At 43.1% G+C, this 144179-nt stretch overlaps 2 protein-coding genes and 1 long non-coding RNA gene across 5 annotated transcripts; 2 read left to right on the top strand and 1 right to left on the bottom strand.

The window, feature by feature from the left end:
• Positions 1-49078: 49078 nt before the first annotated feature.
• Positions 49079-66266, bottom strand: LOC311582497 (uncharacterized protein; the record flags this gene model as incomplete). The annotated part of the gene is made up of 2 exons (XM_084755644.1): positions 49079-49784; positions 65896-66266. 2 exons carry the CDS (start codon positions 66264-66266, stop codon positions 49781-49783), a joined length of 375 nt encoding a protein of 124 aa, XP_084611770.1. The 3' UTR covers positions 49079-49780.
• On the top strand, positions 66132-143964 carry SEC24B (SEC24 homolog B, COPII coat complex component). Of its 3 annotated transcripts, XM_084756846.1 has the most exons (25): positions 66132-66364; positions 80929-81672; positions 89759-89902; positions 93045-93167; positions 103322-103426; positions 112444-112524; positions 114199-114428; positions 119742-119926; positions 122378-122480; positions 124384-124510; positions 125051-125160; positions 126892-127004; positions 129871-129989; positions 130326-130381; positions 130605-130811; positions 132167-132290; positions 132854-133012; positions 133623-133796; positions 135443-135553; positions 136424-136599; positions 137153-137290; positions 138000-138104; positions 139203-139295; positions 142868-142971; positions 143137-143964. In XM_084756846.1, the coding sequence occupies exons 1-25, from the start codon at positions 66265-66267 to the stop codon at positions 143249-143251; spliced, it is 3846 nt and encodes a 1281-aa protein (XP_084612972.1). In that variant the 5' UTR covers positions 66132-66264; the 3' UTR covers positions 143252-143964. The 3 variants fall into 3 exon arrangements, with proteins under 3 accessions (XP_084612972.1, XP_084612973.1, XP_084612974.1); XM_084756847.1 differs by lacking the exon at positions 93045-93167; XM_084756848.1 differs by lacking the exons at positions 93045-93167; positions 103322-103426.
• On the top strand, positions 81679-83706 carry LOC311583358. Its single transcript, XR_014774472.1, has 2 exons — positions 81679-82595; positions 82713-83706. It is a non-coding gene; the product is annotated as an uncharacterized lncRNA (long non-coding RNA).
• Positions 143965-144179: the final 215 nt, after the last annotated feature.

Genomic DNA, 144179 nt, shown 5'->3' with positions numbered 1-144179 from the left:
GGGAAAGCTCTCAAAATATGACTATCCATCCACAACGGACTTTAAAAAAAAAATGTTATTTGGTCCAGCAAAGAAAATAAATTAGATTAGTTGAAGAGCAGTGGGTATATGCACAAGGTGTCTTAGGATCACCTGAAACTTCCATCAGGTCCCAGGTTAGCTTTCACGTAGCATATGAATGAATAATTGTTTGCTAAGACTGATTTTTCCTAAAGCAGGTCTGGACATGAAGCTCTGTGTGCTTCAGTTGGTTAGTTAGCTAGCATCTCAGAGTGAAATCAAGAGGCGTAAGCAGAAAAAAAAAAGACACTGAATGATGGTGCGCTCATAATGCACACAGCATTCTGGGAAAGTACAGCCTGGTAGCCTGGAGAGCACCTCTAGCAATGGAGAGCGGGGCTGGGGCTACTGCAGTCTATCAGTTGTGGGACCCTTCTGTTAAGGTCGAAGTCTGGCACTACCAGATAGCTTCTGAGCTTGGTGCAAAAATGACAGACTCCCTTTGTCAGCAGGGCTGGGGAGCCTGAATCCCCACATCCTCTACCTGAGGAATATCATGTAGTCTTTAGGGGAAAAAAACCAGGTTCAACTCCCTTTCTCTTGGTAGCACCTGGGGATTCCTGAAAATACCTCACACTATGCTAATGAGAGCTTAGCCCTCAGCAAACGACCTTTAATGGTATCTGGAGTTCTTCCCCCAGCCATGGAGTAATTAAGTACTGTGTTCCTCTTCTTACCATAACAACTGTAACATCACGTATAAATGAAGTATCCTTGGCATTCCTAGTCCCAGTGAATCAAACACATTCACCCTCAAAACTCCTCCCATTGCCCAACATTTATAATGATTCACTAAATAAATGCTCTCTCACCCTCTCACTCCATTCTTCCTCCATGACCACCTGAAACTCTTCATTTATTCTGGGGAAGGATGGGCTCTCCTCCTCCCTGAAGAATTTGATGCTGGACCCTTGGACCTTGGCTTCTGGCCAAGCAGCCATAGCCACCTCTGTCACTGCTGAAGAGGAGGCAAGCCACTGTCTGCCAATGAAGCAGCAGCTAGCCATGAACTGATGAGGCAAGGGTGTCCCCCCGGCATCCTAACCAAAAGGCTGTAACACTGACGCATCATCACCAGCTTTGGAACATCTCAGTTTCCACTGGGGTCTGGTACCTGCAATCTCATTAAAAAGATCTACCTGGAACACCCTGTGAAAACTCTTTTCCACACCCCTGGGGAGATCCTGGAGCCCTGCACACAGGCCTCGCTCTGAGCTCTCTAGTAATTCCTGAGAGAAGCGGAACTTTTGATCCTGGGGTTCCTTTGCCCACCCTGGAAGCCAACAGAGCCTGGGCAGCCCTGCCAGAGAAACTCGCACTTCCAGTGTGACCGCTCAGCACCCTAGGGACAGCAGTGGGGGACAACAAATGACAATCAGTAAGTCACTCATGGGACATTACATCTCCAGTGTACCACACCACCTGAGGAAGTCTGAAGTCAGCTCCAGGGGTGCACTACAATGACAAGGCCATGGGAAGTAAGCTAGGCAGCTCCAATACAGCTTGTTGCAGACACTCAGCTCCTCGTGGTCACGCCTAAGAATCTCACTCCTTCAAATTTCAGAATCCCAGGAAACAGCAGGAGCCCGTCGTACCCTCAGTTCTATGATCCTCAGCACTCAGCTCTCCAACAGAATGATCTCTCAAAACCACATACCCCAGAAATCTCAGGAGCATTAGAGAGAGGCCAGCACTTGGTACTCTGCTATAAAATCCAGAATTGCAGACCTGGTGGTGTAGCTCAGTTGATAGAATGCCTGCCTAGCATGCAGGATTCCCAACAGCGCACGTACAGGGTGTGGCGGCACACACCTGTAATCTTAGCACAAGTTCAAAGTCGTTACACTGCATCCAAGCATCACTTCACCTATTACACACACACACACACACACACACACACACACACACACACACACACACTGTGAACTCACTGAAAGATCTTTTTGCTAATCATATTTGAGTGGGCGTGATGGGCCACAGGGGAAGAGGATGAAGGCAGATCAGATGAGACTTAATAGGCTGGGGTCAGATGATAGGGAAGAGAGCTCCCCATTCCTGAGGACTAGGGGAGGAAGGAGGGGCAATGAGGGAGGGAGCATGGGACCAGGAGGAGATGAGGGAGGGGCTCAGTGTTCAAAGTAGAGTCTCTTTTGTTGTTCACCCCTGGGTGTGCTAAGCTATGTGGCCCACAAGTTCCCTGGGATTCTCCCATCTCACCTTAGAGACCGAGATTACAGATACACACTACAGTGCCCAGTCATGTGAGTTCTGTCGATTTGAACTCACATCCTCATGCTCGCATGGCGAGCACTTTGCCTACTGAGCCATCTCCCAACCCCCTATTAATCACTCTTTAAGCCACCAACATTTAGGTCAGGATGAGATACACAATATGCGGCTCTTAAATGGATTAGTGAGTTGACAAGGCTACTTGGTATCATAGAATCAGAGTCTATTTTTCAGAGCTCCACATACACTATCCTAGTCACTTAGCTCCAAAACCAAGAATTTTCACTATGTGCCTGGGACGGCTGTTTTGCCATGGCCAAGCTTTATTTCAGATGTTTGAGAACATTTCATTAGTCATAGCTGTGCTGTTTGCCATGCTAATTAGAAACCATGATTACTACTTTTTAGGACCAGAAAGGGAAAAAAAAAATACAAGAAGACTTAGTCCCTGAACATCGTGGTACCTGGCCCCTGGCGATGGAGGAACACATCTGATGCTAAGTGTGACGTTTTCTAGAGAGATGACCTGCTTTGCATTCTGGCTGAAACGCTTACCGGTTTCTGTTTATTGGTCCATTTGTTGCTTTTCTCACTGGACAGCAACCATTGCAGAGGGCTGACAGCTTAATGGGTGTTTCCATTTAATTCAGTATTCTCCGAGGAACCTAGGAGTGTGTCTGGCACAAGAACCATGGCCAATAACCATAGCTGATGGGAAGAACCTCCCAGCTAAGTGGGTGGAACAACCCTAAGCAAGCACTGGTCGCCAGGATACCTAGAGCTCTGAAAGCAGCCAGTGTGGAAAGCCTGGTCACCAGGCTCCTCTGGCCACATCGGGGCTGGGGAATGATTAAACAAACACTTCATTCCTACAAGAACTGAGTTTGATTTCTCTTACAGGCATTTCCACCAGCCAGTAAACATATAGTGGCTTTAATCTTTAACTGTCCCACCCATGGGAATATAATAGACAGTAGCCATATGGTAGGCTCAAGGCTCACTAATGCCTGGGATAAGGGCATTCATTTTGGGCACCATGGGCTTCATTCTGAATTCTGTGAGAGCCCATGAGCTATGCTGAGTGGGATTTCAGTGGAGATATCTGTATTTAAAATCTGAATATTTGTACTCAAAACCTGAACTAGTCATAATTTTTTTGTTGTTGTTGTTCTTCAAGCTGTCTATTATTGGTTATCACAACTAAAATCAGGAACAAATGCTCGGAGTAAAATAAAGATGAAGGCCGGAGCTCCTTAACAACTCCTGTGATGTAATTTAATAGTGTCAGGAGCTATGAGGAAGGATTTAATTTTCAGGAGCCCTGCAGCCCACCATGTGTTCGGGCTTGGCCTTGATCTGCAGCCGGCGCTGTTTACTGTGTAACAGACAGCTGTTCCCTCATAGTGCTCCCTGGCCATTCCTCCACTGTACACACCACCCTTGTGTAAAATAAGGAACAGCAGAGACTGCCAGTAACAACCGCCTCTGCTGCCGCTGCCGCTGCCGCCACAGCAGCAGCAGCAGTAGCAATCTGTGGCTGGAAGGCTCAATGACAGAATACAACTCATCATTCCAGGCTCTCCCGAGGGACAGATAAAAAAATGCAGGCAGAAGAAAGAAAATTCCCTATTATAGTAAGACTGCCATGGAACACAGCTTACAGTATGCACACCCCACCCCACTCCAAAAAACAAACAAACAAAACTGGTAGTACTTTTTATTATAGCGGGTCTTGTGTTCAGCTGTTAGTGTATTCCTCCCTCCCTCCCCCGCCTCCCTCTCCCCCCCCCCCCCCCCCCCGGGCTCTTTGTGAAAGAGCAAAGCACAGTGAGGCCTCCGATGAGAACATCTCTCTGAGGTGCACAACTCCCACCTGGCTCCCAGGTGCCCTTGCATCTAGTTCACGGTCCTTTGTATAAAACAGCCAGGCCTTGTCACCAGGCTGGGCGGGCCTCATCGCCATATTGTTAACTAATATTTTAAGGGGGTGGGCGGGGGAGGGTGTAGCACTTGAGGTAGTTTTAATTCCATCTTGTTTGATTCTAGACGAAGTGATTAAAATGAAGCGAAAGGTTTTAAACGCAAAATACAGGAAATCATCTTTTCCCTTAAAGGGACTACTTTTTTGTCTGGCACAGCATCTTTCTATATACCCTCCAGCCTGGCCTCAAACTTGCAGTTCCCCTGCTGCCATCTCCCGTAGGCCACTGAGCCTGGCTACTGTTAGCATTTCAGATGATGAGCAGCCCAGTCAGCCATCTCTCAGAGAGTGCCTGCTGCCTTAGGGAAGTTGAACTGGAACCTTCTCCTGTTGCTCCCAGACTAGCAGCTCTGTGAGGGTCTCACATGCCCCGGCTTGTTGTTTAAATGTTCTTCCCATCTCACACATTGATCCGTATACGTTATTATTAATGTGATTAGCATCCTTTGTGTTCTGACTCAAAGAAGAGAAAGCAGTGATCCTGTGAGCATGGAGAGACAGTTCCCGGAGGTGACTGCAATTGTCTGCATCCCAGGTCTGCCTCCGTGACACTGTCACTGTCTGCTTGGGTTGCAGTGTCCTTTAAAAGTCCCATTTTCAGAGCTGTGTGATTGACTTAATGCCAAACTTGACATGACTGACTTCAACCTGGGAAGAGATTTTGCTATTCTCTAAAAGGCTATGAAGTATAGTTTACCGATTTGTTTTCTGAGGTGAGAAAACTGGCAGAAAAATGAAAAGCCTGGAGATGATTTTGTAATTTGAGAGATCTCTTTACCAACCTGGCTGCATGAATGTAATCTGGACACTAGGATCACATTCTCAGTTAAGAAAGAGACAGGGAGCCGGGCGGTGGTGGCGCACGCCTTTAATCCCAGCACTTAGGAGGCAGAGGCAGAGGCAGGCAGATCGCTGTGAGTTCAAGGCCAGCCTGGTCTACAAAGTTAGTCCAAGACAACCAGGGCTACACAGAGAAACCCTGTCTCAAAAAACAAAAAAAAAGAAGAACAAGAAGAAGAAGAAAGAAAGAAAGAGACAGGGATGCAAATACAATAATGCTCACCCAAGGCAATTACAGATTCTGTCCTGTCATAATGACCACTAGCTCAATATTGTTTATGCTGGTGAAACCTATGACTTAAAAAATCTGGAGCATGTCTTTAATCCCAGCACTCAGGAGGCAGAGGCAGGCAGATTGCTGTGAGTTTGAGGCCAGCCTGGTCTACTTCTGGAGCAGCTTTGAAAAGTTAAAGTTCTGTTCGGTCTTGTTAAAAGTCAAACAAATGAGAAATACAGCTAGCCAGCCATAGAAGAGGGCAGTGGAGAAGACCAGTGTGCCGTTAACCCCAAATCTGCATCAGAACGACTGCAAAGCTAGCTCTACAGGGGTTCATGATTGCCAGGAGTGATTTTTAGCTGCCTTGCCCTGCAATAGTACTTCTTCTTTCTTCCTCCTCCTAACCAAAGTCTAGGACAGTCACCCACTTGGCCATGATTCCCAAAAGGATAGAGTGACCACCCACGTCATCATAAACACTGTAGACATCTTCTCCATGCTAAAAAGTAAGCACCTCCAAAACTGAGAGTCAAGTCGCTGGTAGGTTGATGGTTACTCACATTAGACAGAGGAGGAAGCGCCTGGCCCTGGCCGTTCAGGTTCCACGAGAAGTCATAATTCTTATGTTATTACAGGTGCCATCGAGATGGTCCTACAGACAAATGTACTTGCTGCCAAGCCTGACAACCTATCCCGCGAACCCACCCAGTAGAAGAAGGGGACTGAATCTCACAAGTTGTCCTCTGGCTTTCACAGATGCAACACGACACCCTCACACCCACACACATAACACACACAAAGTCAATAAAATGTTTTTTTAAAGTGGACTCTGCTTTTCTAATTAAGTACAATAACTAGAATGTAAAAAAAAAAATCTAAGCATCCAAAATTAATGTGTTAAAGCAGTTGTTCCTTCGGCCATCGGTGTGTTTCCATCAGCAGGACGGCTGTTTTGAGGGAGGAAAGAGCTGAGTAGCTGTATCAGCTTTCCTTATAAAATTTCATGTGTAGCCAGGCAGAGGCAGCGGTGATGCACGCCTTTAGTCCCAGCACTTGGGAGGCAGAGGCAGGCGGATCACTGTGAGTTCGAGGCCAGCCTGGTCTACAGAATGAGTTCCAGGACAGCCATGGATAAAAAAAATATTTTAAAACCTTTATATGTTTGGTAATAGTATTAGTTAAATATATCAAAACTTTGTCATATATTACAAATGGGAATCAAATGACAATGACCTCCAGGCACAGTGACACTTGCCTATAATCTCAGCACACAGGGGCCCGAAGCAAGAGGATCGTGAGCTGGAAGCCAACCTGGGATTCATACCAGTTGGTAAAGTGTTTGCTGTACAACATGAAGACGTGAGGCAATCTCCCAGAAACCGTGTGTGTGTGTGTGTGTGTGTGTGTGTGTGTGTGTGTGTGTGTGTGTGTGTTGTATTTACTGCAATGATTTTAATTTAATTTTTATGACTTTCCTTAATTTTTGTTAATTTTATTATTTATATATATATTTTATTAATTTATTCATTTTACATCTCAATTGTTATCCCATCCCTTGTATCCTCCCATTCTTCCCTCCCTCCCATTTTCCCCCTACTCCCCTCCCCTATGACTATGACTGAGGGGGACCTCCTCCCCTTGTATATGCTCATAGGTTATCAAGTCTCTTCTTGGTAGCCTGCTATCCTTCCTCTGAGTGCCACCAGGCCTCCCCATCCAGGGGACGTTGTCAAATATGGGGCACTAGAGTTCGTGTGAAAGTCAGTCCCCACTCTCCACTCAACTATGGAGAATGTCCTGTCCATTGGCTAGATCTATTTTATATGTATGAGTGTTTCCCCACCACGTGCACCCCTCCTGGTGCCTGAGGAGTTAGTGAGCCTCTGTGCAAGTGCTGGGACTCGAACCTGGATCCTTTGCAAAATCAAGTGCTCCTAACCACTGGGCCAACTCTCCAGGCCTATCCTTAATTTTTGTTGTTTAATTTTGAGGTTTGCATTTCAGTTTGTATTTAGTTTGTTTTGTATTTTAATCACAAAATTTCTCTCTTCCACTTCCTCTTTCTGAAATCCCTCTCCTCTCTCCTTCAAATTCAGGACCTTTTTTTTTTTTCATTAACTGTCATTTCATGCATGTATGTATTTGTATATACATATATATATTTCCAAGTATAGCCTGCTGCATCCATATAGCGTTACTTGTATATATGTTTCCACGGCTGACTGTTTGGCACTGGACAACCAGTGCGCGTGTTCTTCTGTAGGATGGGCCACCTCTCTCCCTCCCAGTTTTACTCAGTTGCCTGTAGTTCTTTGTGTAGAGTCGAGGCCTCGTGGCCTTTGTCCCACACAATTTGGCAAGTTCATTAGTGTCCTCCTTGTTCAGCTCACTTTTAGGTGGTCATGTTGGTGAGACTGTGCGGGTGTAGCATCTGATGTTCCTAGGCGACACAGTCTCACAGGCAAGTCCCTGATCCTAGATCTTCTAGCCTTTCTGCCCCATCTTCTGAAATGTTCCCTGAGCCTTAGAAGCTGGGGAGTTTTGTAAATGTGCTCTCGTTGTGACTGGGATGTACAACTCTGCATTTTCACTGGTTGGGTTTTCTAGAGCCTACTTTTTTGAATAGCTAAATGTAATGATGTATGTCTGTAATTCCAGCACTAGGAAAGTAAAGACCGGAAGAGCCCTGGGGTTCGCTGGCTAGCCAGCCTAGTGAATTGATGAGCTACGAATCCAATGAGAGACTCTGTCACAAAAAAAAGAAAAGAGAAGAAAAATGTGATGAGTGATTGAGGAAGAAATCTGACTTAACTTCCTGCCCTTGCTTACATACACCCATTACACATACATACATACATACATACATACATACATACATACATACATACATACAAACATAAACACACACACACACAAACACAATGACAATAACAGTGTATCATATAGGTTTTTGTCAGAGTGGAGACTAGAAAAGATTCCTGCACAGAGATCCAGGATAGCAAGGGATTTCGTCTTGGGTTTCCAGTGACCACCATAGTCAAATTTCTTAAGCTCAATAAATCTAAAGTTCCTATTCCATGAAACACTAAGCAATCTCTAACTCTGCTTAGCTATAAATTTCTGCGATACACACAATGTAGCTTCTTACTGTATCAAAATTTTGGTTAGAGACCACCATTGAATGGTTTTTTAAAAACCATAATGATTTGAAGGATTCATCACTGACAGTTTGATTATATCCACATGTTCCAACATGTTTCAATAATACTGCAGTCTAACTTAAACCAGCGACTTCCTTCGTGTCTTTCAGTCCACCCAGAACTAGCAGAAAGTAGAGTGGAAACCACCTCAAAGTTAATGAGCTGCTGATCAGAACTGTCTATGGATCCCTGCTCACTGCCGCCTTTCTTCATCCTCCTCACATGAGCACTAACTACCCCAAAAGATACTTGGAGAAGAGCTGGGGAGATAGCTCAGTGGATAAAGCACTTGCCACACAAGCACGAGGACCAGGGTTCAGATCCCCAGGACCCACATAAATAATGGTTCTGGTGACTGACTGCAGTTCCAGCACTGAGAAAGCAGAGACAAGGAATTCCCCAGCGCAAGCTGGTAAGCAAAACAGCAAAACTAGCTGGATTGTTGGCTCTGGGTTCAACTGAGAAATCCTGTCTCCATGGATAAGGTGGGGAGAAGTTGAAGAAGACTCCTAATGTTAATCTCAGGGCTACGCACACACGCAAGTGCAAACATGTGCAATACACACACACACACACACACACACACACACACACACACCACAGGAACATACACACACACAGGCAAAAACTGATTTATAAAAAAAAATTGGTTTCATAACTGAAGAATATTTTGTAAAATATCTGGCTTCCACACTTTGAAAATGCTAAGATCAAAGAAAGGCTGGTGGATTGCAGATTGAGGTGGGTTTAAATGCAGTGCCAGGTTGAATCCTGGTCTAGAAGAAAAGTGATACAGACAGCCTTCATTGAGAAACCTGAAAACATTTAAAATATAGATTACAGACAATAATAGAACAAAAATCCAATACACATTCTAAGTGCGTTGCTGCCTCTTACTTATATAAGGGAACTCCACTTAGCAAACACATACTGAGGCACTTAGGAGCAAAGGCACATGGCTACCCTAACATAGTCTAGAAAAATTCCAAAACTATAGCTATATAGTGTACATATGAACACATTTGCATTCCATATGTATATACAGATACAGGCATAAATACAGAGGCAGTGGTGTATGGGAACAGATCTGGAGAAAGGGAGATTATAAAAAATGGGTCCAAATCCAAATTTCTGCTGCGCAGTGAAGATCCCAGAGATAATCCGTATCTATGCAGCCAGCTGAAGTGCTTTTGAAAAGAGCACCAAGAACACAGAGCGGACGAAGTGCAGGATCCTCGACAAACAGCTCCGGGAAGACGGGCCATGCCCATGCAAACCAAAGGAAATGACACCCTTACCTCTCACCCTACACACAAGCCAGTCAGCCCTTGGCCTGGGGGAGGGGTCTTCTTCCTTCTGTGGTTACAAAAGCTCGGGCAGCAAAAAGCGAAACCCTGACAAATGAGATTGTCTCGAATTAAAAGCTTCTTCACAGGGCAGAACACGAGCAACAGCGTGAAGAGATGGCTTGCAAGATATTCATCTGAAGATGTCTTAATATACATAATATATAGGAAACTCAAAGTTCTCCATTTTAAAAGTTCGATTTTAAAGCTCTGGATAAGGCCAGGCATGACCTTTAATCCCAGCACTCGAGTCTGAGGCCAGCCTGGTCTACAAAGTGAGTCCAGGACATCCAAGGATACACAGAGAAACCCTGTCTTGAAAAACAAAAAATAGGTTTAAAAAAAAAAAAAAAAGCTCTGAATAGACATTGTTCCAAAGGAGATACGCAAATAGCCAACAGCTGTGTGACAGAATGTTCAATACCACTAATTATCTTATCAGGGAAATCCAAGTCAAAACCACTGAGAGATATTGTGACTGATTAGTGACTTAATTGGCTTAAGAAATATAGGCAAATGGTAAAGCACATTTTTGGGTGTGCCTGGAAGAGTGTTTTTAGAGACCGTTGGCAAGACGAACAAGCAACTGAGGGGAGGGCCCTCCCTCCCTGAGTGTGTGTTGCATCGTCTAATAGGCTGGAGTCCGGAAGAAAATAAAGGTAGATGCAGGAGAGAGCCACCCAGACGTGCCACGCCCTCCTTCCCGAGCAAGCGAGGGTGCTGCCGCAACCGGCACTCGGTGAACTTCACACTCCTGCTCTATGGCTTTTGCTGTAGACTCAAATGCCCATCAAGAAGCTTTAGGGTCTTCAGCCTTGGGCTGAGACTCTGGTTTGGAGGCTTGCAGATTCTTGATTGAGTAACTACTAATTCTTCACCCTACGAGCATGAGGCAGAAGGACAATGAGATGTCCTAGATTTCTGTGGGATTCTGCCCTTAACTATACGAGGACCCTACTACTAAATCCCTTTTTATAATGTGTGTGTGTGTGTGTGTGTGCGTGCGCGCGTGCGTGCGTGTGTGTGAATCTGTGAGGAGGGGGTGCCCTAGGAATTAGAGATGTGAGGCCATAGACTATCTGCTAAAGAAAGCTGCTGGCAATGAACAGAGCTGGGCCAAGAGAACCGCCATGCTGGCTACCCCTACCAAAGCCTTAGACGTGGGGCTGCACAGGCTGTTATCAAACCACAAGAGGTCCCACATGCCAGAGAGGAAACCATTCCTGGGAGAAGGCAAAGGTATTTTTTTTAAAGTGTGTTATTTAAATGAATCTGTCTGCTTAATGTTTATCAGGCTTAGCTTTGCCATTATGACTGATGATGTATGTTTTCAATGAAATGTGTTTGTTGGGTATAAATTTTGCACTAACTGAGAAAATGTCTGTGGGTAAAAAGAAATCTAAGAGGAAGAAAAATACAATTCAGCCTAGAAAAACAATTCCAATACTTTATTTTGGAAGGCCGGAAACAAAAATATATTTATTTCCTAATTCTGAAAATACAGCCATGTTCTGAGACATAAGGAAGATGGATGGTTTCAATGTGCAACTAAGTTGAAAAAAAAAATCAAGATAAATGCAGCACATACTTACTTCATAGACGATCCACTAAAAAACAGCCCCCAGGACACATTTTCACATTTCTCCAGAGAATTGGGGATCGGAACTGCAAAAAACATTTTGGGAGTAGACGCAGGTTAAGACAGGCAAGTCAATAGCGAAAGAATGCAAACCACAGGGTGGCAGCCGTCTCTGTTTCCCTTGCCCCTCACTGGCGGCTTAACTATGAAGAGTCTGTTGCTCAGCCTCATTTTTCTTTCTTAGAGTAATATTTCAAATCCTTATGCAGTGTATTTTAGTGTATAAGAAATACCTTAAGAGTAACCAATAGCAATGGTTGAAACAAGTGGCCCGATGTCTCCAGGGTCTCCCCGACCACACTCTTTCCTCTTTTGTTTTCTTTCCACCTCATCTTGTTTGCCTTCACACAGGCAGGGAGCCTAGATTGTGTTGAATTTCGAAAATGTAAAATAGGCTTGTCATTTTACCACACCAAAGCAATTATCAGAGTAAATTTTGTTTTTGAAAGACAACTCAAAAAAAGCAGGATGTTTTGGGGAATTATTTGAGTAATTATCAATTTTATAATCAATTTAGGCAATATGTGTGTGTGTGTGTGTGTGTGTGTATCATAAATTAATTCTTTTTAGAAGGGATGTGCGTGTGTGTGTGTGTGTGTGTGTGTGTGTGTGTGTGTGTGTGTGTGTGTTTATACCACAGGACAGAAGAACATACCCCAAGTGCGGGAACCAGGGTTACAGTTGGTTGTTAACCGTCCAATATGGATACTAAGAATTGAACTCCCAGCTTCTGGAAGAGCAGAAACTGCTCTAAATCATTGAGCCATTTTCCAGCCCCGTGAACATAGTTCTTGCTGCACTGTTTATTGAAGGTGTACATGACAACATTAGTGTCTGCTTCTCACTTATTTGACCAGTTCCCCTTGGTGAGGAGGCCTGGTGGCACTCAGAGAAAGGATAAGCAGGCTACCAGGATGAGACTTGATAGGCTGTGACCATGTGGTGGGGGAGGAGGTCCCCTTCTGTCACAGACCTAGGGGAGAGGAATAGGGTGAAAGAGGGAGAGAGGGAGGAACGGGAGGATACAAGTGAGGGGATAACAATTGAGATGTACTCTAAATAAATCAATTAAATAAAAAAAAGAAAGTAAAAAAAAATTTGTTAACTGGCAGACAAATGAACCTTTTTTTCTCCTTCACTCCCTGATGCATGAGTCTTGGTGGTGGTTTTTTGTTTTTGTTTTTGTTTTTGTTTTTTTCACCTTTAGAAAATTGTAAAGGAATGTTAATTCAGAACATGGCTGTTCTGGCAAAAGATCACATCCTCCCATCTTCTAGGTCTCTGTGATCAGGCTGGAATATAAACACGCCTTTAATCCAGGAGACAGAGGCAAACAGATCTGAATTCAAGGAAAGCTTAGATCCAGGTGTGATGGTACATGCCTTTAATCCCAAATGAAGGTAAAGTTAGTATGTAAAAGGAAGCACCCATGTTTGAAGGTGATGTCTAATTGAGTGGCAGAAAAGGTGACTAATCAGAGAAGATTTGACAGAATAGGACGCACTCAACTCTTGTGAGGAGAGCGAGGACAGGGAAGCTACATGAGAGGCAATGCAGAGGGCGGGGAGACAGTAACAGAGCAACGGGTTGCAGAGAAGGAACACAGGTGAAGACAGAACAAGCCAGAGAATGAGAAGCCAGAAGATTAGAGCAGATTGCTGAATTAATTTGAGGTCAAGCAGAACAAGTCCAGGCCGAGAGAAAAACCAGATTAAATAAATTAGCTGGGAGAAGAGTTTGAGCCAGAACAGCTGAGTTGAACCAGCCAGCCCAGAGCTCAGAAAGGACAAGTAAGGGTAAGCTCATTAAGCAGTAAGTCTCAGAGGCTGAAAACATTCTAGGCCTAGGTTAAATTGTACAGAGGCCAGAAGCTTCCAGGACTAGACCTAGGCCAGCAGAAGGAGGTAGTAAGCCTCCAAGACACAATTGAGCCAGGAGAATAAAAGTTAATTTTACAGAAAATAACATGGTATTCAGCAAGAGACAGTTTCCACTATGCCTCAGTGTCCATAGGTGTAAAACAAGTAAATTTTCCAATTCAAGACCAGGCTCTTATCTATTCTCTGATGCCTTATAGATACCTATTAAGTACAGGAGTAAATGTCTGGGTTCAAAGTGAATGAAGCAATGGTTGTTTTCTAGGTTGTTCAGGGGGTCCAAGATTGGGACAAGCCCTGAAGGGAAGTGCCTGGGACTCCAGGTCCAAACAGAGACCAGGCACAAGTTGTCTACTTGCTGTAGGGTGACACTGTGAAGGCTGACAGCCAACCTATCATCTGTCCCTCTCAATAAAGAAGTCTAACAAAGACGCAGCTTCTTGGTTTACAGTAGGCCACTCAAAACTCTCCACAGACCATGAAGATGGGACTAATAAGAGGCCGCAAGTTGGGCATGGCGGCATAAACCTTTAATCCTAGCACTCAAAAGGCAGACGCAGGTAGATCTTGTGAGCTTGAGGTGACTTGGTCTACAAGTGAGTTCCAGGCCAGTCAGGGATACATAGTGAAACAAATAAAAAGAAGTGACTACATCCAAACATGAGAATAAATAACATCCGATAGGCCCAGATCACTGATGCTTACACCAACTACTTTGACAGCCCTGGAACTACCCAAAGGAGCCCAGAACACAACAGAGAGAACACAACTGTGTCACCTCACCATTGGGGAAAGAGCTAGAAATTCCAAATGCCTCTGATGAATCTTAACAAGGTGGCAAATGTTAGTCTCCCTGCAGGAAGATAGATGCTCATAAACATGCATGTATTCATGCACATATCCACATAAGCATGTATACCCACCACACACATGACATCACACACACAGGAAATAAAATTCCAGATCTAATGACACATCCAGTGTATATATACATTTAAAATTAGTTCATTGCTTTGCTTTCTACTGCTATATTACTGGTTTGTTTGTTTGTTTGTTTGTTTTAGATTTATTTATTATGTATACAGTGTTTTGCCTGCATGTACACCTACAGGCCTGAAGAGGGCACCACATCTCATTACAGATGGCTGTAAGGCATCATATGGTTGCTAGGAATTGAACTCAGGACCTCTAGAATAGCAGACAGTGCTCTTAACCTCTGAGCCATCTCTCCAGCCCTATATTACAGTGTTTCATTTTATGTGGTGGAGCCCACCCACACAGATGTCAGAAGACAACTTGTGGAAGTCAGTTACCATGCATGGGTTCCGGGGATGTCAACTCTCACCGTACATGTTCCTGAGATGGTCATGAAGCTTGGTAGCAAGCACTTTATCTCACTGAACCATCTCGAAGTCCCTGGCTGCTTTTCTAATTCCCAGAGAGAGGGTAGATTTAGTTCATCCTGGCTTGGAGGAGAACTCACTTCAAGGCTGGCCTTAAAAGCATGGCTATTCTCTGCCTCAGAGCAATTATATAAGTGTGAGAATTATAAGGCTAAGCCACCATGCTTGGTGGCCAAGTTATTTTTAAAGATAAAGAATCAAAGAGCCTACATAACTTTGAAAGTGTTCAAATTATTCCAAGTTAAAGTGCCAGTTAAAATAATGAAGTGTGGCTTTAGCTCATCAATTTTACATTCTAAGAAATGGCAGCATAAATGCCAAGAAAAGGTCAAGGCCGGAGGCATTTCCAAAGCTGCAGGTGACAGTGCAAGCAAGCTGCTGTCATTGTCTAACAAGCAATTAGCCACGTGCCTTCAACAGTTCAGACCCTCATACTTCTGGAAGTCTCTTTGAGAACTAATGAGGTTGTGCAGGGCTTGTGCATGCTGTCAAAATCCCAGCGTGAGGACCAAAGAGATGGCTCAGAGCTCCAGAGCAGTCAACAGTGTGGGAGCTCACAGCTGTCTGTTACTCCAAGACCAAGAAATCCACCGCCACCTTCTAGCCTGTGCAAGGATTGCAATCCACGGTGAACAGACATATATGCAGGTCAACACGGATCCACAGAAAATTAAAAATAAATACATAAAATTATTCTTTTAAAAATCCTAGCAAGGAGTTAGGTGGAGGGGGGGTGGGGTGTGAATGTGGACACACAGTCCTACTCCTAGAGGAGGAGCGCTTGGCAATTGGCAGCTGCTGGGAAAGGAAAGGCCGTTTTAAGGGCGTGTCCCCTAGTAGCTTGACCAAGCTCCAACAGAAGGCACACAGCCAGAGTGTATGGACAGCACAAATTGGACTTAATGGGATGGTGGAGGTGGGGGTGGGTGGGGCATGGGGGGGAAACGACACAAAGCTGAGTGAGTGGGGAGGGAAGGAGATGGATATGGCAGAATTGGGATAAAGGACAAATATGATCAAACCACATGGTTCAAAATTCTCAAAACCCTAATTAAAAATGAAAAAAAAAATATTAACAAGGACTTCAACCTTTAGGAATATTTTAATTGTGGAACCTAGGAATCTTCCTTCTACAAAATTCCAGGAAATGTTCTATTAAAAGTAATTTTAATGCTTGGAGGAAAAAGGATTGGGGTAGAAGGGGAAAGAAAACTGGAGGGAAAAGTGCTTCTGGGTGGAATGAAGTCAAGGATCGCTTTAAAAAATACATTTAAAAACTTGTTAGAGTAGAGATTGCGCATACGTCTGTAGTTCAGTCTGATGATGTTTTAAATACGTGGGAACATTGAACAGTGATCAGGCACCTGTCACTTCAGACATCAGCTGTTTCCTGTGTTGGGACTATCCCAGACCATTCTAATGGCTAGTGTGAAAATAGCTGGTGGGGTGAGGAGGGAAACATAAGGGGATGGGATGCCTTGTACTGGTCTTAAAAACAGCTTCTCCGGGCCAGGCAGTAGTGGCACACGCCTTTAATCCCAGGACTCGGAGGCAGAGGCAGGAGGATCTCTGTGAATTCAAGGCCAGCCAGGTCTACAAAGCAAGTTCAGGACAGCCAAGGCTTCACAAAGAAACCCTGTCTCGAAAAACAAAAAACAAAACAACTTAAAAAAGAAAAATAACAGCTTTACTGAAACCCAGCTCACTCACCACAGAACTCACCATCCGAATGCACACAGGAGTTAGGATGTTCAAAAGGCCTTTAAACTACCAGTTTTAATATACATTCAAAATTTTTGATGTTTCCGTTTAAATTATGCTATTTGTCTTTTTTATATTGAGGTGTAAGAGTGCTTTATATGCATCCTGGATTAAACCCTTTGTCAGATATATGTGTATATATATATGTGTATATATGTATATATGTGTGTGTATGTATATATATGTGTGTGTGTGTGTGTATGTATATATGTAACCCCATGTCATGGGCTATTGTTTCACTGTTTTCCTTTATTTATTTTATGAGTATGAGTGTTTTGCTCGCATGTTTGTATATGAACCACTTGTGTGCTTGGTGTCCACAGAGTTCAGAAGCAGGCAGTGGGCCCCTGAGACTGGAGTTTTAGCCTGTGGTGAGCTGCCATGTTAGTGCTGGGAGCCAAGCCCAGGTCCTCTTAACCACTTAAACATCCCTCCAGCCCCCTTATTTTCATCTCTTAATTAACTAGTAATAGCTCCATATGTTTATGGGACACAGAAGGATATTTCAATAGTGTATACAGCGTGTAGTGATGGAATTGGCATGGCTGATGGCTTCATCTTTTTATTGGAGACCTCAAACTTAAGCTCCTTTCTTCTACTTTTTAACAAAATATATAATGTGTCCTTGGAATAGTGGTCATGCCAGCGGGCTATGACACATAGAATTCGCTCCTTTTTTTCTTACCATGTTTGGGGACATGCTATCAAGCCTCCCTCTCACCTTCTTTCATTGTCTGAATGCAAAATGTCCCCATATGCTGACGTGTTGAACGGTTGGTGTCTAGCTGTTGGTGCTATTCTGAGAGGCTCTGACAGTTTCAGAAGGTGGAGCCTGCCAAGAGGGGAGGCGTCCCTGTCCTGCTCTTTGCCTCCTGGATGGCAGGAGGGAAGCAAGCTTTCCACCACTCTCCCACCATGGTGGTCTGTCTTGCCATAGCCCACAGCCATGGTGCCAGCCCACCAGTGCCGACACCTAAGAAGGTGAGCCAGAGTATATAGCTTCTCTTATTTAGGGGGTAGTTTTCAAGACAGGGTCTCTCTGTGTAGCCTTGTCTGTCCTGGACTTGTTTTGTAGACCAGACTGGCCTCGAACTCACAGCGATCCGCCTGCCTCTGCCTCCTGAGTGCTGAAGCAGCTTATCAGGCTGCTAAGATGGCTCATGGATTAAAGGTGTTTGGGGCAAAATCTGAGTTGCATCCCTGGCACCCATACAGTGAAAGAAGAGAACCAACTCCCATAAATGGTCCTCTGATCTCCACTCAATACAAACTGAGACACACACACACACACACACACACACACACACACACACCAATAAATATATTCTTTAAATTTCTATTTTTTAATATTTTAACTATTTAAAAACTTGCTGAAATATATAGACAAACTTTTGGTCTGGTTAATTTTGGTGTGTGATTTTTTTTCTTTTTTAATTTACACGTTTCCATAAATTTTTTAGCCTTTTTAGATAGGGTTTCTCTATAGCCCTGGCTATCCTGGAGCCCACTCTGTAAACCAGGAACTCACTCAGTAGACCAGGCTGGCCTCTGCTTCCCTAGCACTAGGATTAAAAGTGTGCACCACCACCACCCAGCTTAAAATGTTTCTCTGTGATATTTGTTGCAGGAACAATGAAATCCTTAATCTCGCCTTCTCCCCCTCCCCCTCCTATTTGCATATCAATTTATTAAGGTTCTACATCGGAGAGGGAGTATGCAGCATTTTGTCTCTTGGGTCTGGCTTAGTTCACTTAAAATCCTCCAGTTCCATTCATCTTGCTGAAAAATGACAGGATATCATTCTTTAATGTGTTTAAAGTGTTTCATTAAGTGTAAATAGCACATCTTTTACTCTGTTGATGAGCACCAAGGTCCATATTGCACCTTGGTTCCTGTGTAAGGTGTTTCCTGGAGCGTGAGAACGCAGCCTGTCTTTGATCTCCCAGTTTCCCTTCCTTTAGATGTAAACTCTCAAGTGGGATACGATAGCTGCAGTATGCCGCCATCTATTTTTAGTTTCGTAAGGAACCTTGGAGCTGCTCTTCATAGAGCTGCCCAAGGTCACATTCCCATGGGGTTCCTTGCTCTCCAGTGCTCTCTGGCACTTGGCTCAGTGCCCTTTTTCTGATAACAGCCACTGGGATGGGGATGAAACATCGAGATCTTCTGGGCGTTTCCTAATCAGATTGTTTGCTTTTTTTCCCCACTCTTGGGATGAGTTTCCTGCGTTCTTTATATATTCTGAATGCTAGTCCTCGGTCAGATGATTTACAAATGCTCTCTTTTATTTGTAAGTTGTCTCTTCTCTCTTTTGCTCCCTCCTTTTGCTGTGTAGAGCCTCCTGATATAACCTCACTTATCAGATTTGTTGTGTTGCCTGTGCTTTAGCAGGCATGGGGCTGGGGCCATACAAAAACAAACACAACACAAAACAAACAGAAAACCTCTTTGCTTATATTGATGTCTGAAAGTGCCCCCTGTTTCTTTATAGGAGTTTCTCTGTTTCAGGACTCTACCTTTAGTTCTTTGATTTATTTTCGGTTGATTTTTTTGTGTAGGAAGAGAGACAGAATTCAAGTTTCATTCTGATTGTAGCTTTCCAGTTTTCTCAGCACTGTTTACTAAACAGTTTGTTCTTTCAAAAACAAATAGATGTGCTTATTTTATTTTGTTTCTGTGTGCCCTGTACTTGTTCGTTTGGGGTGGGAGAGGGTATTGTTGTGCTTGTTTGTTTGTTTGGTTTGTTGTATTTTTGTCAACTTGACACTAATTAGCCTCATTCTGGGAAGAGGGAATTTTAATTGAGAAGATGTCCCTATCAGATTGTGCTGTAAGTAAGCCTGTGAGACATTTTCTTGATTGATGATTGATATGGGAGGTACATGTCCAGTGTGGGCAGTACCACCCCTGGGCAGGTGGTGCTGAGGAAGCCAGGGAGAACAGGCCAATCAGCAGCAGTCCTCCATGGCCTCTGGCCCAGCTCCTGCCGCCAGCTGCCTGCCCCTCTTGAGTTCTTGCCTTGGCTTCCCTCAATCTACTGTGACTCAGAATACGTAGACTGAATGAGCCCTTTCCTCCCCACGTGGCTTTTGTCATAGACTTTATTACAGCAATAGAAAGGAAATTAGGGCAGCGCTCGTGTGAGTTTCTGTGTGTCACATGCGTGCATGCAGGTACCTGTGGAGGCCAGAGGCGTTGGATCCTCTGGAGCTGGAATTACAGGCATTGAGAGCTGCAGGATGTGGGTGCTGGGAATCGAACCTAGGTCCCCTGCAAGAGTAATAAGTGTCTTAACTGATGAGCCATCTTTCCAGGCCCTGTTCTTTCTTTTTTTCTTTTTGTTTGTTTGTTGGTTGGTTGGTTGAGAAAGGGTTTCTCTATGTAGCCTTGGCTGTCCTGGACTCACTTTGTAGACCAGGCTGGCCTGGAACTCACAGAGGTCTGCCTGCCTCTGCCTCCCCAAGTGCTTGGGATTACAGGCGTGAGGCACGGCTCTCTGTTTCTTTAATTTGTTTTAGTGTTTTTCTCAGAAATCCATTGGTGGGAGATGCATGAATTTATTAATGGGATCTTTAATCTCTTTCATTGATCTACATGTCACTTTTCATTTCAGTACTACGCTGTCTTAATTTCTTTTTTCTTGTGGCATATCTTGAGTTTAGATGTCACCTCCTAAACTCCACTTGTTCTTTTTGCTCAAGACTACTTTATCTGTGTGTAGTCCTTACTTCCCTGTGAATTTTAGCATTGCATCTTCTACTTCTATAAGGACTGGTAGGGAGACGCTGAGCATGGTTTCGAACTTGGGAGGTAGAAACAGGAGGGTCAGGAGCTCAGTATCATAACTCTACTACGTACTCAGTTCAAGGCCAGCCCTGGCCACATGAGGCTGTCTCAAAAAGAAAAACAGAGAGCAAGAGAGAGAGTGCCGTAGATCTTTTCATGGTGACTAGATAAAAATCAACAAATTGTTTTCAGCGACATTGGAATTTTTCACTGTACAGATTATTCCAATCCACAAGCATGAGATCATTCCAATTCTTTCTGCACATTTTTCAGACTTTTTTAAAATTTTATGTATATGAGTGCTTTGTCTGCATGTATGTCTGTACACTGTGTGTGTGCCTAATGCCTTCAAGAGGCCAGAAGAGGGCATCAGATGCCCTAGAACTTGAGTTACAGATGGTTGTGAGCCACCTTGTGGGAGCTGGGAATCAAACCTGGGTCCTCTTGACACAACGTAAAATCACCACAGGAAAGACCTTTTTTAAGATTTGTTTTTATTTTCATTTATGCGTGTATATGCACATGTGTGTATGCACATGGATGTGGGCCCATATGTGCATGCACATGTGTATGGAGTTACCAGGGACAAGCTGGGGGCAGAAGAGACTGCAGGCCCCTAGAAAACTAAAGAAACAAGCAGCTGTCAGCACCTGACATGGATGCTGAGAAGCTAACTTAGGTCCTACAAAAGACGAAGAGGTGCTACTTAAATCACAGAGCCATGGCTCCAAACCTCCAAAGAGTGTATTATGAGGAGTTGTATAGATAAAGCCAGCCTGGGGCAATTGCCTTGATTGTTAATTGATGTAGGAAGACCCAGTCCATTGTGGGCAGTGTCATTCCCTAAGCAACGGGTCCTGAGCAGTATGCTTCAAGAGGCCAAACTATGCAGAAACAAGAACACATGAATTTACTCTCTCTCTCTGTTCTTAACTCTGGCTGTGATGCTTTGAGTTTCTGTCTTGACTCCCCTACGATAATAGGCCTACTGTAAGCCAAATAAACTCTGTCTTCTTTAAGTTGCCTTTTGTCAGTATTTTATTATGGCAACAGAAATGAAACAAGAACACATTTCAAGTCCAAGCAATGATTGAGTAAATATAGACTGAGCTGTTTCTGTTACTGGTGCAGACCTACAAAGTGAGAACTTCTTGTCAATACCCACAGCCCTGTTGTCCACCCACCAGAGCCCCTGCAAGTGTTGGACATGTGAAGTCTGGTCCACTGTATATGAGCGCACAGCTCTAAGAAGGGGAGCAGATTCTTCCTGGAGTAACTGACCCTAGCAAGCTGCACCACCCGCTGCTAAATCTGTATGGACGGTGGATTCCTAGCATGGATGCTATGCCTTTGTAAAACACAATGCTCATGTGGTCCAGATTTAAGAAATCAGCCAGCCCATTTCTACCGCTTGACACACTGTTACTGGAAGCATGTGCCTGAGCCTTCTAAGAAGGAGAAAACGACACCATTGCCGAGAATGGCCAGACCCTCTTGACGGCTGATTCCTTACTGCAAAACCAGATCCAGAGGCTCCGGCACCCTGCTGATTAACAGAAGCCCTTCCATCAAATTCATCCAGAGGAGCAGCGGAGGTCAGGTCAATATAAAACTGTGGCTATGGGAGTTTAAGGCTTTAACGGGTAATGGAACCCTGCAGTCTGCGGTGCTGTGTTCAACTTGCAGGCTCCCAAAGAGGTGTGAGTTTGACTCATCTGACAAAATCACATGCCAGACAGGCGTGTGATGACACACACTTGTAACCCCACCTCTCGGGAAGCCACAGCATGAGGATGTTTGAGACCAGCCTGGGTTACATAGGAGACCCAGACTCCAAACAAACACAAAAAGACAGGGAGGGGAGGGAGCATTCTTCTAGGTTAAGATGACATGAAAACGTGAAACTAGTTCTGTCTTCCTGGCCTGTGACAGCAAAATAAATCTCCCGCGTGGCCCTGAAGCCTGTAAGTGGGAGGAAACAGCAGCAGTGACATTTTTGGAAGTTAGAAAGCAGAAGAATGTGTGATCACTGATTTAGCACTTCTCCTCCCCCCACCCCACAAAAAAATTAAATCCCTAGCTGGCTGCAGGAGAGCTCACAACCATCGTAATTTGTACACACCACAGTCCTCAAAACTCAAAAATCAGACATTGGCAACACCAGGAAAATCCTAAACTGAGTGAGTGTGAAAGGGTTCCAAATACGGAAGTGTGGGCAGACAGATGTCTCAGCTCCCTTATGTTGACCTACATAAAACAGACGGGCGGGGCCGAGGGGAGGTGTGCTCTGAGACCAGACAGACATCTACTGATCAAGGCCAGTGCTGAATGCAAATGCTAGGATCCTTCTCCCTCGGCGGCGGCTTAGCCACAGAGAGCTGGCAGCCAGATGCTAACCCTGCAAAGGGCAGATTGTAAACCTCTTTTCTGAATGTCTGACCTGCCCAAGAGCAAAAACCTAACATACCAAGCTCAGAATGTCTCCTGCAAATGAACCCCCCATTCCTGGGGTACTTTTCTCTTTCTTGTTTCTTTTCATTTGTTTTATTTTTTTAATGATGTGTACATGTGTGGGTCTGTGCAAGTGAGTGCAAGTGCCCTTGAAGACTAGAAGTGTTGGGTCCCCATGGGGCTAGAGTTACAGGCAATTGAGAATGCCTAGACACGGGTGCTGGGAATGGAGCTCAGGTCCTCTGGAAGAGGAGCAACTGCACTGAACTGCAGTCGTCTCTCTAGCCTCGGCCCATCACTTTCAATTTCATGTTTTCTCCTTCATAAGGAGACAGTAAAGGAATTACAAATCCAATGTTGAAGGAGAGGGAAAAAAATCTTAGAAAGTATCATTATAAGATCAAGATGACAAAGAAAGAGCATATTCCACCATGAAACAAAAACAAGACACCATAGAAAGAAGCTTTCAAAGAATGTAAAAAGTGCTAAGACTAAGCCTGATGTCGTGATATAGTGGCGCATGTCTTTAATCCCAGTCCCCAGGAGGCAGAGGCCACCCTGGCCTACAAAGAGAGTTTCAGGACAGCCAGGGCTATTATTACACAGAGAAACCCTGTCTCAGAAAAAAAAAAAAAAAACGCCAAGAGTTTAGAAAATATATAATAGAAAATTGGAAAAAATTAAAAAATTAAAGGCTAGCTTTTGTGGTACACAGCTATCCCACCACTTAGGAGGCTGAGGCAGGTCAGTCATGAATTTAAGGCCAGTTGAGTTTTGAGATGCTGTCCTTAAAGACCAAATGGGCTGGAGAGACAGCTCAGAGGTTAAGAGTGCTAGTTGCTCTTCCAGAGGACCTGGGTTCAATTCCCAGCATCCACGTATGGCAGTTCCCAACAATCTGTAACTCGGTTACAGGGGATCTGATCTGATGCCCCCTTCCGGCCTTAACAAGCACCACAGTACTTAGTATACAGACATGCAAGCAGACAAAACACTTATATACATAGAAGGTTGCAGGTTTTGGTTTGGTTTTTTAAATTAAAGAATCAAAACTATACAGAGATAGTTGGAAACCTTTAGTCAAATAAACCTGAGACAATCCTTTAAAAAGCAGATCAAGTTGACTGAAGAAACCCCTCAGAAATTAAGCACACATATTGCTCTGGCAGATAGACTGAGTTCAGTTGCCAGCACCGACTTCATACAGCTCACAATTGCCTCCAATTTCAGGAGGTTCTTACGCCCTCTTCTGGCTCCCATGAGCAACTGCACGTGTGAGCATAGCAACACACACACACACACGTATACTATACAATTTTTAAATTATTTTTTAAACAAGGAAAAAAGAAAGAAGCAATGTCATGAAATTTTAAAAAAAATTAAGAAGATAGGGAAACATCTGAGAGGTTGAACATCTAGACAATGAGGAAGGCAGGATCAGTGAAACCACTTGAGGGCATTTGTAGAACCAAAGAAATTAATTCACTCATAGAATGAGCCCTAGTGCCAGATGGCTTCAGTGCAGAATTCTACCAGACCTTCAAGGGCGAGTTAATACCAATACTCTTCAAGCTACTCCAAAAGATAGAAAGGGATGAAACATTACCAAACTCATTCTATGAGGCCATAGTCTCATTGATACCTAAACCTAACAAAGACTCAACAAAGAAAGAGAATTTCAGACCAATTTCTCTGATGAACATCGATGCAAAAATACTAAATAAAATACTTGCAAAACGAATACAAGAGCACATCAGAGATATCATTCATCATGACCAAGTAGGCTTCATTCCAGGCATGCAGGGATGGTTTAATATACGGAAATCCATCAATGTAATCCACCACATAAACAAAATGAAAATAAAAAACCACATGATCATCTCTTTGGATGCAGAGAAAGCATTTGATAAAATCCAACACCCATTCATGTTTAAAGTTTTAGAGAGATCGGGAATACAAGGCACTTTCCTCAACATAATAAAGGCTATATATAGGAAGCCAATAGCCAAAATCAAAGTAAATGGTGAGATACTTAAGGAAATTCCTCTAAAATCAGGAACAAGGCAAGGCTGCCCACTCTCTCCATATCTCTTCAATATAGTACTCGAAGTTCTAGCCAGAGCAATAAGACAACATAAGGAGATCAAGGGTATTCAAATGGGAAAGGAGGAAGTCAAATTATCCCTATTTGCAGATGATATGATAGTCTACATAAGCGACCCTCAAAATTCCACCAGAGAACTCCTACAGCTGATAAACACCTTCAGCAAATTGGCTGGATACAAAATTAACTCAAAAAAGTCTGTAGCCTTCCTATACACAAATGATAAGCTTGCAGAGGAAGAAATTAGGAAAACTACACCCTTCACACTAGCCACAAGCAATATAAAGTACTTAGGAGTTACTCTTACTAAGCAAGTGAAGGACCTGTTTGAAAAAAATTTCAAAACCCTAAAGAAAGAGATTGAAGATGACATGAGAAGATGGAAGGATCTACCTTGCTCATGGATAGGGAGAATTAACATAATAAAAATGGCCATTGTACCAAAAGCAATCTACAGATTCAATGCAATCCCTATCAAAATACCTACACAATTTTTTAAAGACATTGAAAGTTCAATTCTGAACTTCATATGGAAAAACAAAAAACCCAGAATAGCTAAAACAATCTTGTACAATAAAAGGTGCTCTGGAGGAGTCTCCATACCTGATCTCAGACTGTACTATAAAGCAATAGTAATTAAAACAGCATGGTACTGGCACAGCAACAGGCCGGTTGATCAGTGGAATCGAATCGAAGACCCAGATATGAATCCACACACATATGGGCATTTGATTTTTGACAAAGAAGCCAAATCCATTCGATGGAAAAGGGATAGCATCTTCAACAAATGGTGCTGGTCTAACTGGATGTCTATGTGTAAAAAAATGCAACTGGACCCATATTTGTCACCTTGTACAAAACTCAAATCCAAGTGGATTAAAGACCTCAACATAAAACCAGAGACACTAAATCACTTAGAAGAAAAAGTGGGGAAGAGCCTGGAACATATTGGCACAGGAGACAACTTCCTGAACAGAACACCAACAGCCCAGGCATTAATGTCAACAATTAATAAATGGGACCTCATGAGGCTGAGAAGCTTCTGTAAGGCAGGTGACACGGTAAAGAGAACAAAGCGACAGCCTACAGACTGGGAAAAGATCTTCACCAACCCCACATCTGACAAAGGTCTAATATCCAAAATATATAAAGAACTCAAGAAATTAAATACCACCAAACCAAATAACCCAATCGAGAAATGGGGCATGGAACTAAACAGAGAATTCTCAACAGAGGAATATCAAATGGCTGAGAAACACTTAAAGAAATGCTCAACCTCCTTAATCATCAGGGAAATGCAAATCAAAACAACGCTGAGATTCCATCTTACACCCATCAGGATGGCTAAGATCAAAAATTCAAGCGACACCACATGCTGGCGAGGATGTGGGGAGAGAGGAACACTCCTTCATTGCTGGTGGGAATGCAAACTAGTACAACCACTTTGGAAATCTATCTGGTGCTATCTCAGAAAAATGGGAATAGGGCTTCCTCAAGACCCAGCTATTCCACTCCTTGGAATATACCCAGAAGATGCTCCAGCACACAGCAAGAAAATTTGCTCAACCATGTTCATAGCAGCCTTATTCATAATAGCCAGAACATGGAAACAGCCTAAGTGTCCCTCAATAGAAGAATGGATAAAGAAACTGTGGTACATATACACTATGGAATACTATTCAGCTATTAAAAACAAGGAATTCCCGAAATTTGTGGATAAATGGATTGAGCTAGAAATGATCATAATGAGTGAGTTAACCCAGAAGCAGAAAGACTCAAATGGTATATACTCACTTATATCTGCATATTAGCCCAAGGGGCATGTCCCACGAAAGCCTTCACTTACCAGGAAACTGAGACAGAGGAGAGAACATTCTAGTGGGACTCTAGATGAGAGAATCATGGGAGAAAGGCAAAGTAGAAGGACCCAGAGGGTCCTAGAAGCCTACAAGTAGAACATTATGATAGGCAGATTTGGGACCAAGGGTCCCGCTCAAACTAAGGCACCAGCCAAGGACAATACAGGCGGTAAACCTTAAGCCCCTACCCAGATCTAGCCAATGGACAGAACACTCCCCACAGTAGAGTGGAGAGTGGGATATGACTTTCTCACATACTCTGGTGCCTCACCTTTGACCATGTCCCCTGGACGGGGAGACCTGGTGGCAATCAGAGGAAGGACAGCAAGTTACCAAGAAGAGACTTGATACCCTATGAGCATATAGAGGGGGAGGTAATCCCCCTCAGAAACAGTCATAGGGGAGGGGAATAAGGGGAAATTGGGAGGGAGGGAAGAATGGGAGGATACAAGGGATGGGATAACCATTGAGATGTAACAAGAATAAATTAATAAAGGAGGAAAAACAAAAAAAAATAAATAAAGATATTTAAAATTAAAAAAAAAAAAAAAAGAATGAGCCCTAGTGGGCATTTGTCACAAAATACTACGATTCTGGATTTTGATTCTAAATAATTGAAAATTGTGCAGAAAGTTGTAGGTGGCCTACAGATACAGTGTAAACAGGAATAGCTGTGGAAACAGGGTAACGAATGCATGGAGATTCTTGTTGTTCTCTCTTTGAACACATTAAAGAGGTGGGAGACAGAGACAGGGTAAAGCCCAGGAGCTCATAGACCAGCTAGCCTGGTGGACATAGCAGCACACAACAAGGAAGAGATCTGTCTCGAGCAAGGTACAAGGAGAGGACCAACAACTAAGGTTGTTTAGAGAAGAGAAGAGAAGAGAAGAGAAGAGAAGAGAAGAGAAGAGAGAGAAGAAAAGAGAAATGGGTGCTGAAAACTATTCTGGAGGACAAATTAAGGACTGAGGAAATTGGGGAAATGACAAGGTACCTAATTTCTCAGTATCTCCCCTACCAAAGGACTTTTGAACTCAGTCTTACTCAGGATGATTTATGTTCACAAATTATTTCATGTTCAGTCACTAAGATTGGAATCATCCTTAGTGGATACTGCATTTACTTAGTTCAGCAATGATTATCTTCATATTATTATGTTTATTGGTAGCTCATATGCAAAAAGACAAAAACATGTAAGCGCCTACTACTGCAGACACTGTTCACATGGGACAGTGCTGTTGGAGTCCAGTTACAGAGGCAGATGCTAAAGTAATATATAAACACTAAATATGTAAATGATATTTGTATATTCGTGAGGTCCCTACTGTGTAACACTTATGTTTCAGTACTATCAAGCTGAATTTCCATTTTAAAATATTTTCTATGGGGACTGGAAAATAGCTTTGTTGGTAAAGGACTTGCCACACAAATATGAGGACCTGAGCTTAATCTTCAACATTTGTATAAAAAACTGAGCATGAGCATAGCAGGGCACGCTTGTAATCCCAGCATGGGGGAGGCAGAGGCAGGCAGAGCCATACTTGATGAGTTCCAGGCCAGCCACAGACCCTGTGATTAAAATACACACACACACACACACACACACACACACACACACACACACACACACCTGAGGAACTACACCTGGGGCTGCCCTCTGACCTGCATGCACACATGCATGATACACACTCATAGAAATACACACACATACACACACAGAGTAATTAAAAATAAAATTTAAAAACACTTCTTAAATACAATAGTGCTTTTTAATACATGTTATAAACGTAGGGGAAAAAATCAGCATAATTTGCTGTTTGCTAATTTTTCATGAAAATACTAGCCACTCTTCACCTTCTTGTGAGAAATTTTAGAGTTTTATTTATGATTCATGCAAGCCTAATGGACTATCCGGATTAGCAAAATGCAGAATTACAGGGAAAATATGAGACTGCATAAGCTCATTTCTCTCTCTCTCTCTCTCTCTCTCTCTCTCTCTCTCTCTCTCTCTCTCTAGGAGTCTTTAACTCCAATAGAGCTACTGTTTGATTAATTAATAGGTTACCATAACCAAATGATGCAAATCACAATTTAACTGCAAACTGGAAGGGTAAAAATACTAGACTGGACATATAACACCCTCTTTATTCATCTTTGCCTCTAAAAGGTGTGTCTGTCCTGGACTGTGAGTCATCACCTCAGACCCTGCAACTCTGGTCCATAAAGCCCTGCCTGTGGCGTCCTGCTCACTGGGATGAGGTGTGCCAGCCACAGTGTGACTCCCAATCCCTGCTTAAAGTGGACAACAGTGTTAAGGGAAGAACACGCCATGTTGCTCCCTTCACAGAATGTATGCAGCCCTCACGAAAACTGGCATAAGACCCGGCATGGTCTTGCTGCCACCCAGCCTCCTTGGGCTCACATCTTGGATTTTTTTTTTTTCATCATCAACATCATCATCATAGAAATCTTGTGAATAGTCCTCAAAGCACAGTTCATACAATGCATGGACGGTGCTTGATATTTTGGCAGCTGCTGCAGCACTACGGGCTTGACAATGAGATAGGTAAAACGTGGATTTTAAGTCATGACCAAAACATGCGTCTTCTTTTCCTTTCAAGACTTGGCTTCATCACTGCAGAATTTTGCTGAATTGTTAAAGTAATATTTTTTTTAAGTTTTTGATGCAAAGTCTTATTCTACAGCCCAAGTTGACCTGGAACTTGCTTTGTAACCCAGGTTGTCCTTGAACTCATGATGATTCTCCTGTCTTAGCATCTATATTGCTAGGAACATGGGACCATCAGTAATAGCGATTTTAACTTTAATGCCAAAATATAGCATTTCCTAAAGTCTACTTACATCATTTGCTTCATTTTTACATCTTAAAATGTTATCTTTACATATTCCTTTAATTGTTTTTCTTTTAAAAAAAAATTAAACATTAGTATTGAGTTAGCTTCTCTAATAAGATATCTTGCCATGTCTGAACAAAAGTTACAAGTGACAATTATATGGGAGTGAGTAGCATTTTCTTCTGTATCATCATCATTTCTTTTGTTTCATGGCACACTAATGGTTTGAGCAATCATGAAAATGAGTTTGTGAGTAGATGCCTAGCTAGTTCTTTGCCTAATTTCAGCCATTTCAGAGTACAGCAGCGACACCTAGTGGAAATTTGGGTATTCTCCATAAAGAGTCATTTCATTATGAAAATCTAAAGTCAACTAGCTTTGCTTGGTTTGATGTATGGCTTGGTTAGGGTTTTGTTTAATTTGAATTAAGGTTTTTGTTGGTTTGGTTTGGTTTGGTAGAGAGAGGTCTCACTGTGGAGCTCAGGTTATCGCAGAACTCACTTAGTTCAAGTCGGCTTCAAACTCTGGGTCCTTCTGCCTTTCTTCCTGGAGTGCTGTGATTGCAGGTATGGGCCACCTAGGCCAGCTAAATAGTGTAGAGGAACGAAATGTGTGTGGACCTTGTTGACTAACTATTGCTTAAAGTTGGGCTTGTGTAGAGGGATTTTCATTGAGAACACTTGGCTGCTCTGGCAAGAGATCACATTCAAAGACCTAGGTCTGTGTGCTCCTGCTGGAATTCAAATACACCTTTAATCCAGGAGACAGAAGCAAGCAGATCTGACTTCAAGTCCAGCCTATATAGAACAAGTTTCAGGTAAAGAAAAGCTTAGATCCAGGTGTGGTAGTACATGGCTTTAATTCCAAACAATGAAGGTAAAGTTAGTTTGTAGAAGGAAGCGTCCATGTTTGAAAGTGATGTTTAATTGAGTGGCAGAAAAGTGACAAATCAGAGAAAGATTTGACAGAATAGGTCATGCCCAACTCTCAGGAGATGAGAGAGGAAAGGGAAGCTACTTGAAGGGGCAATGCAGAGAGAGGAAGAAGAAGAAGAGGAGGAAGAGGAGGAGGAGGAGGAGGAGGAGGAGGAGAGAAGAGCAGTTTTACCAGAGAGTATTACAGAGAGGGGTTGAAGCTAGACACAGGTAAAAGCAGAATGAGCCAGAGAATAAGGAGCCAACAGAGTAGAAAAGAGTGCTGGAGTTAGTTTGAGGCCAAACAGAGTAATTTTGGGGCCAAGAGAGAAGCCAGATTGAATCAGTCATCTTGGAGAGGAGTTTGAGCCAGAACAGCTGAGTTGAATCAGCCAGCCCAGAACTCAGAAAGAAGAAAAGGTGAGCTTATTCAGCAGTATGTCTCAGGGGCTGAAAATATTCTAGGCCTAGGCCTAGGTTAGCAGACAGTGGTAGTAAGCCTCCCAGACAACAACTGAAACAAGCGAATAAAAGTTTCTCTTACAAGCTTGTAAGCAAATGAATGAGTTTATGGAGTTCACCTAGTAGAGAGAATGAGGGGGCTGCCAAGATGGCTCAATGGGTAAATGCACCTGTCACCAGGCCTAACTCCCTGAGCTCAGTCCCCAGGACCCACGTGATAGAGAAAACATACTTCTATAAGTTGTCTTCTGACCTCCACAAGCACACTTTGGTATGGGTGTGCACATACACACAGAAATATACTTTTTAAAAATTAATTATAACAATAGAAGCAATACTGATGGGCATCACAATCATTGAGTACTAATAAGAGACAAGCACTTGTAAGTATGTCGAGACACACATGTAGTCCGTGCTTCTAACTTAGCTCATGCTGTTTCCTGCAGCGAGAGATTACGAAGGAAGCAGAGGGGAGCAGGGTGGTGACTTGAATCAGGAGGAACAAAAGTTCTCAGAAAAAAAGCCATTGTTCCTCCCATGTTCCCAAGCACCTATGAAAGGTGCCTAGCAGGAGGGATAACAATTGTGATAAAGCACGATGGAGAAAATAAGATGGCCTCCTGGGAGCTTATATGCAAATGTGGTAGGCAAAGGGGAAATTAAAAAGCTATGCTGATGCCAATGTTCTCATTTCCCCTTTGCCACAGTGAGACTGGGTTGGCCAGATGTTTGATTAAAGCCAGCATGGGAACAAGGGTTTTGTAGTTAGTGGAAAGACATAAATAGGTGGCGTAGAAGTCCAGCTTATTAGTGCCTTAATAGTCTCAATTGTTCCTCCCAAACTGATTTAGAGCTGCTGACTCAACAGAGAATGCCCCTGCTTGATTGGACTAGCGAAAAACTGGCGATCTGAAAAGACACCTCCGTGTAGAAATGGCTCCATGCGTCAAGGACTCATGCAGATTATATTTAGGCTCAAATCTCCTACAACATCGGGACTTCAAATCGTGTGAGGAGTAAGCACAGGAAGCCATCTTTATTTCTTTTCCAGTTGCTGTGATTAAAAAAAAAAAATACCCTGGCCAAAAACAACAGCAAACAAACAATAAAACAAACAAACAGACAACAACACAAACAAAGGCAACCTAAGGGAGAAAGGGCTTATTCCTGTTCACAGTTGGAGAGGGATACAGTCAGTCCATCATGGTGGGAAGACACAGTGTCAGAAGCATGGCTACATGGTCATATGACATCTGCACCCAAGAAGCAGAGCATCAATAGGAAGTAGATTTGGAAATTTACTCTTTTATCAGTTTTCCAGAAAAGAATTTACACCAAGTTACTCTGCATGGTAGGGAGAATGCTCCTCCCAGAAGCTATTTAGGTTATCAAACAAAAAGTCAGAGTTAGGATATTTTCTTTCTAGCTGTCAGTCAGAGGAGGTCCCTGTATTGTATTGGGAGGCCCCCAGTACAAGCTATTAGTATTGCTCTTGGTTGCCCACCAGAACTTGGTGGTAAGACCCTATTGCTGATGATATGACACATTTGATCACAGGAGGTGGAGATATCAAGCTGATGCTGCCCTGTGCACTTCCATTCTTGCTGGCTAGATTTTATAATTCTAGAAGAGTCTGTGCAAGCTGCTGAGGGAGAATAATAAACAGCACAGCTTCACCCAGCTATGAACTCTATGAGCTACTACATCAACAGACCTGGCAACATATGCAGTATATGCCAAGTGATGCAATAGTGACATGGTTATGGAACTAAACAACCACTTTTCATTGGATTTAAGACCTGCTCCACAAGGGACCTCATGCCTGGTACCCAGGGTTGTGGAGTCATAAGCCCTGAGGAAGAACCCAATACGATCACGTCTCTGAATGGACATAGTATTAAACAGCCTTCTAAATATGTATTGCTGTACCCACAGATTAACATAGCTCTCAGAAGAGAAGCTTCTATTTGCACTGGGCAGCAGTTTATACAGAGAATCACAAATGGTCAAAGTGCAGACAATAAGTGACAAGTGCTTAGCCCTAAGTTGGGCACCTATATCACACCCTCTTCCCTCAATGCAGAAGAAATGATGGAAAGATTGCAAGCTCCAGAGGTCAGGGAGGATTGCTGTCTCCAGTGCCTCCTGAGAGTAACACAGCCATTGCACTACAGACTCACAGCAGCTGCGATTTCCTGCCCAAGACCAAGTCAAACAACGTTCCAGCACTGACTGAGGAGGAGCTGGGGAGGCCCTGCCCCTGGCTGAGGCTATTAAAGGCTGCTGCAGAAGAGAGAATTATTTTCTCTGGGTGTGTGGGCCCCTGGTAGGTTTCCCAAGCTCCAGTGGACCGTCCCATATCCACGCAATTACAGGCACCATGAAGTAGATCCAGTGGGTTGCATTCAGGAGGAGGAGGAGGAGGAGACATGAAGTGGGAGGTAGACACCAGGAAGGCTCCTGGAGGGATTGCAGGGGGAGTCAGGGAGAGGTGAACATGTTCAAAATACATTGTACGCATGTATGCAATTCTAAAAGAATAAAATTTTAAATATTAATTTTAACTAGACCTAACAGCTCACCCCCACTGATCTTATGCCAGCAAGGCTCCCCTCCTAAAGGTCCTAGGTAGGGCCTTCCCAAACTTCATCACCAGTAGATTTCAACCAAGTGTTGAAATACTTGAGCCTATGGGAGACATTTAACATTCAAACAACAACAGAGGTCATTTGCAAAAGTTTTAAAATAATGGGAAAGGTCTACTGGAGCCCAGTCACATAATCCCTCATTTAATCAGACAACATTGCTCACTGAGTTTCTACACAGGAAACACTGGTCTGGACTACATAAGATCCGAAAGCTGCAGCCGGTCTAGGGCCCTGTTGGTACAACCTGTGAGCTAGGATGAATGTCTAAGGTTGTAAGACCAAAAAAAAAAAAAAAAAAGTCAGAGAGCCAGGCGGTGGCGCACACCTTTAATCTCAGCACTTGGGGTGGGGCGGGGAGACAGAGGCAGGTGGATCGCTGTGAGTTTGAGGCTAGCCTGGTCTACAAAGCAAGTCCAGGACAGCTAAGGCTACACAGAGAAACCGTGTCTTAAAAACCAAAAAAATAAAATAAAATAAGGCAAAGAATATGGGCCAGATTTAGCTATGACAAAGCCTTAAATATGATCTAATCTTTGATAGGAAGTGTTTGCTGCATCTACAATAGGAAACAATCCCACACTTCTAGGATGAAATAGCCTAGAAAAACAACTAAAGCAGTAATAGGAAGAATGGCAACAATTCATACAATTTGACCACTTAATGACAGCCTACAACTGTGTTACATAAATTACATTATCTCATTTATTCATTGATTGTTTGTTTACTAATTTATTCATTCATAGATTAATCTATTTATCTGTTTGTTTGTTTAGTATTTATTTATTTACTTACTTAGTTTTTTGGAGATAGGGTTTCTCTGTGTAACCCTGTGGCTGTCCTGGAGTCACTTTGTAGACTAGGCTGGCCTTAAACTCAGAGTTCGCCTGCCTCTGCATCACCATGCCTAGCTGGACCAGTCATATTTTCCACTAAGCCCTGAAAGATAGGGATTATCTACATAGCTGACCCTAAAGAGTGCAGCAGGCAACCTTGGATCAGCCTCAAAGAAGAAGCTTCAAGCACGTTATGGAAATCATAAGTGGGCCCAGAGAATAGACAGAATGTTTACACGGTATGATTCACCACGTCCTCACACTACAGGAGTCCTCCAGGTGTCACTCTCTGTGCCCTAAGCAGCAGCTCCCAGGTCCTCACACTACAGGAGTCCTCCAGGTGTCACTCTCTGTGCCCTAAGCAGCAGCTCCCAGGTCCTCACACTACAGGAGTCCTCCAGGTGTCACTCTCTGTGCCCTAAGCAGCAGCTCCCAGGTCCTCACACTACAGGAGTCCTCCAGGTGTCACTCTCTGTACCCTAACCAGCAGCTCCCAGGTCCCAACATGCAGGTCTTGGTTTGGTAGTGTGGTCGATTTGTTACTTCAAAACCTCAAGAGCCCATTCACAAGGGAAATAAGAGAAATGAAGCTCAGCTTCTCCTCCAGCCAGGTGATGCGAGCAAGATCTAGGTACCAAGTGGTGACAGAAGATCTTAGCAAAACAACATAAGGATGATGCAGAATTGCATTCTTGGCAGTACTTGAGGAAGGCTCCCATTGGTTTTATGTTGCTATTTGAAGTTGAATAATCTGAAAAGGTGAGCTTGGGTATCAGACTCTCCTTATTTCAACGTTCTTTCTTGGATAGAGACTTGTTTAGAAAATGTGACTCAGGTATTACTCAGCCATAAAGAAAAGTGGAATTATGTCATATTCAGGAGTACTGATAGAATTGGAGATTATCAGATAAGATGGAATAAAGCCAACCAGAAAGAGTCATGTTTCCTCTCATATATGGAACCTGAGTGACATATGTTTACATGTGTGGATGTTTACATCATGCAAATAGAAAGTGACTATTTAGGAAGAGAGAAGAAATAAACAGGAGGCAGGGGAACAATAGGGAATCAATAAATCAAAACACACATGTCAACATAGTGTCATTATAGGACTCACTGCTTTATACAATAAATATACACTAAGAAAAATATCTTTAGTACTGTTCATGAACTGAGGACATGCCTCAGTGCTAGAGAGCTTGCCTTTCAGGCTGGTGGCTCACACCTTTAATCCCACATTTAGGTGGTCAAGGGAAGAAGATGAGTTCAAGGCCAGCATGGGCTACATAGTGAGTCTGAAGCTAGCCTGGACTATATGGAGCCTTATCTAAAAAAAATTGCTATTCACTATTATCATTTTTATTTATTATTATCATTATCATTACTAATTAGTTCACAAATTTGTGGTTTTATGATGACATTTTCATATACATGTATATATTTTGCATATATATGAATATATATTATTTCTTAAGCATAATCTGGCCTCACTGGAACAAGCAGGTACTGAGACCATCTTAAAGTCAAGATATCAAAGCCAGAACACAAGGTATAGCTCGGTGGGAGAAGGCTTGCCTATCTTGCTCAAGGCCCTGGGCTCAATCCCCAGAATTACACATAAACACAAAGTAAGTATTTTGGCTTCTCTTTAGATCACCCAAATCTACTACCTGTTATCAAAGTCAGGTGTACAATGACATTGTCACTCTCACTGTTCAAACTCTCCAGGACTGCTTCCCTGCTCACACCCAAGGATACACTGGAGCAACTAGATGATGCATAGAGCTGAAAGCATGGAGTGAGAACACGAACACTGACAAGCATCAGCACCCACCTGAGGTAGGGAAGATAGGTGTGGGAGGGCCGGTGCTGCTGCAGAGCAGGCGTTTAGGACAGAGGCTCCTCCTGCAGGAAATATGCTCTGCAGGTCAGCCCCAGGCCAAGGGAGAGAGAGAAACACCTTCAGCGTGGTGGCCTGCTGGACAGTCACAATCTACCCGCCAGGAATGTGTTCAGGACCAGTAGTTGTTACAGAATGTCACTGGCAGCTAATCTAAGTCCCCACGCGCTGGGAGGGAGACATGTGGTGAGAGTTAATGCAGTCAAGTAAGATGAGGCAGGGATTAACATCGGGGTGAGCCTTGACTTGAGAGACTCCTAAGCTCTTCTTCCAAGATTTCTGGGCAACCTCAACACTGTGTGTATATGGGTTCCTTTCTAGCCCAAGATTACCTCTGTCTCCCAAGCCCCACAGCCCTCAAGGCAGGAGACACTAGCAAGCCCACACGGAATGTTCCAGGAAAGGAAGCGAGCCGGCTGTCAGAGACAAACTCTTCTGGACCTTTCTCGCTATTCACTGGACGCCACCTTATTTCACTTTGTGGATTTATAATGCAGCGGTTGTGTTTCAATTTCTCCAGTAAAGCTAGCTGCAGAGAAAAGCCATCAATTAAAACAGACAAAAAGAGACCGCAAATTACTTTACCAGTTACCCCCAAGCTGACAGCCTATAGATTATAACCAAATTTAGAAGTGCTTTGCTGGTCACTTTTGCTAGCCTGTACCTCCTAAGTGCCTGAGCGAAGGCCTAAAGCAGGTGATGTTTTCGGCCTCACTCCAGCGTTTAAAATCTGAGGGACAAAAATGTAAGCTTACCTACAGTTTTATGAGAATTTCAGCTAAGCTTTTTCAGGGTTTGGCTTGTGTGCTGTCATTCTTCATTCCCAATGAGTGCATTTTTGTTGAGCTGGTCTTTCCCACATACACGTCCCATCAACAGCATCCTCTACCCTGACTTATTTATAAGCTGCCATCAGGCTCACATCAGCCTACCTCACAGCGTACTGAACTTAATCCCCACTGCTGTGGATAGAGAGCTTTAAGAGGGCCTGGGTGGCTTTGTTCTCCAGGGGCCATCTTCTACAGAGAAAGAGGGGATTGGAGAGTGAAGGTTTGGGATCAGTTTCTGGGAACAAGACGAGCCATTGCACACCAGGGACCCATCAGCAGTGAAAGGCTACAAGGATGTCTAGCCCAGCACAGCAGGCAGGGCTGCCCACAGAGACGGAGCGGTGGGTGACTCCTTGACACCATCGACAGAGTTCTCCTTGCCTCTTCAAAATGCTGTCCAGATATATCATTGTCTTTTTGGTCTTTTTGGCTTTGTTTTGTTTTGTTTTGTTTTGTTTTTTTGTGACAGGGTTTCCTCTGTATAACAGCTCTGGCCTGTCCTGGAACTCCCTCTGTAGTCCAGGCTGGCCTCGAACTCACAGAGATCCATCTGCCTCTGCCTCCCAAGTGCTGGGATTAAAGGTGTGCACCACCACCGCCCAGCCAGAGATATCAGTGTCAACGGATGAAACCTGGGGCTCTGGGGTGGTAAGAGGCGGGGGAGGGGTTGGAGGACGGGTGATGACAAGCAACTTCACAGTAAGCAAGAAGCACAGAAGGACTCCTCTCTGTCAAGCTAGGTCAGCTCCTAGTTTAGACTCTACTGATAGCTAGCTGGGTGGTCGTGTTACCTAATGTCTGTGAGTCTCACTCACAGAGCTGTGCATAAAGAGGAAGTTTGAATAAGGCATATATGTCAGGGTCTGACGTTAACCATGGGCCTATGATCAGGGCATGTCTGATTACCATAGACCTATGATCAGGGTGGGCCTGGTAGCCTTGATACAAGTATGGTGCTTCTTCTAAAAAAGCTGCTTCGGTCTAGCCCTGTCTATAATCAGAGCAAGTCTTGCAGTTTGTGAGAACAAGACCCAAAATAATTGTGTGTCATCAGAAGTAAAGAATTAGGAAGGAAAAAAAAAAATTCCCCCAACTAAATTAAATCTCGCTGCTCCAAATTAATAAGATGCGATAGAAAGAAAATATCAACACCATCACAAATCAACATCTGAGGAGCAGCCCAGAAAACATCTGGAAAATAGCACTAAAATGAACCGCGAGATAAAAATGTTTGATTTCCCACTCACTGATGTCACCAGCAGCAAAAGCAGTTTAAGAAAGTCTTGCGAGGGATATTTTGGCACAGGATGAACAGCAAGAAAGCCAGCTGTTTGCACTTGCTGTGTAGCCAGTGCCAACACACACACTGGAACCCACAGTCTGGCAAGCGTGGAGAGCAAACCACACAGTTCGGCGGAAGGGTCCTGACCCAGCTGGACCAATCCATCCAGCTGCCGGGACTAAAAGGCAGGCAGATGCCTGCGCTTACTTGCAGCGGCCCACTTTACAGAGACGCGTCCCCGTGAAACGTGTTTCCTTGCTGTATATCCGTTCGTTTGCTTTTACTGGAATTTTATATCGTGGTCTGGAAAGAACTTCTATTCCAGACAAGGGTCCCTCTAAACCATAACAGATGTTGAAAACACCATGAAGCTGGCCCCAAAAGAGAAGTGGTTGGAGGTGGGGTGGGGGGTGGGGGGGCGTCCAGGAAGACTATTCCAGTGATAGACAAGAAGCCACAGCTGGACAGGCATGCGGAGAGAGAAGTGGGTAGGTGCACTACAGGGGAGCGCTGGGTGGCATGTGTGAGGGGGAGAAAGACGCTGAAGCAAGCTGATGATAAGGTCAGATCACATGTATCCTTCCATCCCTACCTCAAAGGCTCGGGAGCAGGCCTGGGGATATAGCTTAGTAGTAGAGGGTTTGACTAGCCAACAAACGGCCCTAGCTTCAATTCTCAGCACCGTAAACTGATAAATAAATAGAAGGGAAGCACATTATTTTAAAGAGGATGTAATAGCTAGGTCAAAACTGATATTTTGAAAAGAGACTAAGGAAGCTTTGCAAGACTGAAGGAAAAGGAATGGATGACGTTTTCCTTGTGATGCTGTAAATGTCACTATTAAAATCAGAGCATCTTTCTGACTTAGAAGGACAAAGGCAATCATTTCATTCAATGATTAATTGTTGATCACCCCATAACTATGAGGAGAGGTTTGCATCTGGGGGGAGGGGCCAATAGTGAATAAAAAAAGCCATGGCCTGCTATGAAGGTATTCCTCACCAATGACCATCAATGTTATGAAAACTGAAAATATCTATAGAGCCAGGTGCAGTGGCGGATGCCTTTAATCCCAGTGAGTTCCAGGACAGCCTGGTCTACAAAGTGAGTCCAAGACAGCCAAAGCTACAGAAAGAAACCCTGTCTCAAAAAAAAAAAAAAAAAAAAAAAAGTATCTATAGAAAAGAAATTCCTTTCCCCTTATATACAGACTGGAGAAACTCCAGGGATACATAAGTATCTATTCACACCAGATGAGAGACCAAAGAAATTATTCCAGCCAAGTCTAGTTTAGGACCCAGTGGATTTATTGGCATTCCTCACAGAAGCATGCATGACTCCATGCAGCTTTGTTACAGAAAAGGCACCCCCGGTGTGGGTGATGACTCAGGAGCACTGAGTCTCTAGAGATCCCTGTACGACTTAATGGCCACAGGGTCAGTGGGAGGGTCTCTTCTTCCCAGCCATTGTTACTGCTTATATAACCTTGGGAGGGTCCTTGTGAACAGTGTAATGTTAGGAGTTTCCTGGGCCTTGTAAGTTTCCTTTATTTCCTGAATCTTGTGGGCCTCCTAGGAAGGAGTGCTTCAGAAATTCATAGAAAATAGGCGCCCAACAGTAACTCCAGCTGGCCTGGAGCTTACTGTAGAGCGCAGGCTGGCCTCTCATTCCTGCCTCTGCCTCCAAGTTGTTGGAATTACTGTGGCATATGCCAATGTGCTCAGTGATAACAAGATTATATTTGGTATTGAAAGGGTTGCTCTGCTCCCGTTGCTCTTGCAGAGGACCCAAGTTAGGGACCCAGAACCTATAAAACCCCCATACACATAAAAAAAAAAAAAAAGGAAAAGAAAGGCTAAAAACATCAAAGGATGAGGAAGAATTGAATGCACCAAAAGAACATGAGTTATGGGCTGGGCTTGGTGGCACACTCCTTTAATCCCAGCACTTGGGAGGCAGAGGCAGGCAGATCGCTGTGAGTTCAAGGCCAGCCTGGTTCTACAAAGCAAGTCTAGGACAGCCAAGGCTACACAGAGAAACCCTGTTTCGAAAACAAACAAACAAACAAACAAACAAACAAAAAAGAGTCTAATTACAGGGCAGAGGACCTCTGCAAATCCAGAACACACACACACACCATCATCATCATCATCACATCATCATCATCATCATCATCATCATCACATCATCATCATAGTCATCATCATCATCATCATCTACTTAAGAGAAACTCCCAATTAAAACTGCATCACTTTACCCTCAATCAAGAGACTCTGCTTTGTGACTGTTGTTTAATTATATTATTGATGTGGCGTGTGTGTGCGCACATGTGTATGTGTGTGTGTACGTGTGCATGTTCATATGTGCGAGCTCCTGTGGTGACCAGAGGACAGCTTTTATGAGCAGGTTTTCCCCTTTCTCTTTGGAATCTGGGGATCAAACTCAGCTTGGCAAGGCAAGTGTGTTCGCCTGCGGAGCCATCTTGCCCACCCTGATTGGCTTTTCTGGGAACCAACATTTTTGCTCATTGGCCGTGCCACTCGTACTCCCAGAGACATGCAGCTAAATATGACTAAGCAGAAAATGCATGAATAAGCATCTTGCCTGGAACTATGAGAAAGGCGGTGGGAGGGGGGGGCAAAGAAATTGAACCCGACTCATCTCACCAAGCCACCAGGTCAGAGGCCCACAGTCTGGTCTTCTAGAAACATGGCTGTTGGGCTGCCCCTATTTCTGAGCATTGAGCAATCCAGTGTGGATAGGGTCATGTCTGGTGTGACTTGCAGTCAGGAAGGTCTTAGACTTCATCTTAATCATACGAAGTGTTGCCTTGTCCTGCGAACTTGCTTTGTAGCAGCTCATCTGTTGTTGGAAGATGACATTAATTTTGTTTGTTTGTTTGTTTTTCCAGACAGCGTTTCTCTGTGTTACCTTGGCTGGCTTGGATTCATGTTGTAGACCAGGCTGGCCCACACACAGACATCCGCCTGCCTCTGCCTCCCCAAAAGGTGGGATGACAGGCATGCGCCACCGTGCACAGCTGATCACATTGACTTTTTTCCAACGCTACATGCTAACGTACAGCCGGAACTTTACTATTCAGGACACTCGGCATGCGGTTAGGGACTACCACAGTGGAGCAGGAAGAGAGGGGAGTGAGAAAGACTCACCTTTCCAACATAACATGACAAGCAGGAATTGGTAACTAAGGGGCAGAGTGAGGCTCAGTGGGTGGGAAACCTCTGAGAAAGAACCTGGGGCCCAAGGCAAATCTGGCCAAGCCAGCCTAACAAGATTCTTGCTGAAGACTGGCCAGGGTCAGCCATCACCTGGAGCAGGAGGCTGATGAAATGGTCAGGGAGGTGAGACATTGGGGTCAGGGATCTCACTGGGGATGCCTGAGCTAAACTCTCCTTTACAAGGAAGTAAGTGGTGGTTTTAGGAGACATTTCAGCACTTCAGAAACACAAGCAAGCATTTCACTCGTGCTTCTGAAATTTGGACCAGAGAGCTCCTTCTTGTGATCTTGCAGGTGAAGATGACAGGGCACAGAAATATGCAGGATTATGGCTTCTATACTGGTTTAATATTTTTTTAGATTTGAGTTTTTTTAAATTAATTAATTTCACCATTTTAGGAAAACATCATCATGAATTTGTATTTATATCATTCCCCACCTTCCTACTTGAATTCCTCCATTGCATCTCTCTCTCTCTCTCTCTCTCTCTCTCTCTCACACACACACACACACACACACACACACACACACACACACCCCTTGAATTCACAGGGATCACTTGCCTTCCAGAGTGCAAAGGTTACAGACATGTGCCACCTCGCCTCACTTCTTTAATTCTTTTATTTTTCTTAAAAATGATTTCTCGTTCTTGTTTACAATGCGCTGTGATCACATGCATCCCTCACTGACTCTCTCACCCTCTCTACTCACTGGCCTGCTTTCTTCCCAACTCGTCCCCTTCCTCCCGTCACTCCCCCTGCCATTCCTTTCTGGGTTTTTGTTTTGTTTTGTGGCTCTGTACAGGCAGTGGCAGCAGCTGTGTACTCATAACTGTCTACAATATCTTCATATTTAAGAAACAACGAGCCGGGCATGGTGGCGCATGCCTTTGATCCCAGCAATCTGGAGGCAGAGATAGGCAGATCGCTGTGAGTTCAAGGCCAGCCTGGTCTACAAGCGAGTCCAGGACAGCCAAGGCTACACAGAAAAACCCTGTCTTGAAAAGCCAAAAAAAAAAAAAAAAAAAAAAGAAAGAAAGAAAGAAAGAAAGAAAAAGAAAAAGAAAGAAAGAAAGAATGAATGAATGAATGAATGAATGAAGTGAATATATGGTTACCAAGATGGCTGCCAGGAAATTATGTTCTTGTAGGTGTGAAAATGTAAACTTCATTATATTATTATATGCACACATTATTCCATACGTTATATTTATCCCATCTCATATCATTTGTCATATACTATAGGACAGGGTGACACTGAGCATGCGTTGTATTTATTATCTCCCTATGACAATTAACCAGGAAGCAGACAGAGGCAGAGGAGTTGAAGGCCTCAGCTACATAGCAAGTTTGAGATCAGCCTGGGCTTCAGGGTTGAGAGAGAAGAAACCCTTCTAAGGTTCAGGAAACATTTCAGAAGAAAGGGCGGAAGCTTAAGAGAAGAGCTGTGACATGTTGTCTTCTGGACGTGATGGAGCCAGTGCTGTTGGGACCCCTCAGCATCCAAGATGCAATAGACCTGCACAAGACTGGGCCAGGCATGAGGCAAGGAGGGCCTTCAGACCCCCGCTGCTCTCTGCTGAGCTACTGGCTACTGATAGATTCTGGGAGAGGGGTAGCCATTGTCTTCAGTTGTATGTCCACTGAGAAAACCACCAGGCTCTAACAGGCAGTTCCCAACTCACTGTCACATAGGTGACCTTGGTTAAATTCAGTGGAGCCTCAAAAGAAAACAAAAAGACATGAATGTGGGGAAGAGATGAGAGGGCAAGTGACAGGGGTAGGAAGAGAGATTAGAAAGGGGTTCTTAAAGTAATCATAATGTTCTTTATGTGTTGACAAGTATAAAATTGTCAACAAGTTTGGTGGAATTATTTTTTTTAAATAGAAGAAAAAGATAAATTCAATTCAATAAATAAAACAGTTTCATAGTATAAAAACGACTGCCTTGTTTTCAAATGTTCATGCCTGTTTCTAGAGTCACAAGGATTTAATATTATAACTCATAAATTATTGACCACAGTGGAATCCATGGTTCAACAAGCCTCCATAGGAACAGGCCACGTGCAGCAGGCGGAATGCTGGGAGAAGCTGGTAACCACAGCTGCCGATGGCTTTTCCTCTGACACCCTTTTCCCCAGACACCCCGAGACTTACCCAAAGCACATCTGTCTTCTGAGTCAAATGGTGTGCAGGCAACTGTGCCACATGCTGTCACGTGGACTAATACCCTAGTGTGGCCTTCCTCATTGATAATACAGTAGGGGATCCGCTGTCTCACAACACACCTGTCTGTGGTCACTGCCATATGAGCCTTCTCGTTCCCCACTAAAGTAGTGACAGTATTGACTCCTGCTGGAGGGACAGGCTATCTCTTAGTGGGGATGTCCCCTTTTCCAGAAGCCTCTGTGTCTTCTTACCTGTGTCTGGGCTGTACCTGCGGGCAAGATCAAACAGCTGGGTAGCTGGTCCAGGGCCAGGGTGGCCTCCTTAATCATAACAGGGAGCACTTTTAGGCACTTGTAACAAGGTCCTTAGAGAAAGCAGTCAGGGTCTCTTTGGGGCTTGATGACCTATCCATCCTTTCTTTCTTTCTTTCTTTCTTTCTTTCTTTCTTTCTGTCTGTCTGTCTGTCTGTCTGTCTTTTTTTAAGATTTATTTATCGGGCGGTTGTGGTTCACGCCTTTAATCCCAGCACTCGGGAGGCAGAGGCAGGTGGATCGCTGTGAGTTCGAGGCCAGCCTGGTCTACAAAGTGAGTCAAGGACAGTCAAGGCTACACAGAGAAACACTGTCTCAAAAAACCAAAAATAAATAAATAAACAAACAAATAAATAAATAAAATAAAATAAATTTATACAGTATTCTGCCTGCACATACACCTGCAAGCCAGAAGAGGGCATCAGATCACACTATAGATGGCTGTGAGCCACCATGTCATCACCAAAGTTCTTAGACTTTTTCTCACAAAGAGGACTTCTCTGTGTTTTGTCTTCCTGCTTCTTCATGACAATAGAGGCTGAGGCCACCTCCCTTCCCTTGGTCTTGCCTTACCTCTTACTGCATGGCTGGAGCATAGGGAAAGGAAAGGGAGCTGTCCCCAGGGAAGATTCTTAATGCTGAAAATTCTAAGTGCAAGACCAGTGAGATCAATGGAACTGGCTATCACCCGGACTTGGCTGTCCTCACAAATCCTATTGGTGTCAGGATTGTTTACTCAGTGTCACATGCTGTAGAGTAAGTTGAAAGAACCCAGCAGAGCTAGAGAACTTTGACCATTTCAGTTCTATCTCAAATGCCTAAGATTGTTCCCATTACTACAATTATAATATTATAATTATTACACGGAATAGACCATTCCACCTATTTAGTTTTTATATTCCACATGATCCTTTCAAGATGAATTGCCTCTCGCACAAGTCAGAGTGCATCTGTCCACTAGATGGCAGTGGAGGCCCACAAACATTTTTAGACCACCAGGCATAAGAATTTATTTTCACTTTACATCCAGTCATATATTCTTCTCTCTTCTCTTCCTGGTCCCTCCCTCCCACCCTCTTTCCTTCCCCCTTGTCTTCAGAAAAGGGGAGCCAGTGTCTCAAGTTGCATCAGGACTGGTAGCTCATGTCTTTAATCCTACTACTCAGCTGGCAGAGACGGGCAGGTCTCTGAGTTCTAGACCAACCTCATCTGCATAATGAGTCAGACCAGCCACAACTACACAATGAGACCCTACCTCAAAATCCAAATAAAAATAAGGTTTTAAATGGAAGAGCCTTGCAAGTAAGAGCCTCGAATGTTGGTCTTTGTACAAAAGGCCTTTTTACAATGCTTTTTAGAATTTGTTTTTAATTTTAGAATCTCAATTTAATTTTTAAAAGCCCATTTAAAAAATAATATACGTTAATAAGTATTTTTAGTAACCTAACTAGGTTAACATTTTCTGGTTATTTTCTTAATGAAACAAAGTTATATTAACCATCATGATTTTAGTGAAATTTAATAAGGTAGATTTATTAGGGTTTTTTTTGGGGAGGGGTGTTTGTTTTGTTTTGGGGTTGTTGTTCCAGGTAACAGTCTTTGAAGCTCCTAACTTGGGAAGAAACAGAAAGTCCCATTCTCCAGGATACTTGAAATCTCATCTTTTGCACGCCCAGCTAAGACTTAGCGGAGAACACTTCCTCTAAAGGGCAGCAGCGGCAGCAGCTGAGCCTGGACATTTGTGTTGGACTCTGCAATCCTCTGGACAACTCCCCTTTCTTCACTTGAGACTCCTATTAGTTCATGATCTCGGAGAAGAGTGTTAGAATTTCAGCTTTCTCATGTATAGAATGACTTTCAATTGTCTATGTTATATGTAAATTATGTGTTAATATATATGAAATCATGCCCGAACCTGGTAAATGCTCCCCCAAATGGGAACAAGATATGAAAGAAGCCTCAATGAATACGGTAAAAGAGCTATCAAGCACCGTTCCCTGACATCAAACAGGGCTTCCTCATATACATGCATGCACACGTGAACCAGCACCAACGCAAATGCAAACACGTGTATATGCATGCATGCAGACCACACACACACACACACACACACACACACACACACAAATAACCTTATATACATTTGATCAACTCATATGCAAATATTAAACTATCACATTGTCCTGCCAAAATATGCACAATTATTACATGTCAACATATTACAGGCAAGTATCTACTATCATCATACAATACTCTAAATATATACGATTTTTTTTCTTTTTTGAGAAAGGGTTTCTCTGTATAGCCTTGGCTAACCTGGACTTGCTTTGTAGAGCAGGCTAGTCTCAAACTCACAGAGATCCACCTGCCTTTGCCTCCCTGACTGCTGGGATTACAGGTGTGTGCCACCACCCTGCTATTTAAATTCATTTTGTGGGTGTGTGTGAGACAAGGTTTATCTGTGTAACAGTCCTGGCTGACCTGGGACTCTCTTTGTAGACCAGGCTGGCCTTAAACTCACAGCAATCCACCTGCCTCTGCCTCCCTGAGTTTTGGGATTAAAGGCATGCATCACTACACCCAACTTTACATGTCAATTTTTAAAAAGAGCTGTTCTTTTTAAAATAAAATAAAATAAAACACCTTGTAATAATAAGCGCCTGGTGTGCTGACTTAACCCCATCACCCCAGCACTCAGAAAGCAGAGGCAGGAGAATTAGCATGGATTTGAGGCCAACCTGGATGACGTGGTGCATTTCATTTCTCACAGTTTCCGTATACAAACAAAAGTGAGCATGAAGTTGTTTAGGAAATTGAGGGCCTGGGGTGCAGTTCTTACCTCACTTGCAGGAGGCCTTGGGTTTGATTTCCAAGCGTGACACTAAACACCGTGCAGCCCAGCAGAAGTCTGGGGTGAACGCACTTAATGGTGTAAGAAAACCAGCCTGAGGGGCTAGAGAGATGGCGTGGTGGTGAAGAGCGCTGGACCCTCTTCCCAGGGATCCAGGTTCGATTCCCAAACACACCATGGCAACACTAGTTGATAACTGCAGCTCCATAGAATCTAGCGATCCAGCACCCTCTTCTCCCCGCCCCCTCCACCCCCCTCCACACCACCACCACCACCACCATGACACACACACACCCCAGACAGAGTTTCTCTATAACAGCCCTAGCTGTCCTAAACTTGCTTTGCAGACCATGCTGGCCTCGAACTCACAGAGATCCACTTGCCTCTGTCACCCAAGTGCTGGGATTAAAGCTGTGTGCCACTACACCCAGCTGAATTGGTATTTTAACAATTGCTTCTTAATTCTTTTTTTCCCCCAAATTTGTGGGTATAGACACTTTGTCTGCGTGTTTGTCTGTGCACCACCTGCATACCTAAGGAGCCCCCGGATGTGGAGTTAGAGATGGTTCTGAACAGTCATGTGGATGTTATGAGTTTAACCAGCATCCTACAGAAGAGCAGCAAGTGCCTTCAATGGCTGAGCCAGCTCTCCACCCAAGGACTCACCACGTAGCCCAGGCAAGCCTTGAACTTATTATCTTTCTTTCTCCACCTCTGGGTTGTTAGGACGTGCCACTCCTGGCTTACCGTTTTTGAGAACTAGTATTGTTTTGGTGGGGGAGTTAATAAAGGTAGTTCAGTGTAGGCTTAAGGCATGAGAAGACAGAGACAAGAATATGGGTGTGAGATTCTCTGAGAATGAATCTTAGAAAGTGAGATAAACCTCCAAGTATGGGTAGGGCTCCTCAAGAGGGAGTTGCTAAATCTAATATTTTTGAAGAAAAAAATTAAAAATTTCACTTTCCTTCACATAAGTAAGGTTTATTTTGCTGTGTGTGGGGTTTTTTTGTTTGTTTGTTTATTTTTTGCTTGTTTTTGTTTGGTTGGTTTCTTTTGGTTTTTTGTTTGTTTGTTTGTTTGTTTGTTTTTGTTTTTCAAGATAGAGTTTCTCTGCATAGCCTTGGCTGTCCTGGACTTGCTTTATAGATCAGGCTGGCCTTGAGCTCATAGAGATCTACCTGCCTCTGCCTCCCAGGTGCTGGAATTAAAGGCATGTGCCACCACACCTGGCTGTGTGGTGTGTGTGTGTTTTTTTAAGATCATTTTTGTGCATGTCTGTGTGTGCACCACATGCATCCCTGGTGCCCTTGGAGACCCAGATGCCCTGGGACTGAAGCTGCAGATGGTTGTGAACCACTGTAAAGACATGCTGAATCAAACCCAGGTCCTCTGGAAGAGCAGCAGAGCTCTTAGCCACAGAGCCATCTCTCTAGCCATGAATGTACCTTCGCAATGAGGAAAAAATAGGAAATGTAGCCTAATTCTCTAGAATACAGAAGTGCCCTTTTTTTAATGGTCATTTTGATTGATTTGCTTTCTGGGGCAATTGTGTTTCTCCTGTTCCCAGCAGATGGCATGGGAGAGCATACACAATGATTCTAGGACCTCTGGCACATCCTGGGCCCTTTCAGGTGGTGGTATGGCTGGAAAATAAAGAGTGGGGGTTTTTGTTTGTTTGGTTGGTTGGTTTTTGTTTTGTTTTGTTTTGTTTTGTTTTGTTTACAGAAAAGAAAGACAAGGATGTTGGAAGCCAAACCCTCACTCTCTCAGCTGTCCTCAGACATGAGTAGATCCATATCATGGCAGTCTTCTAGTGAGAAGTGTGGTCTTGTAGTGTGCGGGCCAGCCCGAGAGCATCTTCTTAACAATTTGTGGCCAAATACAAATAAATTTGTAAAATGTGTTTTACAAGTAATCCCAGCCCTGCGGAAGCTAAGATAAGAATTGGATGCCAGCCTAGACTACGTAGTTAAATTCTAGGCTAGCAAGACTACACAATGAGGCCATCTGAAATCAACCAACAACAAATCATACTAGATATTAACTTTAATGTTTACATCATTGACAAATCTAAAGAAATTTGTAAATGGTAGTAAGATGAATTGTTTGAAGAAATGGTTAAAAGCAGAGAAGTAAAAAAAAATTTTTCATAATAAAAAGTCTATATTATAATCAAACAGCCCATTTGAAATGACTTAATCTGGAGAGGAAACAAAGACACATCATATGTGAAAATGCCACTTTCTATAGACAATTTGTGGCCTCCCAAAGTTCACATGTTGACGTCTTCCCTTTCTCCCCACGCCTGCTGGGTGACTCTGTTACAGCTGGAGCCTTTAAGAAGGTAGGAGGGGTTAAATGTGGTCCTAGGTTACGAGAAGGACCTAGAATAGTCCTAGCTACTCCAAAGACTGAGGCAAGAGGACCGCAAATTGGATGCCAGTCTAGGCAATGTGGAGGTGCCGTGTGCTGGCCTACCTATGGCTCTGTGACTGTGTGTAACATTTTTCTCAAGAGCCATTCACTTCTGCTGACACCTTGGATCTCGGAAAGAGAAGCGAGAGATAAACACCTTGCAAGGAACTTTGAAACCATCCCCAAGCAGCATCAAGCTTCCCCGCATCACCAATGAGGGGTAATATATGTGAGGTAGGGCTTCCCCGCCAGCAGAAATGTTCATCTCGTGGGACCAGTGTGTTCCCTTCAACCGATGGCAGCATCGCACCTTCTTGGGGTCACCTTGAAAAATCAGACCAGAGATGATGATCAGTCAGAGCTCTCTTTGACAGAGGCTGCTTAATTCCTCCTGCCATCTGCTCAGTCCTTCCTTTATGCAAGGCCAATGTTCACTTCAGGACTTCCTGTCTGCTTCTTATTCTAATGTGCCTCATTGACTAATCTTCTTCCTCTACTTGTCACTGTTGCGTATCTCCAATAGCATGGGAAAATGGATGCATAAGCTCAGCCTAGTATGACAGGCACAGAGAAGAAAGGAGGGCTACAACGGTTGCTGCTTGTCAACTTGACTACATCTGAAATTAACAACAACAACAACAACAACAACTCCAAGTAGCTGTGATGGGTTTTAGTTCATTGGATCAAAAGACCCACCCTAAATCATGGGCACGCCTTCTGGTGGCAGCCTACATAAAGGACGTGGAAGAAAGAAGCTCTTGCAGTCAAAGATGTGCGAACACAGTGTGGTAATAAGATTCGGGGTACCTAAAATACAGGATTCCACTGTGGAAATAGTTACATGAGATTTTTAGTAATACTCAAGAAAGAAAATCATAAATCGAGGAAATCAGCAGATGCAGTGGTGGAGATCGTAAGTAGGCAGCTTACAGCAAAGGCGGAAGAACTCTTCGTAGGTCACAGGTGCTATCTGATGACATCATTAGCCTTACGACTGGGGAAGCTAACAGCTTGCAGAGTATTTCTCATTATTATTATTATTATTATTATTATTATTATTATTATTATTATTATTTATTATTATTATTATTATTATTATTCCTTCTTTTTCTTTTTCTTTTTTTTTTGTTTCATTTGTTTGCTTATTTGTTTATTTATTTTTTAGACAGGGTTTCTTTATACCAGTGGTTCTCAACCTGTGGGCCAGGACCCCTTTGTGGGTCTACTGACCTTTTCACAGGGGTCACCTCAGATCTTCAGAAACCACAGTTATTTACATCACAATTCATAAAAGAAGCACAACTACAGTTACGAAGTAGCAATGAAAATGACTTTATGGTTGGGGTTTATGCTTCCCCACAACAGGAAGGGTGGCAGCATTAGGAAGGTTGAGAACCGTTGCTCTGTATAGTCCTGGCTGTTTGGGGCATGCTGTGTAGACCAGGCTGGCCTCAAACTCCGAGATCCACATGCCTCTACCTCCCAAGTGCTGGGATAAAAGGCATGGGCCACCATGCTCAACTGTTTTTTGTTTTTTGTTTTTTGTTTTTGACAATCACAAGGATGTTAGAGCAGATATAGGGGTAGATAATGAATGACTTCCAGAGAGACTAAAGTTAGACCAAGGTAATTTCGCTTTCTTAACTCTCCCTTATCAGAGGTGTAGTTGTTTGGCCTTGTAGAGTCCTTTTTTTTTTTTTTTTTTAAGATTTATTTATTATTATGTATACAGCGTTCTACCTGCATACCAGAAGAGGGCATCAGATCACATTATAGATGGTTCTGAGCCACCATGTGGTTGCTGGGAGTTGAACTCAGGACCTCTGGAAGAGCCGGACAGTGCTCTCAACCTCTAAGCCACTTCTCCAGCCCAAAAGTCCTTTTAACTTAGGTATAGCTCTCTTTTTTCTTCTTCTTCTGGGAACTTCAGTTAATTCAACACAAAGTGTGGTGCATAGGCCAGCACCAGTGCCACCAGCATCACTTGGAAGCTTGTGAAAACTGGGTTCTAAGCTGACTGTGATGGCTCCGGCTTGTAATCCCAGCCCCCAGGAGGCTAAGGCAAAAAGATCTCAAGAGGCAGTTTGAATCCCATAGTGAGTTAGAGGCCAGAGCTGGCTGCCGTGTGAGACCCTATTTCAACAACAGAACAGCAAAACCACAGAGTCTACCCTGTACTGTCTTCTGCCTGGGCTCCCAGATTCTTGTGAGCTGACGCAGGAGGATCACTTGAAATCAGGTCAACATAACAAGATCCTGCCTCAAATACACAAATAAATGGAGACTATCGGGCCATTCCCCAAACAAGCCGCTCAGAACCTGCATTCTGAAAACACCCTAAAGTGATTCACACTAGCTCACGAGAGGCACTAACATGTATCGGCAAAAAAGAAGTGTGAGCTGGGTTCCGAAGCTTCCGAGTCGGGGCTCCCTTTCTGTTTGGGTGTGTGTTTATGCCCTGTGAGCCAAAACCCTTCCTGAGCACGCAGACAGAGGAACCCAGAGCTTTAGCCATCTAGCCTGTTTGTACACAAATTTATACGATGGTAGAATTGGACTGCAAATGCTCCCAGTCTCAAACAGTGTGCAAGGTATGATTTAATTCTTTGTAATGGAGCGTCAATGCTATGAATATCTGTTTTGATCTTTGACATATGGTGCTTTCCTAAAGAGTGCATGGGTTGAGACTCAGGTGTATTTAGCAAATTATTCTTCATTCTATTCCCTTCAGAGTTCCAGGCTATAAATTCTCCAATGGCGGAGACGTGTAAGCTGTTTCTCCTATTTCCCGGTGGAATGCATGGGGTTGCTCAACTTCAGTTATTGCATCAGACAACTGCGCATGTTCAGACCTTCCATTTCCCCAGTTCTCTTGCCCTTCTTGTACTTACCCTGACAACATGTAGTGATTGTTGCTCTCGGCACGCACACCTCCGTACCAAACCCATTCTCTTCCTCTGTCTTATGGATCTATTTCTAATATGGGATGGGACCAGATCATTGATAGCGTGCCAACAGCAATAACCAAAGGCTCTGTGTGAGAATTGCAGAGTGGTCAGGATTTTCTTTAGTTTGCCTACAGGGCAAAGTGTCCCTTCTGAGTACGTGGCAAGGATGAACTATCGTGAGTCACAGGAAGACAGGGAAATTGTGGGGGGCATGAGAAGGGAGAGAACCCCCCTGTGGCAGTCTGACAGATGCCTCTTATGAGCTAAGAAGCAGGAACGCCAGCATCATGAACGGCATTTGCAGTAAAGGGTGATGGCGTGGAGTTAGTTTTCTATTCATACATAATATGGACATTAAAATAGCAACAATCTACGATGTGATCTGATGCCCTCTTCTGGCCTGCAGGTGTACGTGCAGACAAAGCACTGTATATATAATAATAAATAAAATTTTAAAAAATAAAAAATAAAGACAACATCACCAGGCATGGTGGTGCACACCTGTAATCCCAGCACTCGGGAGGCAAAGGCGAATCTCTGTGCATTCGAGGCTAGCCTGGTCTACAAAGTGAGTCCAGGACAGCCAGGGCTACACAGTGAAACTCTGTCTCGAAAAAGCAGGGGGTGGGGTGGGGGTGGGCGGAAGTCTGTTCAAATGCTGAATTCACAAATGGATCAAAGCATGGATTGATTAGAATCAGGCCCTGACCCTCACCGTCAGAGACATTTAGACACCTCTCAATCCAATCAGGTCGACAAACAAGATTTAATCACAGTTCTTTGGGCTCCATCTTGCTTTAGTTTCTGACTCAGATTTGAGGTTGGAGTATCTGTATTTCAGACACTTTAAGATGTATGTGTCATTCTATAGACTACTGAATAACTGTGTGTGCGTGCCTCTCTCTCTCTCTCTTTCTCTCTCTCTCTCTCTCTCTCTCTCTCTCTCTCTCTCTCTGTCTCTCTCTCTCTCCCCGCCCCCCCTCTGTATGTGTGTGTGTGTGTGTGTGTGTGCAAGTGGGCATGCATATGTAAACAGGCATGTGGACCTCAGAGACAATCTTAAGTGTTGTTCTTCAGGCACTATTCACTTTTTTGTTTGTTTGTTTGTTTACTTTTACTCTTTCCTCCTCCTCCTCCTCCTCCTCCCCCTTTCCTCTTCCTCCTCCTTTTACACAGGGTTTCTCACTGGCCTACAGTGTGACAAGTAGGCTAAGCTGGCTGGTTTGTGATCCTCAGGGATCTGTTTTCCTGGTGCTGAACATGTGCCATCATGCCTAGTGCGCACTCTCTCTCTCTGTCTGAGTCTCTGTTTCTCTCTCTCTCTCTCTCTCTCTCTCTCTCTCTCTCTCTCTCTCTCTCCCTCCCTCCGTCCCTCTCTCTCCTTTTATTGAAAATAGATTTGGTTTTCCTCACCTACTATATCCTGATTATGGTTTCCCCTCCCTCTACTCCTCACAGTTCCTCCCCCCCTCCCCGCCCATCTGCATCCATCCCCTTTCTGTCTCTCATTGCAAAACAAACAAGCTTCTAAGATTAATAATAAAATAAAATAAACTAACATGTCAGAATAAGACAAAACAAACAAAAGGAAAAGACCCCAAGAAAAAGTACAAGAAACAGAAGACTCACTTTTTTGCACACTCAGGAATCCTATAAAAACTAAACTTGAAGCCATAATACATACACAAATGACCTATAAAATAAAAAGACAGCAAAAATATATAAATGAAATGCAAGTGAAAAATAAGGCTGAGCATGGTGACACACCCCTTTAATCCCAGTACTTAGTAGGCAGAAGCAGGTGAACCTTTGTGAGTTTGAGACCAGCCTGGCTACGTAGTGAGACCCTGTCTTGAAAAAAAACAATAAATAAATAAATAAATAAATTTATTTATTTATCTGAGACAGGGTTTCTCTGTGTAGCCCTGGGCTGTCCTGGACTTGCTCTGTAGACCAGGCTGGCCTCAATTTTACAGAGATCCACCTGCATCTGTCTCCTGAGTGCTGGGATTAAAGGTGCACACCACCAGGCCTGGCAATTTTTAAATGTTTAAAGGAGGAAAAACTCTGACATGCTGTGAGACAAGGCACCTTTAAACACGCCCTTTCTGTTGGCCATCTACTGCTGGGCACGCAGTCTGCCCTTAAAAGTAGTTTGTTTCCCCCGTGAGAAACAATTAAGTTCCCCCTCAGGGGAAACTCAATCTTCATAGGCAAGTGGTTATCAGTTGCAGACAGCCTCTGTGTTAGGGATGGAAGCATTTGTCCGCGTCTTTCAGCTGTAGGGACCCATCTGATGCACACAGGTGCAGGCTCTGTGTATGCTGTGAACTATTAAGTGCCAGTGAGTTCATATGTGCATCAATGGTGTTGATTGAGAAGGCCTTGTCTCCTTGGTGTCCTCCATCCCCTCTGATTCTTAGTCTCTTCCTGTATCTACTTCCCTGAGTCCTAGGGGGAGGGATTTGATGGAGGCATCCCATTTAGGGCTGCGTGTTTCAAGGTGTCTTACTCTCTGCATAATGTCTGGCTGTGGGCCTTTCTGTTTATTCCTATCTGCTGCAGGAGGAAGCTTCTCTGATGAGGGCTGAGCAAGCCACTGATCTATGGGTATAGCAGAGTGTCATTTAGAGCCATTTTATTGCTATGTTCTTTTAGTAGAATAGTAGTATTTAATTTTTACCCTAGCTCCCTGGGCTATCTAGTCTCAGGTTCTTGGTCCACCCAAGCACTGTTGGGTACGGGTTCCACCTCATAGAGTAGGCCTTAAGTAAAATAAGATATTAATAGTTATTTCCACAACCTTTGTGCCACCATTGCGCTTGCAGTCTTGCAGACAGAGCAGATCCAAGGGTTTGCAGCTGGGTTGGTATTTACGCTTCTCCCTTGGTAGTATAAAGAGTACCTTTCTGTACCACAGGCACTAGCACATAGGGATGAAGGCTCCATGTAGGCACCCGCTGGACTTCTCCACGTTCACCGAATTGTGTAGGTGTTGCCTTCAGCAATAGGCTCTTGCTGTCGGTTTGTGGTCAACAGCCTAGGTGGTTTGGGGGTTCACATGGGACCCCTTTAGCCAACAACTCAATTAGGTATAACCTGATGCCAGTACAGGAAGCTTTGATTGATGACAAGAGATAGCCAGTTGGGACTCTGTCTCTCCCGTATTTGGTGATTTTATTTAGATTGTGTGTGTGTGTGTGTGTGTGTGTGTGTGTGTGTGTGTGTGTGTGTGTGTGTGTCCTTAGTTATCATTGAGTTACAAATCAAAAGTTATATATTAGGAAGTCTCTACTGTATTAGGTTTTTATACTACCCCTCAACTGGCCCTTACTTTTAGCTGTCTCTCCCTGTGTTACCTCCATCATCCTCCTGCCCTCGCAACTTGATCCTCCATTTCCAGCCCCGCATCAATTCATAACTATCTACTCTATTCCCCTTTCCTAGGGAGATCGATTTGCCCCCAAGTTGCTTGCTCTATACTTAACCTTTGTGCTTCTCTGGATGGTAGCTTGGTTCTCATCGACTTAACAGCAATAATATCCACAGGGAAGCAAATGCATACTCTATTTGTCTTTCTGGGTCTGGAGTATCTCTCTCAAGATGATTTTTTTGTAGTTCCATCCATTTGCCTTCAAATGTCATGATTTTATTAATTTAAATGGCTGAATAATACTCCATGTGTACATGCACCACATTTTCTTTATCCATTAATCCATTGAGAAACATCTAGGTTGTTTCCAACTTCTGACTATAACAAATAGAGCAGCAGTGAGCACAGTGTCTCTGAGGTAGGATGAAGCATCCTTTAGGTATGTGCCCAAGAGAGATATGGTTGGGTCTTGAGGTTGGTTGATTCCTATCTTCCTGAGGAATCCCCACACTGGTGTCCAGAGTGGCTGTGCAAGTTTGCAGATCCACCAGTAATGTATAAGTGGTCCCTTTACTCCACATCCTTGCCAGCATGAGCTGTCACTCATTTCTACTGATTTTAACCATTCTGATGAGTGTAAAACAAAATCTCAGCTGGGCAGTGATAGCACACACCTTTAATCCCAGCACTCAGGAGGCAGAGGCAGAGGCAGGTGGATTGCTGTGAGTTTGAGGCCAGCCTGGTCTACAAAGCGAGTCTAGGACAGCCAAGACTACACAGACAAATCCCGTCTCGGGGGAAAAAAGAAAAGAAAAGAAAAAAAGAAAAAGAAAGAAAAAAAAGAGAAAAAACAAAAACAAAAAACCAAACAAAAACAAAAAAACTCAAGATAGCTTTTATTTGTAATTCCTTGATAACTAAGGACATTGAACATTTAAGCGTTTCATAGCCATTTGAGTTTTTTGAGAATTTTGTTTAGACCTGTATCCCATTTTAAAAATTGGTTATTTGAAGGTTTTTTATATTTAGTTTTTATATATTTTGTATATTAGTCCTCTGTTGGATATGCAGCTGGTAAAAAGCTTTTCCCACTCTGTAGACTGACTCTTTGTGCCAATGATGGTTTCCTTAGCCAGGTGGAAGCTTTTTAGTTTCATGAAGTCCTGTTTATTAGCTGCTGGTCTTGGTTACTATGCTAACTGTTCTCTCCAGAAAGCCTTTTTCCAGTACCATTGAGCTCAAGGGTCTTCCCTACTTTCCCTCTATCAAGTACAGGATATCTGGTTTTATGTTGAGGTCTTTGATCCATTTGGAATTGAATTTTGTGTAGGGTGATAAGTATGGGTCTATTTGGATTCTTCTTTATATAGCCATCCAGTTTTCAACAGCACTGTTCATTGAAGATGCTGTCTTTTTTTTTCCAGTGTGTATTTTTGGCTTTGTTGTCAAAAATCAAATGTCCATAGGTGTTTGGATTTATGACCCAGACATAAATCTTCACTTTGATTCCCCTGATCAACATGTCTAGTTTTGGGGCAATACTATGCTGTTTTTATTACTATAGCTCTGTAGTACAATTTGAGGTTGAGGTTGATGATACCTTCACCAGTTCTTTCATTATGCAGGATTGTGTTAGTGTATTTGTTAGTGTTACTATAGCTGTGATAAAACACCATGACTAAAGCAATCTGGGGAGGAAAAGGTTTATTTGGCTTATACTTGCACTGCACTGTTCATCATTGAAGGAAGTCGGGACAGGAACTTGGAAGCAGAGCTGATGCAGAGGCAACGGAGGAGTGCTGCTTACTGGCTTACTCCCCATGCCTTGACCAACTTGCTTTCTTATAGAACCCAGGACCATTAGCCCAGGGATGGCTCTACCCACAATAAACAGGGCCCTCCCCATCAATCATTAATTTTAAAAATGCTACAGGCTTGCATGTAGCCCTATCTTAGGAAGGCATTTTCTTAATTAAGGTTCCCTCCTCTCTGATGACTTTAGCTTGTGTCAAGATGACACAAAATTATCCAGCATGGTCAGCTCTCCTGGGCTTTTTATATTTTCATTTGAAGCTGTAACTTGTCATTTCAAGACCTGTGAATCATGATGGAATTTTGATGGAAATTGGCTGCACTAAATCTGTAGATGGCTTTTGGTAGGACGACCATTTTTATATGTTAAACCCACCAATCCATGAGCATGGGTGATCTTTTCATCTTCTGATATCTTCAGCTTCTTTCTTCAGTGTCTTAAAGTGCTTGTCATACAAGTCTTTCACTTGCTTGGTTAGAGCTACCCCAATATACCTTATAATATTTGAGGCTACTGTGAAAGGTGTGGTTTTTCTGATTTCTTTCCTGGTCCATATTGGAAAGCTGTTGGGTTTTGTGAGCTACTTTGCTGAAACTGTTTATTAGCTGTAGGAGTTCCCTGTGGAATTTTTATAGTCATTTATGTATACTATCGTATCATGTAAAAATAATGATGCTTTCCAATTTGTATCCCCTTGAACTCCTCCAGTTGGCTTACAGATCTAGCTAAGACTTCAGGCACTGTATTCGACAACCTTTCCTTGTTTCTGATGTTAGTGGCATTCCTTTGATTTTCTTTCTATTTAAGTTAATGTTGTCTATAGGTTTACTGTAATCTGACTTTATTATGTTGAGGTATGTCCCTAGTATCCCTAATCTCTCCAGGACTTTTATCATGAAGGGGTGTTGGATTTTGTCAAAGGCCTTTTCTGCATCTAATGAGATGATCATGTACTTTTTTTTTCTTTCAGTTTGTTTAAATAGTGGATTATTACATAAGTTGAACTATCTCTGCATCTCTTGGATGAAGCCTAGTTGACCATGGTGGATGATTTTTTTGATATGTTCTTGAATTTGGTTTGCAAGTATTTTACTGAGAATTTTTGCATCTATGTTCATAGAGGAAATTACCCTGAAATGTTCTCTTTAGTTGAGGGTAATTTTCTCTTTGGTTGAGTCTTTATGTGGTTTGGGTATCAGGGTACTTGTGGGCTTGTGAAATGAATTGGACAATGTTCCTCCTGTGTCTGTTTTGTGGAATAATCTGGAAAGCATTGGCGTTAACTCTTCTTCAAACATCTGGTAAAATTCTGTGCTAAAAGCATCTGGCCTTGAGATTTTTTTTTGGTTGGGTGACTTTTGATAACTACTTCTATCTCACTAGGGGCTATGGATCTGTTTAAGTCACTTATCTGATCTTGATTTAACCTTGGCACTTAGTATGTATCAAGAAAATTATCCATTTCTTTTAGATTTTCCAATTTGGTGGAGTGTAGGTTTTTAAAGTATGTCCTTATGATTCTCTAGATTTCCTCCATGTTCATTGTTATGTCCCCTGATTTTGTTCATTTGGATTTTCTCTTTTCGCCTTTTAGTTAATTTAGATAAGGGTTTGCCAGCCTTGCTGATTTTCTGAAAGGGCCAGCTCTCTCTTTCATTGATTCTTTGTGTTGTTGTTTGGCTCGAGCTTATTGACCTCAGCACTAAGTTTGCTTATTTCTTGCCATCTACTCCTTTTGCATATTACTTCTTTTTGTCCTAGAACTTTCAGGGATGCTATTGAGTTACTAGTGTGAGATCTTTTCTTTTCTGTAGGGATTTAGCACTATAAGCTTGCCTCTTAGAACTGCCATCATTGTGTCCTATAAGTTTGGGTATGTTGTGTGTATTCATTTTCATTGAATTACTAAAAGTCTTTAATTTCTTTCTTGACACACCTTTCATTCAGTAGTAAGGTGTTCTGTTCCCATGAGTTTGTAAGGTTTCTGTTCTTTTTGTTGTTGATGATATCCATGGTGGTCAGACAGGACGCGGGTTGTTATTTTAACTTTCTTTTATCTGTTGAGCCTTGCATTGGAGCATGTGCTCAATTTCACAGAAAGTTCTATGAGGTGCTGGGAAGAAGGAACATTGCTTGTGTTTGGGTGAAATGTTCTCTAAGTACCTGTTAGGTCCATTTGGTCAGCTAAACCCAGCATTTCCCTGTTTAGTTTTTGTCTGGATGACTAGTCCACTGGCAAGAGGGGGATATTCAAATCTCCCAGTATCAGTGTGTGAGGGTCATGTGTGATTTAAGCTGTAGTGGTTTTTCTCCTCTGAACTTGGGTGCCCTTGTGTTTGCTGCATAGATGTTAAGAATTGCAATGTCCTCTTGGTGAACTCATTTCCTTTAATGAGTATGTAGTGTCCTTCCCTGTCTCTTCTGAAGTTTTGATTTAAAATCTAGTTTGTCTGAAACTAAAATGTCTATACTAGCTTGCTTCTTATGTGCATTTAATTAGATTACCTTCTTCTATCCTTTTTAACTCTGAGGAGATGTCGATCCTTGATGTTAAGGTGTGTTTCTTGGACACAGTGGAAGGATGGATCCTGTGTTTTATACCCATTCTATTAGTTTGTGTCTTTCCATTGGGGAGTTGAGACCATTGATGCTGAGATGTCAAGGAGCAGTGTTTGTAGATTCCTGTTGTCTTGTTGTTTTTTGCTTTGCTGGTCTTGGATTACTTATTTGCTGTGTTTTTCTGGGTGTGTTTAATGCTTTTGATCAGATTTTTTTCTCCTAGCGCCTTCTGTGGGGCTGGATTTGTAGATTAACGTTATTGCTTAAATTTGGGTTTATCATGGGATTTCTTATTTTCTCCATCTATTGTGATTGAAAAATTCGGTAGGTATAGTTTTCTTGCCTGACATCTGTGGTCTCTCAGAGACTTGCACATCTGTCCACATCTGTCTGATTTATGGTCTCCGTGAGAAGTCAGATGCTATTCTAATAAGCCTTTTTTAACCTTTCAGCATTTAGTATTCTTTCTTTGTTCTGTACATTTGGTGTTTTGATTATGTGGTAACAGGGTTTTCTTTTCTGGTCCAATCTATTTGGTGCTCTGTATGTTTCTTATACCTTGATTGGCATCTTGCTCGTTAAGTTAGGGAAGTTTTCTTCTGTGATTTTTGTTGTCCTTTAATCCCTTTAATCCCAGCACTCAGGAGGCAGAGGCAGGCGGATTGCTGTGAGTTCGAGGCCAGCCTGGTCTACAAAGTGAGTCTAGGACAGCCAAGGCTACACAGAGAAACCATGTCTCGAAAAAAAAAAAAAGTAATTATTTTCTGTGCCTTTGACCTAGCATAGTGTTACAGATTTCCCAGATATTTTATGCCTGGATTTTATTTTTAGATTTAACATTTTCTTTGCTAGTGGCACCCATTTTTTTTTCTATCATGCCTTCAATGCCTGCGATTCCATCTTTTGTATTCTTTTGGTAAATCTTTGTTTGTTTGGTTTTGGTTTTTTGTTTTTTGAGACGGGGTTTTTCTGTGTAGCCTTGGCTGTTCTGCACTTACTTCATAGACCAGGCTGGCCTCGAACTCCTGAGTGCTGGGATTAATGGCGTGTGCCACCATGGCCAGCTAGTTTGCGTGTTCTTTATTGATTCCATTTCTACTGTCAGGTCTTAAAGTATTTTATTCTTTCCTTCCACTGTTTGTGTTGCCATAGATTTCTTTAAGGGCTTTACTCACTTCCTCTTTAAGGACCTTTATAAAGTCCATTTAAGGATTTTTTTTTCCCCTTATATTTCAGCTATGTTGTAATTCTCAGGCTCTACTGTGATAGGGTGACTAGGTTCTAGTGAAGACATACTTTCCTGGCTATTATTGATTGGGTTTCTATGTTGTCGTCTAGGTTTGGGATGATTGTAATTTTAGGTGCTGGTCTTGTCTTTGTTGGATGAGTGTTTTGTTCCTTGGTTTCTGTTGTTCTCACTGGTTCTTAAGAAGTATGGTGGCTGTGTGTTGCCTGGTGGGGAATTCTTTTGGGCTTCTGCTTGGTGTGTCCACTCGGGGTTCTAGGTAAAATGTGTTTCTAGGTATTAGGGTCTGACCTGTAGGAATGGGGATAAGCTAGGGGTACGACTAAGAGGGTCTGCAAGAGTGAGGAAAGCAGGGTTTCCCACCTTGATTTGCTTAGTCCCCTGGGAATGGAGGCAGAGAAGCCACAGCAGGCAGTCTGCTACAGAGCCAAGGATGAGCGAGACTGGGGGAGTGCATTGGAGGAGGGGAGGGAGAGTGCCTACTTGCTTCTCTGGATGGTTCCTGGGGCGGGGGCTGGGATAACAGGGTAAGTGGGGAGGAAGGTAGAGGAGACAATCTGATTGATCTGTTGGAGATGGGGGCAGAGAGGAAGGGGAGCTGTAACAGGTGCCCCGCTACAGAGGTAGAGCTGAGACGGGCGCAGGATGACTGGCTGTAACAGAGAGGGAAGAGGTAAAGAGCTGCAGTTAGGGGCTCCAATGGAGGCCTTCAAGCTTGTAATGCAAGCACTCTCTAGCCTCACAAACTAATTATGTAAAACTGAAAGTCCATTGATGGGCAAAATAGGACATTGTAATTAGCACAGCTTTATGAGGAGCAGTGTAAACTAACGCAGGATTGCTTGCAGTGAATTGGAGGCACCGGAGCTAAACAGGCTTTGGCTTTCTCTCTGGTTCTGCTAATTATAGGCTCAGGATTTTCCCCCAAGTCTCTAAACTCTATTAAGCTCCTGGCTGGAGTCCCTATACCAAAAGATCAAAGTAAAAACTTGAAAAAAAAATTCTGCATGATATTGATGCTTTCATAAAGTATTGGTAATTTGAAGAAAGGGTTAAATGTGCTTCTGAACAAGGTTTGAGGAAGAGCAGAGGTCATGGGAAAACACGAGATGACTGTTTCCTTTCGTCTAAGCATTCCTGTCTTGCATTTCGGGAGGCTATTCGCCCACTGGCACATGCGGTCTTATGATCTGCTTCAGGGGAATTCCTCCTGCACCAGCCATTTTTTCAATCCCTTCAGCTTAAAGTACCTGATATGCTCAAGGGTCACTGTTATATACGATTTGGTGCGGCAAGGCCTGGATACTGCCGTGAACAGGCTGGAAGAGTCCTATGGCGGATTAATGGATAACCGGTGTTACAGACTGGGAAGAGCTGTGTGTGGTTGTCCTGAGGCAAGAGGATTATACTTTAAAGCCAGTCTGGGCTGCATAGGCTTGTCTCAAAAGTAAATCAGCACACATAAACAATAACCCCCTCCCCAAAAGGAACCGCAGCCAGCCTGTATAAACTCACAGTATGACCAATCCATGGTATAACTAAGATGGAGGCTTTTATTGTAGATATGGGGGGTGGAGGGGCGGCAGAGGCACCTGGAAGAGTTCAGAGCAGAGAGAGAAAGGAGTGGAATAAATATGGCCAGCAGACTGGACATGGCCAGGGCTATCTGTGAGACAGGGGAGAATAGCTGAAGATAGCGTGTAGAGAATGCATGGTGAGAGAAACAGGAAGAGAGAGAGAGACCGAGACAGAGAGACAGAGAGAGAAAGAGACAGAGACAGAGAGACAGAGAGAGAGAGAGAGAGAGGGAGAATGTAGCAATAATAGCAGGGTTATAAGGAGACTGAGTAGCTGAGGGGAGGGACATCCTTGAGCTGGAGGGAGTTTAGGGTAGGGGAGGAAGTAAGAAGGTCCAGGACAGACTTTGGAATGTATAACTAGCTTGTGGGACAGAGGGAGCCTGGGGGCCAGCATGGGCTTGGATATGCTAATAGGCACCACAGGTAGCCACAGGTCCCTTCTGCCTCATGTAAGAGGAACACTTCCTTTTGACAGAGGTGACCAGTCTCACAAGTTCCTAGGGGAAATGCTGGTTCTTACCCTCCTATAATTCAGGTTGAGCCCCTTTCTGGATGTTTGGATGTCCTTTTGGAGTTTGGGGAATTGGAGTTTCCGTTGGACCCGAAACAACACACAATCAGCAAATAAGTAAATTAAGGTGGATTGATGCTACAAAGTTGACTCTCCAGCTTTGAAGAGACTAGGTGGACCAGACAGTCGGAATTCCTGCTTTGAAAAGCAGTTTGCTGGATGTTTTGGGCCGATAAGGCTGATAACGCTGCCACAGTGAATCCGGTGACTGTCCAAGCAGTCTGCTCTCTCTGTCCTGTCCACATTTGAAAGTTGCCTGCCAGCACTTCCTTTATTAGATAGAATTTCTTTCTTGGGTCTCTGATGGGATTGAAGACTAGATAGCCACAGTGTTACTAGAAGTTTTAGTTTAAGAATAAACACATTTATAGATTGATAATTACAATTTCTCATGAAGGGACTTTTGAAAACTTTAAACAATAGGAAAGATTCACTCTCTTTGGTAAGATAGTGAAATACTTTCTCCCAGGTTAACAAATATAAAAGGACTTAATTATTTGATACCTGATGATTCTGTATATATGTATATTTGTATATATAGTTCTTAATTTTTTTAAAAGAAAAGGGGGATGTGTGGGAAGGATTGTAAGCTTTGTTACAGGTGAAAGCAATCTTGGCGGGCTTTGCCCTTAGACACACCACAGATACTCCCTGAGATTAACCTTGAGAAAGACTGGGTGGAGCCATCCTGGGCCTGGAATTCGGGAATGGGATGGGGGACTCGACCCTCGATGGGAGGAGGAGACTGGCCCTTGCACGTGAGAGACAGACAGGCAGCAAGACCTAGAGGAGGCAGCGGGTTTAGACCGAGCTCAAGCACACATGGATTGGGAAAAGGACCACCACGCCTGGATCTAAGCTTTTCTTTATCTGAAACTTGCTCTAGACCAAGCTGGCCTTGAGCTCGGAGATCTGCTTACCTCCGCGCTCCTGGGATTAAAGGCGGGTCTGTATTCCAGGTGGAGTACACAGACCTAGAAGGTCTTTGGATGTGATCTCTTGCTGGAGCAGCCATGTTCTGAATTCAAATTCCTCTGCAACCAACCGCTGCAAGGACAGCAGAGCTAGCTGTCTTCTTAGAGGCTCCACCCAGCAGTGGTACGAAACAGATGCTGGGACTCACAGCCAGACATTTGGCAAAGCACAGGGAGTCTAGTGGAAAAGTGAGAGAAGGATAAAAGGACGTAGAGGTGACAAGAGCGTCACAAGAAGACCAACAGAGCCAACTAGCCAGGGCCCAGAGGGGCTTGTGGAGTCTGAAGCACCAACCAAGGGCCATGCATGGACTGCACCTAGGGCCTCTACATGGATGTAGCAGACAGGCAGTTCAGACTTCATGTGGGTCCTCTAGTAAGGGGAGTCGGGGCTGTCTCTGACATGGACTCTGTTGTCTGCTCTTTGATCACTTCCCCCCTGGTGGGACAGCCTTGCCAGGCCACAGGGGAAGAGGGCGAGCTCAGTCCTGATGGAAGTTATGAGCTGGAGTGGATGGGTAGTGGGGCTCCCCTTTTCTGAGAAATAGGGGAGAAGGAAGGAGGTGGGACTGGAAGGAGAGGTGGGGGAGGAGGCTACGTCTGGGATGTAGGGTGAATAATGAATAAAGAAATAATAAAGTCCTCTATCATCTGTAGTTGGAAATCGCAGAACTCCAAAGTGTGTGACTTCAGCTACTAAAAGTCTTTATTTGTAGTGTGGTGTAATAGGGCCACCCATCCTTAATTCACGGCTTTCTGTTGCTCTAGAACCAAGCTCTAAGGTTTTGCATAACCTTCCAGTAAGTAGGGTTCTGTTGCTCTGGAATTCAAATGTTTCTGAGCCTTTTCACTCCCACTACCGTGCGATGGTGGCCTACTTGGGACAAGATGCCCAAGCGACCTGGATAATGCAGCCCTTGCCTGACAGTCAGCAGGCTGGGTGGACTTGAGAGATTGATTCAAAGATTTTACTAAGATGATCAAAGCAAGCTGACCTTCCGATTTCTGGATACCGCAGCTTTTCCAAATACCAATAGGCGGAGCCAACCCCGGGGTGGAGGATGGGGGAGGAAAGATAAAGTTTATCTTCGAGCTCTCCACTCCTTATATTAGGCTTTTGCCTTCTCTTCCCCTATTTAAAGCCAGTGTTTAAAGTTCTGAATGCTACCACTGTGACTGAGAATCTGTCTTAGATGTTTTCTCTTCGCTTGGGAATTACACTTTTCCAATAAACACTGGGCTTGACTGCGCTGTTTAATTTGGAATTGGGAGTGGGGTTGCAAGAATAAATAACAAATGCAAAGCCAGGCTTCCTCTTCCGAGGAAGGACACATGGGTGGGCTGGGACTGGCGTGACCCAGGGCTCCCGACCTCAGTCTGCAGCTTCGAACCGTCCTCCAGCCCTGCAGGGCGCAGGCTCCATCCAGGTAGCGGCGGCCACAGGGCCTGCGCCTTCCCCTTCCGCGGCGCCGCAGCCCTTGGCCTGCGCCGGGGCGGTGGTCGCGCAGCTCCGGCCTGCAGGGGGCGCTGGCGCGGGAGGTCCGGGCCGGGGTCCGCGCCGGTGCGGTGGCGCGGCAGAGCGTGGGTGCCCCGGGCCGCGGTCCTGAGTGACTCGGCCTGTGACGCGGGCGCGTTCCTTCCTCTTCCTCTTCCTCCGCGGCCCCGCCTTCCTTCCCTCCGCCCATCTCCCGCCGCGGAGCTGCCGCCGCCGCCGCCGTCGCCGCCGCCAGCCGCGCCGTCATGTCGGCCCCCGCCGGGTCCCCTCACCCGGCCGCCGGCTCCCGGATGCCGCCCAAGCTCGGCGGAGCAGCCTCCGGCCTGGCGCCGCCGCAGCAGAACGGTGAGGCGGGAGGGAGGCCGGGGCGCGGCGCGGGGCCTAGGCGGGCGGGCGGGCAGGAGGGAGGGCGGCCTGCGCCGTGGCTCGGGGCGGGCAGGGCCGGGCCGGGGAGGCCGCGGTGGGGCCCCGAGGCCGCGGTGGAGCCCGGAGGCCGCGGAGAGGAGAGGCGAGCGGCGGAGGGGACGCAGGGCGGGGCTGCCGGCGTCCGGCGACCCAGGCTGGCCCTCCGGCGCGGACGGAGGCCCGAGCGTAGGGGTCGGCGTCCGCGCGACCGTCGTCTCCGACCTGGGCTCCGGCCGGTTGCCCCGGGCGACCCCTTCGGCGGGCGCCGAGAGCTCCCTGGAAGCCATAGCCGCAGAGTTGCGTGGTCTATGGAGGACTTGGTGCAGCCTTGGTACCTGGTGGGTCGCATCCTTCCGGCTTCAGGAATGTCGCTTTGATTATTTTTTTTTTTAAGGCCCAGCGAGCCACGCTGCCTGTAAGGGAACTTAGTTTGTACTCAAGTTTGTAGACAAAAGGGTGTGAATATGCTGTAGAAGTGCAACTCTTAACCCCGACCCACTTCGGCCTGGGGATGTGGTTTACCGCCAAGGTTGCTGCTCTAGCCTTTGGAGTTTGCTTGTAGACGGGGAGCAGGTGTCAGAATAATCCGAACGGAACACCTTAGATCTCCCATCCCCAGCTCCACTTACACACACACACACACACACACACACACACACACACACACACAACTGTGCCAGAGTTGCTTGTCACTGTTTTGAGGCAAAGCCTTGCTAGAGCAACACGAATGTGAATTTCATACTGAGGCCATAGGCTCTGAGCATGTAGGAGTTTCTGCTGAGAAAGATCTTACCCTAGCATGCCTATCCCTTACTCTAGAGATCTGGAATGTTCCTAGATAGTCCTGGGGGAAGGGCTCTCTTCAGTGACTTGACAGTGTGTCTGATGAGACCCTCCCAAAGAAATCAAAGATAAGGAAATCCCTCTGTCCTGTGGCAAAGAAGAAAACCACCTTAGAACTCATCAAATCATTGACCTAGTTTACCCAGTGTGCTAATCAAAATGTTCTAGGCTTTATCATCTTTTTAACCAGCCGCCAAACTTTTGAAAGTTGATAATGCTTTTCAAACATGGAATTTATCATAACACCCAGAGAATCGGGTGCAATTTTTATCCCCTTAGTTATCAATATTTTATGCCTCTGATAGTCTTGGTTTAGTATAAAGAGCTTTTGAAGGTGAACGGTGTCATTGATGGTATCATGCTTGTCCTTAACAGAAATGAAACATAATTTATGAAGAGTTTTAAATAACACACTTGTCTGTTTTGTGTGCATTTGAATAAAAATGTCCCTGCTTGCACGTGGAGGTCAGAAAACAACTTCTGGGAGTTGGTTCTTTCTACTCTGTGGGCTTTGGAAATCCAACTCGGGTAGACTTCTCGTAAACACTAACAAGGCTTTGTTTTGTTTTGTTTTGTTTTTGTCTTTGTGTGGGAAGCAACGAGAACTTCATAATTTAGAAATAGGCCCCAGGTTAGAACATTATAAACCCGTGTTCAACAGATTCAAGGATGGTGTCCTTGCTTTTCAAGTGTCATTTTTATTTTAGCCTTTCTACGCGTTTTGAAACAACACAAAGGGGCCAGGATATTTACTCAGCCACGTGGCTGTTAAAATGGAATGAAGAAATCCATATCTTGGTGCCGGGTGCAAATGATGCTTGGTTCCTTTTTATACTTACTCTTCATGTGAAGTCTTAGCAGTCACTTAGCATCTGCTGCCTGGCAACCAGATGGGTATTCAAAGTTAGAGTAGTAGATGAAACAGAATCCCCGCTCTTGCCCTGAGTTGTACTTTGGTGACATTCAAATTGGTTCCGGCTGGTCTTGGGTGATTTGGTAGGTAGGAGTGGGAGGAGAGGGAAGAGCCGTGTCTAGTAAGAGGTTACGTCAGGAGCAAGTCTGGAAGTGTGCACTTAGAAAGTGCAGGCCCTGTGTCGAAACTGAAAGCGTGGCTAAGAGCAGAGGGAACTGGGTGGAAGGGAAAGGCCACGGGAGGAAGTGGGAAGGGGTCAGTAGAAAAAGCCAGGTTGCAGAAAGGTCCTAAAATGTCCCGCTAAGGCATTTGGAAATGAAGAGCTAGAGTCAGGGTTGGTTTTGTTTTGTGGAAGGGATTAACTTGCGCATAGAGATGATAGCATCAAATCTGATTGTTTTGTTTCTCAGGTTTAGAGAAAATAATCATGAAGATTAAGCAATAATTTCAGTTTTTGTTATGTCCAGAAACCACTTTGCTTTTTACTATATCTGGACGTTCAGCCATGGTAATAATAATATAAAAGAGTAGATTAGAAGTACCAATATACAATGCCTTGGAAAAACAAACCAGTGACAATGAAGACATCATAGGAGACAGAATGAGATCGTTTCCTTAATAGCCTTGGTATTCTGTGAGCAGTGTCTGTGAGAGTGGTGGGAATGGCTTTTTGTTACTCATAACGAGTGTCAGCTCTGCACATAGTTTTATACTGGTATAATTACGCGACAAGATGGCCCCTCAGAATGGGATTGGTGACCTGAGGATTTGACCTCTCAGTCCCTATCTAGTAGCCTCTGGGAAGAGAGAGTCTGGTCTGACTAGCATGCTCTAGAGGCACCCCTCCCCCACCCCTGCCCCCAGGCCTAGCTTGTGTGTACCACCTTGAGTCAGTTGTGGCTATTTATGTTTTTTCTTTTTCTTTTAGGAGGTGGAATTTAGCTTATATTCCTTTGAAGGGTCTTGTCTTGTGTTTGCTTGAGCAGGGTCTCAAGCAAAGAAGTTGGGGATGACTTTGAACCCCTGATCTTTTTGCCTCAGCACAGCTTCCCAACTGCCTGCTGATCCTCTTGCTTCCACCTTCAGAGTATGTCCAGAGGGCAGGGGTAGGAACTGATGGCTTTATCCCTTAAAGGAAGGTGGTGACAACTGTTCATGTGATGGGCCTCTCTAGTGGGGACAGTGTTGTGGGCTGCACCATGCCTGTGAGATCTGACTCTTAACCTCAGGTAGGAACCGCAGAGTTGCACTAGGATGCTGTCCACTGGAGAATTGCCTGGGAAGGGAAGAAACCCCAACACATCTACTCCCATAAGTCTCCAGTATCAGCTCTTTTCTTTCACAAGAAACAGCAAATGGGGGCTGGAGAGAAGGCTCAGCAGCTAAGAGCTAAGGTTTGATTCCTGCGTCCATGTCGTGACTGTTTGTAATTCAAGTTCCAGGATTTCCAATGCCCTCTTCTGGGCCCTGGGGGTACCAGACTTGCATATGATGCACAGACATACATGTGGACAAAACACCTATTCACATAAAATAATTTAAAAAAAGAAACAGCAAGTGTTTTAAGTCAGATTTGATTTTCCATAAAATGTTAAGACAGAGATAGAAATCTAGTTGGTTCACAACCTGGAAAACACTTTGTCTAGTTCCTTGATTTTGCAGGTGAAATAAAACAATCAGAAAGGTGAGGCAGGTGCATTTCCACCAATACCTGTGAGAGTGGTTTGTTTATTGCTGTGTACTTAGTGCTGCAAACAGTGTTGGGCAACTATACGTGTTCACTAAAGATTTGCTGAATGAAGCCAATTAGCCCAAATTCTGACTGAGTTCAGTGCTCTTGTAACAGACTCTTAACTAGTTGCCACACTGGCCTTGAACTCCTGGTCTTCCCACCTCCACTCCCAAATGCTGAGATAACAGGCATGTGTCCACTGACAGAGTCAGGAAGCTTTTCTGACACGGAAGAGCAGAGACTATGTAGAGATGAGGCCTTATTATCTCGTTTACTGTTTCTCTAGGTTATTTCCTAGGCCCCGCTTACTTGAGGAAAGTATCATGCCATTCCATCTGTGAACTCTTTTTCATTCACCTTAGAAAACATTTCTCTAGGTTTTAATTTGGAGCAACATGTGGATTTATAGAAATATTTGCATTTTCATATGAAATATTAGTTGAATATTTTTTAGTTTTAACTCTTGAGGGTTTCCCTGTGTAGTCTGGCTGGCCTGGAGCTTGCTCTTAGCTCAGGCTGGTCTTGAACTCCCAGATATCCTTTTGCCTCTGTCTCCCCAGCCCTGGCATTAAAGACGGGCACCACCATGATCAGCTTAATTTTGCTTTTTGACATTTCCTCCAAAGCGAGTCATCAGCTGGGTGTCAGGCGTGGTGGTGCACGCCTTTAATCCCAGCACTCAGGAGGCAGAGGCAGATGGATCGCTGTGAGTTCAAGGCCAGCCTGGTCTACAAAGGGAGTTCAGGAAAGCCAAGGTTACACAGAGAAACCCTGTCCTGAAAAACCAAAAAAAAAAAAAAAAAGAAAGAAAGAAAGGAAACCAAAAGAGCCATCAAAAATACACTACCTGTCTTGAAAAACCAAAAGGTGTGAAAAGATGCACTGCTGAGTGAAATAGCCTGATAGTGGTGAAAGTCCAGAACCGTTCCCGCCTTACTTGACCTGAAAGTAGCATACATAGAACCCAGACTTAACAGCGTATCGCTGCCCTTTCCCAAAATGACAGTCCAGGTGGCTCATCGTCTTAATTGTGAATGATGCAAAGAGGTTAAACACAGTGGAAAGCATTAGACTTTCTTACGGAAAGACTGTGGACTCTGTGGGTTCTAGGAAGCCTGTCAACTTGGAGAGCACACACAGAATTTAGAGTGATGCTGGTGTCCCCAGCCCTGGCAACTCAGTTCTTTCTGATCAGTATGGTGTGTCTGGCTGCCCGGAAGCTTGGGTCTTCAGGAGAACACGTCTCTCTGGCCTTTGTGGACTTGTCTGAATACAGAGTTTCTTTTTTTTGGGGGGGGCAGTGGTGGTGGTTTGAGACAGGGTTTCTCTGTGTAGCCTTGGCTATCCTGGCCTCACCTTGTTGACCAGGCTGGCCTCAAACTCACAGATACCTGCCGGCCTCTGCCTCCCGAGTGCTGGGATTAAAGGCGTGCACCACCACCACCGCCTGGCTCCAGCCAGAATTGTTTTCCTTCTTAACTACTTGCTAGCAATCTCAAGGACCTTAAGGTCTTCACTCTGCATATACGCAGACATCTCTCCATCTGTGATGATGATAATAATAAACTGTTATTATAATATATGGTTTTAATTGTTTGCTGTGCCTTTCACACACACCTCTCAAGTTTCTGAGTTTATAGTTATCAGTTTTGTGTGTGTGTGAACCTTATTCATTGTCCCTAGCAATATTTCGGCTAATTTCCTCTTTTAAAATAACTTTATTATTTATTTATTTATTTATTTATTTTATTTTTGGGGTTTTTTTGGGACAGGGTTTCTCTGTGTAACAGCCCTGGCTATCCTGTACTCACTATGTACACCAGGCTGGCCTGCTCACAAAGATCCGCCTGCCTCTGCCTCCAGAGTAGTGGGATCAAAGGTGTGTTCTACCAGGCCCAGCCTAAAATAACTTCTTTTAAAAATCTGTTTTTATGTTTTACTTAACGCGTGTGGTTGTGGGTGGGTGGGTATGTGTAAGTGGGTGCACATGCCAAAGCAGGTGAGAGGCATCAGTTCGTCCTGGAGCGGGACTTACAGGTCATTGTGAATCTCCTGACATGGCTGCTAGGAGTCAATTCAGGGGCCCTGGAAGAGAGCTGCTCTTAACTGAGCCATCTCTCCAGCCCCAACTTCCTTTTTAAAAGTCCGTCTACACCCTGAACTGTTGGATGGGAAATACCCTGACGTGGAACAATCTTGAAGGGACCTTTCTAGGAGTGAGGCACATTCACAGCCAGCACTGCAGCGTGATGGAGTGCTATCAGCCTGGCTCAGATGGAGGAACATGGGCCTGGAGGAGGCTGTGCTTGCAGTAGGGTCAGCTACCTGGGGCTGCACAGAAGGTGCAGAGTGCTTGCAGGCTTTGATTCAGTCCAAGCTTTATGCAGAGAAATTACTTACCATCTTTGAGCTTTAGAGTTTAGTGATATCTGCCTTACAGGGCCTTTGGGAGGATTAGATTAAGTGAGGTACTATTTGCGAAGTACCCAGTCTGGATAGGGAATCAGCACCGAGAATCCCCCTTATTCCATTTTCTTTAGGACACCAGGTCATAAATTCTTTGAGTGACAGACTGTGTGTGTGTGTGCATGCATGTCTGTGTGTGTGTGTGTGTGTGTGTGTATGTGTGTGTGTTTTCATTGTATTCCTTGTAGCAGCTTGTAGTAGGTACTTAGCTGAACAAGTGAATTGGCTTTCACAGTTCGTTCTTGCTTTAGAATGTCCAAAAGCTACTAGCAGCTTGACTCTCCTTATTGTATTCATGTTTAGGACTTAGTCACTGTTCTGATCACTTTAGTAACTTGTTTTATTCTGCCTTCCACCCATTCCTCCTCTTTTCATCCACTCTAGGGAAGTTTCTGCTAACAGACCATCTCTGTACCAGCCAGCTTGCCAGAGGGTGAGTTAGGATTATGCAACAAAAGCCTGAAATGGTAATGTGAAAGCATATCCAAGTAGAGAAGAACAGTTGTGAAGTCACCCCTGCCTTAGCCAGTGGCCAGATCTTAACGTGCAATAGGGGAAATTTAAGGGAAGAGTTAAGCGGTGCTTCAGCTGTATCTGAAGTGATGAGCAAGCTGGGCAAGTTGGCGCATGCCCTACACCAACACTCAGGAGGATTTCTGAAAGGTTGAGGCCAGCCTGGCGTAAATAGTACAGTTCAGGCCAGTTAAAGAGGCATAGTGAGGTAGTGTCCCAAAAAAGTAAAAAAACAACCAACTAAATAAAAAATGGCTAGTCTTTTGCATGTTCAGGTAAGATTGTGATCTGAGCCTGGTGTGGTGGTACACACCTTTAATCCCAGCACTGAAGAGGGAGAGACACTGGGTCTCTATGACTTCAAGGCCAGCCTAGTCTGCACAACAAATTCCAGGACAGCCATGGCTACATAGACCCTGACTCAGACAAAGTATGATCTGGCATGATAGAACTGTAGCAGTTCTTTTGTTTGGTTGGTTTGGTTTTTCGAGACAGGGTTTCTCTGTGTAGCCTTGGCTGTCCTGGACTCACTTTGTAGACCAGCCTGGCCTCAAACCACAGAGATCTGCCTGCCTCTGCCTCCTCTGAGCGCTATGCCACCACGCCCGTCTCTAAAGCAGTTCTTATTGGAGAGAGAGAAGAGGGGTCTGAAGTGACAAAGAAGGTAATTGTAATTAATTCAGTAGCAGAAACAGGGTCGTGTGCTCTGAAGATGAGGAAGCCACTAGGAGCATACAGAAGGGGCCAATCTTGGCTTCAGCTTAGCGAAACTCCTCTTAGTCTGTTGCTTTCCAGATCTGAAGGAGACATTCTGGAGGTTTCCTGTTTTTCTCTTGAAGTATCTTGTTGACACACTTTGATAAGTGCCAGATACAGAAATAATTGGTGATAACTTACAGAGCATATGGTTGTCAAAATGAGTGCTATGAGGCAGGCACGAGGCCTTGGAGTAAGACGACCCAGGCTTTGCACTTGGAGAGTTTGAAATGAGACCTGTCCGCAGGAAAAGGAATGTGGGTAGCTTCTAGAAGCTGGAAAGGGCAAAGGCACTCTCTCTTGAGGTTTGGACACTATGGAAGCAACATACAGCTGCATTTGCTCAGTGGTAGGGCACGTTTTTCTTCTGGAAGAACTGGGCTGAGATCTGAAGAACGGCTCAGAAAGGGTCGGCTGAAAGAATTTGGAAGATACTGGTAGAGATAGGAGGTGTGGAAGCCTAGCTTAATGGTGGGAAGGATGGGGTGGAGCACACACAGCAAGGGTGGCGCTTACGGAGTTTGTGACTGTCTGATGCATCCGTTTTTATTGGTTCCCCCCTTCCGTCCCCCACCCCCCAGACAGGGTTTCTCTGTGTAACAGAGCCCTGGCTATTCTAGACTCTCTTTGTAGACCTGGCTGGGCTTGAACTCACAGAGGTCTGCCTGCCTCTGTCTCCCAAATGCTGGGATTAAAGGTGTGTACCACCACCGCCCGGTTTATTGGCATTCTTGAAAGCTTTGATCACATGTACACAGAAGTTTCAGTCAGTTTACCTGTGGTGCTCATCAGCCTCTGGGCCTCTGGAGTCAAGCTCTTTGTGCTGTGATTTTTTTGTGTATGTCATTGCGCGTCTTCCCCCCAGGTCAGCATTTACTTTGACTTCTTATCAGCAAGTGACCTCACTGTAGCAAACTCAGCTTTGGTTCTTGAACTTGGAATGTAGAGGACCTGCAGTATACTAGTGTACTTAGGCCTGCCAGTTGAGGGTCATCTGTGACAGACAGTAAGGTAAGCTGTGACACCAGGGTCAGGTCAGGATGGGTCTTTGACTCTATTGTTGTAACAAATTGCCGCAAACTGACTGCTTGAAATAGTCTGCATTTCTTATTTGTAGATGAGAAGTCCATCTGGGCTAAAATCAGGATGTCTCCAGGATGCGTTCCTTCCGTGGCTCCAGAGAGTTTCTTTGCCCTTTCCAGCTTTTTAGAGGCTGCCCACATTCCTTGGCTCATGGCCCATTTTCTCTGTATTTAGAACCAACCATAGAATATTTCCCTGAAGATTCTATAGCCAGGCTCTCATTCTCCGGATAGTTAAGTATAATGAAACTATTTTAATAGGTGATATCTGATTAATACCTTAATGCCACCTTCAGTTTTTATTCTCCTCTGCCACGTAGCCTCACATAGTCACAGGTTAGGATATGGGCATATGGCTCATTGAACACAGTAAAAAAAAAAAGAATATTTGCTTTTATATTATATGTAGTGTAGTGGTGTGTGTGTGTGTGTGTGTGTGTGTGTGTGTTGAATTTAAAGATTAGTTGACAACTTTGAGCCATCAGCTCTCTCTTACCACTTGGGTCCAAGGGATCAAACTTGGGTCATGAGACTTTGTAGCAGCCCCTTAGCTGTCTGAGCCATATTGCTAGTCCCAGATTTCCTATCAAATGTAAGGACTTTCTTAGCCAGAAACACTAGCACCACAGATCACAATGTCAGTTGTTGCTGACGATCCTTTAGCTTGGGGCATACTGCCTGCAGTCTAGAGTGGAAGGTGTGGAGGTTTGTCACTAGCCCAAGAGAACATAAAAAAGTCAAAGCTGAGAAATCAGTTTCTACTGAATGTATGTGCTCTTGCTCTGTGCTGAAATAAAACTTTCTTCCTTTTCTGAGACAAGAGCTTTACCATCCAGGCCTGACTGGCCTCAAACTCCATTATATAGACAAGGCAGAGATTCACCTGCCTCTGGGATTAAGGGCATGTTGCTGATAATGTCTCTATGTCTGGTTTATTTAGATTGCTATGCTGGCCAGGTGCCTGTAATCCCCGCACTCAGCAGGAGGATCTCTGAGTTTGAAGCCAGCCTGGTCTACAAAGTGAGTCCAGGACAGCCAAGGCTACACAGAGAAACCCTGTCTTGAATCAACCTCCCCCCCCCAAAAGAATAGATTGTGATGCTGAATAAATAATGAAAAGGAGCCCTCCCACTCTGCTCCCACTCCATCATGATCCCCCCCCCCCCCCCCCCGTTGTTTTTCTTAAATAAGGTTGAAAGTCTGGCTCCTGCTGAGTAACTCACCGGAGGTGTCAGCAAGTACAAGTGCTTTTAGGAGTGGTAGCGAGGACTTGCACAGGGACTTGACTGTTTCCCACGATTGTACCTCATGAAGGAAGGAGCCAAGTCAGCAATTACACAGAGCCTATTTAAATAGATTCTGACTTGAGCTGCCTTTTCATTGTTCAGTTCTGAAAACTATAGTGACAGGAAGTGAGCCATCTTTTTATGTGTTTAAATGTGTGGGGCTTTTCACATTTTATTGTCAAGGGAATGAAAGACTTCTCAGATTATCTTTGTGTTGACTATAGAATATGTATTGCATGCCCACAAATAGTTTATTCTATATTATTTAGTAATTATAAACAAAGTGTAACTTTTACTCATCTCTTATGAGCAGATATTTTCTATTATAGTGGTTCTTTTTATTTGTGTTACAGCATGAAATTTTGTTGATACTATTTCATTTGAGGTATGGTATAAATCCCTATTTCCTTACAGCTGACAGGAAAACTAGGTACTAGAAGAATTAGGGCTGGAGATGAGGTTCAGTGGTAGAACACGTACTTAGTATGTGCAAGGCCCTGGGCTTGATGGGGTTGGAGGTGACGGGAATGATAAGCCATTTGCTTGGCTAAAGCAAGCTGTGCTTAGCGCAATGGGGCAAGCCTCAGTTACGAGCTTCTAGCACATCTGGGCTCTTGATTCTGTTCCAGCCTTGACACTGCCTAAGCACATAGCTACGTCTTTTTTTTTTTTAAGTTTTATTCTATGTGCTTGGGTATTTATTTGCCTGTTTGTATTTATATGCACCACATGTGTCTCGAGGCCAGAGGAGATATTGATTCCCCTGGAAATGGAATTACAGGTGGCTGTGAGCGGCCTTATGTGTGATGGGAATTGAACTTGCGTCCTCTGCAAGGGCAGCTAGTGCTCTTATCATAGCTGACCACACTAATGCTGACACTGATTTTTGTTAGCAGAAACATTATAAACATTACTAAATATTCTCTGTGCTACATTACTCATTTCTCTAAATATTAGAGCCTTCAGCTCTTTGAAGGCAAAGTATTGTGCCCACCTTATCAAAAAATTGAGCCACAGAAGATAAGATGGTGAATAAAGTAATTTTAGCAACTGGGCTTGTGCTGTAGACCTGGGATCCAGCTGCCTGGAAGACTGATGCAGGAGGATCACAGGCTGTGTCCTGCATAGGCTACAAAGAAAGTCCAAGTCCTTGTTAGCTCAGTGGCAGCATACCTGTCAGGTATGTGGAGGCCTTTAGTTCAATCCTCAGAATAGTTCAGTAAAGAAAAGTGGGTGGCGAGATGGCTCAGTGGTTCTTACTGAAGACCAGGCCTCAACTCCCAGTGCCACCATGTGCTTACATGGTGGCTCACAGCCATCCACACCTTCAGCTATAGGAGACTCACTGCCTTGTAACCTTAGGGGCACCAGGCACACACAGTGTACATACATACATGCAGGCAGAACAGTCATACACATAAAATAAATAAATCTAGGCTTTTTAAAAAGTAAAATGCTTCTGGATTACTTCATGTGGGTTAAGAGTAGACTGTTGGTGTTGGGAATATGAGGCATTCGGTAGCAATGCTGATGGAAAGAATGAATTGGCAGTCTTGGGAAGAGCTCTAACAATGGTCCTTTTTGTTTGCTTGTTTTTTTTGTTTTTGTTTTTTTGTTTTATTGTTGTTATTGTTTGATATAGCCTCTTGCTAATTAGTCTAGGCTGGGCTTGAACTCATAAATCTTCCTGTCCCAGCTTCTGATGCCCGGAGTACAAGCAAGTTCCCAGTGCTCAGCATAGTAGCCCATTTTCAAAATACAAACTCTCACTTTCATTTGTAGGAAGCCTATCCTCTTAATTTATCATAGAAGTTTGTCCTCTGAAATGATGTTTGTTGATGAAATTTAGTAAGCTTCGCCTACAATGAAATACTTTGTATATTTTTTAAAAATGAGGACTCATACATTCTACCAGCAGAGTGTCTAGGATACATTAAGAATATAGTTGTAGAAGCATGCTAGGGGCCATTCCTCCAAAGACTTCAGGAAACCACTGGCTGTGCCCGGGTAGTAGAAGATCGGTTATGAGGGTAAGAAGGGACTGTTACTTTCCACTCCTTACATAGATTGCTAATACCACCCTCCACCATACTGCTAGGGAATGAACTCAAGGCCACTGCCTCCTAAGCTTGTGCTCTACCGCTCAGGTAGACCCTGTCCTATTACTTTCATAGTTACTTGAAGAAACTAATGCCTCTCTGAGCTTTAAAAATGTTTTAAAATTGTATTCTTTGACAGTTCAAAATGTGTATATGTCTGTTATTCATCTCTTCCCCACCTTCCTCCTCCCTCTCCTCCTTACCCACATGCTTCACATAGCCACTGTGTGTTGTTATTCATCGATCCCGTGAGTGCTGCCCGAATGTTCACGGGTTGTGAGACCATATACTAGAGCATGGGAAACCTCGGCACACCAGAACATTTACTCTCCCTTCCCCTGTAGGCACCGACAGTCCCCAGCCGTGCTGGAATGTTGACCAGCTTGATTTTGTACAGGAACCCCCAGCTGCTGTGTTTTCAGGAGTGCAACGGCTGTCTCATGTCCAGAAGACTACATTTCACAATCTCTTCCCCATCCTCTAGCCCTTACATTAAAAAAAAAGTTTTTATTTAATAATGTGCATGGGTGTTTTGCCTGCATGGATGTCTGTGCCCAGCTTGCATGCCTGGTGCTCTTTAAGGCCAAAAAAGGGGCACTAGTTTAATGAGGTACCCTGTGGGTGCTGGGAATGGAACCTGGATCCTCTTGAAGAGCAGCCAGTACTCTTAACCTCTGAGCCATCTCTCCAGCTTCCTCTTATAGTTCTTTCTACCTTTAGTCTTCTCAGAATGCTCTCTGAGCTTTGGGAGGGATGGGGTAAGTAGATGTACTAGTTAAGGTTGATTTCTCAATAGTTACTCATTCTTAGTGTGTTAATGGTGCCACTGCCAGAAGGCATGTCTTCCTTCCTTTCTTTCTAAGATTTCTTTATTTACTATTATGTATACAGTGTTCTTCCTGCGTGTATACCTGTAGACCAGAAGAGGGCATCAGATGCTTGTGAATCACTATGTGGTTGCTGGGAATTGAACTCAGGACCTTTTGAAGAGCAGGTGATGCTCTTAACCACTGAGCCATCTCTCCAGCCCCCCAGAAGGCATTTTTTAGATCACGGTTGAGAGTAGCTCTGATCTGAGTATAAACATAAATACTTAGATATTTGACAACATGATCATCTAACAAAACAATTGTAGTAGGCTGGGTATGGTAGCAAAGGCTCAAGGTCAGAGGCAAATCAGTGAATTCCAAAGTAGACTAACCTGGTCTAGATAATGAGTTCGTACCAGGTCAGCTAGGACTATATAGTGGGACCTTGCCTCAAAACAAAAACAAGCCCGGTGAGGTGGTCCATGCCTTTATCTCAGAAGCAGGTGGATGTCTTGAGTTCCAGGCTAGCCTGGTCTACGTAGTTTCAGACCAGCCACAGCCACATAATGGGCCGTCTAAAAAAAAGGAAGAGTACAAAACAAAACAAAAACACACCAGTAAAAGCAGATTTTCCCCTAAGGCTTATAGTTCCCTCAGACAGAACAAGAGTAAATCAAGATCAGAAAGGTTTAGTAACCTCCCAGAAGCGTCATGCCACTGATTCCCTGGGTCACCTTGCCAAAGGTGTACTGTAGTGTGCAGTCTAGCACTGGGTAAGACCATTGACATCCTTTCCCTCTAGTAGTCAGCACAGCACCTCTGGTAGTGTGAAAGCTAGTCAGCCGGAAGTGTGCTGGTTAGTTCCAGACTGGCTCTCTATGTCCTGAAATCAAAGTGTGTAATGTTTTCACTAGGGTCTAGCCACTTCTTGTAGTGGTCAACCAAGAGCATTGGGAATAACCTGTGTTGGTTTAGGGTACTGGGACCCCTTGATGAATTACATGTAGGGAAATATCCCGTGCTTGGCACCAACATCTTTGTTTAATACCCATGTCTTCTGGAAGCAGTACTGTCCATTTAAATTCCTTCTTGTATTTTTAAAGTTAGCTTACAAAGTAGTGGGTTTCTATACAGCCTTTTCATACAGCCTTAGTTTTTGCTAACCCATCCTCTACCCATCTTCCTTTCTCCTGTCCTCCTTTTCTTTAAGTCAGGGTGTTGATATGTATCCTTGACTGGCCTGGAACTTGTTACATAGATCAGGCTGGCCTTAAACTCAAAGCTATCCTTCCTGCTGTGGCCTCCAAATATGGGGCTATAGGCCAGAAGAGGCTATCCTGTCTGTTCCCTGGGACCGGAGTTACAGACAGTTGTGAGGTATTGTGTGGGCTCTGGGAATCAAATCCAGGTCCTCTTGGAAGAGTAGCCAGTGTTCATAACTGCTGAGCCATCTTTCCAGCCCCTGTGTCATAGTTTGTTAAGGAATGTTGACTTGGGAGACAATCAATTGTATGGTTTTGGATCACAGTCTCTCACAGTCAAGTATTGGGTGAGCTGTCATCATCTCAAGACTCCATTGAATTTGAAGGATGCTTGCAATAAGGCTTGCATTATTGGCCTCTGTTTCTCTTTGGCTGTTGGCCAGAGTCCATCCCTTACCACATGGCTTTCTTCTTGTCTGTATTACAAGGCCACTCAAGACTTGGGGGTGGGGTGGGGCTAGAGTTAAAAGACTGGGCTAATACAGGAAGTAGTATATCAACACCTTTGCTATTGCTCATGTAGATTAGTCCTGATACAAGGTGAGGGAGGACCACTCAAGGGTGTGAGTACCAGGAGGTGGGACTCATTAGAGATCATTTTGGAGTCTAGCTATAAGGTGGGCCTGCGTATCTTTAACAATATGTTAGCATTACGGAGAAGATTAATTGGGTTAACAATTAGATGGGAGTTATTTATACATCATCTATGTGCAACATTGTAAAAAGTTGGGTTTCTTTTTCAGGTCCAGCACAGAGTCAAATGCAAGTTCCATCTGGCTATGGGTTGCCGCATCAAAACTATATGGCCCCCTCAGGACATTACTCTCAAGGACCTGGGAAAATGACCTCATCGCCATTGGATAACCAGTGTGATAATTACTACTCTCGTCCATACACAGGACCATCACAAAGTGTGGGGACTCCCAGCTCAGCAAACCAACCAGGAGCACAGCAGATGTATGGCAGAGGACCTCCTGCCCCTCACATGGGGGGGTCTGCTCCAGGATCTTTCCAGGGAGCTCCAGCATCAGCGTCCCATTCTTATACGAGTGCCTCCCAGCCCTATTCCTCATTTGGGAATCGCTACAGTAGTCCTGCCACATATTCTGCCAACTCTTCTGCTGCTTCTCAGGGATATCCCTCTACCTGTAGTCATTATCCTATCTCGACTGTTTCTAATGTTGTGTATCCTAATGTTTCCTATCCCTCACTGCCTGCCAGTGAGCCATATGGGCAGATGTTTACCTCACAGAGTGCTCCGCCTACCAGGGCAGTCAAAGAGTCCTATTCTGGCCCAAGCACAGCTATTACCTACCCATCAAGACCTCCACCTCCACCTTCCCAGCAGCAGCAGCCGCCGCCACAGAGTCATTCAGGATACAGTTCTCTACCCTGGCCAGCTCCAGGCCTTCCACCAGCCCAAGACAGTCTCACCCGAAACCAAATGGGATCCCTGGCTACGGCCAATAGCCACCCAACAAATAGTGGTAAGTTGAGCATGAAGTTTACCAAAACATGACTGACAATCAGAACATTTCCAGTCTTGTTAAAGACGGTATTTCCTGAAAGAAACATTGGAAATTAGCTCACTATTGCACTGTATTTGCTTAATTGTTTTGTTTTGTGGTATTGTGTTAAATCTCCCTAAACCCTTGTTATGCCTTCAGTGGTCTGTCTTAAGCCCCTGGTTCCGTGCCTTGATTGAGATGTCAGCCAGTGTTTGTTGAGGTCTTTATTCCTCTGCAGTACTTGTCCTTAGTGTGGATTGGCTTGGACAAATTGGAAGAGTCTTTTTGATAATGTGTCTTACTGGCCATTACTTTATTTTTGTTTGTTTTGTTTTGTTTTTTTGAGACAGGGTTTCTCTGTGTAGCCTTGGCTGTCCTGGACTCACTTTGTAGACCAGGCTGGCCTTGAACTCACAGTGATCCTCCTGCGGCTGCCTCCCGAGTTCTGGGATTAAAAGCATGCCCCACCTCGGCCGGCTACTTTCTTTTCATACCAGCTCCATTTAGTTATTTTCAGTTATAGTCCCACTATTATAGAAAACAAAATGGTGGTCAGAAACATACTGGCTCCCTTAAACTATGCTTCCTACATATAAAAGCTTTCTCATTCTCAAATTAGTGCACTAAGATGAAGATTGAACAAGAGGAAGACTGCATGACTCCTTGGTAGTTAGTCTTTCTGTCAGGGGTAGTTAAATTATATATACATAGTACATATGGTAAAATATAGATGTGAGTATGTATATAAGGCATATATAGTGCATATGATAAAATATAGATATGAATGCGTGTGTATTAATCCCCCAAGCCAGAGATGTCACTGTGTATCTCTGGTTGTCCTGGAACTCCATATATACCAGGCTACCCAAACTCAGATCCATCTGCCTCTTCTCCAAAGTGCTGTGATTAAAGGTGTGTACCACCATGCCCCATCCAAGATAATATATTTTTAAAGTGTTCTGTTTTTATAGAATAATTAAACTGAAGTTGTAAACATGACTAACGATGTGCCCGTGAAGGGAATTAAAATGTATGCACAGCGCTGGGTAGTGGTGGCGCATGCCTGTAGTTCCAGCACCAGGGAGGCAGAGAGAGGAGGATTTCTGAGTTCAGTCAAGGCCAGCCTGGTCTATAGAGCAAGTTCCAGGACAGCCAGAGCTAAGAAAATGTGTGCACAGAGTGGTAGCTGATGACACCATAGTAGTTTTCTGAGTGTTCTTTAGATTATAACTATGCACACAGTCATGTTCAAGGGCAGTCTGGAGAGGTAGAGAGAGTACTTCAAATTTTAATTCAAATTTTATATTAGTGCTGAACTGTACATTTGAATTGTGATAACTAGTTGTTGCTTTTTTAAGGTCATATTCAAAACATGGAGATAAGACCCTGAGTGCCATCATTGGCGTTTGTAGAAACCCATGCTGTGCACTTCAGGTCAGGGCCAGCCTTGGGATTTTAGGTGACTTCATTAAGGAGTCCAGTGTTTGCTGTGCTGCACTTGGTTAGCTTACACTGAACTTTTCATTTTTATTAGTGTAGTCCATTTAAAAACTGTCTCTTAGATGAATTTCTAGTCTTGTCAAGTAATCTAGTACAAATTATTATCAAGAGATGAGAACAGAAGCTTTTTTTTTAAACTTCAATTATGTTTCAGACATATTTTACAAAACACGTGATTTTTAAAGAATTATCAAGGTACCAGGCCGGGAAGGTAGCCAGTCAGTAAAGTATGAGGTCCCAAGTTTGATTCCCACAACCCAGGTTGAAAATCAAAACAAAAAGCTAAGGCGAGGCATGATTATGCATTTATTCATTGCTGGGATAATGGAGATAGGTTTGCATGGCAAACTTTTGTTTTGTTTTTAACTTTTTATTGATTTTATTGACTTGTGAGTTTCACATCATCTCTCCATCCCTTCATGTCTGCCCTCTGCCCTTGCAACCTGCCCCCAAAAGAAAATTAAAACAAACAAAAATGAACAAAACAAAACATTAAAAAATGTCATTGTGGAAGCTGCAGTGTGTCACAGTGTGTCTCGCAGTAGACCCTTTTGTCCACACATCTTTACTTGATTATGTTCATTGAAGTGAGTTGTTGATCTAGTTCAAGGCCGCTGATTTCTGTTACATTGTCTGTCTATGCTAGACCCTCACTGGGACTCCTCCTGGATATCGTACTGTTGCTGCCCTGTGTCATGGGGATCCTACACACTCCAGCACTTCATAGATGGGGGAGATGTTGGAATGGGTCAACTCAAAGCCTTGGATCTAGGCCTGGGTGGTAGCTGAGTTGGTCAGCCTGCCACCTGTACCCACACCACCGGGGCTAGTTCTCCAGCACTGCCGGGCTTGCTGCAGTGGAGCAGGGGGCAGGGCCTGTTCTCATGTCCTTGGGCTGGCTTACTGGTGCCTTTGCCAGAGGGGCCAGCTGTACTGTGCTGCCTTAAGCGAGGTGTAGCCCCCATTCCCACCCCTATGGTACTACAGCCTACAAGGGGCAGGGCTAGCTCCCACCTGCCGCAGGGGTAAGGGAATGGGGAGGCCATCTCTCCCTTGCCTGTGTCACCACAAGGGTCATCTCACCTGCGCTCCTGTCATCAGGGCCAGCTCTACCGGCAGTGCGAGGTTGTCTATAAAATCCAAGTGGACAGCACCTGAGAAACACCTGATTGTCCTCTTGTCACGCATACTTCCTGTATATATACCCACATGAATACATACATACAAGCACATAAACAGTTAACAGATGAAGTATTTACCAACATCATTTTGATTAAAATAAATTACTTTGAATACTTTCTGAATTGTGATTTGGATAGCATATGATAAAGTGGTGGTGTCTGCAATGACATTTTTCTATGTACAGTGTTAGACAAGAAACATCTAAAAAGCTTATATAAAAATGACTATGAATTCTGTTTAAAAGATTACCTGTGGCACTAAGGTAATCATCTCTGATAGTCCAGAGGATGTGTTTGAGGGAAAGCCAAATAACCAGTGTAGTGGATGTGATGTAGGATAGGGAAGTGTAGGTTAGGAATACATCTTGCAGCTACACTGTAAAACACTCTGAAAAAAGCAAGTAATATAAAGAACACTGATTTCCTCTTTGGCACCTTTTGGGATTGTAGATTGTGAGAGGAGACCAGCATGGTTTTGTTCTGTCACCCTTACTCTCTGATTTTTCTTTCTTTCTTTCCTCGCTTTTTTTGGAGACAGGGCATCTCTGTATAGCCTTGGCTGTCCTGGACTCTCTTTGTAGACCAGGCTGGCCTGGAACTCACAGCGATCCACCTGCTTCTACCTCCCCAGTGCTGGGATTAAAGGCGTGTGCCACCATGCATGGCTTCTGATTTCTAAAGCCACTCTTGGATGCTACGCTCTTCACTGTGTAAGCCTGGAGATGAGCAGTCCACCTTGGACACTCTTCCAAGTTTCTACCTGCTGGGACATGGGAAAAGTGAGAGGAGTTTTTTCTTTAATTTTTAAAAACATTTATTTATTTTATGTGCATGAGTGTTCTGCCTGCATGCAAATTTGTGCCCCATATGCATGCAGTGTCCAAAGAGCCCAGAAGAGGGCATCATCTCTTGGCACTGGAATTGCAGATGGTTGTGAGGCACCATTTGGGTGCTGGGAGCCTGGGTCCTCCGGAAGATCATTCAATGCTAGTGTTCTAACTGCTGAACTATCTCTCCAACCTCATTTTTATTTTTATTTTATTTTTTGGAAGAATTAATGAAGGACAAAACATACGTATTCCCTCCCCCCAATCTTTCAGCCATCAGCAGCTTATTTGCAAGGTGATGGTGCTATTGTATCAGTGTTTCAGAAACACTTCCGTCAGCATTGTGGGAGACATAGATACCTGGAGGATTCAGTACTTAATAAGCGAATACCAGAAGGGAATGACAGCAGTTCATTCAGAAAAATGTGACGACAGCAGACAGCACCTCCTCAGAGATTGGTTGGGATAGCTTAAAGAGAGAAAAGACGACCTAAAGATGGCATGACAGAACCCCAGCTTGGATGCAGGCAGCAGTACTAGCTGAGAATCAAACCTACCAGGTCATAGAGAATTCTATGAGCTAAAAGATAGAGGTTACCTTTTCTGCCTTCTTTTTCTTTTTCTTTTTGAGAGAAAGACAGACTCACAGTGTAGTGTTAGCTGGCCTGGTACTTGCTATGTAGATTAGATTGGCCTTACATGGAGATCCATCTGCCTCTGCCACGTGCTGGGAGTAAAGATGGGTGCCACGGGACCCAGCAAAGATTATTTACTTTATGCATATGAGTGTTTGCCTGTGTGTATACATGTGCATACCTGTTTGTGGCAGTCAGAACAAATTGTTAAATACCCTGAAACTTGAGTTACAGACAGCTGTGAGCTACTATGTGTATGTTAGAAATTGAACCTTGATCTTCTGTAAAAGCAGCAAGTGCCTTTAACTGCTGAGCCATCTCTCTAGCTACACTGAACTTACTTTTCTAGGATTCAAAGCAAAAGGGAAGGGCCTTGAATTCTCAGAGATATGCCTTCCCTTGTCTCCTGAATGCTGGGATTAAAGGTTTGTGCATCACACCAGCTATAATATCTTTTAAGGCTATAAACAAAACACAAGCTTAGCTATTTTGTTTTGTTTGTTTATTTGGTTTTGGTTTTTCTTTCTTTCTTTCTTTCTTTCTTTCTTTCTTTTTTTTTTTTTTTTGAGACAGTGTTTCTCTGTGTATCCTTGGCTGTCCTAGACTTGCTTTGTAGACCATGCTGGCCCCAAACTTACAGATATCCTCCTGCCTCTGCCTCTGCCTCCCCAAATGCTGAGATTACAGGCATGCACCACTGTGCCAAGCTTGGCTATTTGTTTTACATAGTAGCAGTTTATATGTTTTTGTGTCAGTCACATTCCCTTTGCTGGCATGCTTCTCTGATCCTTGTTGGCAGAGCTAGTTACCACCATTAGCTATTTGAAAGCCAGTCATGCCAGGGCTTCTGGAGTTGGGAGATAATCGTGGGTAAAAAGATGAGATTCTTTTATTTCAAGCCTGTAATGCACTTGGGGCAGCAGGTGTCCACTAGACAACAGCAAAGCAAACTGTCGTCAGTAGCAGGAAGCAGAAGGTTATGGTCCTTTGAGAGTTCAGGGAGGACATATTGGCCTGTTGCTTGTGGACTTTAGGGGAGCCTCGTGAAAGGATGAATTCCCCATGTAAGAAGTAAATTGTGGCTCAATAAATATTTAAATGAAAAAGGCAAAACTTTAAAATCCTTCAGAGGAAATAGACTATCACCAGAACTTTGGCGAGATCAGATTTTATAAAGAAAGCACACATAGTGCCAGCCATAAAGAGTAAGCCTACTGAAAAACTTTAGTGTATCTAGTGGAGAAGTTTTAGTCTTTGAAAAGACATAAAAATGAAACTAACTAGAAAGTGGGAGGAAAATGTATTTTTGTAAGCTATACAAATGGATACACAAATTGATATGGAAAAATCATAACTAAGAGAAAACTATAACGGTCACAGATATTATAAAAGCAACTGGAGGAAACCAAAATAGCTACTAGACCATTAAAAATGAGAAACTCTGATAATACTGAAGGCTCAATGAGGATGTGAAATAATCAGAAACACTGTTGGAGGAGGATGTAGTAGTTGAGTGTTTTAAGGAAAATGCGACATTAATGGAACAGAAGATAGCCACACTCAGAAACACAGCTGCCCCAAGGCTGTATGCTTTAAAGAATGTCTTCTCAAATTTTGTGCATGAATTTCCTGGATCTTAATAAAATTTTAAATTTGATTACTGGCCTGGTGTGACTGGGCTGAAGAGCATGCTCCACAGGATGTGTCTCATGTGCTATCTTTTGACGTGGAAGGCCCAGGAGATCACCATTCTTACTTTATATACAGGACACTGTGGCACATGATAACCTGGGATTCAGACACTAGGGACTAATTTCTCTCTTGAGCAAGACCTAGTTCCTACAGGTGATGATGTCTTCTCTCTGATACTCAAATCCTACTGAAGCTATGGCATGTGCATTGAGAAACCTTGCCCTGGGGATGGTCAGGTGTTTAGTCTCCTACAGTGGCCAAGTCCTTAATAAAGGGGTAAAGCAGTCTTTCGAGGATTATCTTCCATCTCTTTTCCCTGTTGTACCAAATTTAACTTGTATGTTTATTGGCTTGTGCAGCAGGACACATTTTGTTTGGATACCTTATCCCTACATTTCTTTTAGTCCTAGACCTAAGTTAATGTACAAGCACGCCTCATTCTTACATACACACCCGTATTTGTGCATGCGTGCAGGTGCATTTACTCAGGCGCTATGTAGTCACTGCTTACCACTACCCTTGCCATAAGTTTCCCGGCATTCTGGGAATTATTAGGATTGTCCTATCTGCTTTTTACTACTCTGAATCATAGACACTTTATTCTAGAAGTCTAGCCTAGTATTATGGCGAGCCCCTTGCTTAGTTACATTTGAAATGGGGCATCTGGTTAGAAACTGGAGATAGCACATGGCCATTAACAGTGCAAGGTGAGAGCCTCCCTTTCATGGTGGCCTCTGGACGCAGCACTCTGAGCTGAGGCAGCTCCTCCCCACTGCTAGCTATCCCCTGGGAAAAGCCACTGTCCAGTGAAGACCTGTAACTGGTGTTGAGGTGTGTCAGTCCTTTGGGCTTGTCCTGAGGGCAAGGCTACCCGGTGTACTTGTTGGATGAGGCTTCTGTTTCCCTTGTCCCTTGTCTGACCTGGACAGAACTATCCTCTGCCTGAGTTTGCATTTCTTTTCTCTGTACAATACAGCTGTCCCATCTACCTTTTTGTAAATTATCAAAGCTTTTTTCTCTCTGGAACAGAGTCTGTTTTTTCTTATTCTGATACATCACTTGGTCATTCAAGTTGCTGCCAGCCACTTGCAGAAGTCTCCCACACCCTTCCCTAAAAGCCTAATCTAAGTAGAAAAAAAAGATGTTCTTTAATATGCTCATTAAAGTAAACAGAAAATGCCATTGCACTTGTAAATACTGATTATTCATCAGAGATGGGGAGTGATCAGTATGCATTACTTGACCTATTATTATCTGTTTACCATTGCAAAAAACAAAAAACAAAAAAATACCAGCAGTCTTTTAAATATATTTTCAGTGACAACAGGTATTTCTTGAGATACAGGATAAAGTGGGTGGGTAACCAAAAGGTAAGAGGACCATATATTGTCCCTCATATTGGGACATAGAAAGTGGTGAGTTGAGTTGGAGGCTCACCACTCCCTATTTAATTTAATGCCCCCACTCCCTATCTTTACACTGTTAGTTACCATCTAGTGAATCTGTTAGGGAATAGGTTGTATCCCCTCTAAACTCTAAGTTTAAGTTCAGGTGCAAGGTCATAATGCAGTCCCATGGCAGAATCTTATTACAGAATATAACTGTATTTGGAGATAGGGTCTTTAAAGAGGCAGTTGCATTCAAGTGAAGTCATCAGGGTGGGCCCACACCCAAAGTGAATAGTATTGTTACAAGAAGATTAGAACCCAGGTGTTCACAGAAACCATGTGAAGCTGAAGGGGAAGATGTTATCTGCAGCTTCAGAGAAAAACTACTAGGATGACTTGTTCTTGAACCTCCATCCTTCATACATCCTTCTTTGTAAACAAATACAGAAAGCAAGCAAAATGAGATGGATTTAGAGATCCTGTTACCTTTATTTACTTTACCTTGGTTACCAGTGTGCAGTACAATAGTTAATAGTAGTGGTCATTAGTTTGTAAAGAAAAATGGCATTTCATTTTGTCTGAAAAGGTAGTAACATCTTTGAGCTGTTTAGTAAAAGTTGTCATTACAAATTAGTGACTAGTTCTTTCACTTTGGGGAAATGGTTTGTTTGGACTGCCTTCTTTCTAGATACCAAATCAGTGTGATGCCACTGGAGCTTCTGTGGACTTCAGATCCATTGTATTTTTGTTAGTAAATTATTTTAACAGGTTTCTAGTTTGTTGCTATGAATGAAATGGTTTCTTGTCTTCAGTTGCAAACTCTGTCTTTTATCCTGTTACAGAAAATGTCCAACCTCCCAAGTCCAGCTCTGTAGTACCTACAGTTTTGCCAGGACCCTCGTCAACAAGAATGCCACCTCCTCCAAGTCACCCGGTTGGGCCTGTGCCCTCGGGTCCACCACCTCCAGAGCAAATGCAGACAAAAGGTATGTGAGGAGCTGTTCACTTTATGCATATGCACACTCATGTCTCAGTAGCTGATTTTAAAAAGCCAAACTGTATAACCATAACTAACTGAAAACATGAAAAAATAATTTATAATCCAAACTCACATATGACAGTTTAGTCTTTCATGTTAATTTATAATTTCTGTTGTTGATTAGATACTTTGTATAAATTAGGTTACTAATCATTCTTTCTGGGATGTTAAATTTCCTTTTTAAGCCATTATAGACTTTTTTTTTTAAAGGATAAATCAACCATCATCATCTTACTTAGTGAATCTTTGTGTCTTGTTTGAAGATTTCTGTGCTTGTTATTTGGGGGATGAGAAATGTCAAGTGGAATTGTAACCTCTACTTGCATCATTGACAGACCATGCAGTTAATTAAATATTATGAAATAAGTGACAAATTGGATGGACAGAGACTGTTTAGATCTTGTTCTTCCACATTGTTCTTTCTTTCAGAACTTTTCTTGGTTACTTTATGGCAAAAGTTCCAAAATACTGATGTTTCTGGTTAACCTGTTTTCATTTGATCAGAGTTTGTATTTCCAGCTGAACTATTTTAAGGGCTGTATGTACTATGTGTGACAACCTCTAGCCTTGATGACGAAAAACTCTTCTGTTATGTTCTGAAGGGAGAAGGCACTGTAACTCCTTAGGCTGTTTTCATGGCCTGTTTGTTGAGTATTTATGTGGCCAACCAGCCTTTTTGTTAATTGGTCAGATTATTTGGGGTAAATTGCTTATTTGATTTGAAAAGAGTCAATGCCAAAAATACCTAGCAGTTCCCAAAAGCCAATGTGTCTAGGAATAAAATCTAGTTTTTCTGTATGTTTGCTTCCAGAGGGAACAATGGTAGGAAGGCTTGGCTTATCATGAACTTAAGCTCCACTCCCTACCCCCAGTATCTTTCTTGTGTCTTCTACATTGATAGTGTCTTCAGTTACCAATTTACCCTGCATTCTACCCCTAGACAATCACAGTATTCCTTCCTAGTACATTTTAGAAAGAGAAGAAGCTCCTACCATTTATTGAATATTTAGGATATTTAAGATAACTGTATTTTTGTCCAGCTATTCCCCATATTAATCATATGGCACAAGTCTCTGTTTTGTAGAGTAAAGAAGTGAGATTCATAGAGTTGAAGTAACTTGCCTAACATTACAGGTTAATAAGTAGCAGAGCAAAAGATTTCTCATTCAAACTTGTCATTCTTCCTATAAAATGCAACTTTTATTGTTAGCTGTTGACAAACTCTTGATTTCCCGAAGATTAGCTACTTGTATAAGTAACAGGAAATGTAATGCTGGAGATCTGTGAACTTATAAACGGTACTCATTTGTTTTCTAAGTAGCAGATTGCTTTTTGCCTTTGAATAGATCTAGGGTATGGAACCTAATTGTTGACCTAAGTCACGAATGCTGTGGTTTTGCAAGTTGTAGCCCACATAAGTGGAGCTCTTGGAAGCTGTGCAGTGCACCACCTTTATAGAGTGTGCTAGGGTTCATGTGACCACTACTTACTGCTCTCCAGATCCTGCGTTCTGTGTTGGAATGCTTAATAAACCACAGACTGAAAGTACCTAGGGAGCATCTGTACCAAAGGCACGCAGGTGTGTTCTTGTTATCGTTCTCTAGGCAATACAGCAGAGCGAGTATTTACATATTATGTGCTTTGTATTAGGTGTTATATGTAATCTAGAGAGGATTTAAAGCATATAGGAGAGTATGCATAGATTATATACATGTACCATACCATTTATATAGGCGACTTGAGTGGACAGGGGCTTTCAGATCTTCTTGTGGAAGCTAGGCATGGTGTCACTTGTAGATTTTATTTTTGTATGTGTGTGTGGTGTGCGTGTGTATATGCATGTTTCCTTGTGAGAGGGTGTACATGTGTGCACATGAGTTTGTAAACCTGATAGAAGTAAATATCAGGTGTCTCTCAGTAGTTTTCCACTTTAATTGAGACAGAGTTTCTTGCTGAACATGGAGCTCGACTATTCATTGTAGTCTAGCTAACTAACTCACCTCAGGGATTCCCTGTCTGCTTTCCTGAGTTCTGGGATTATAGGTGGCTGTTCTACCTGCCTGGCTTTTACATGGGCTCAGAGGATATGGGCCCTGGTCCTCATGTTTGCACAAGTGCTTTCTCAGACACTGAGCCATTGTCCCAGCCTTCACATAGAATCTTATCCAGTGTATCTGGAGGAACACATAATAGTGGTAGAAAACACTCCCATTTGTTTTGCTTTGTTTTTTTGTTTGTTTGTTTTTTGTTTTTTAAAGAATTAGTATACAGAACCAGATGTGAAGTCACAATCATTGAATCCCAGTGCTCCAGAGAAAGACAGAGTGTGAAGTGAACTACATAGATAGAAGGGAAAGGCCAGGGATTGGCCGCAGGAAGCCAAGCCCGCCTAAACTGCACTTCAGGCTTGAAACTATCCTGGATTACACAAGAACCTCTGAGAAAAACTTTTGAGACAGAGAATAACTGATAATCATTTCAGATTAAATATACATGTTTTCAAAATACAGTGGTAACTAACATGTACAATATTTAGTTCATGTCAGGTACTGTATATCTAAGCATGTGATACATAGGACTTAGTAAATCCTTACAATAAGCATTTAAAGTAGTAAGTACTCCATTTCATTAAGTGAAAAGTGGGAGAGTTAGTTGTGGGGAGCAGATGAAGTTCTGAGTGAGTGTTTATTATTTAACAGGAACATGTCCATGCCAAGACCCCAGTGCCTCAGGCTCATGGGAAGTGGCAAAGCCTTCCCCAGGTCAGGCTCAGGAAGTGGCAAAGCCTTCCCCTGCTCTGAGCACGAGTGTTCACAGTATATGCAGAGAGCATCAACTGCAGCTTCCTCCTCCCAACTGCAGCTCTCCCTGGATGTACACAGCCTGAGCGTGTTCCTTACAGGGTCCTCCCACCAAAACTAGCTAACCCCTCCTCCTCTTGCTGTACATAGAAAACAGGGCTGAGTTCTGGGCTGCTCAGTAAGTGCTCTCCATCAGAGAGAGCGAAGCCCACCCAGTCTCAGCTTTTCTGTATATGTGTCTGTCATTTCTTCAGTGTCTGTAGTTTCTTCATTCCCACGTCACCCCAGTCAGGTTTCCAGTACCTAGCCTTGCTGGATGTGGCAAGTGGCGCCTGAGCAGAGACCCTGGACTGTGGGGAACTTGCATCGGTCGGATGAGGGAACGCCCCCCAGAGAAGTTCGCAAATAAAGGTAAAGAGAAAGATAAAAATGAAGGTAATGGGAGAGGGGTGTAATTGTAAGCGTTAGGTATAAAACATGGCCAGGCAGAATGTAGAGATGCCAGTTGTATGGTAATACTTTGAAGGAGGCTCTTGGGGAGCCGTGAGGCAGAGTGAAGAAAACATTACAGTTCCAACAGTTCTTAGACTTCTTCAGGAGACATGCCTTTGGCTTCCCAGAGAAGAGACAGGGAGTTTGATTACTCAGGAAAAGATAGAGAAAAGGCTGTGAGACACAGGGCTGAGCAACCCAAGTGTATTCCCATCTTCACTTACAGTTTTTCAAGTCTTACATGTGATTCTGTAGATCCATAATTGTTTCCTCAAAGGAGGGCGGGCTCTGTAGAGTTGGATCTGCAGAGACAGAGAGTCAGATTGAGTTCACAGGGCAGGCTCGCCCTGACCTGCCTGATGTCCTGGACCCTAATACTGAGGAAAGTGATTACAGGGGTGAGGATGCCCAAACCCTGGTGACTGCACTTTGGGTCTAGGCAGCAGCAAGCTTTCAGGGATGTAAACTTCCTCCTTTACTGCAAACCATGTTAGGCTGAGCGATTTGAAGAAGACACTCAGGGTTTTAATTGCTTTCTCTTGTTGGAGCAGACCTAATTTACAGAATTCAAACCAAAGTGTGTGCTATGATGAGGTTGTACCTTTTAAATCCCGAGAGGAGGTCACGCAGGCCTGGGCAGCCTATGGGCCTGTGGCTCTCTCTACTCAGTGACTTACTCAGCATATCCTCAGTGGCAATACTTGACCTCCTTCTGAGTGGCTAAACATGGCAGAATTTCGACTCAGCCCATGGGATTAGCCGCAGTTCAAGACTGCATTTACAGAATGATGTGAGGACCAAGCAGTGTTATCTAGCCTGTGGAGTTGCTACAGCTGTAAACAGGTTCCTGGGTACAGGACTTAAGAAGACACCAACAACCAGTTATATATCCTTTGCAAACTTACCAACAGGTTAACATAGCTGCCTTAAGGACACAGAGAATTGCCCTCCAAAGTGGGGAGGGGGAACCTTGTAGAGAACAGATTGGAAGGGCCAGAATTGTACCCAGATTTTGTGGCCTGGTTCTTGCAAGCTACAGTGTCGCCTGGAAGCTGACTGTGAGGCAAGAAAGGTACTTATGTATCATTTGGTCCTTGAAAATGCTGACAAGACCTGTAAGGAGGCACATAGGGATTATCATAAGCACTTATATTTACAAGGGATGATTAGATTGTATATGGTCTAAGCCAACTTCAGGACACGTCTCTTGCAGCAGTCCTTAAGCAAGTTATATACCCCGAGGGGAAAATGGTGCCTGTTATACATAAGGAAAAACAGGACATTTCGCATGTGATTGCTGCCACAAAAGCCGGGCGTGGTGGCGCATGCCTTTAATCCCAGCACTCGGGAGGCAGAGGCAGGCGGATCACTGTGAGTTCGAGGCCAGCCTGGTCGACAAAGTGAGTCCAGGACAGCCAAGGCTACAGAGAGACCCTGTCTCGAAAAACCAAAAAAAAAAAAAACAACAACAACAACAACAAAAAAACAAACAAACAAAAAAAGAATTTCAAATTAAAAAAAGAGAAGCATGCCTCTGTACCCTCCATCTCCCATGATCTGCATGGCCTCCCAGGTTTATGCCTGAGAGAGGAGTCTACTGGGCTTATAAATGCTGTTCACAAATGGGTATTCACTAGCAACCACCATAGGGCCTGGGAAATGATTGATGCCCCTTCAAACAATAGGTGTTGTCACCCTGAAGCTCTCTAAGAGGGATAGAACAGACAGTAACCCTCAGCTACCAAAAGCACCACTGATGAGCCTATGAAGCAGCCTCAGGCAGTGGGGGATTGAACCTCAGTCCCATCACCTGACTCAGCCAGAGCTTAGGGGAGTACAGGTTCACCTGGGGGTCGTGGATGAAAATTATACAGGGTAATCAAGGTTCCACAGTTCTCTTACCCCCGACTTCTTTTGGTGCTACACCTGAGTTTAAAATCGCTCAACTAGTGATATTTCCAATGCTAAACAACAAAAGGTGCTCACGGCCTAGTCCCGTAAAGATGGAAGTTTGGGGTCTTCAAACCATGCTTACTGGTACAAAGAGTAACACAAAATCACTCAGAAACGAAGCTGAACTTAAATGGTAAAGCATTTTGGGGGGCTTATTGGTACCAGGGCAGATTTGCCAGCAATTGTGGAATGACGTACTGGCCTCCAGGGAGTGGGCGAGGCTTGGGCACCATTACACAGTTTGCTGTGATTAGTTGTCAGATGTCAAAGGTCATCAAGGTGCTTTTAGGTCATATATCCTGCCCAATATGCTTGTGATCTTAGGGGACTTAGATATCTGAGCCAAATGGGAGTCCTTTTAAATAGCCCAAACCATACTATCATTAGATATCTCACCAGGGACCTAATCCTTTATGGAGTTTAGGTAAAATACAAGATGCATCTATTCCCATAAACCCTCAGGGTGCTCCCAAAGGCTGGGAGTGCGTTGTCGCATGACTGCTGCTTTTCACATGCGTCCCCAATGGAAACCTGCCTCCCAGATCACTTGGCCATCAGAGAAACCTGTCTAGCTAGAGCAGTAGCTATGTACAATTCCCTGCACAATTTCCACTGCTTTGGTGGAAAAACAGTTACAGGACAGACATAGAGCTAGGACATCCTTATGTTCTTCTAAAAAAGAAATCAGGTGAATAGAGGCTGCTCTAAGATTTAAGAGCATGAACAGAGTCATGCAGGCAGTGTGCTCCAGCACCCGGGACCACCATCACCTATTGCATACCGTCACACTTTCATTTCATTATACTTGACTTAAAGGGTTGCTTTTCACCATTTGCCTACGTTCTGGCTATCTCAAAAAGTTTGCTTTTACCCCCACCCCCTTGCTTAATCATGGTCTGTCTGCATAGCACTTGCCCAGGGTGTGAAAGCAGCCCTGCTGACAAATTTGTTGCTGAGGCTGTCCAGGTCATAGCTGACGAAACCCTAAGGCTTGCATCACCCACTATATGGATGCTATAGTCATCCTGATTCTTCTGAACTGGTAGTTGGTTGGTTTCAAAACCAGCCTTTAGACCTGGGTGTCTTCAAATTTCTCCAAAAGAGATGCAAAAGGCATCTCCACTTCAATGCCTAGATAAAACTATAGAGGAACATGCTGTATGCCCTCAAAAGCTAGAAATTTACAATAATTTTCTCAAAACTCTTAATGATTTTCAAGAATAGTTGGGAGATATAAATTGACTGAGACCTGCACTTAAGCTTACGACACAAAAACCTTTTCAATTTCCCCAAATTAGAAGGGAACACTGAGCCCTCTTCTCCATGTCACATTACTCTTGAGGCTAGGATAGCTCTAGCTGTACATAAGTGGCTGTGTCCAGGTCCGTTCATGGGACCCAGGCATGCCTTTCACTAGCAATCCTAAAATCACCAGTGACCCTGCTGGGGCACTCTGGCCACTGCAGAGCACTTGAAATAGTTACATTTTGGGCATTCTTCATCCAGGGTTTTGAACCTTTGCTATGATTTGGTTGGTGGCAAAATTAATCTCAGAGGGACTCAAAGACACTATAGGAATGCTGAGTCAAGAGCCAGAAGGAAATCCTGTCCCATATTTAGGAGATCATCAGCATTGGCTCTGGCAACAGTCCTGTGCCTGACAGTGCTCTTTGGCTAATTACCCTGGGCAGCTTGATTTTTCATCTTCTGACATCCAAGATATTTTAGACTGTACATCTATTCACAGGGTTGTTTTTCCTGAGGTCATACAGTTTGCTAAAACTGTCTTTACAGACACTTCTGGCAATATTACAGCTGCCGATCACCTTTGCTTGGGTTCTCAAGTACAGTGCACAGTGTACTTAGTGAGCGGAACTCTTTGCCGTCTGCACAGTTAGAGATGATTGTGCCTTCCCTCTATCAGTATTTACACCCATGCTTCTGTGCAGAAGAGGCAAGGCAGGACTCACAGATAGTCTACATTGGTCAGGCACCAGATCAAGAGCTATACCGTCTTTTCCATAGGTTCCTGAAACTCTTGCTTCCGTGTCAGAGTTCTTGCTATGTTGGTCATACTTAGGCACATTTAGCTCTCCCCAGACCATTGGCTGATGCTAATGCATGGCTGACACCTTAGTCTCAGGCCCTCGCTCTGCTTCCCTCTTGCTGTGCAGTCTGCCTTGATAAAAACCCATGATAGTCATGGTCCATGTCATCAGAACACCTCTTTACAAAAGGAACTTGCCACTTTTCGAGAACAGGCTATACTAATAGTAAGCAATGCACCCACTTTGGTCCTTTCCAGCATGTCACACATGACAACATTGACCAGAATGTTATATCCCAATGCTCTCTGGCAGATGGTTGGTTTCTGTGTTGTCTCCTTGGGGAGAGTGCAGTTTGTGCATGTTTCTTCTGATAGCTGTTCTCATATTGTTTAGGTCCTGCTCACACAGGGAGGCGACCAGCACACTGTTGCTCATTGCCTTGCTGCATTTGTTCTGGGCCACACACAGCACCTCAAGATGGACAGTGTTCCTGCTTATACCCTTTCTGCAATTAAAACAACCTTTTGTGCGCATCACAAGTAGCTCACAATGTGGGCATTCCCTACAAGCCTCAGGGACAGGCTAATATAGAAAGATTCCACAGATGCTCAAGCAACAATTAGAAAAGCAAAAGGGGGAAGTTCTTCGCTCCTTCCACTTCTCTAAATGGGGCTTTGTCTACACTAAGTTTTAAATTGTGTAGGAGATGACCACAAAGTGGCACTCACTGCTAAAGGGCAGGGAAAATAAAACCTAAGGTACTGCAGGAACATGTTATGACAGGAAAGTGGTTTGGCCTGCTCCCCATGCTAATGTGGGGAAGAGGGTGTTCTTGTGTCTTCCCTGAAGGTGTGGAACAGCCACTTTGGGTACCTTCAAGGCACCTAAAGAGCTGTGGATGCAGTGAAGTTCCTGGTTGCAGGTGTGAAGAGGCTGAGACTGGAGCCCACAGAGAAACCGAAAGTGTGGCCCTTGAAGCCAGTCGAGCGGTCTCCAAGGAGGAGGCCTCCTGCACAAACTTCAAGGAGGGCGACACCACCAACATGGGGTCAGATAAAAAGGCTGATGCAAATGTCGGAGGAGGGAGCCCGAGGCCTGGGGTTGGGAAATAACCCTGCAGCTATATTTCTGATGTGTCTGGTAATCATATCCATTCAGGTAAGTCCAGTCAGGGGAAAAGCCTACTGGACCTACGGCCCCAGGCCACCGTGTTTTCATTTAGTGGCTTGGTCACTTTTTTCCATACCCGTTTAAACCAATGGCATCCTGTTTAGCGGAGTACTTCAGTAACCACCTGGAGTCTCAGTGGGATCTCTGACTATTAGGGGCGAGCTACAGCCCTTAGATTTAGACAGAATTTAGTGCCACACAGATGACTACTGACATACGTGAGAGCAGCCCCTTATAGCAAAAGCAGATATGACTGGGGAACGAACTGAGGCCCACTCCTGGGTGTTTGGACCCACAGTGATAGTATGTCAGCACACCCTAGGGATGCAAGAGGCTTATGTAAGATTGTGTCTTCTAAAATGTCACAAAACAGTCTTGAAAGCTTCCATCTTCAATCTGTTGAATCTATTAAAACATCCTTTCACTTTTGTTGGGCCACAGCAGCTGTCACGTTCTTCCCTCTTCTCATCCTTACAGTCTGGTGTTGAGCATTACAGCGAACCACCTCTGGACTAAGCATGGAGAGTCATCGTGAACATCTAAGGAATAAGAAAGGGGGAGATGTGGGGAGCAGAGGAAGGCCTAAGTGAATGTATATTGTTTGACATGAGCACGGCCATGTCAAGGACCCCAGTGCCTCAGATCCATGGACATGGCAAAGCCTTTTCTGGGTCAGGCTCAGGGCCAAAGCCTTCCCCTGGTCCAAGCACGAATGTTGACAGTGTGTACAGAAAGCATCAACTGCAGCTTCTTCCTCCTCCCAACTGCAGCTTCCTCCTCCTCCTCCTCCCAACTGCAGCTTCTTCTTCCTCCTCCCAACTGCAGCTTCTTCCTCCTCCTCCCAACTGCAGCTTCCTCCTCCTGGATATTTACAGCTAAGACTGTTCCTTACAGAGATCTCCCACCAAGACTAACCCTCCTCCTCTTGCTGTACATAATAAACGTGCTGAGCTTCGGGCTGCATAGTAAGTGCTCTCCACTCAGAGAGAGCAAAGCCCACCCGGTCTCAGCTTTTCTTGTATGTGTGTCTGTCATTTCTTCAGTGTCTGTAGTTTTTTCATTCTTGCGTCGCCCCAGTCAGGTTGCCAGGACCCAGCAGTACTGGGCACAGCAGTTAATAACTTCCTGAGCACTAACAACTAGTATGTGGCTGAACTTAAATTGAGCCCAGAGTCCTAGCTGTTTTCTTCCTGTTTGTTTGAGACAAGTCTCACTATGTGGCCCTGAATGACCTGGAACTCATTGTTTCCAGGCTGGCCTTGAACTCACACTGAATATCCAGCCGCCTCTGCCTCCTGAGTGCTGGCAGAGTCCGGTTGTTACCTGCACTGTCACCTTGCTCATCTGTTGAGACTTCTTCCTATTTTTGCTTTGCTCTCATAGGCTACTTTGAAAGTGGTGGTAGAGGGTGATAAAATGACACCCACTCAACTGTCCTGACTCCTGTTGCCTCACTTTTTCTGCTATGCTCATACCCAGGGCAGCTTCAGAACAGGAAGTCTTAAGTGTCCTTGAGCCTTCACTGAGGAAAGAGGACACTTTCTTTGTAGCTACAGAAAGAGGTTTTATGCCTCAGTACAGTATTTCAGAGTGAACTTTAGGTAAATCAGGGTTACTGTGTCCTTTGTAAATTGGGAGTGGGGTGGGGGTGGGGCTGTTAACTGGGCACTTCTTTGGGTGGAAAGATAGTCCCTGTGGAAGGGGCATGTGAGTTTCTTAGAAAGCCAGTGTTTCCTGAGAGCCCTCTCTCGAAGTCTTCTAACGCGTGCTACTTTGACAGTCACCTTAGGGAAGGTAAAAGTTGTTCCAAAGTGTAAATCTTGAATTTAAAAATATGCCTGTTGTAGTGGAGTTGTTCTCTTGAGACCTTCAGTTTCTTGCCAGCATAGCTGAGGGGGCACAGTGAAGACAGCTTTGTACCCCCAGGATGCGCTCTGCAGAGGATCTTAGTGCTTTTCCACCCCTGGGGCTCAGACCTGGGGCACGTGCAGCTTGGACAGGTGCTCCACATCAGCTCTGTCCCCAAATCACAGCCATGAGCAGCGGGGTCTGACAGCTTATGTGCTCCTTTGCCTTCTTTCCCCCTTGCAACAAGCCTATGAAATTTGAATCCTGGGTCCATAATTTTAATTTCCCTATTTTCCAGAAGACATTAGGAAATTGGAATTGACAAGGAAAGTAGATTTACTTAGTTTGGACAAACTGAAAAGAAAAACAAAGGGAGCTTTTCTTCAGCTTCCTTACAGCAGTATTCCATCTTTAATAGGAAACATGAAACCCACAGGAAATATACTCACAAACGGCCAGGTGTTACCAGAACAGTGAGGCTTTTCTGAGAGAGTTCAGCAAGAGAACCCCCAGAGAAATCCGGATTTCTTGGTTGGTTTCTTGGAGTGTTCCTGTTAGCACTACAATGGGGGCGTCTGTTAACTGCAGTGCTTTTCATCTTGTCAGATCCTGTGAGGTGTTCTTTGCCACGAAATGCATAGATTGTAAGTCTTAGATAACTCAGTGGTTTAGAATATAATAGTGTGTGTTTTCTGTATTTTCCCACGACAGCTTTCAGGATGGGCTCTAGGAGGCTCTGTTAGTCTTTTACTTTATAGTTGACCTAACTGTGCTGGTGGGTGTTACCTCTTAAAAGGAGTTTGAATAGAAGCAGACCCTCTCTAAGTGTTCCCTGTATTGTGGGATTCCTGTACTATGGAGTTGGTATTCGGGCAGCAAGCTGCTTTTGGCAAGAACTCCCTCTTTGTTGCATTCTAAGTATACTGCACATACCTGAAACAGGATCTTTAAATGTGGAGGGATCTTATTCTAAAGTTTTTCCTTGGTGGTTCTGAAATGTCATGTTCTTATCTATTAATATTTCAAGCTTTTAAGGGAGCTTACTTGAGCAAGCAAAGGTAAGCTAATTTCTGAACATATTAAAAGTCATGGTGGGAGAAAGGTATGTGACATTTAGTTAATATAGTAAATGGATGGCCACAATGTATTCTAAAGTCTACAAATATAAATATATATATGTAAAGGTTTGTTTTAGTGAATTAAATCATTGCTGAATGGATTTTTATAATTTTTTAGCCATCCCATTTTCTCAACTAGGCCTTAGATTCTTTCCTAGTAATTAAATGAAATAAACGTTTTCTCTAAATCTGGAAGAGAGGAAAATATTTATTTTATAGTATGTGTATAACTTTGCTTTGTATTGTGGCTCTTTTGAGTAGCATCAGCAAACAGCCATCCTAACCCAGTCAGGAAGAATGGATTTTCTTCTCATTTACCTCCTTATTGGCCTCTCTAATACAACAAAAAAATATATTGTTGTCTGTGTCATCTTTACACATATACATAGACCTCTAAAGTATACCACTAATAGCACATCAAGGAAGTATGACATAAGTCATTACATTTAAGGATTTCTTTTGTTTAAAAAAACTTATTAGTTGATCTGTTTAGTTGTCACTTCTTTGTATATTTAATTTACAGTCTAATATTAGTTAAATTTTCATTTTAAGTAAGTGGTTTAGAGGACAATGCCACTGAATTTGGAAGGTGTCAGTTTGTCATGTAATGTGTGGACCTATTTTATATTGAGTTTTATTTTCTCAGATGAACCTAAGATAACTCCTGCTTTATCTATATTAAATGTTTCAGCTAGCCAGGTCTGGTAGATTACACCTGTAGTCTCATCACTTAGGGAGCTGGGACATGAGGAGTACCATGAGTTCAAGACCCAGCTTGGACTACAAAGTGAAACCAACTGAAAAAAACACAAGCAAATCAAAACCCTAAATCTGCACAGTCAACAGATTTCCCGCGACTCTGTTTACATTAGTTGGAAGACTAAAGCTTTACTTATCTATAGATTAACCTTTGCTTTCTTCTGAACTCAAATGTACTCATTAGCAGCCATTTTCCCACTTTCCAGATGAGTTGTTTATCCATATTAACCAAAAAGGCTACCCAGAAAATAATGATGAGAGCATGTGTTTCCGGCATTGCTAAGTGTTCTTGGAAATCCCAGCTGTTTGTGGGGTTTTTCTATTTCGAAAAGAACTATGAGATTTTCCTTGTAAGCATGTGTTTATTCCTATTTATAAGGCGTTGTCATTTTTAAGTTAGATTAATTGCATTTTCCTGTAAAATGTTACATATATTAATTTTCACACTGACTTTTGATTAAGTAATACTATGTAGTAACTGTATACAAGGGATGCCTTATATAGGGAACAGCACCAGATTGTGTGTCTTTCCCACGGTTTGCCTTCTGGTGGACTTGAGACATATTGGTCTTATTTCACATCCACACGTACGCTGTAGGGTGACACTGACAGGACTGGGCATCTCAGGAAATGCACTTCTCTGTCATTGTCACACTTAAGGCCACAGTGTCCCCAATAAGCAAAGAACTGTGCTCAACGTAGTTCTTTAACAGCCATTATATTCTGTTATGGCAACTGAACTCCAACAAGGTAGCGTTAGCATCCAGAAGGAACCTAGTATTGAATGTGTTTAGCATACAAATTTAGTTCAGTAGAAATGATCACTGCCGTCCAGAAAAGCATATGCACTACCACAGTCCCAAGGCTGAAGAAGGTAAAGGTGTATAGAGCTCATAAATATTTTCAGAGAACACCTCTGTGGGTTCCAAATGCAGTGTAATGTATGGTACATTTTTAATGCTTAAACCAGTTCAAATTCAAATTGCTTTTACTAAACTGCTTTGCATAGATTTTTCTAAAGATTCTGGTTTTGATAATAATCTGCTGATATTAATATGCATGCTGGGATGTTCTTTGGAATGTCAGAGTTCTTTCTCACTTTTAATGTAATGTCAAGATTGATTTCTTTGCCTTTCCTGTTGGTTTGACTCTTGTGTTTGTGCTTTCCACTTTACAGGCATGCAGTATGGTGACTATGTTAATAATCAAGCTAGCTCCACACCAACTCCCTTGTCATCAGCTTCCGATGATGAGGAAGAGGAGGATGAGGATGAGGAAGCAGGTCTGCTTTAGCTTTACAGTTTCCACCTTCGCCTGTTCAAACTGTCTTTACCTCACAGTCTCAGCTGTTAGAAACTGTCTGAAGGTTGAGCACAATGAATACCTCAGCTGAGTTTTAGAGGTTGTCACTTGGCGTGGTCGCATCTTTGATGATGGTTGAATGTTTTCTTCTTTTAGACGTGCCTGTTTTCCCAAGCTGTGTGCAAAGGAGTGGCCTGACTGAAGCTCCCGGCTGATTGCTGTAGCACCCCTAGGAATAATGTTTTCTGCTTTGCATGCTCCTTCAGACTAATCAACATGAGCTATATGGATTTTTTTAATGTGATGGAGAAGTCAGATTGTTCCATAGGTCTGGGTCTTCTTGGGCCCACTTAGTATATAATGTCAGTATTTTCCTGCTCGTGAACTAGTTCATATCACATTAACTAAAGAAGGTGTATATATGGTTGTGTGGTGACAACCTGCTTTATTAGATTTTTATGCTTTGGTAGGTAGAACACTATTAAAAATTAAACAGTTCAGTTCTTCTACTAACATTAATACATGAAGAGTAGATGAAAAGGTGGTGCTCTTTCAAGTTGCTTTGTGTGACCACAACTTTCTTCCTACTATATTTGTTATTGATAAAGGGATTTGATAGAATTTGTCTAGTCAAAAGCTGCTATTCTGTGTGCATTGTTTAAAATATTCTTTTTTTTTTTTTTTTTTTTTAAGTATTTTTGTATAGCCTTGGCTGTCCTAGACTAGCTTTGTAGACCAGGCTGGCCTCAAACTTACAGAGAGATCCGCCTACCTCTGCCTCCCAAGTGCTGGGATTAAAGACATGTGCCACCACGCCCAACTTAAATATTCAATTCTTTGTACATGATTTGACAGGGATAAAATAAGAGATGCCAAGTAGGAAGAAAGTTTTCCTTAATATATAAAAATATTTATTTCATTCAGAAATGTCTTACATTTTAACATGATTTCATATTTTTAAATTTTGAAAGATATTCATATATATGTTTTGCCCAAATTAACCACCTCTTTTATAATTCTTTATGTATTTCTCCCTTCATTGTCTGAAAGCAAATCATAGGCATGCATTTTACTCCCAAATACTGTGGTGTGAGTTGCTTGGTTATGACGATAGAACAGTTGCAGGAAATTGAACATTCATGTGGTAGTGTCTGATGTGTTCATAGCTGGTTTCATGGCCCAGGATCTAGTCCATAGTAGTTCACTGAACTTAGCTGGTATGGCTGCAGTAGTTCCGTTAATGCAAAACAGACCTAGCTCTCAGTTCAAAGAGAATAAGAGGGAACTTATTCAAAGCTGAGTGTGAGTGAAGACTAACTTAGGAACACAGGTTTCCCAAAATACCATATTCCAGTGTGGTAATAGTTTCATGAAGTTTTGATAGTAGCAGGAAGTCGTACGTCAAGGTGCTTTTCAAACACATTGGTGGAAACTCCAGGCAGAGTGGATACACGGCACAGTGGGGGAACCCTGTGGGCTCACATATGATCTAATTGACATCTTTGTTGCTTGGTGAAGGCTAAGACTTTCCTTGTACATTCCTGAAGGATTTACCTAATAGTTACTAGGCTGTTAGGTCATACACAGAGGCGGCACATGAATGGCTAGTAAGGGAGCTAAACCTAGCTCCTGATAATTGTGCCTTCCAGCCCGTAGCAGTCCAGCTTTCTAAAGCCAGTCACTCAGCCTTAGAGAATGTTGAATGTAGGTGTGCTTTCTAGGAACTTGATCTCACACAGGTCGCTTACTTACTTTATGAAATGTTTGCTGATGATTAAAGTCAGACCATACAGTTTTTCCTTTCATTGACACTTGTGGTTTATTGAGGCTGAGTTTCACGTAGCCTGTGCTGGTGTCAGTCTCTGTATAGCCAAGGCTGGCCCCGAACTCGCTTGCCTCCACCTAGCTGCTGGAATTACACATGTTCACACATTGTGTGTGCGGTGCCCCTGGTGATGTCTGCTTGCATGTGGATGAGGCTAACATTGAGCGTTATATTACGGTGGCTCTCTGCCAGACTGACACTGGAAGGCATTGCTTTGCGTTGTTGAAGCTAATGAATACTTTGTGGAGCTTGTTTGAGATGTGTTTGTTCTTTTAAATTCTTATGTATGTGCGTATAGGCTGATGCATGGCTCTGTGCAGAAGCAAAGGTCAAGAGAGTGCTTTGGATTTCTTGGAGCTGAAAATACAGGCCTGTAAGGGTTGGTGTTTGATGTAGACGTCGAATCTGCCTTTTGCTTTGCTATGAGATCTTAGCCTCTGGTCCTCATTGCAGGTAGTCTGGCGGCTGAGCGGTCTCTAGTCCTGAGTACCATATTCCTTATTCAGCTGTCACCCATTGCTTTAGTATTCACTAAGGTTTTCCAAGCTCTCAGGTACCTGGATTAGAGGGTTGGACTTATTTTTGTGAAGACCCATGGATAGCACCTTGCGCTGGATTTATCTAGTGGCAATACCTTCAAATGGGCTCTGGTGTCCTTCTTCATCCCTTGTAGCTCTAACGCTGTTTGGGCATAGGGAGGTAGGAGAGAAAGAACATTCTTCGAGTCTCACTAGTGCAGATTTCATGCTACTTCAAGTGCCACGTTGATGACTCCTACTGCTCCTGCATGGGCGTCAGTGTAGAACCTGTTGTTACTAAGGAGAACAGCTCAGCGATCTGAGGCGTCCATTTTTTCTCTCAAGCAGTAGGTGGTGGATATGGAGTCTACCTTTCGTCTGCATGTTTTATATAAGTTGTGTGGGTGCAGATTCTCAGTTTACCCAGTTAACTTCAAATTGAGCAATACTAGAAAATATCTTGGTTTTTGTTGATCCCGAGAGAACAACTTAGGCCTTTTCTTCAAGGCTTTATATTTTCTCTGCGTCAGAGAATCTGTGCTATTTTTATTTCTTTTTGAGCCATCATTTCTCTGTGTAGTCCAGGTGCATGGCTCATTTGGCCTCTTCTTTCCTTTGCTTCCTCAGATTTTAGCTCTTTTTCTCCTTTGGCTTTTTTTGAAGCTTCTTCAAAAGCTGGGACATAAAGCCAGTATATACCAAGGGGGATTCTTCTCAAGAGCTCTATGTGTAGGCATTTCCCCTACCTGGCCTCATCATTCTTACTGTCATGCTACTGGCGTAATGAAACTGCGAAACCTAGAGATACCTAAGGTTTTATAGGAGGATAATCTATCAAAGCTCTTTGTTGATCTAAGGTTAGCTTTCACATTAAAATGGGACATGTAGAGTTTCCCTAATCTGAAGTGTAAACTGCTACAAAAGCCAAAACGTTTTCAGTACCAAGATGACTCAAGTGGACAATTCTGCTTTTCTCATGATAGATCATAGTTATCCTAGATTTACTAGAAACAACGTAAAATTACTTTTGGATCCCATGTTTAAGGTACATGTGAAATATAACCTATACTATGTTTAGATTTGTGTTCATCTGAGGATACCTTATCTTTTATATATAAATATTCTAGAATCTGAAAAAAAAATTTAAACTGAAATCTTTAGGGTTCCATGTATTTTAGATAAGAACCGTTCAGTCTGTAATTTTGTTTTAAAGGACAATGCAGTGGCCTCCACAAATACTTAGAATAGGGAAACAGCATTTGTAATTATAGGACAACTTGAAAAGGCAGTGGTTTGGGGTTTTAAACAAAGCCTTACCTGGAGAGGAAGTGACTTTCTACTGGCGTAAGGGAAAGATTTCTCAAGTGGGAAAGGAAGTCCGGCTACAGACAGTGTCCTGGCCATGAACACAAGGGAGAAGGAGGTGTGTTGGTAGGTGTTTGGTGTAACTGCATTGTAAGGTGAGAGGGAGGATGCTACAGCAGCATGTGAGAAATGAGGGGGCAAGGTGAGTGATAGAAGCTGTAGTGTGAAGGGTTACATTAGATGTTATTCCTCTAGGATGGTAGTGAATCCATGGAGATGTCTTTAGGTGTGTTCAGAATGTCAACGTTCAGGTTTCAGATGTGTTTGTATGTGTATGTTTAGTACAGTTCTGATGGGTATTGCCAGTGATGCTGTCTGTGAACCCACCAGAGTGGATTAAGTATTACGTTGTATCAGAGTTCAACTGTGTTCCCTGTTCCTGACTCTTAGTGGTCCATTTGCCATTACATCTGTCACTGCTTTGATATTGTGACAAGACTTGGACTTCTGAAAGTAAAAGAATAAACTTAAAAATAAACTAGGACAACTATTTTTATAAAAGTAATACTTGAAAGCTTATAGCTATAACATTATTAAGATGGGTATTTTTAAACTTATTTAAAATGTTTTCATATAATAAATTTTGATGATAGTCTTTCTACTCCCATGTCTTCCTGGATCCTTCCCACTTCACTTCCCACCCAGCTTCAAGTTTTCATTCTCTCTCAAAAAGAAAAAAAAAAGACAGAAAACAAACAAACAAAAGCCACACAAGAAGCCATGCAGTCAGTCCTGTGTGAGCCGCTTACTCAGGGAATGCCTGCCCTGGAGAGCAGTCGGTGTATGAAGTGACATTTACTAAAAACACTCATTTCCCCTTTCTCAGCAGATATCACATGCAAATAGCTTCTTGGTTAGGGATGGGACTTTGTCTACTTCAAAATGAGCAAATTTTTAAAAGTTAAAATTTTAACATTTGACTTGTTATGAAAGAGCCTCAGATTCATGATTAAATAGAAGTATGATTTTTAATAGTTTGATATAAATATCTTCTTATCTTTGGCTTCATTCAAGAATAATTGTTTTTGTTTTAAGATTTTTTTTAAAAAAAGCATTCATTTGGAGCTGGGCGCAGTGGCTCATGCCTGTAATTTCAGCATTCGGAAGGCAGAGGCAAGCAGATCTCTGTGAGTTCAGGGCCCGTCTGGTTTACAAAGCATGTCCAGGACAGCCAAGGCTGCACAGAGAAACTCTTGTCTCGACAACCCCCCACCTGGAAAAAAAAGCATTCATATATGTATTTATGTGGGGTAAATGTATGCCTCGGCATGTTTATGGAGGTCAAGGGACAACTTGTGGGAGTCAGTCATCTCTTTCTGCCATGTTGGCCCTGGACAGCCTAATTCAGGGTTTCAGGCTTGGATGAAAGTGTCTATTGTACAAAGAGGTTGGTCAGCAAAGGATCTTGAGTCCCCTGGAACTGGAGATTCCATGGTTATGAACCACCATGTGGTGCTGGGAATAGAACTTGACCAACTCGAAGAGCAGGCACGACTCTTAACAGCTGAGCCATCTTTCTATTCCCAGAGTTAGTAATTTTATGTTTATGATGGTTTTGCCCTCATATGTGTGCCTGAGGCCCAGGGAGGCCAGAAGAGGGCACTGGATCCACTGGAGCTGGAGTCAATGATTTCCTCCTCTGCTGCCTCCTCCTCCTCCTCCTCCTCCTCCTCCTCCTCCTCCTCCTCCTTCTTCTTCTTTAAACTAGCTATGTAGACCTACTGGCCTTAGACTCACAAATATGTCTGCTCTACCTCCTGTGTGCTAGGATTAAAGGCATGTGCCACCATGCCTGGCAAGAATTATTATTTCTCAGTACTTCGTTTAAACCATGCCCCCATTTTCAGCTACACAGCTTGGGCAACTGTTGATTATTATTATTATTATTATTATTATTATTATTATTATTATTATTATTATTATTATTATTATTATTATTAGGAGGAGGTGGTGGTGGTGGTAGCAGCTTTGTTTTTGTGACTGACTTCTTTCTCTGAGCACAGTATGTAAGACTCATCCATATTGTAACCTGTATCAGCACTTCATTCCTTTTCATTGCTCAAGAACCATTTTATTTTGTACATTGCTTTTTATTTACTTATTCCTGAGTTGGTGGACATTTGGGTTGTTTTCATCTTTTGGCTGTAATTTGTGCTACTATGAACATGTGTCAGTTTGTTTTCATTTATCTTATGATACTTGTTGGGCATATAGTAACTGTCTTTTTAAAGTGGCTACACCAATTAAAAGTCCATAAAGTTTACAGTTTTCTGCATCCTTACCTATTACCGGTCTCTTTGGTTTTAGCTGTCTGGGTGGATGTGAAGGTGGTACTGTGTTACTGTTTTGATCTCCTTTGCCCTAGGAGCTGGGGATGCTGAATGTCCTTTCTTGTGCTCACTGCCTTTTGTGTTCCCAACATCATGGAGGGCTCTGTGTCCTCACACTTAGGCCTATGCTGCATTGTATAGTACCCCTCCTATGCTGTGCAACTGCACTCTCTTTTAGTGCTGGCTAGCTCTGTGGGTGTGAATTAAATAGGACTGTGCACCTTTGCCATCCTAGAAGAGAATCCTGTACTCATGAAGCCGTGCCTCTTCCTTCTACTCTCTCTGCAGCCCACAACGGCCAGCAGCCTATCTGCCGACTCTGTAGAGCTGCACATTCTAGGGGTTCATTGAAATAGAACCATACAGTATACATGTGCTTTTGGGGGGGCTGGCCTTTTTTTCTTCAGCTTGTTTTACATTGCAGCAAATATGAGCACTTTGTTTTGACTGGATGGTAGTCTATTTTTCTAGATACAGTACATTTGGTTTAGCCATTATCTGTTGATGACTGTTTGAGTTTATGTGTGGTTTTGTTTGCTTGTTTGTTGGTTGTTTTGAGATGGGGTCTTCTTATGTAGCTAGGACTGGTTTCACACTTGATCCTTCTTCCTCAGCTTCCTGAGTGCTGGAATTATAGGCGTGTACTACTACACCTGTCTTTAGTGTTGTTGTTGTTGTTGTGTTGTTGTTGTTGTTGTTGTTGTTTTTCAATGCTAGTACTATAATACTTTTTGTTATGTTTTGGTGACAAATCTCACTAAGTAGCTCAAACTCAAAGTTCAACACTGAGCCTCCTAAGTACCAGTGTTATAGGTGTGCCACTTTGCCCAACTTTGAGACTTTTGACCCTGTACATCAGTAGTTTGCTTCAGTTACATATGTGGACAAACAGGAGAAACTATTACTTTGCATTCTTCATTAAGAGAAGTGTTTTATGTATACATAGTTTCCTATTTATCACCAAAGAATGGAGCTTAAATAGTCTTCCACTTCAGGTGGTCAGGTAGTCAAGGCTGATGTTAGGTACACTTCCCTGCTAAGCCATCTAGCCAGCCATGTGCTTATTGGTGCAGGATTAGGGTTGGGGCACCTGACCCAAAGTTCCACAGCAGGTAGATACTCTGCAGCTACAGTCTTCTCCTAGAATACAGCGTTCAGATAGCCATATAAACAACTGTCAACTGTGCCAGGGTTGATACAGTTAATTCTTAAGGTTATCTGAAGGCCATTCAGAGAAAGATGGGTATACATACATGCCCGTTCTTTTTAACCACAGTTAAAAACACCTAAGCTGTCCAACCCCAGAAGAATAAAAAATATTTTTATGTTTTCTAGTCATAAAGAGTGGTTAAGTTGTTTGCAGGAAAAATGAGTGTAATTGGAGATAATCATATCAAGTGAATTAAACCAGTCCTAGAAAGACAAATTTGGTGTCTTTCCTCTGTGATTCCTGTATAAATAAACTCACACATATAAGTGACATTGGAGTGAAAGGAGAATTGTGTGAACAAAGGGACCCAATGGAAGAGCAAGAGTGGTAGCACGTGCTCAGTATGTAATATATACTTGGACAAAGAATAAAACAATGTTGTTGTTGATTTAAAGGAAAAAATGAAAATCCTGCTTGTATGTCAGTTAAGAGCCAGGGATAACCTCTGTACCAGAGACTTTTGTAACTTTGGTCTCAAGAGAGGGGCCATGTGCATCTAGAACTGTCTGTCAGTGTATACTGCATTTACCTGAGATTCCCTGTAAAGTATTTGTTTTGGGTGAATGAATGAAAGAACTGTCTCTTATGTTCTATTCTCCCATGTGTCCTAGCACCACTCAGCTTTTCTTAATCTAAGCGGTTTGAATGGTCACAAACAGTAAGTTCTTATTGTCTGATGTTCATGTCTATTAGCATGGCTTCCATTTATATTCCCTTATTCAATATGGTGGGAGATGTTTAATCTTTATTCTGCATATGGATAAATGGAGACACAGAAACACTTTCATGCTATGCTGGAAGAAACTCAAGCCATTAAGTGTTCTTGTTTTATATATATATATACATATTTTATTTTTAGTTTTTTTTTAAATGTGTATGAGTGTTTTGCCTGCTGTGTATTTGTGTACCACGTGTGCTCATAGAGGTCACAAGAGGATATCGGATCCCCTGGTACTGGAGTTATAGCTAGTTAGTAGCCACCATGTGGGTACTGGGAATCGAACCCAGGTCCTCTGCTAGATCTCTTAGCTCCTGAGCCATTTCTTTAGCCCCAGAGTCTTTTATGAATGCATGAAACACCTTTGCTGTGCTAAAACTATCCTAAACTTCTTAGTGCTAATAAAGCGTATTCGATACCTTGAGATTGATGAGATTGATAGAGTTAGTATTTCAGGTATAGTTTCATTAAAAATCTGCTAGCCCTAAGTTTATATTTGTTTATTTTTATAATTTGGTGTTTGTTTTTGAAGTTAATGTATGTCTAACTAAATTTTGTTCCACTCATCAGCTACTTAGTCTCACCACTGTTACTTGTCATTCATTTAAAATAATTTTTAAATTACATTTATGATTTGTCGGGGTGGGCACATGCCTGCCACGGCCAGCATGTGGAGGGCAGAGTGCTACTTTCCAGAGTTGGTTTTCTTGTTCTTGGGATCAAATTCAGGTGATCAAGTGGTCAGTCTACCATAACAAGTGCCTTTACCTGCTGAGCCATTTGAATAGTGTGTGTGTGTGTGTGTGTGTGTGTGTGTGTGTGTGTGTGTGTGTGTGTGTGTGTGTAAAACTGTTTTCAAACATGTATCATTTTAATTTTGTGTATGATTGCTTTCAAACATCAGTCATTTCAATTTTTAGCAGAGTTGAGAATTTCCTAGTTCAGCAAAGCCATCTTTATTCATATTGGCAGCAGTTGCTATGAGATGCACTGTCACTTTGAACTTAGCAGGTGCTTGGTTTTCCTTTTAGGTGTTGACAGTTCCTCTACCACAAGCAGTGCGTCGCCCTTGCCCAACAGTTACGATGCCCTGGAAGGAGGCAGCTACCCAGGTAACTTGTTTCCAGCATGTGCTGCATTATTCATTAAGTTACTGGCCACTAGTCATGTTAAAGGTGACCATGATTGTGTATCAGAAGAGACTGCATTTTAACAGACAAAATGGGGCATTTTCATGGCATTTCTCAGCCATAATTCTGTCATATGACAACCATGCATTTGTTTCTGGTGACTTGAAGAAATTTATTGTTTTGTTTTGTTTCTTTGCTCTTTCTAAACAAGACAAAACGAAAACATTGATAAGGAACAGTGTTGTTCTTTCCCCTTCTCTTAAAAAATTGCTCCTTAAATTCTGTTGATAAGCATGGGAACTTGAATTCATTCCAACTAGCTCCGGAGCAGAGTGTGTTTGATTCCTTACTTCCCCTGTGGCTCCTGGTACCTCCATTTAGGAAAAAGGCAAGTAGACCCAGGGATAGGTTTTGGAGGCATCGCTGTGTTTTTGTTTGTTTATTTGGTATTTTTGTTTTGTTTTTTGAGACAGGGTCTCTCTGTGTAGCCTTGGCTATCCTGGACTTGCTTTGCAGATCAAGCTGGCCTCAAACTCATAGCTATCCACCTGCCTCTGCCTCCCTGAGTGCTAGATTACAGGCATGTGCCATTGCACCCAGCTATCACTATTTTTTTAATATTTTATTTTATATGTATAAAAGTTTTACCCTCATATATATTGTTCCTACTCAGAAGAGGGGTTGTATTTCTGGAATTGGAGATGCGGAGGGTGCAAGTCTTTAGAATCGAACCCACATCCTCTGCAAGAGCAAGTGCTCTAACTGCTGAGCCATCTTTCCAGCCTCTAAATAACTTTGTTACATGAGGAGAATAGAGGAGCAGTGGGTGTTATTAACAGAAAATCAATGAACTGCTGTAACACATAGTCATTTCATTATGGTGGTAACTTACACTCTCGGCTTCCTTATGCTCCTGTCTCCTATCACAGACACACCTGGCACACTCCTTCCTCTCATGACTTTAATAACCTTCAGATGACAGCACAAGTAACTTTGTCCTCTTTATTTCCTTACCACTTTGATAATAGCACTTTCATTAGGATGATTTAGCAGTCAAGTTTTCTATTTTTTTTAGTTTTACTGAAATTTTGTTTTCAAGTTTAAACGAAGAACGTCTAGTCACTAAATTTTCTTAGGCATTTATTGATGCCAGATGTTGTTCTCGAAGTCTTAGACACGATTTTTCATATTCTACTCACAATTTACCTATGCAGATAATGCCGCCTTTCAGGCGATGATAGGAGTATGCCACTCCTTTCATGGACATTTTGCATTAAGAGTCAGCTAAAGGGCAGTTTGGAAAAACGTAGTTTATAATTTTAATTGCTTTGTTTTGCTTTTGCTTCTTAGCCCCAGTCCTCCTGAGAGAATTAAAAAAATATGACTACTGTGTTAGCTGTATGTGGTATTGGTCCAAGTACCATCTGAGGCATTTGCTGTTGAAATTTACAGACAAAGCAATATATAAGATATAACTGACAGGATACGGTAGTTATAGAGGTTGGGTTATCTGTACACGGTTCTGTGATCTACGCTTTTTAATTGGTATGTAACCTGCATTTGTCATAGTAAAACATTTTGAAAAGAAAAATATGCCAAAAGTTACTGCTTCAGTTCTGATTTGGGGTTGTGAACACCTAATTTTTTCTTTGCTAGACATGCATTCTTCTGCAAGCAGCCCTGTTCCTGATCGTGCCCTGGAACCTAACCCTACCCTCGCCCAGGCTCTGTCTGCAGCCCCCACTCCCACTGCTGCTCAGCCAGCAAAGGTAGCAAAGCCTTTTGGCTATGGCTACCCGACTCTGCAGCCCGCTTACCAGAATGCAGCACCACCGCCAGCCCCTGGGGCACATCCCAGTGGCCCAGCGTATTCTGGGTATCCTCAGGTGTGTATTCAGTCATGTTTGGTAAGCTGGTAAAAATTGTAAGTATGAAGTGGAGTGCATCCCTAATGATCAGAGTTTTAAAGAGGTGGAGTCTAGATGAAAAGATTAGCTATAGCTTGGATTTTCTGTATTGTACCATTAGGGTTTTTTTTTTAACAGTTTTTATACGAGTATTTTTTTTATATATAATCAGGAAATTACATGGTCTTATAAAATTTATTTTTACAAGTGCATCTTTATTTCTGCCGTGTATGTGCAGAAAACCAGAAGGCCAGAAGAGGGTGGTGGGCCCCCTGGGGCTGGAGGTATGGTCCCTTGTGAGCTTCCCAACATGGATACTGAGAGGGAACTGCGTCCTGGAAGAGCCAGTGCTCTTAATCACTGAGCCACTTCTGTAGCTCCTAACATTAACATTAACTAGCAACTACCTCAGAAAATAGAAGAATGTAATTTAGTATTTATTTTAGCCTCTGTCCTTTTCTTGAAGTGCTCTGATATAAAATTGACTCTGAGATCTTGAAGAAGAGAAGTGCTCTCTAGTTTGTGTGCTCAGTGGCTGTGTTAGTTATTTTTCTGTGGCTGTGATAAAATACTATGACCAAAAATAACATAGGGAAGGGAGAGCTTATTCTGGCTCATGATTTCAGAGGGAGAGTCATAGTAGTGAGGAAGGCATGCCACAAGGTGGCCAAAGCAGAAAGTGGGCTGGTGACACTTGACAACAAACTGGAAGTAGGGGGAAGTGACATAGTCTCAAAGCAGCTCCCTCCACATACTTCCTACAGCAAGGTTTCATGACCTAACTTCCATAAACTCTCAGAACAGGGCTGCCAACTGCAGAGCGGTTGGTCGCGTACCGGAGCTTACCGTGGAGTTTCATTCAGACCTCCATGGTGGTAGGCTTGGAATCATCTGCCCAGCCTCTGCTGAGCTGGTTCCAAGAGCATTGTGGGTTAGGTGTGTTTAGAAAGGTGAAGAGTTCTCATTTCTTAGTATTGAGAGGAAGTTGAAGGAAATGGCAAAAGCATTTCTGTAAAGCTTTAGTAGGGTCTACCTTTCAGGGATTTCCTGTTATGCTTTGCTTAGAAAGAAAACACGGGGGCCAGGGAGATGGCTCAGCAGTAAATCAGTACCACACAAGCATGAGGACCAGCATTCATGTGAGTGCCGAGTGGCCATGGTAGCCTGCTACACAGGACATCCCCAAGAGACGAGACACATCGATGAGCTCTGCATTTGACTAAAGAACCTTTTTGCCTCAAGAAATAAGAGAGACTGAGAATGATCCCTATCATCAGCTTGGGCCTGCACGTGTATGCTCATACATGTATACACATGTGTACACTAACACATGGAAAGCTTTGAAAAAGAAAGAAAAGAAAATTGTTTTTGTCTGGAATTTCGTCTTAGAACTAAGGTGCAGAAGGAAAGGGGAAAGAAAACAAGAAGGAGCTCTGGGGAAGTCTGGTTTATTTGATACAGACCTCCCCCAGTTTATTATAGTTTCCTTATAGCTACATTGATCCACACAAAACAGAGTTTCCGTCTTGATAGCTGTGCTTTGGGTGACTTTCTATGTGGAGTTATACGATAGTACTTATTTCTGTACTTGAGAAAAAGTTCCAAGGCTGGCTTAATTCTTGGACGTAGCAGGCAAGGAGCAAATAGCCCTGGTAACTCCTACTATTAGAATGCAGCTGTGGTCATTGGCCTCTCCCGTTGTCACGGGGCCTGGTACATTACAGTGAAAAACTGAATAGTTGTTGCCCACGTTCTAAAATACAATCTCAGCACCACTACTCAAACCTTGATTATTTCTAGTATAGGACAATAGGACTGTGTTTGTTTTTTGAGATGGTCTCATGAAGCTCATTGTATGGTGAAGGATGACCCTGAACTCTTGATCTTCCTTCATTCACCTCCCAAGTTGCTGGGATTACAGGCATGGGGCACCATGCCTCGCTTACTGGATCTCAAAACATTCAACAGGTCTCATGCCTTTCCTAATCATTTACCCCAAATAACGGAGTAGCCACTCTCTTGATCCTTTATACTGCAGATTACTTTACCTGTTTTCAAGCTTTATGCAGGAGGAGCCCTGCTTCGTGCATTCTTGTGTTGCTTTTTGTTGGCTGCGGCTTATCTAGTCTCAGCTGTACTCCACTATGAATATTATACTAGTTTATTCCATTGTTGATTGGCATTAGGATAAATTTCTGGGCTTGATTTTGTTATGAATGGTTCTCATGTGAACATTTCTATCCGTATCTTTTAAGCTAATGGTGAGATCCAGGAATAGATTCGATAAGTCCTGGGGTATCCATACTGTCATTGTTAGCCTCTGCGGATTTTCATAATTAGTTTCTTGAGGTGGGAGTACTAGATAGAGCTGTTCCCTGGGCTAGAACCCTGGACAAGGAAAGAGGAGAGCATGAGCCGAGCACTAGCAGTCCTCAGTCTCTGCTCCCTGGCTGTGGATGCTGCTGCCTAACGTGCCTGAGTCTGTGCTCAACAGGAAAAGCAACTAAGACATACACATTCAACTTGAGCAGTTAGTGTTGTGCATTGACAGCACAGGGCCGGCGTTTAATTCATGCAAGACTGGCATTAATATTATTTGAAGTGCCGCTTAGAATATATGTGTATAATCTTATTATATATATATATATATATAATTTTAAATCTGTGTTTATGTGCGTGTGTGGAGGTCGGAGGACAACTTTATGGAGCCAGTTCTCTCCTTCCACCTTTACCTGGAGCCCAGGGATTGAACTCAGGTCACTAGGCTTTCATGGCAAGTGCCTTTACCTGCTGAGCCATCTTGCTGGCCCGAGAATACATACATCATAACTTTAAGTACCTTTGTGTAATACAGCTGAAATCCCTTTAAATGTTGGACATGGTGTGACCCAGTGGGTCAGCTCTGAAATATTTTGTTTTTTAGTTTATTTATTATTATACTGTGCTCTGCCTACATATACATCTGCAGTCCAGAAGAGGGCATGAGATCACGTTATAGGTGGTTGTGAGCCACCATGTGGTTGCTGGGAACTGAACTCAGGACCCCTGGAAGAGCAGTCAATGTTCTTAACCTCCGAGCCATCTCTCCAGCCCGCCCAGCTCTGAAATGTAAAGGCTTTCTCTGTAGTGACTGGCAGTGGCCTTCAGTAAGTGGTGAGAAGCCCTGCTCATGAACGCACACCTGGAGCTCTTTCGTTCTCAGAGGCCCTTACCCCTGGCTTCATTATCCATCCCCTCCCTTACTGCAGGGAATACTGGAAACGGACCATTCTTACGTAGCCAACAAAAGGAATAATCATTTCTAAATGCTATTAAAATTCACTGCATACACAGATTTCCTGTTATTTTAAAAATGCCCTTTTAGATTTGATTGTTCAAATCACTAGCCAAATGATAACTTAACTGTTAGGTTTGCTTATGTGTTATAATTATCATTTTAATTTGATACAAACCTTACCCTGTGGATTCAAGCCTTCTATCTGATGGGAAAACTGAGCCCCTTGTCTGTAAAGTGTCCTACAGTGCTCATTGCTACCTTGTGGTGTCATTTTACTGGTTCCTCTGCTCCATTTCCTGTGACCCAGGGGTTAAGTCTAATAGCCTGATTTCTTACTTGATGTAGTTATTTATGTAGGCCTGACTGTGGCATTCTAATGGCATAAACCTATTGTTTCACTTGTGTCAGGATTAGCTAATACTTCGTCTGGTGACCTCCTGGTCATTTAAAGTTCTGTGTATCTTCTACACCAGACAGCCATTTCCTGAGGTTATCATTCTGTATGTAGTAGTTAGAGTTAGTGTATTCACATTTGAAACTTGTTGCCTGTATTAAGGAATATGGAAGATAACTATATACAGACACAAAGGCTAATATTCTTTTTTTGGTCTGTTGGTTGTTAAAAACCCGTACATCCTAGTTTATATTATAAATAGTAACAAAAGAACTTAATGGAAAACTAATTTAAAATGTCGGCTACAGGTGAAGAGTGAGATGAGATATCCCTGAGTATGCTTTCTTATAAATTTTTCATATCAGAATAACAACGTTTTTGGTCCATAGTTGAATGAATTTGTCATTTGTAGCTTACCTAGTACAGACAGTTCTTAATATATTTAAATAATTTCAAAATAACATCAACTTTATAAGTGTAAGGTTATTAAATGTAAGATTGTTTTTGTTGGTGGTGGTGCTGGAGAGACAGCTTAGCAGTTACGAGCACTGGCTGTTCCTACAGAGGACCTGGGTTCAAATCCCAGCACTTACATTGCAGCACACAACTCCAGTTCCAGGGGATCTGACCCTCTTTTGGTCTCTGAGGGCACCAGGCACACAAATGGTGTACAGCCACACATACAAACAAGAGATCTGTACACAAAATAAAATTTAAGTTTACAAAAGTGATGAGAAAATACAGAAAACTAATTCTTTATGTGAAATAAAAGATTTGTCTTGTCATAATTTTTGTCCTTAGATACGTCTCAAGGGACAGTAAGATCAGTTAAAACAGGATTTTTTTTTATGGTAATAGAACTTAACTAAGTTTTTTAAACAAGGTAAATACATTATTTCTTTAAAAAGGGAAGTGTAAAAGTAGGTATTGTTCTGGTAAATTTTGACTTACTGAACTGAAAGATTGAGTAGTTTTAAATTATGACAGTAATTTCTTAAATAATTTTGAGTTGAAAAAGCTGTGAAGTTATAATAATATTACAGGCATAGCACAGGCAGCAGAAAATAAGCAGAGTCGAATTCTAGATACCTTTTTCCTATAGGGCTCCCTAGAGTGCTCATTGCTTCCTTGTGGTGTCTCAGCCTGTGGGTCACAACCCCTTTGTGAGGAGATTGACCCTCTCGCAGGGTTGCATATCAGATATTTATATTACGGATCATAACTAGCAAAATTACAGCTAGGAAGTTGCAATGAAATAGTTTTATAGTTGGGGTTGATGCAGCATGAGGAACTGCATTGGTGGCTGCAGTATCAGGAAGGTTGAGAACCACTGCTCTAAGGCAGCAGCTCATCCTGAAAATTGATGTTTGATAGAACTTGAAATCACTTCAACATTTATCGTTTCTGCCTAGTATAAACTGTTTTTTGATATTGAACAGTTAAGATTGGGTTTGCTTTGCAATGTTTAGTTATGCTTTTAAATTGACTGTTTTGCTAACTACGACTATAAAGCTAGATATAAATTTTCTCATCTTGAGTTTCCTTTGTATTAAAATCTTGTGTTCAGAAACCTTTATATTTGTTGTGTAATTTCCCCTTTTTCTCTGAATTTCTCTCTCAGCATTACCCAGGTGTGAACCAGCTGTCCTTGGGTCTAGGGGGACTCAGTCTGCAGAGTTCTCCACAGCCAGAGAGCCTCCGGCCTGTAAACCTCACCCAAGAGAAGAATATCTTACCTGCGACTCCTATTTGGGCTCCTGTACCTAACCTGAGTGCAGAACTCAGCAAGCTAAACTGTAGCCCAGAGTAGGTACCCTATTTTACAGTGTGTTCACAGCGAGAGAACTGATGAAGACAGGGCCCGACTCCAGAAATAGGCAGGCAGTGTGCTGTCAGCCCCTTCACGGGAAGTTTTGTTCACATGGGCTTTTCTGTTTCGCGTTGTAGAGAGAAGTATATGTAAGCTGTCCTCAGGTTGACTGTGTGTGTTGAAGAGGCATGTTGATCTGTGTGGCACACTGTGTATGTGCTGGGGAGTGGCGAGGCCTGCCACAGGAACACTTCAGGCGTCCTGCTCTGTCCCTCTGCTTTATTCCTTTGAGACAGTCCCTCACTGAACCTAGAGTCTAGGCAGGTAGTCAGCACACCTCAGCAGTCCTGTCTCTACTCCCCACAGCGGGCACACATAGCCGCTCTTGCTCTTTCCATGGCTACTGAGGATTTGAGGTCAGCTCCTCATGTTTGCATAGCAAGCTCTCTTGCTGCTGAGCCATCCTCCAGAATGTCTTTAAGTAAGGTGGTCTTTGAAAAAACCTGTTTTCAGCTTTTCTTGAAAATGGCAAAGCCCTCACTAATGTAATCCCAAGAATAGGCTTAGATGAGTATTTTTCCTCAGAATTTCCTTTTCTCATTCAGGATAGAACCCCCAGCTTATTGAAGAAATATGAATTTACATAGGGACTTCCTTCACTCAGAGTGCCTTTGCCTCCTAGGGAAGTGTAGCCGCTGCCTCCATGTCTGGGTCTGTGCTCACCTCCCAGGGCCTCCCAGACTGGGTTCATTGCTCTACCTGCTTTCAGCACTTTACCTCCTGAGGCCAGCTTCTCCCACCGCACGCATGTCTGCTTCTGCAGTTTCTCCTCTGCACACCATAGGCTTTGAATGCCAGGAGAGAGAGCACTATCTCCTCACGCCAGGGTTCTCCTTTTCCTAAGGCCATGGCTTCCCATGTTTTTAATCGTTCAGGGAAGGGGGCTACTCTTTCTCAACCAGGATCTTACATGGAATTTTAAAAAGATTTATTTATTTATTTATTATGTATACAGTGCTCTGCCTGCATGTGTACCTGCACTCCAGAAAAGGGCATCATATCTCATTATAGATGGCTGTGGCTCACCATGTGGTTGCTGGGAATTGGATTCAGAACCTTTGGAAGAGCAGCCATCTGACCCGCCTCTCCAGCGCCCTCTTACATGGCGTTTAAACACAGCTTTCCTTCTGTCGTGCAGCCCATGACTCCCAAAGGCAGTGCTACAATGATTTCCATAAAAGCATAGCATACCAAGGATCGCAGGCTGGCAGCAGCTACCGGTTGCGATTCTAAGCTGTTCTTGGGCTGCTTATGGCCTTGTGTTAATGACTGGTTGCACGTTTTCTAAGAGGTGAATGTAGCATGTGCACATGTGTGAGATCTTGGCTGCCTGCAGCAGTGTGTGCATGGGATGCTGAATCAGGGTAACTTACACTTAAAGGTCTTCCCAGCTACTTAACACTAAGTAAATAAGCCCTGTAGGGATGGAGTGATGTATATGTTTTGTTTAGTTATGTTTTTGAATGCAGCTCTTGACAAAATGTAAAAGGGTAATTAGTACCAGCTTTAGATTAGGAAACACAGATCTTTTACTGTGGTTCTAGGTGGAAGTGGCTTAAGGCATATGCAATTTTCATCTAAGTGTCAGTGTTGTCCACAGTTAAGGGATGCGTATTCTTTCTCAAGCTACTAAGCAAGTGCTTCTAGCTTTGGGAATGTTTTCATGGGCTTCTTTGGTTGGCATTCTTAATTGGGAAGCCTGAAATACCCCAGCATCTGAAACCCTCTGAGCATCCTCTCTTTGCTCAAAACATTTTGAGGGAGCCTTCTAGGTTTCATATTTTCAGAGCCTATGGTAATAGCACGTACACATAGGGTCCATCCCTGAGTCAGCAGACACTTCCTGGACCCTTTCCGGGTTATGAGTAAGGCAGTACACAAAAACCATTTTCCTGAGCTCTGTGGAATCATAGAACTCACATTCTGTTAAGAAAGATATATATATGTAGTCAGACTAGTGAAAGAGCGACACACAGTGTTCCTGGGGAAGTGTTCTTAGCTTCGGCACTGCAAGGAGGAGGAAGCAGACTATGTTCAGGGAGTCACACCTAGGCTATGGCAGTTCTCCCTGTCCAGACTGTTCAGCACAGCAGGAATGTACCCTAGAGCGCAGGTGGAAGCCACCCCTACCCCACCCCTGCCCCCATTGAAAGATGGGGTAAGCAGGAGCACAGGTTTGGGAGTGGTGCGCCCTCGGTGGCGTGTCTGTAGCTCCTGTACACTGCACTCACTGTTTATTTAGAATATGTTGTGCTTTTCAACAGTGAAATGTGGGGTTCTTGGTTTAGGTCTTTTGACGTCTGTCTCATACATGACTGGTTGAGTAATCTTGCTAACAGGTGCAGTTACCCTCGTGGCTAACATACTGCTTGTTTGTGTCTTTGCAGCTCGTTTCGATGTACCTTGACGAACATCCCGCAGACACAGGCTTTACTGAACAAAGCTAAGCTTCCCTTAGGATTGTTGTTGCATCCCTTCAGAGACCTGACGGTAAAGTACATTTTAAATAGTTAGGTTCCGATATGTGTGCCAGGTATCCAGACTGTCTTGTTTCCTAAGAATGTTTGGCTTCTTTTATTAGAGTTGGAAATTATCATTTCTGGGCTGGTGAGTGATCCCCAGGACCCATGTGGTGGAAGGAAAGAGCCGACTGCCACACGTTGACCTCTGACCTCTACACTGAGGCTGTGGCAAGCACAGCCCACACCTTCCTGCACACCATGGCACGCGCAGAATAGAACTAAATAAGTGTAATACATTTATCTAACAATTGCTGTGTCTTTAACACTCAAGTGAGCATGTCTTCTGAGCACTGCTTTGTGCTGGGCAGTGGCCACAGCCTGAGTCTCCTCTCCACTGGGACAGATGTAACCGCAGCTCTGTGCTGCCTGTCTGACGTGTACCCAGTCTGCGCCTGAGGCATGCAGCACAATGGGAAAAGCAGTCCCCTGAGGGTATGGTTAGCAACAGCGTTCTGCAAGCATCTGGGCCTCAGTTTGAACTACTTGGTAGTAGTTTGGAAGTTGCAGCCACCATGGGTGATGTGAAAACTTCAAGAGTCTTTTATTAAACAGTTATGTCCACATAGAAAAGTTGTCTAGCTGAAAATAAATAACTTTGTGTCAGTAGGAGACATTGAAGAATGTCAAGTTTCCTGAATGAAAGGTCTCCACTGCATATTTGGGTTCATAGGCACTTTGCTAGAGACTTACGCACCTTTTGGCATTTCCTGTAGATGTTAGCAGCAGCTGACAAAACAGCCTGCTGGCCAAGAAAATAGAAATAAAGATTTTTAAGGTCCAGGAAAAAATTTAGCCAGAGACATTTATACTTTAGCTACATTTTTCTCTCATATTCGTGTGTGTGTGTGTGTGTGTGTGTGTGTGTGTGTGTGTGTGTGTGTGTGTGTGTGTGTGTGTGTCTCACACATAGTGGCCTGGTAGGATGGATGGAAAGTATCAGTGAATAGGAAATAATTATAATGCATAACCAGTTCTATGAATTTATTAATTCAGTAAATACTGTGTAACTTAAACACTATCACAACCTTTATCATTAAACCATTTAGGTTTTGGTGGATTTTTTTTTAAACAGGGTCTCCCTGTGTAGACTACACTGGCCTCGAACTCACAGAGATCCACCTGACTCTGCCTTCTGAGTACAGATAATACATATGATATCTTGTAGAAGTTTGTATACTGAGAATTAATAGTGATGTTATCTGGGATCTAGAATTATGAGTAAATTTCACTTTTCAGTTTTTGGGCTCTTTTCTTCTAAACAGGTTTCTCTGTGTAGCCTTGGCTGTCCTGGACTCACTTTGTAGACCAGGGTGACCTCCAACTCAGAGATCCACTTGCCTCTGCCTCCCAAGCACTGGGATTAAAGACGTTTTCAGTTAATTTTATTTTCCATTTTTTCCCTTACAAGTGATATGCACCTGTTACTATGATACAATAGTAATGCAGAACATTAGATATAAAAATTGTGTGGTGATATTTTTAAAATCCCAAATGAAGCATATAAAACAATAATGGATGAATTCTGGGACATAGAATAGTATGTGGCATTTTAATGTGGTTCATGTCTTCTAAATTGACTAACTACACAGTTCTTTTCCAAGCTAAGCACAGGAATGTAGTTTCTGTGTTGTTGGCTTTCTGTTCTCAGCTGCTGTAGGATGGCTGTCAGCCGTGCAGCAGCCTCCCCTGCCCGGTACCCAGCAGAGAACAGGCTTCCCTATGTCTTGTGCGCAGCTCCCTTGCTACTGTTTCCCAAGTCAGGCTGAGATGGTTTTCTTGGCTAGCCGAGCTGTCAGTGAGTGCCTGGTCTGTGTCCTGATGTTTTCTGGGGTCTTTGTGCTGCTGCTACATTGTGTTTCCTTCTTTCCCAGCAATTGCCAGTGATTACGTCAAACACCATTGTGAGGTGCCGATCGTGTCGGACGTACATCAACCCTTTCGTGACCTTCATCGATCAGCGTAGGTGGAAATGCAACCTGTGCTATAGAGTTAATGATGGTGAGTTTCATTCTAAAATTAGGCGTTTCCATATCATTTTCTGACAAGTTATTGTTTTAAAAACAGCTTTGGGTACGTTTAATGGAGAGAACATGGGTGCCTTCAGTTTGATCTCAGAAGACATACTTGACAATAAAAACAGTGACAAGGGCAAAGAAAAACAAAATAAAATGAAAAAGCATATAAAAGGCCCTTCTGGTCACTCAGGTGAACACATGTGTTTGGTTCAGTGAACTCAGGCCAACCTTTATAGCCCCACACAGGCACATGGGTCTCCTTGTCCTCTTTGCCTGTTTATGAAGGCTTCCTGGTAAAGCTGCTTCCTAGCTGTACTTGTCTGACTTTTTCCTGTCATGTGATGTAATAAATAGGATGTGAGTCTAAGGAAAAAGGTTACCTGTGTCCTGGTTTTCTCAAAAAATAAGTTTTTTAAAAGAACTATTTTGCTAGCTATTTTCTTTTTTAATAAACTGCGTAAATATTGGTGGTGATTGTGTTTAACTCCCGGTGCATTGTTAAATGTGCCTTAACTGTTTCTAGTTCCTGAAGAGTTTCTGTATAACCCCCTGACTCGGTCTTATGGAGAGCCTCACAAACGGCCGGAAGTTCAGAATTCAACTGTGGAGTTCATCGCTTCCTCGGACTACATGGTAACAGCTTCAGGGCCTGAACTGGTTAGAGGATACAATTCAATGAGCCCGTTCTTTAAGTCAATTCTCATCCAAAATTTGAAGTGCACATGTAATAAACAGAAAGCTTCTCCTTGACCTGACTTGGGCTTCCAGAGAATGCATTAATGTGCTAAGAAGCACTAGCCAAGGCTTACAGACAACAGTGTCCATAGTTAGTTGCCACTTGAGTGTGACTACTTACTGAACTGGAGTGTAGAGAATTTAACTATTGGAGGTTAAGTGACCCCAAACAGAAAACCTGGCATATATTTTTGCCCAAAACAATGGTCTTAAAATTATTGCCATCTTTGATGCCGGGCATGGTGGCGCATGACTTTAATCCCAGCACCCGGGAGGCAGAGGCAGGTGGATCGCTATGAATTTGAGATCAGCCTGGTCTACAAAGTGAGTCCAGGACAACCAAGGCTACACAAAGAAACTCTGTCTCGCAAAACCAAAACAACAAAAAAATAAAAAACAAACAAACAAACAAAAAATATACATATATCAGTCTTTAATGGTCCCTCCAGGACAGAGAGCAAGATGAATGGATGACACCTTTAGTTTTTCTCTTTCAAGTTCAGTCAGTCATAAGATTCCATCTATCTTTATATTGATTCTAAATCTTATTCTCTACTTACAAAACTGGAATTAAGGTTACATAATAACTCATCTTCCTTTTCTCGTTTTTTTATTAAAAAATAACCGTAACCATTATTTTTTCTCCCCCTCTTGCTTTTTTACTCTTGGTTGCTGGCAAAAATTTGAAGTACTGCACATGACGAAAGGTAGCCAGGATGACCTGATGCCTAGTAGATTCTTGGTGCTGACTTGTTTATTTTGTAATTTTAATGACTAATTTAGGCTAAGTTGACTTAACTACAGGTTTCTTGTCAGCTCCCACCTTAACTACTGTGAAGTTCAACTCTAGTGCATCCCAAGTCCTCAGCTCTGGAGTCCTTCGGGGCCTTCGTCCACATGCAGTGCATTAAGCCTTAACCTTTGGTTGGGTGGTTTCATGACCTTTGAATGACATATTTTTAAGAAAATCTTCATGGACTAACCCTCACATTTGTGAGGTGCTGGGTTCAATTCTCCAGCACTAGGGACTTAGCAAAAATGAAGGGACAAAGACTTTACACCTTTCTATCACTTTTCATAACTCAGTTTTAGTAAGCCTTTCTGTTCATATAACTTGAGCTTGAATATTTATTAATGTAAGTATATTTGACAAATACATTTAATGACCCAGCCACCCTCTCCTCATCTTCTTGCCCCTTCCTGTCATAGAATATATTGAATTCTAATCTGGGGGCTAGAGAGATAGCTCCGGGGGAAAGAGTGCTCACTGCACAAGCATGAAGACCTGAGTTCAAATCCCAGTACGCACATAAAAAGTTGAGCATAACTGTACAAGTTTTTGTGATCCCTTGGTGATAAGTGGAGGGCTTTTAGAAATAAGTAAATATTTAGACAGGTTAACATTAAATAATAAGCCAGCATGCTTTGACTTTAGAAGACATGTTAGACAATATTCTTTGCCCAAACAAAAAACAAAATAAAAAAACCAAACCACTGAACATACTTAGCCATTACAACTGCCTTCCATTCTAATCTGAAATGAACTTTACAAGAAAAGTATATTGAAGAAGGGACTGTCACATTAGCTAAGTGTCCCTGGTAACCAAATGCTGTTCTTATTCCTTGCAGCTTCGTCCTCCTCAGCCTGCAGTCTACTTGTTTGTTTTAGATGTGTCTCATAATGCAGTGGAAGCTGGGTATTTGACAGTTTTGTGCCAGTCGTTATTAGAAAACTTAGACAAGTAAGAATATTTTTTTATTCATACATAGGCTATGTAAGTGTGTGCATACCTTTGAAGTGCTCTTTTACTATTTATGGGTTTGAGGTTTTTTTGTTGTTGTTTTTGGTTTTTTGTTTCTTTTTTTTTCTTTTTCTTTTTCTTCTTCTTCTAAGTTTTGTTAAATTGGCTATGTTTACCTAATTTTATAGAGTTCTGTTTCTTGAGTTGTTATGATTTAATAACAGCATGTATATAATTCATAAAATAAGATATGCCCTACTATTTTGTAAGAACTTGAATCTTGTTTTTTCCTCTGACTAGCTGATCAAGGACCTGGCCTGGGTGTTAAGAAGCTGGATGAGACTGTTACAGTGTGGCTAACTCTGGGATGTTAGGGTTAGTGACACTAAAAAGGCACTGAGAAAGGCCTGCCAAATGATTGTCTCATAGCTAGAACCCGAACAGCTGGTCTGTAAGCAGGAGAGTGCCAGCAGCTAGGGTCGGAGGGAGGGGAGTGGGCGGACAGGGTGCAGACGTTCAGACTGCAGTCATTCAGAGAGCTATTGCTGACATGGTGACTGACTGGTATGTGTGTTCCTGAAAATACTGAGTAGATTTTAATATTCTTATCACATGTTGACTTTACATATTAATTAGCTATATTTTGTTATTTCACAGTGTGAATGCATCTTAAGACATTTGTACACTGATACATATAATTTGATTTGTCAGTTTAATAAAACTAAAAAGTTTATAGAAATCTAGTTTTAATTTATGACTGGGCAAGGCATGTTTTCTCAAGCAAGTTTTATTGGCACTAGTGAGAGAATGGTTTGAAGAAAGGGAAGGTAGGAACTGAGTTTGTGCTAAAAGTGTAGGGAGCCAGAGAGTGTGCTCTGCATAGTGGCCCATGAGCCCCTATGAGTAGAAATAGGAGCAGAGAGTAAAGTGGCTTTTATATAGTCCCTTAGCCCCCGCCTGTCTGCCAGCAGTCCTGAAGGAGTCCTTCCACTTGTTTGTACAGTCTCTAGACTTAGGTATAAGTAGGAGGCACCCAGGACCTCTCCTTGGGCCAGTGCTGTATCACTAAGACCACCACCACCCTGCCCCGCCCTCCATGCTGGTCTGTTTTCCCTGCAGTCAGCGCCCCTGGAGGTACTGTAGTACTACATGTCTTCTTTGAGTGAATGGAGCAAGTTCCCACTCCATCTCCTGCTCCATCAATCCCTCTCCTCCTCTGTTCTCAAACAGGCATGAGGAGATGGCCCCAGTTTTACTGCAACAAGGATGCATGACTGTTTGTCAGTTAGATTGTATAAAACCAAAGGATAGAACTGAGAATGGAAAATAGTTATTTTTATTTGATCCAACAGTAAATAGACACATTGGAAATGTAAAGACAAAAATAGAAAGGGGAGAAGAATAACAACACTGTAGAAGCACATTTCCTGACAGGGTTCTGGAAATACTCTTGAGAAAGAGGAGTTTCTTGCAGAAGTTAGGATATCTTCTTTACAGGGTAGCTCGCTAATCTTCACTCTTATTGCTGATGATTGCCCTCAGACTTTCTGAAGTCTCAAAAGAGTACACATTAGACATCAGTCTTGACCGGTATTGGCACCTGAATATTGTATTTTTCTCCCTGAAGTCTGTTTGACTGCCTTTGAGACTGAGCAGCAGATCAGTCATCCTTAACGTGAAGTGTTGTACTTTGATGTAATTCTACTTCTGAATTGTTTAAAGATTTCCTTGCTCTTATGATGTGTACCGTGTGTAAGCCTCGGGTCTAGGGAGATTGGAGTTACCATGTTATAAGCTATTATCAGTTTTGGGAACCAAACCTGGGTTTTCTCTAAGAACAGTAAGTGCTCCTAACGACTGAGCTATCTCTCTCGCCCCTGGTATCATTTGTACTCAAAATATTTTAATGACATGCTATAACCATAAACTACATAGGCAGGTAAACACAGCCAGGCCTACTTTGAGACAGACTTCTGTAACACGGTGTTGTTGAAGGAAGCTTTGACAGCAGGCTTCGTTCTTGGGACCATGGCATTCTTTCAAAAACTGAGTTCTAACAGAAAACATCCTAGTGATTGATAATAGATCATCATTTCAATGTTCATAACTGTATTTTCTGTTTAAAATTCACACATTAAAGTCTAACAATATTGTTAGTTTATTCCTGAAAAACCTTTTCCTGAAAAGTATTTGTTATTCTGCCCATAAAGCGTTCAAAGACATTACGCTGCTGCATGATACTGAGACAAAAAATACGAGCACATCTTTATCCAAGAGCATACAGTGAGGTGTGGTGTCTTGCTCCTGTAATCCCATAGACTGGCACCTCAGACAAGATAGCCACAAGTTCAAGGCCAGCCTGAGCTAAAGTAAGAGTCCAGGTCTACAAACAAAACAAAATATGCTTTAAACCCATGTTTCTCAACCTCTGGGTCATGACCCCTGTGGAGACTCGAGAAGCCCTTTCACAGAAGTCGCATATCAGATATTTACATTGTGATTCATAACAGTAGTGAAATTACAGTTTTGAAGAGGCAACAAAATAATTTTATGGTTGGGGTCACCCCAACATGAGGAACTGCATTAAAGGCCACAGCATTAGGAAGTTGAAGAACTACTATTTTAGAGGAAAGTAAGCGGGAACTGTTGAGCTTCTAAAAACCACTTGAGTTCTGGCTACTCTTACCTGAAGACTAATGTGTTACCATCTGAGCCTGAATTCATGTGCTGCTCCTGCCTGAAAACAGGGGGTTGTACCCTTGTCTATTTCCTTGTATATTGGTCCAGATAGTTTTTCTGTCTCCAGCAGAGCCATGTGTCTTGAGACTTAGGGCTTTGGATTTCAAGTTGCTGTTTTTGTTACTAGGCTTCCTGGAGATTCACGAACAAGAATAGGATTCATGACTTTTGACAGCACTATTCATTTCTACAATTTACAAGAAGGGTTATCCCAGCCTCAGATGCTGATTGTGTCCGATCTCGACGGTAAGCATCATCAGGGTGGTCTGGAGCCATGGGCTTCAGAGTGGGCGCTACTTTATTTTAGGGTCTGTCTCGTCCTGTGCTGTGAGCATGGCTTGGTGTACCTTGGTATTTTTTTTAAAGTCGTTTTCTTGGAATTGCTCAATTCTAAGGTGTGTGTGTGTGTGTGTGTGTGTGTGTGTGTGTATTATCAGATGTGTACATATGATATATATGGCGTGTGTGTATTTACTAAAGCAGAATAACAATACACACAGCAAATGTTCTTATACAGTCAAAACTCGCTTCTTTATAGTGTCCTCTCGGCTGTGTGCTCATGAAATCTTTTTGTTCCTATAGATGTTTTTCTGCCCACACCGGATAGTTTGCTTGTGAATCTGTATGAAAGTAAAGAGGTGAGATTAATTTCTTTTCTCAAAGTATCAAGACACTTGTTGTACTAGCTGTTTGCTGTGTTAACACTTGCTCACTGGTACATTGCTGTTAGACTGTAGGAAGCTATCTAGTGAGTCCTTCTTCACAGTCCCCAGGAACAGAGATGCCGTGCTTTATCCTGGAGTGTCTTAGAGAAGAAAACATCTTGCCTTCTCAGTAATTCAACTTTCACTCTTTCCTCAGCTTATAAAAGACCTACTGAACGCATTACCAAATATGTTCGTCAATACCAGAGAAACACACAGTGCCCTTGGGCCTGCACTTCAGGCTGCCTTCAAGCTAATGTCCCCCACGGGTGGCCGGGTGTCAGTATTTCAGACACAGTTACCTTCCTTGGGGGCGGGACTTCTGCAGTCCAGAGAAGATCCAAATCAGAGGTCAAGTACCAAGGTATGTATGTTGAGTGTTTGTATCTTAACCAGTGCAGTTTTCTTCCCCCATAGACTGAAATTATCCATTTTTTCTTCATTGCTTCATTAGCAATAGTAAAACCAACCAGGAAGAATTAGGGGGTGATATTCTTATTACTTAGTTAGCAGGCCATAAATATGGTGTGATGAGATGGCTTGGTGGTCAGAGTACTGGCCATGCACACCATCACCAAATCGAATCCCTGTCAAGTCAGACATCAGATGTGGCAGAACACATCTACAGTCCCAGCAGCCCTGCTGCTTGTGGCATGTTAATAAACTAGATACATTAATTTTTTTAATGTTTAGAAACACACCTTAATCCCTTTATTCAGATAAAAAAAGTATTGTCAAAAGTTGAATGGCTATTTGATGATAAAGTTGTGGCTTGATTTTTCTGTCCTCAGTGTCTTTTCTATTATACAAGTGAGAACTTAATCAAGCTATTATAATTTAGCATGGTTATGAATAAACTTTTTATAAAACTATCTCATTATCCAGGCATTAGTGTTTAGTTAACACACACAACCAAATGTAATTTGTCTTCACTCACATAAACTGTTGTCACTCTGGCCTTTTTTTTGTGGGGGGGAGGAGTTCGAGATTGGGTTTCTCTGTAGCCCTGGCTATCCTGGACTCACTTTGTAGACCAGGCTGGCCTTAAACACAAAAAGATTCTCCTGCCTCTGTCTTCTGAGTTCTGGGATTATAGGCGTGCACCACTGCGCCCAGCTCACTTTGGCCTTTTTCATTGTGATCTCTGAGATCCCCAAAGTGTGTATGAGTTCGTGGATGTTCAAGTGCTCAGTTACCTGTCCAGGGCTGGGAGGGAATCTAGTATGCCTTCCTTACTGCATTGAATAAGATGCTATCATACAATTCAGGAGCACTCACCCTGGAGCCAGTTTTCTGGTCAGTCTGATGTCATAGGTCTTGTCTCAGTATTGTCATCTGTGAAAGATAAATAATGAAAATCTTATGGGCATTGTTTTGTGAAAATCGAATCATTCAGCTTATACAAAAATATTTCAAGCATTGTGAAGCCTGTGGGGGGGTGGGGGGTGGGAAGTTCTCACTCATTAGCCCGGGCTGGGTTTAAACACTCAGCAGTCCTCCTGCCTCTGTTTCCAAAGTGGGGTAACAGACTGGGGTAACAGTCTGAGCCATAATGCCCTGTGGTAATGCATATTTATAAACACTAGATTTTATTACTGTTGGAAATCTGGGCCCATCTTCTGTTTGTTGATAATGGAGTAAAGTATATATCTTCTTCCTTGCTATAAGAGAGACATACTATGTGTATAGCCAAAGCCTCTTTATGATCTATTGCTTTAGGTGGTGCACCATCTTGGCCCTGCAACTGATTTTTATAAGAAACTTGCTTTAGATTGCTCAGGACAGCAAACTGCAGTGGATTTGTTCCTTCTAAGTTCACAGTATTCTGACCTTGCTTCTCTGGGTAAGAAGATATCACTATGTTACCTACTTCAAGATTCTAACATGTAATTGAAGCTGTGCTCTTCAGTACGCATGCTTAGTGCTGGGGGCAAGCGTGTGGATGATATGTGTACTTTCTGTGGCACTGTACCAAAAGACAAGGCTCATACTGTTCTGCTTTGTAGCATGATTCCCTTAGCCACTCAACCATGAACCTCCTCTCTTTTTGTTTTTGTTTGTTGGTTTGTTTGTTTTTCGAGACAGGCTTTCTCTGTGTAACCTTCTCTGTGACATTCTTGTCTGTCCTGGATTCACTTCATAGACCAGCTGGCCTCAAACTCAGAGAGATCCACCTGCCTCTGCCTCCAGAGCGCTGGGATTAAAGATGTACTCCCCAACACCCAGCTTCAACAATGAATTTTAATGTCTGTTATTGTTTATTAATGTTGCAGTCTTCAGATTTATCTGATTTCATGGGCTGGGCTTTCTCTTAACAATTTTTTTCATAACGTGACATCTCTACTGTTAGACAAGTAGATTGCCATTACTTCTCTAGCTAATACTTGTTGTTTTTTCTCTCTAAAGCGTGCATGTCCAAGTACTCTGCTGGCTGCATATTCTACTATCCATCTTTCCACTCTACCCACAATCCTTCGCAAGCAGAAAAGTTACAAAAAGACCTAAAACGGTACCTCACTAGAAAAATTGGATTTGAAGCTGTTATGAGAATAAGATGTACTAAAGGTATGAACTTGTGGAAAGTGTGTGTTCTGTTATATTCCTGTGCAAGTCAGTAAGCATTCCCAGACCCATAGTGATGACCGTTCATCACGGAGGACTTTTTGTTGGGTCCAGATGAACCCTGTTTGAAATAGTTATTGAGTGATCCTTGACCAGTTTCTTTAAATAACTAGAATAAGTGGGTAAAAGCAACACTGTGGTTTATTCAAGAAAAGCATGTATTAGACATGATTTGAGAGTGACAGCGAGGAGCATGGGAAAGGCCTCTACCATAACAACCTTTAATTGATAACTTCCTTGGGCTATGTGATTGTTTGTGGGGTGGATTCTGATCTCATCTTAAATCCAAGATAAGGAACCCTTGGTTTCTTAATTTTGTGTATTATATTTGTGTCTGAGCTGGACTTGCATGTAGAATATGATGGTAAGGTTAGGTGTAAATATAGGTTAAATATGTAGGCTCCCTTTAGAGAGCCTGCGCTGTATAGTTAGAATGCCACCCTAGAGTCCAGCCTCACTCTGTAGTTAGCAGAGGCGCCGCTGACTTTGGACAGCAGCTTTAGCTGGAGGGGAAGTGCTCGTGCTCATCCTGATGCCAGTGTTCTCTCCCCAGGGCTTTCAATGCACACCTTCCACGGAAACTTCTTTGTCCGTTCCACTGACTTACTGTCTCTTGCCAACATCAATCCTGATGCTGGATTTGCAGTGCAGCTGTCAATTGAAGAAAGTCTGACAGATACTTCCTTAGTGTGCTTTCAGACCGCTCTGTTATATACATCAAGCAAAGGTAATGCTATCAAAATTGAAATGGCTTGTAGCCATAGGTCCTCTTTCCACTTCCCTTTTAGTAGAGGAGAAAAAGGATGATAATGCATTTGTATTAGCTGACTAAATATATGGGGTTTTTTTCTCTTTACTTTTGAGTCCTTAAATAACACACCTTAAAAATAGATTTATTATTTAAGTGTGTGTGCCCATGTGAGCTTATTTACACCACATGCAAACACAAGCTCAAGGGGACCTAGAGTTACTAATGCTTTGAACCAGTATATGGATGCTGGGATTCAAACTATGTCTTCTGCAAGAACAATAATCACCTTTTTGTTTGTTTTTCAAGACAGTGTTTCTTTGTGTAACAGCCCTGGCTATCCTGGACTCATTTTGTAGCCCAGGCTGGCCTTGAACTCATAGAGATCCTCCTGCCTCTGCCTCCCATGTGCTGAGATTAAAGGCGTGCACTACAACGCCCAGCCAGTAGTCACTTTTAACACTGACCCATCTCTCCAGCCCCAAATAACACATTTAAAAGTATTTTTCTTATATTTATTTATTTACTCTCTATGTGTACACTCATGGGCAAGGCATGCCACAGTATACATGTAGAGGTCAGGAGACAACTTACAGGAATAAGTTCTTCCTTTCACAGATGGGTCCCAGGGCTCAAACACAGTCTAGCAGGCGTCACAACAAGTGTCACCTGCTGAGCCATTGCACTAGCCATGTGGTTTTCTTAATTTGTGGAGAATTTCGATTCAGCATCATATGTTTCTGGCAAGCACAGAGACTACGATGCCTTGCATCGGTGCTCTGTAAAATAAAGAACTACAAGGAAGGCCTTCATTTCTTATTTGACAGTATAAGTATTTTATTAATTACTCAGTTGAGTGTAACTTAGAGCAGCATTATAGTTCAACTAGACACTCTGGAGAGATGGCACAGCAGTTAAAGTGCTTGCTGCTTTCACACAGCAGAACACAACTGCCTGTATGACCAGCTCCAGGGAACCCTGCACTCTTGGCCTCTGTGGGCACATGCACACTTACATGTAGAGATGTTCATATATTGTCACTACAAATAAAATCTTAGGAAAAAAAAGCAAACAAGACAACCAGAAGCTATTGTTCAACTATGCACAAGATATATGTTCATAGTTTAGAATTTTTTAAAGGTTTATTTATATTTTATGTGTGTGAATTTCTTGTTTGTTTGTGTGTATGTGCACTGTCTGCGTGCCTGGTGCCTGTGGAAACGAGAAGAGAGCGTTGATGTCCTGGGACTGAAGTTACAGACAGTTGTGAACTGCCATATGGGTGCTGGGTACTGAACCTGTGTCCTCTGAAAGAACAGCAAGTGTTCGTATCCTCTAAGCAGATGTCTAGTCTCTGGGGAATAGTTTGTTTGAGCATGCTAGTTAGACTGGTGGTGCTGCTCAGTGCTGTCGTGCCTGCCCAGCACTTGGGAGGACCTAGGTTCAAGCCCTAGCACCAAAACAATACAGAGAAGACACTCAAAGCATATTCATCAAAGCCTTTTCTATGCCAGAGTGTTGTTGATGACTTAATCCAGCCAAAACAGCAATTTGAGTGAAATGATGATGTGTTTGTTCTCTTAACTAGCCTAGGATGCTTTAATGATGCGCTCCATTTTATTTAGGTGAACGGAGAATTAGAGTGCATACACTTTGCTTGCCCGTGGTAAGTTCACTTGCAGATGTCTATGCAGGAGTGGATGTGCAAGCTGCCATCTGCCTTCTGGCCAACATGGGTAAGTAACATATGAAAAAGCAGGTAAAATAAATTTGTCTAAAAACACACTGGGGCTTTTCTACTTTTTTTTTTTTTTTAAAGAAATCTCTCAACTAAAAAGCATTTTAACACGTTTTTATCTGTTACAGGATGAATTAGACTGTTCTTATATTTTAAAAGTAATTCCTAATTTAAAATCTATGAGGGGCATGATTTGTAAAGATCGGTATCTCCTAATGAGTAAACCGTCATACTCCCTCAGTGGAATGCAACTCAGCTGTGCGCAGAATGAGCTGTCAGGCAGCTAGACAAGTGTGACTTTCAAAGGCATCGTGCTAAGTGACACAAAGTGTGTCCATATGACTCCATTTGTTCAGTAAAAGGAAAGTTTATGGAGAATAAATTGCCAAGATGGAGACAGAGAACTTGATTGCAAGAGAGCCCTACAGTGGATAATTTTGGGGTGATGAAATTTCCACAGATTTTTGTTGTAGAGATGGCATAACTGTGTTTGTGTGGCTGCTGTAGAACTATACTCAGAAAAAAATTTTTTACTCTTAAGCTTAAAGGAAGCCTTCAGAATTAATACATCGCTGAGGGTTTGGTTTTAATGTGTCGTTTTGTATCTAAACATTCAGTGAGTCTTGTGGTTTCCCACATACACTAGAGAAAACAGCCGTTGTTACTACCTGGGTACAAAACTATAATCGTGTTACTGAAAGACCCCTGCTCTTCACACCTCTTGGGCACAGTCACGGATACATGCTACTCCTCCCCCAGGATTTTAGTGTGTAGAAGTGTGTGTGCACGCAAATGCACGTATATAAGAGAAGAGAGCGCTTGCTGGAATCTGGTGGCTCAGTGTCCTCTCACTTTGGTTGTTTTGCAGCTGTGGACCGCTCAGTGTCCTCAAGCTTGTCGGATGCCAGGGACGCCTTGGTGAATGCCGTGGTGGACCCGCTTTCTGCCTACAGCTCGGCAGTGTCGAGTGCGCCTCGCTCCATCCTGATGGCACCAAGCTCGCTTAAGCTGCTCCCACTCTATGTTTTGGCGCTTCTCAAGCAGGTAGTTCTCTGTAATTCATAGCTAGTCAGCTTCTTGCAAACTCTTGGGTGAACAGAGAAATAGAACCTATCTGTGTCATTGTCAGTACTTAGCTAGAGGATTGTGTGCTTTGGCATTTTAGGCTTGAAAAATAAGGGGAAAGCATGGGATATGGAGGTGTACAGGTGCACCATGCCTCTTGTCCAAGCATAACATTCCTTCATTTGTATGAGCGGTTTGAGTTATGCTGTGCTCAGGGCCAGCCCTCCCCACACACCCCTGCAGGAGACTAGCTGAGGGAAAGCGCTGACACTTACCGACTGACTTTCCATTGCTGCGTGTGTTAACGGGCGTTGTAAAATTGCCCTTTTAACAACCTAGCAGAGTTTCTGTTTTACCTACAAGGACAGGATGGTTCACAGAAACCAGTTTACTTCCTTACCTCCTACATATCAGTATGAAAAAAGTATGTGTGACTTGAAGACATGCTTTTCCTACGACTGATGGTCATTTGTTTTGCGGTTTCTTTGCTACCTGTATGTTTCACTTGGAGCATTTGTCTTTTTCCTTGCAGAAAGCATTTAGAACAGGTACAAGCACACGCCTGGATGACCGAGTATATGCCATGTGCCAGATGAAGTCTCAGCCACTTGTTCATCTGATGAAAATGATCCACCCCAACTTATACAGAATAGACAGGTTGACAGACGAGGTGTGTATTTGAGTGTATTTGTCTTGGTGTTTCACCTAAGGTGATAAGGCATTTTCCGTAGTCCTTCCCTGTGATGCTAAAATCTAGGCACAGGAGAGGACTTGCACATGGGGTTTTTAAAATAGTTTTCTATGGGAAGTAACTTAACATAGGTTTGGTTTCAGTATTTGATTCAAAGCTAATACAGAATGATTTCCGTTTGCATTTTGTAGTCACTGGCAGTTTGTGATGTGACCAGATTATAGTGTTAGGTATGTAGTAAACCGTGGGTGTTATCCAGGAATGACTTAAGTGCACAACTGTATAGCATCTTTTTTTCTTCCTTGTCTTCAGACTGCAATCTTTGGGAATCGTATTCATTCTACACATAGTATTATGTTGTAAAAAGTGGCAGTTGGCTGTTTTGGTGTTGATAGATACTGACCTCAGAAGGAAAGTAAATGAGACAAAGGGGTCCATTTAATTAATTTATCCAGATTACAACTCAATTGTTATCCCATCACTTGTAACCTCCCCATTTTCACGTTTTTACTTTTTAAATTTGAATGCATTTGAAAGTCTTCAGTCTACTGTAGAACCATGGTAAACAGTCAATACATTTTACATTCTCTAAAATGTGTCATATTTTAATGTCATAGAGGTGGTGACTTCTACAATCTGATGATAGCACTGAACTACCTGTGACTCAGCATTTCCCTTTTCTTTTCAGGGTGCCATACATGTAAATGACAGGGTAGTGCCTCAGCCGTCTCTTCAAAAACTGTCTGCAGAGAGGCTGACCAGAGAAGGCGCTTTCCTCATGGACTGTGGCTCAGTAAGCATCTGCCAGCCAAGTGCTGCTCTGACTGGTGGGGGACTGCCCTGTTATCATCCAGAAGGCAGGGCCAGAAGCAGCTGTTATATCAAATTAGCATAAATTAGTGAATTACCAAGAGTTAGATGGACTTAGAAAAGAAATCCCTACCATCAAGAACCTTACCGTCCGAATCATACAATTCAAATGGAGCTCAAGAGTTTCTCTGGTGGTTCATCTTACATCCATTGCCAGAAATTGTACTGCTGAGTGGTCAGAAAAGTCACTGCTCAGGAGTGGCGGGAGGGGTGTCCAGGCATCAAGACAGGTGTGAGCACCACAGAGCTCATGAGCTGGCTGGAGACAGTGACTGAAAGAGTGAGTGGGAAGGAGGGTCAGCTCTTCTTACTGAAGCGGTACATTCCTATTAGGGGAACACATGAAGGGGCTGGAGACAATGGCTCAGTGGCTAAGAGCGCTTAACTAGCAGACCCTGGCCTGGTTCCCAGCACCCACATGGCAGCTAACAGCCACCTGTAACTCCAGTCCCAGGACATCTGATGTCCACTCCTGGCCTCTGTGGACACTGCACACAAGAGGTACACATACATGCACAGACAAAATATACACATAGAAAAAATGTTTGTAAGTTTAAAATTTTTCATTTTATACGCAGGGGTATTTTGTCTATATGTATGTGCATGTGCCGCGTGCATGCCTTGTGCCTGAGGTCAGAAGAGAGCGCTGGATCCCCTGGATCTGGAGTCACAGATGGTCATGAACCGCCGTGTGGGTGCTAAGCACTGGACCCAGGTCCTCTGCAAGGGCAGCAGATCTGTCAGCCACTGAGCAATCTCTGCAGCCCTCGAATACATAAATAAATCTTAAATGAGGAAGCGTGTGAAATCTTGGGAGAAGCTTTCATAGTTAGACAAAGCTGGGGCCTGCTGTTGACTCTTAGACCTAGGTTCACAATGCCTGTGGTATTCCCCTTTTATGTTCAGTAGCTTTTGTGTCTGAGACAGTGTAGTGACCTCTTAGGATAACCGAAGTAGTTGTAATGGATTTTCTCCTGGGGAATTTAATATTCTGTTGTCCCCTACCCTTTTTATGTTTTAGGTGTTTTACATTTGGATTGGCAAAGGCTGTGACAATAACTTTATAGAGAATGTGCTTGGCTATCCTGATTTTGCAGCAATACCACAGAAAATGGTCAGTGGATTTTTGTTGTGTTCCTTTGCTTGGGGAGAGGAAAACAAATGCCTGTTTATCTCGGGTAGACAAACCAGACAACAGACACCAGACAAGCTCTACCCAAGACAGTCGGCTGAGCCAGTGGCTCCATTTCGCCTGCCCACAGGAATGTGGGTGAAGGGTACACATGGAAGTGGGGGTCACTGAAGCCCCACCTGTCATGAGTGCTGGTCTTAGGACAGTGTAATCATAGAATCCCCTTTCTGTTAACCTCTTATATGTTCTGCAGTACCTACAGCTGGGAAGCAGGGGAGACGGGTGGAACCTCAGCCTAGGGTATGGGTCCCCTTCTCCCCTGACGAGGGAAGTGTTAACAGACTCGTTGTATTAGCATAGACCTGTTTTGTTTCCCTGACTGCAGACCTAGGTTGTCTGTCCTCACTAATAGAGACGGAATAGTCATGGCACATGGTAGGCCTGAAGGAAGTAGCTTTATGTCAACAGTTTTTGCAGTACTTAATATGTATGTGGCGGGTTCTTTTGTTTTGTTTGTTTCTTTGGGTGTGTTTTGTTTTTTGTTTTACGAGACAGAGTTTCTCTGTGTAGCCTTGACTGCTCTGGACTCACTTTGAAGACCAGGCTGGCCTTGAACTCACAGTGATCAGCCTGCCTCTGCCTCCTTAAGTGCTGGGATTAAAGGCGTGTGACACTGTGCCCAGGTGGTAGTTTTTGGTTTGGTTTTTTGTTGTTGTTGTTGTTGTTGTTGTTTTTTTTTTAAACATAAACTTTTTGTGTGTTTACCTTTCTTTTCTCCACCCTTTTTCAAATTGGGTCTCCCTGTATAGTCTCAGCTAACGAGCAGGTTGGGCCCGGTTGGTAGTCCTTCTCTTCCACCTGCTAGGAATACAGGTATGGCCTGTGGCATCTGGCTTAGGTTATCATTTTGATGTGTTCAACTTGATTACTGGGAGTTAATCACAGTGTGTACAAACATTGTCTGGAGCTGTAGCCCCATGCTACCAGCTGTGCAGCCTCAGGGTTTCTCCCAGCTCTCGACTTACTTAGTACTTTACCACAAACAAGAATTCCAGGATGAGTTCATGTGAAGCAGATTTGGGAGTTTAGCAAGAAGAGACTTCAACCCGTTGTCAGCGTGAGAACTGCAGAGAGAGGAGTCGTGCCCACAGGTGATGGCTGGTGTGTGGTGCATAAGTGTCAGCACTAGCTTGGGAAGCTGCTGAAGTTACATTGTTCAAAGGGCTTCTAAGGTGCCCTGTCTCCTGTGTGAGAGACTGTAGTATTATTGGTGATGGATACTAGAAAATAAGATTAAAGCTTAGGCCACTGTAGTCAAAGGAATCATTACTATTCTAGATCACAAAGAGGGCTAGACCCATTTGGACTGTATACCAAGTTCATAATCTTTTGTGATACTCTCAAAGGGGTATGGGTTGCACCCTCAAAGAGAGCAAGGTTAAACTCAAATATCATATACCCTTTGGCCATTAAGTATGGCTTGTGATATTTTAATATTCATACTTGAAGTAATTGCTGTCAAAAGGGAATGTTGTGTCTGTAGGCATCTTAGGTATAACCTTTTAGATTTTGAGACAGGGTCTCTGCTTGTGGCTCAACTGTTCTGGAACTCCCTGCATATTCTAGCCTGGCCTTGAAGGTAGGCCATAGTGGTCAGTAGGAATTCAGCTCCCGAGCTGTTTGATGCTCATGAGTCCCTGGGGGTTGGGTTCCAAGTAGCTGTCAGGATTGCTGAAATGTGGAGATGTGTCCTTTCATTTTTGACCTTCTTTAGCCAGATATAATAGTGTACACCTATAATCCCAGCATTTGAGAGGCAGGTTCAGAAAGATCAGGAGTTTAGGGTCAGCCCGAGTACAACCTAAGAAAACAAAACTAAGCCAGGCTCAATGGCGCACGCCTGTAATCCCATCACTCAGGAGGCAGAAGCAGGCGGACCTCTGTGAATTCGAGGCCAGCCTGGTCTACAAAGTGAGTCCAAGACAGCCAAAGCTACACATAAAAATTCTGTCTCGAAAAACAAGAGAAAAAGGGAGAAAAGAAAGAAAAGAAAAGAAGAAAAAAACCCCAAAAAGTCAGGTGTGGGTGGTGGAAGAGACCCTTAATCTCACCACTGGGGAGGCACAAACAGGCAAACCTCTGCAAGCTCAGTGCAATCCTGAGCTGTACAGTGACTTCCAGGCTATCCAGGGCTACACAAGTGAGACTCTATCTCAAAAACAAATGAATAAAGAGCACCGGTAAAAATTTGATTTACAAAGGTCTTAAGTATTGGCATTATATGTCATACGTTACATGTATGATAATTCAACAGTTTCATTTGTTTTATTATATCACAGTGGGCTTTGGCCTTGGCAACAAGAATTGGCCTAGTTCCTACCTGCTGTAGAATAACCAAACACACACATACATACGCTGTAAACTATGAAAAAATATGTGTGTACACATACTTACTTGTAGGTCATTTAAAATAACACATAGATCTACAAATCTGCAGTTTAAAAATTTACTGCCTGTGAACTTTAAGAATAAAGTTGAGGTCTAAAGAGATAGCTCAACCAAGCATTTATTGTTCTTCTAGAGGACCCAGATTTGATTCTGTTTGTTTGTTTGTTTGTTTGTTTGTTTGTTTGTTTTTGAGACAGGATCTCTCTGTGTTAGCCTTGGCTGTCCTGGACTCGCTTTGTAGACCACGCTGGCCTTGACCTCACAGCGATCCGTCTGCCTCTGCCTCCCAAGTGCTGGGATTAAAAGCATGTGCCACCACACCCGGCTTGGAACTTTTCCTTTTATAATTAATTATTTTATGTGTGTGAGTGTTTTGCCTCTGTGTGTGTGTCTGTACATGTATCATGTACATACCTACCTGGTGCCCACAGAGACCAGAAGAGGGAGGGTATTGGCTCACCTGGGAGTGGAGTTCCAGACAATTATAAGCTACCATTTGGGTGCTGTGATTGAACCTGGGTCCCCTGGAAGAGCAGGGAGTGCTCTTAACCACTGGGCCACCTCTCCAGCCCCCCCCCCCCCAAAACTTAAAAAAGAAAGAAAGATGATTTTCAAGTAAGTTATGTGAATCTTAAGATGAACTCAGAGCTTGGTGTGAGGCCCCGTTCATTCAAATGCTGCCCTTAGGAGAAGCAGGAGGCTGTGAGAGCACCAGAGGTGTACCAGGTCCTGCATGTTTTACTGGGTTGTCCACAACAGTACAGCAATGGGTAAATCAACACACTTGCCAGTAAACACGTCTTTTCTACAACTAAAATACTGTTCATCTGGCCTCTGATGTAGGGTGTGGGGTGGAATGAATGCAGGCTTGTGGTTGGCGGCCCTGGGAGCTCCAGGTCCAGTGCTGCCCTAGCGTCCAGTACCTAGATGGCAACGGTCCATTGTGATGGAGTTCATGGAAATCTGTGTGTGCAGACATGTGCGTATGGGGCTAAATGCTGTTGTTACAGCTGTCCTCCTGTCACGAAAAGGAGCGCAGCCTAAAGAGGGAAGAGTGTGCTCAAGGTTAGCATGTATTTGTTTTCTAATTGTATTTCTTTTATCAGACACATCTTCCAGAACTGGACACGCTTCCATCAGAAAGAACTAGATCCTTTATAACTTGGCTTAGAGACAGCCGACCATTGAGCACAGTCCTTCACTTGGTAAAGTAAGTCCAGCTCCTTTCTGTGCTTCTCGTCTAAGCGAATTTCAGGGCTTGCTTAACCCCTGTGTTCCATTTTCCTGAAGTCCACATAGTAGAAAATTCTATAATGCATATTTATTTTTTGTAGTAATATATATTCTTAGGTAAATGCTGCTTTCTGTCTTTCAGAGATGAGAGTCCTGCCAAAACAGACTTTTTTCAGCATTTGATTGAAGACCGCACGGAAGCTGCGTTTTCCTACTATGAGTTTCTGATTCACATTCAGCAGCAGATCTGTAAGTGATGTAAACAAAGCTGGACCAGGATGACCAGCTCCGCAGCCAGGTGGGCTCAGTCCATCAGAGAAGCACACGGGCCTTGACACGAGGTACTAGCTGTTAGAAGACACGGTGCACATCACTGTCTAAGGCGTGGGTCAGAGATACCAGGAAGAGAGAGCTAGGCAGAGCCCCACCAGCGACGCTGATCCATACGGCGTGTGGAGTTGGTGTCTAGTAGTTCCAAGACTGACTAGTGCTCTTCTGCCAGGCAACAGACCTGAGGACCATGGAATGACATGTCATAATCTAAAACTAGATAAAGTCATCTTCCAATTAACAGCTCTGGACTTGAACTCTGACAGGAAATGACAAAGGGCAGCGGTACTGTGTTGTTTGTATGAATTACTTTTTAACAGGAATGATCCATAGTCATTAAATGGATTCAACATTTTCCCTGTAAAGGCAATAGAGTTTCAGTATATGAACTATAGGAAAAATATATATAATGTACATAAGTGTTACATTTGTAAAGAAAATGTAAATGTAACTAAATATGAATTGCTTCAACTGTGCTGCATTGTTGGATGACAACTCTTTGTCACAGTTAGGGAATGAGGTTGACTAATGCATATTATGAATTGAGTCCACAAAAGAAACACAAAACTTTGTAATTCTGTTAAATCTTTTATGTGGATTTATTTATGATCAGCCTACTAATTAAAAATATTTTGCTTGACAGTTGGTTTGGTGCTTTGTTTGTAGAAATTCTTTGGTTTGGTGGGATAGGTGATTTTTTCTTTTTTTTTAACATAGGAATCTTAAATACACTGCTTGGAGAAAATGGAATACTGAGTTTCATTCATCAGTGAATTAATACATTGTCATCAGTTTGTAGATTCTGCCTAGTGATTCTGTTTGTATTCTTAAAACATGATGTTATTTTCAAAATAC

This window comes from Acomys minous (genome assembly GCF_964271855.1).
Source record: "Acomys minous genome assembly, chromosome: 14".
NCBI lineage: Eukaryota > Metazoa > Chordata > Mammalia > Rodentia > Muridae > Acomys > Acomys minous.
This window is presented reverse-complemented; position numbering and strand designations above follow the sequence as displayed.

Coding starts and splice junctions, on each gene's coding strand:
- SEC24B (XM_084756846.1), top strand. CDS start 66,265: ATGTCGGCCCCCGCCGGGTCCCCTCACCCGGCCGCCGGCTCCCGGATG. Junction 112,525..114,198: donor GGAAGGAGGCAGCTACCCAG/GTAACTTGTTTC, acceptor TTTCTTTGCTAG/ACATGCATTCTTCTGCAAGC. Junction 133,797..135,442: donor GTTATATACATCAAGCAAAG/GTAATGCTATCA, acceptor CATTTTATTTAG/GTGAACGGAGAATTAGAGTG.